This window comes from Sorex fumeus, unplaced genomic scaffold, assembly GCF_029834395.1.
Source record: "Sorex fumeus unplaced genomic scaffold, SorFum_2.1 ptg000033l, whole genome shotgun sequence".
Classification (NCBI taxonomy): domain Eukaryota; kingdom Metazoa; phylum Chordata; class Mammalia; order Eulipotyphla; family Soricidae; genus Sorex; species Sorex fumeus.
The window spans coordinates 33654006-33776621 of NW_026606090.1; the positions used below are offsets into that span (position 1 = coordinate 33654006).

The 122616-nt window shown below is 55.3% G+C and overlaps 2 protein-coding genes and 1 non-coding gene across 3 annotated transcripts; 2 read left to right on the plus strand and 1 right to left on the minus strand.

Annotated features, from left to right (window-relative positions):
• The first annotated feature begins 20886 nt into the window (after nt 1–20886).
• Nucleotides 20887–20993, plus strand: LOC130026236 (U6 spliceosomal RNA). Its single transcript, XR_008792847.1, has one exon. It is a non-coding gene; the product is annotated as a U6 spliceosomal RNA (small nuclear RNA).
• A 15477-nt stretch (nt 20994–36470) lies between these two features.
• Nucleotides 36471–38589, plus strand: RPL31 (ribosomal protein L31). Its single transcript, XM_056116852.1, has 4 exons — nt 36471–36604; nt 37531–37656; nt 38316–38428; nt 38522–38589. The coding sequence occupies exons 1-4, from the start codon at nt 36498–36500 to the stop codon at nt 38551–38553; spliced, it is 378 nt and encodes a 125-aa protein (XP_055972827.1). The 5' UTR covers nt 36471–36497; the 3' UTR covers nt 38554–38589.
• A 420-nt stretch (nt 38590–39009) lies between these two features.
• Nucleotides 39010–121623, minus strand: TBC1D8 (TBC1 domain family member 8). The gene is made up of 20 exons (XM_056116853.1): nt 121392–121623; nt 90204–90314; nt 77169–77287; nt 75169–75397; nt 72494–72734; nt 67613–67820; nt 57798–57986; nt 56977–57153; nt 54265–54415; nt 53549–53763; nt 52802–52919; nt 50560–50845; nt 50048–50180; nt 49887–49985; nt 49714–49782; nt 48730–48967; nt 48259–48324; nt 41539–41628; nt 41238–41335; nt 39010–39791 (listed from the first exon to the last, which is right to left on the minus strand). The coding sequence occupies exons 1-20, from the start codon at nt 121516–121518 to the stop codon at nt 39357–39359; spliced, it is 3399 nt and encodes a 1132-aa protein (XP_055972828.1). The 5' UTR covers nt 121519–121623; the 3' UTR covers nt 39010–39356.
• Nucleotides 121624–122616: the final 993 nt, after the last annotated feature.

Consider the following 122616-nt stretch of genomic DNA (forward strand, 5'->3'; position numbering starts at 1 on the left):
GAGCTGAAGACCTGGAAAAGAAGAAAGGCCCATCCATGCTGGACTGGTCAAATTCAGGAGACATTTTTTTCTATTAGAACCGTTGTTTTGTGTCTGCATTTTATTCCCCACTGTTGCGTGCCCGATTGGCAATGTCAAGTACTTTTCTGAAATACCTAATCTTTCTAGATGTTCTAATGTGCCTTGTGTATGTTTAAAGGAGAGGCCGACAAAATCTCAAGGCCGAACTAGGCTGCCACAACGAAGGAAGACAAAAATGATCGTCTGTACTTTCAATGCACGTACGCTAGCATCAGATGCATCCATCGAGGACCTGATGGTACAAGCGCAAATGATCAAGTACGACATCATTGGTCTGACCGAGACAAGAAGGCACCAATCTCACCATGCCGTTTTCGACACTGGAGAAGAATTGTTCCTCGTAACATGTGATAAAAGAGGTGTTGGAGGCGTCGGTGTCCTTGTCAACACAAACTTGGCCAAGAGCATTGATTCATTCGAATGCCTAACAACCCGAATCAGACGTTTACATTTGAATAGATGTGGCTCACTGCCTGCAGTTTCTATCTTCGTTGTCTACGCACCAACATCTCATTACGATGAAAGAGAAATCGAGAAGTTCTACATGGAGCTAGAGAAGTTCTATAAAGAAGACCACACCTTCTACAAGATCATTGTGGGTGATTTTAATGCCAAGATAGGACCGAGAAGATCAGCTGAAGAACTTCACATCGGGACCCATGGCCTAGAATGGAACGAACAGGGTGAGAGACTGTCTGAGTTCATCATGTCGACCAAGACCATCCATGGTAACTCACAGTTCCAGAAGGCAGAATCTAAACGATGGACATGGGAGTCTCCCGGTGGACGATTCCACAACAAAATAGACCACATCATATTCAATCGACGGTTTTGCCTGACTGATGTCGCTGTTGTCCCAAAATTTCTAACGGGATCGGACCACCGTCTCCTTCATGCAAAATTCTACTTCACAGAGAGGGGAGAAAGGGCTGCAAAGTTCAAAAAGAGAACTCCCAGAATGACCACCAACTGGGAACTCTTTGGTACTATTGCGGCAACATGGGAAGATGCCATTGTTGACAACATTGATGAGAAATACGATCGACTGGTTCAGCACCTCCATGAATGTGCGAGGAACGCCAAGAGAGAGATAGCCACAAAAAATCGCCTATCTTTGAAAACTCTTGAGCTAATTCGCCAGCGCATGCCTCAGGCGACCGCAAGCTAACGTCAGAGCTCGCAAAGCAGTGCAGAGATGCGATCAAGGAAGACCTCAAAGAGAGAAGAGCAGAAGTACTGGTAGATACGGCAGAAGCCGGGAAAAGTATTCATAACGCCCGCCTGTCCTTCGCCAACTATAAGACCAAGATGACTGCCCTCCGACGTCCTGATGGATCCATCACATCCTCCAGAACGGCAATGGAGAAGATTATCCATGACTTCTACTCAAATCTCTTCGATAGCCATGTCCACTTGCCGACATACCAAATTCCACAGGATGGATATGTCGTTCCCAATGTTCTCCCTTCCGAAATCCGACACGCCATTTCGTGGGTAAAGAAACAAACAGCACCCGGCCCAGACAAGGTCAGACCTGAACACCTGAAGAACCTGCCGTCAGTACTCATCAATACACTGGCTCGGCTCTTCACTCGCTACCTGTCTGAATGCAAGGTTCCATCCCAATGGAAAACCAGCAGGACCGTACTACTGTTCAAGAAGGGAGACATCCATGACATTGGCAACTATCACCCGATCTGCCTATTGTCTGTCATCTACAAGTTGTTCACTCGAGTCATCCTAAATAGGATTGGCAGAACACTAGATAAAGAACAACCATGCGAGCAAGCCGGGTTCCGCAAAGGATTCAGCACCATCGACCATATCCACATGATAACCAAGCTCATTGAGGTGTCTCGGGAGTTCAAGATGCCGCTCTGTTTAACGTTCATTGATTTAAAGAAGGCCTTTGATTCTGTTGAGATGGAAGCGGTCATTGAAGCCCGAGCCAATCAGGGCATTCAAGCCCAATACATCAGGATCCTCCGTGAGCTGTATTGCGGATTCACTACCAGGATCTCACCATTCTACAAAGAAGTGATCGTTGATGTCAAGAGAGGGGTGCAGCAGGGTGATACCATTTCACCGAAACTCTTCAGTGCCACCCTCGAGAACATCATGCGACGACTGGAATGGGAAGGAATGGGAGTGAAGATAGATGGTCGGCAACTACACCACCTCCATTTTGCTGATGACATTGTTTTAATAACACCAAACATCAGCCAAGTGGCACAAATGCTGTCCGACTTTGACCGTGAGTGTGGGAAGGTAGGACTACAGCTGAATCTTACGAAGACCATTTTTATGAGAAACAGCCTCGTTCCTGGTGCCCCATTCGCTCTCAATGGAACGACCATCTCCGAATGCAACAGCTATGTGTACCTAGGTCGAGAGGTCAACATGACAAATGACCTGGTACCCGAGCTGCGCAGGAGGAAGAGAGCGGCTTGGAACGCCTTCAAGAACTTTGAAGAAATAGCTAAGAGGATGAAGAACCTCCGGCTCCGGGCACATCTCTTTGATTCCACAGTTCTTCCTGCATTAACATACACCTCAGAGACCTGGGCCCTACGCAAACAAGATGAGAACGCTATTCAGGTCTCCCAAAGAAGAATAGAAAGAGCTATGCTTGGAATATCACGTTTCACTCAAATGAGAGAAAGAATCCGGAGTTCTGACATCCGTCGACGATCAAGAATCAGGGACGCGGACGGCGGCGCCCATCTCATCTTAGATCCAGATCCAGGTCAGCACAGCTGCTGGCTCGCGACCCTGGGACCTCCATCTTTCTCTGCAGGACCCCAGGTATCCCCCGAGATGCCTGAAGAGAAGCAGTTTTGAGCGTCTGCCCTGCCCTCTTCACTCCTGACGGCGGCGGCGCCCATCTCATCCCAAACCCAGGGTTCTGTAGAGGTGTGGCCTCCTCAAAAGTGGGCGTGGCCTCAAAGTGGGTGTGGCTTAATTTCCGGCGGCCGCAGGTTGTTTTCCCATACTAAGGAACCTAGTCCCCAAGGAATCTAGTTCCCAACCTACTCAGCAATATGAAGAAACAAAGAAAATTTCCAACACAAGGGGAGAACAACGAAAACAATCTAGACCATTCCGACAATACAGCTCACCTAAGGAACCTCTCTGACATAGAATTCAGATACGAAGTCATCAAGATGTTCAATCAACTCAATGAAACAGTCAGACAGACAGCCAGTAATACCACAGAAAAAATCGACAAATTACGAGAAGAAATGAGAGCAGAAATGTCACGATTAAAAGATTCCATAGATGAAATGAGAAATGAATCCGGAGTTCTGACATCCGTTGACGATCAAGGATCAGGGACGCTGTCTCATTTGCCAAGGTGTGGAAAATCAGATGGGCTAGCCACGTAATGAGATTTAAAGACGACCGCTGGACTAGAGCTGTTACTGACTGGATTCCACGGGATGTCAAAAGACCGCGTGGCCGCCCACCTACCAGATGGTCAGACTTCTTTGTCAAGATCATGAACGATTGGTTTGAGGCCCTTCATGTTCCCGGAGCGAACAGATGCCATTGGGCTACACTAGCACGCGACAGGGACAAATGGAGACGTTACTGGCGCCCGCTCGAGCAAATCGACGACTAACGGGAAGTTAAGTGATTAAGTGACTGTCCTGGGAGTGGGGCTGTGAAATCACCTCTCTGCACAGTGTGTTTGTCTGCTAAGTGGTTTGAGGAGGCGAAAGGGAAAAACTTGCAAAAGGTGATGTGCTAGTATGTTTGTGCATACAAAGACATTTTTTAAGACGATCATTTTTGTTACACGCATTTTCTTTTGCTCTGTTTATAAGGGGCAGAATTTTTGCAACATCTAGTCTCTAGCTGAAAATGATTCTCAAAGTGGGCGATACTTCGGCCTAGGGGCCACTGGGAGGGATTGGGGGGGCAGTAATAGCCTTACTGTGCAATTGGGGGTGAAGGGTGGGTCCTTTGTTTCCCAGAGGGTACTGAGTGATTTTTCCCCCCTGAAGAGGTGGTGGTTGGGCAAACTAAGTTTGGGGACTTCTGCTTTGGATTTTAAAAGTTGCCGGTTTATGGCAAAAGAGTAAAATTAGCACCTTTAAATCTGTTGACTGTTAGAGGAAGGCTTTCTATAAAAGACTTTTGGGTATGAATCAGTTCTCTGAACATACATTCCTGTACTTGTCCATGAAGTTGGATTGGTGGTGGTGAGAAGAATAAGGTAAAGGTTAAGTCCAGAATGGTCATATTTAGAAGATACCTCAAAATATAACCATTGTTGCTCTCTGGAAAGAAAGATGGCAGCCGCATGGGAGCCTTGTGGAGAGCCAGGTATGAGCCGGTGGTGATGGGGCAACTAAAACCTCGCGGGAAGGAGGGCTTTCCCGGCTCGTCCTTCACGCCCTACTGAGGTCACCAGTTGCCCCCCATGAGCAGCTCTCCGGCACGGCCATGAATCCAGAGCACAGAAACCAATCTCTTAATTATCTGACTCAGTAGAAATACTTCCAGGGTTAATAAGTAAAATAGCAGAAATCCAAAACCGCGTGGCCGCGATAGCCAGACATCATTTAATTCTTAAACCCAGCTGTAGAAAGCAAATCATTTCACAACGCTTTTTCAGCATGTCTGATTGGGGGGGGGGGGGGGGGTGGTAAACTCTAAATAATAATGGTGCATCTTTTATTGAAACAATGAATCTAGTCAAAGTAGATAGAGTGTTAACTAGAATTCATCTGCCTCGCAGGCACTGGGAGGGGTGGGGGTGGGGTTTTATTGGGTTTCTTCGTGGTAAAAAATAAGTATTGGTAAAGGGAAAGGTGTTTGATATTTGCATGAACGAGACCTAAACCTGAAAGCTTTGTAACTTTTCCCACAGTGATTCAATAAATAAATAAATTATAAAATATATATATATATATAACCATTGTTATATGTGCAGTTTGCTTTAATAGTGCATTGTGGACACGTTCTGAAACGAAATATCTAGTTTTTCTAGATACCTAGCTAAGCGCTGGATGTAGTTAAAAGTAGGATAGTGCTTCTTGTAAATAAAAAGTTGGTGGGAAATAGCCTTAGAAATGCAATCTTTAAACCACTTCTTCCAACAGTGTACTTTCTGGGTTGAAGGAGCTGGAGGGGAAGAAATTGCTGAGCAGAAATTTTCAGCTTATTTTCAGCTTACCTGCTGCCCTAATATGTTACATTGTATCTCATCTATAACTTTACTGTATATAGTGTGTGCGTGTGTGTGTGTGTGTGTGTGTGTGTATGCACTGAACAAACGAGTCCTGATTTTTTAAGTACTTAATCTCCAGATAATAAAGAGGTTGCCAATGTATGACAAAAGTAGAGTTAGTAAACCAACACCTTTGTAACTTAGTGTTAAAATTCATCAAAAGCTGTCTTCAAGAAAAAAGACCTTGGGGAAGGGCGTTGACCGGCCCGCCCGCTCCTCTCTGGAAAGAAAGATGGCGGCCGCACGGGAGCCTTGTGGAAAGCGGGTTTGAGCCGGGCTCGGGGAAGCGGCGGGGACCTCATGGGAAGGGGGGCTTTGTGGGCCGTCCCCCACGCCCCACCGAGGTCGCCAGCTGCCCCCCACGAGCGGCTCTCCGGCACGGCCACGGCCCCGGAGGCACAAGGACTTAGCACAGAGAACCAGCCGCTTGGAGCAGAAAAGCAAATGGACTTGTGTTGATCCGCGCCACCAAGCCTGCCCGGAGGGGGAAGGGCGTTGACCGGCCCGCCCGCTCCTCTCTGGAAAGAAAGATGGCGGCCGCACGGGAGCCTTGTGGAAAGCGGGTTTGAGCCGGGCTCGGGGAAGCGGCGGGGACCTCATGGGAAGGGGGGCTTTGTGGGCCGTCCCCCACGCCCCACCGAGGTCGCCAGCTGCCCCCCACGAGCGGCTCTCCGGCACGGCCACGACTCCAGGGCACAGAAATCAATCTCTTAACTAGCTAACTTTTAATAGAAATTCTTCCAGGGTCAATAAGTAAAATAGCAGAAATTCAAAACCGCGCGGCCGCTATTGCGGCCACGCGACATCATTTTATTCTTAAACCAAGTTGTAGAAAGCAAATCATTTCACAACGCTGTTTCAGCATGTCTGATTGGGGGGGGGGGGGGGTGGGTCGTAAACTCTAAACAATAATTGTGCATCTTCTATCGAAATAATCTATCTAGTCAAAGTAGATAGAGTATTAACTAGAACTCATCTGCCTCATAAGAATTGGGAGGGGTGGGAGGTGGGGGTCTATTGGGGTTCGGGGTTAAAAATGAGTATTGGTAAAGGGAAATGTGTTCGGTATCTACATGACTGAGACCTAAACCCGAAAGCTCTGTAACTTTTCCCACAGTGATTCAATAAATAAATAAATTATAAAAAAAAAAAAAAAAGAAAAGAAAAAAGAAAAAAGACCTTTAAGGGCGTTGGGAGGATCCTCCCAGGATGGGAGAAGCATGCTGAAAGTAGACAATGGACCGGACATGATTGCCACCCATTGCCTCTTTTGCAAACCACAACACCCAATAAGAGAGAGAGAACAAAAGGGAATGCCCTGCCACAGAGGCAGGGTGGGATGGGGGGATGGGGGGTGGGAGGGATATTATCCATGGTGGTGGAAAATGGGCACTGGTGGAGGGATGGGTATTTCATCATTGTATAATTGAAACCCAAGCACAAAAATTTGTAAGTCTACAACTGTACCTCTTGGTTTGTCACTAATAAAAATTAATAAATTTTTTAAAAAGTCCTTTATAAAGAGAGAAAAGTAGCTTTTAGGGAATGAAATTGCAGTTACCCTCACCAAGGGTTGGTGGTGGAGAGGAAGAATTGGGGAAAATGAAGGGTTCTAGACAACAGTGAGGAGGCTCTGAGAAACAACCATTATTATATGTATGTGGTTTATTCAACACTACTATGTATATAGTGGACAAACTACGTCCTTACTCGAAACATCTCGTCTTTCTCGAGGTTTAGAAGTGCACAAAGTATGTTAAAAGTAGAGGTGGTGAAATTCACACATTTTGTAGATGGTTTTTTTTCTTAAAATACATTAGAGGCAGTTTTTTGGAAATGGAATGACCAGAATGATCCACCTGCTTCTGAGCAGCTCACATGTGTACTGGTTCAGAGAGGGAGGAGGGACGCCCAAAGGGCTTTTAGACTCGTAGGTTTTTAGTTAGACGAGATGAGCCATTGTCCCTTCTGTCTGTCTTTTGCTTTATTTAGCTGTGTATACCCTGTGTATAAAGGACAAGTGTCCTAATCGCAAACATCTAGTCTTTCTAGATGTTAAAGAGGTTGCCAGTGTAAACGTAGAGTTAGCAAACAAAGTCCGTTGTGTAGGCTTTGTTCAAATTCTTAGGAAAGGCTTCTGAAGGCAGTTTGAGGGAGTCAAACTGTTAATATCCAGTTGTGCGGGGGTGCAGCATCCAATGCTATCCCGAGGCAGAAGAGCCCTCCTCTCTTCCCAGGGCCCCTCCCTCCCCTGCCCCATGGCAGCTCAGGAATACAGGCACAATCTTCAGTTCTGACTGCTTGACCACCTGTTGCTTCCTAACTACGCTTCCATACCTCGTATTTGGGATGATTTTTTTTTTATTGTGACGACAGTGTCTACTCACATAATCTAACAGAGCCGATCGCCTGGAGTTACACAAAGTCGCACGTCAATGACCGATTGACAAACATTTTTTAAAACCATCTTTTTACATGTCTTTAAAAATAATATTGTGAAAGATTATATGCGACTACATTGTAAGATGTATATAAAATACACAAAGCCTACAGATTTTAAATGTACAAAGAGTGAAGAAAGCTAAAAAAAACGTAAGGGGAGAAGCCGGAGCAAGAGTGCAGCTGGTGAGGCACTTACTTGCCTTTATGCGGCTGAGCCAGGTCTATGCCTGGCTCCATCCTTGGTGCCCCAAGCCCACCAGGAGTGACTCCTGAGCACTGCCGAGTGTGGCCCTAAACAGCAAAAAGAAAAGAAAGATTTAAGGGAAGACTCTTAATTGACCTATTGTATAAACTCTTTAAGGGGTGGCCAGGGAGAGGCCCCGACGGCTCTTCCGGTGGGGGGACCCCAGGCCACTCACCCTGCCAAGGCAGCTCGTGGACAAAACAAGGGCCAAGCCGGTTGATTGATCAGATCCGTGTATTCCATTCTCCCCACGCGCCTGCCCCAGTCTCTCTGAGCCTCCCTTTCTAGTCTCACACTGCTCCTCATTCCCGTCTCCTTCTGTCTCTCCCTCTCATCTCTCCGTGCTCCATCTCGCAGGCTGGGCGCTCTCTCTCTCTCTCCCTCCCTCTCTCTGCCCCCCCCCTCTCTCTCTCCTCTCCAGCTCTCGTCTCTGGATCCACCCTCTCCCTCTCCTTCCCTTCCTCCCCCCCACCACCACCACTCTGGACCCACACTGCCCCACTGCACCTAGTAAGGTAGCAAGATCAACATAAGAAAGCCCCTCCTGAGGGCTTTCCAAAGCCCACCAAGTTCAAAGGGAACAGCACCTAAAAGGTTTTCCAAAGCCCTTCCTGACTGCCTCAGGCAAAATATCTCTTAAGGTGTTTTTCTCCTTTCCTCAGTCCAATAACTCTATCAACATCTCAATACTAGTTATTTTTGTATGGACACAGTAAGAGATAACATTGAGGATTGTAGGGCAGCTCTCCTGGGAACATCTTGCCGCAGACTCAGACTATAGTGCTCAGGCCAGATTGATCATTCCTAATCCTAGCAGGGTCCGAGTCTAGTTATTAATTTTTGGATCATGACAGCATTTGTCCATGATCAAACTCTTAACTTATAGTTAAGCATTATGGCACTTTGGCCAGGCCCATCTCGATGCCAGGGTAGCACATAGCTTACCGCTTGTCCTGGTTCCATCCAGTCCCTCGTCGGGACCCTGCTTTTGGGGGTGCTAGGAAGTAAGAGCAGTTGAGGCTTAGGTGAGAGAGCAGATGCCCAGGAGGGAAATATCACTGAGTCACATTACAAAAGCATGCCTTCTTGTGTCCATACAAAAAGGACATTGCTCTGAGTAAACTATGCAAAGGACTTAGGGAGAAGAGAAAAACAATATTTACAAGTCAACAGAGCACAAAGACATTACAAATAAACACAGAGGAATGGGAGCACTGTGATAGGAATGACCCAATAAACCTAAACTACTTGAGGCTATGCAGGAAAGGCAAAAACAGTGTTCCAGAGCCTGCAGAAGTACAAAAGTGTGCTTTATCCTAAGAAAAGTAATACTGGCTTTATGTTATAAAATATAGATGCTATTTAAATGCCTGCATTAATAAAGCATTATAATAATTCTCTGGATGTAAAAATACCTAAGCAGATCTATAACAGTCATACAAATGGAATGTTAATTCCTTATTGTGAATGCATGAAGTACGTAAGCAGGACTTGATCACTTAATCACTTAACTTCCCGTTAGTCGTCGATTTGCTCGAGCGGGCGCCAGTAACGTCTCCATTTGTCCCTGTCGCGTACTAGTGTAGCCCAATGGCATCTGTTCGCTCCGGGAACATGAAGGGCCTCAAACCGATTGTTCATGATCTTGACGAAGAAGTCTGACCATCTGTAATAGTAATAGTAATAGTAGTAGGTGGGCGGCCACACAGTCTTTTGACATCCCGTGGAATCCAGTCGGTAACAGCTCTAGTCCAGCGGTAGTCTTTAAATCTCATTACGTGATCAGCCCATCTGATTTTTGACACCTTGGCAAATGAGACAGCGTCCCTGATTCTTGATCATCGACGGATGTCAGAACTCCGGATTCGTTCTCTCATTTGAGTGAAACGTGATATTCCAAGCATAGCTCTTTCTATTCTTCTTTGGGAGACCTGAATGGCGTTCTCATCTTGTTTGCGTAGGGCCCAGGTCTCTGAGGCATATGTTAATGCAGGAAGAACAGTGGAATCAAAGAGATGTGCCCGGAGCCGGAGGTTCTTCATCCTCTTAGCTATTTCTTCGACGTTCTTGAAGGCGTTCCAAGCCGCTCTCTTCCTCCTGCGCAGCTCGGGTGCCAGGTCATTTGTCATGTTGACCTCTCGACCTAGGTACACATAGCTGTTGCATTCGGAGATGGGGAGATGGACAGGAGTCAGCAAACCTCTCTTAATCTACCAGAGGGCAACCGAAAGCATTGTGAGTGGATGCCACATTCAATGCTGAGTGCTGAGAAGTTCGTCTTGCCTTTTAAAAGACGCTCCTGTATTGCTTCTTGGAAGACTGGTTTCAACGCTGTGAATTCCCTAAATTGTTCTCTGTCCATGATGCTCTCTGAGGTTCCTGCAAATCTAAAATTGTTAGTGAACTGGATCATTTTCTCAGTGACATATTCACTTCATTGAGTTTATGTCCTAATTCCCGTCATTCTCTTCTGACCTGTAGAGTCTCGTTTGAGAGATCGGCTGTGAATCTGACAGCTTTGAATGTAAAGTTCCCTCTTTACAGGCTGCCTTCAGTAGTCCATCTCTGTCTTTGGATTTCCTCATTCTGCACACAGTAGGTCTCAGAATTTTCCTCTCTGAGTCTATTTTCTCTGTAAGCCTTCGGGCCTCTTGCATGGGGGTGCCTGTATTTCTCGGAAATTCTTGTCTGTGGTATCTTCAACTGTTGTTTCTCCGTCACATTGCCTTCCTGTTCTTCGGTCCTCTGACATTTCTTCTCTTGTTCCTCTTCAGCCCACCCCATAGCTCCCTAGGATGCTCTTCACTTCTCTTCCGTCGTTTTCCCATCTTCTGGTATTTTCTCTAGATTGCTTCCATCTCAGCTTGGAGCACTAGGATCTTTTTCGCAGCTGCTGCTTCTCAGAGCTTCTAATGAGATGCCGTGTTGGGCCCACTGACATGGTGGAGGAGGTTGGGTGGGAGACTGGAGAGTAATCTCACCCGGTAGGCAGGGAGAGACTCGGAACCAGTGAAGCTGGGCCTGCTGGTGGCCAAGGATCTACTGTAATTGTTTACAGAAACCCTTCACTTTTGCCTACAGTATTTTCGTTTTGACGTCCACACATGCTTTGCTGACTACCTGTGCCATCATTCCTTTGAGCTCATTATGATGTCGGTGGGCCCCACGGGTGACTTATGTGAAGCCGGGAGGAGAAAGACGGTCACTTTCTCCCCACCCGCCTCTGCCACCCGGGACCCAGGGTTCCTGGGTTCTTGTCTCGTCTCGCAGAAGGGAATTTCAGGAGTAGACAAGCAGTGAAACAAATAGATTTTATTTGGAGGATTTTTAGGTGCGGAGGGAGAGAGAGAGAGAGAGAGAGAGAGAGAGAGAGAGAGAGTAACATACTCAAGAGAGGACACAGGCTTCTCCAAGGGTGGAGAGAGAGAGAGAGCCCCTACACACATCCTAGCCTTAGACACGAAAGCATGAAAGCACACATCTCAAGAGGAGAGATGCGGGCGACACATGTGCTCGGGCACCACATGTGCTCAGCCACGTGGGCGTAAGTACACATGGGCTCAGGCAGCATATGCGCGCCCTTCCTTTGTTCAAGGCGGCCTTTATAGGGTTTCTCCAGCCTGTCCCCACATGGGGCCTCTTCCCAGGTAAAAGTCCGTTGCTAAGGAGGTTACCAGGGAGGTCCAAAAAGAGGAATTCCATGGGGAGGAGGCCTATGTCCTGAGGGTCTGCGGATGGTCTTATCAGGCCTTTGTTTTCTGTATCCACAAGGTGGGTCACTCCTAGAATTCTGCTTCCATGAAACTTGGTTTCATTGCAAAGGGCCTTTCCCTATCTACCTGCCTACATCAATTCTATATCAACACGAAGGTGTCACTGAAGTCCTTGCCAAGGATTGAGTCAGCTGGCTCTTGTTGAGCCCCTGTGTTACTGCTTGCATCTCTGAGCGTAGAGACTTCCCCATCTTCCCTACTGGGTTTGCAGTGTTCCTAGTGAGCCTAGGGTAAGACTTTGTAGTTGGTCCCCCCGAGAATTCCCTCTCTGAGGAATCCGGCTGGGAAGTGCTCACTTTCTTCCCACCCGTTTTCACCCACTGAGAGGAAGCATAACTGTGAGAAGTGTGAGGTTGGAGGAGAAGCTTCCAAACAGGTGCATACTTCAGGAGATGCAGAGTTGGGCCCACTGACATAGTGGAGGAGGTTGGGTGGGAGACTGGAGAGTAATCTCACCCAGTAGGCGGGGAGAGACTCGGGACAAATGGAGCTGGGCCTGTTGGTGGCCAAGGATCTACTTTGATTGTTTACAAAAACCCTAATCTGTTTGCAAGCACATAAAAATATCCCTTAATGTAAATATAAAGAAATGTCTTACGAAGCAATACAAAAATTTATAATGCCTGAGAATTTTAAAAGTCACTTAACCTAGCACGGTTTAATACTTTATTTTAATGGAGATTAAATTATGCCATCTTAAAATGTTCCTTATTCCTAAACAACTTTGTTCAACTTCATTTGAACTTTGAGCTCAGGCTTTTCATTGGACCTGTGAGAATAACAAAACACCTGCTGGTCAAGCTGTCCGACTCCTGTTTCTTTGTGGAAATCCTGCCAGACCTGTCACATTGAGAGGCTGAACATGCTCACCTAGAAGTCTCAGAAGAACACCATGATGCTGAAATAGAGTAATAGTATTGTTTCTTTTCTGTTTTAAATAACCGGAAAAAATAAACCCAGTAAAAGAAATACTTGACAAAAGCCAAAAAGTACATTATTTCTGCTTAGAGCTGTCTTATCCATCCCATTTTGTATGTGAGATCCGTATTTTTGTAGGCCATAGTGTGGATCTTTATAAAGTATATAAAAATAGCTGAGAAAGTGCTTGCTTTCAGAAAATCATTTAGTTCCACAATTGTAATTTTAGTTACATGTATATCAGTTCTAATAGAATTTAAAAAATAATTTTGTACTGAGAAACTGCATATATTTTCTTAGTGTCTTTTTCAAACTAGGTAAAAACTAATAAAGAAATGACATGAAATGTTTAGTGAAATAATCAATTTCTAATATTAAAAAGTGATTTCAAAATTGTGAGTGCAATATTGCGTAGAGTGAGTAAGGGCAGAGCTTCTCTACCCCAAAGGTGTAATCAGAGTAGCTCAAAGACAGAGTAGAGCAGTTAATGGCATCAGAGTCAGAGTCTGCTAGAAAAACAGTGAAAAACAAACCCCTTTGGTGCAGAGATCCTCTGAGGTGATCTGATCTTCTAGGGGAAAAAAAGAATAATCAATACCTGACTCTGTTCTCTTGTCTCCTTCTTATCTCCTGAGACCTCCAAGAGTTAAACAAACTTGATGAGGTTTAAAAGTCAAGAAAACTTGGGACCAAACCACACATACTAGGGGAAAAGGCAGCTCAGATAAAGAGGGGAACACCAAATAAAGGTGTTGGGAGGATCAGACTATAGACCAAACATGATTGCCACTCAATGTTTCTTTTGCAAACCACAACAGCCAAACGGAGAGAGAGAACAAAAGGGAATGCCCTGCCACAGAGGCAAGGTGGGATGGAGGGGATGGGGGGTGGGAGGGATACTGGGACCCGTGGTGGTGGAAAATGGGCACTGGTAGAGGGATGGGTACTTGATCATTGTAGAATTGAAACCCAAGCACAAAATTTGTAAGTCTTCAACTGTACCTCATGGTGTCTCACTATTAAAAAAATCTTTAAAAAAAGAAAGAAAGAAAAAAGAAAACTTGGGGCCAGAGCAAGAGTACAGCAGGGACCCAGGTTCAATTCCCGGCATCCCATATGGTCCCTGCAGCACCGCCAGGAGTAATTCCTGAGTGCAGAGCCAGGAGTAAGCCCTGAGCATTGTTGAGTGTGATCCAAAAAGCAAAATAAATAATAAAATAAAATTCTATTATAAAAAAAATACAAAATAAATAAAAGTCAAGGAAACTGATGGTACCAGAAATGGATCTGAAGGGGGACTGGGAGACAGGTGGTTTTCCAAATACAGGAGTATGGAATTAGAGGGTTCTAGAGAACTGAACAGTATGAGCGTCTGAGAGGGCTCTCTCCCGGTTTATCCTTCTCCCTTCAAACTTGCATAAATCTTGTTCCATCATAATGTCCATCTACTTCGCCCAGTCAGAAAACGGGTAGAGAGGAGGGATGAGGCAGCTCGGCACAGAGGCACGGCTCAGAGGTAGGGTAGAGTTTGCAAGTCTGAGGCCCTGGGTTTGACCCCAGCACCGCAGAGCGAATAAATAAAAGTCACACGTAGCGCAACAGTCCATAAATTTCTGGCAGCGGGTTTTCACTCACAAATTCTTTCTGTCCTAAGCACCTAACACCTATTTAGCCCAGAATAAATATCGCATTAATTGAATGAACACATGAATAACCATGTTTAAATGGGAAGAAATCGATGTAAAAAAAAGTCCCAGTGAAAGTAGAAATCTATATAACACAAATTGTCAATGCTAAGTGGAACTTCTCTGATGATGATTTCTTGTAATCTGTGTGAAACCTGGATGTTTGATTTTGTAACCCTCTGGACTAGGTTGCAAAATTATTCCTTTAGGTAATTTCACACAGCTTTTTGTGTATCTAAACATACCATAATGTTTCGTTTTCATTTGCTTTACAGAAAAACGGTTATGAAATATGTCTTTACAAATTGCCCTAGTTTTGGGGGGTATTATCTTATAGCATACTAATTTCTAAACGAAAACAGGATGATTGGTTGAAATCAATGAGTACTCACTTAGGCCATTCCAGAGAAATAAATCTCAACACTGTCTGGAAAAGCCAGGGGACTCTGATTGCTTTGGCCTCAACTGGGTTCACCCAGAGAAGAATCGTCTTTTCACAGCTTAAGTACAACTCAAAATCCCTAAGAGACATCAAACATGAAGTCCGATCTATTTCAAGTCAGTTTTCACTTGACTGAAAATACTTCTCCCCCTGTATTCACACTTAGAAAGCCTATATCCTCAGGCTAATTATGAAGTCATTCTTCTCTCTCCTTTCCTCTCTTTTCTTGTTATATACCAGGAAAAATATATAAAAGGGTCCCAAGTGACATAAACACTTATGTGGAAAAAAGAGCCAAGGGTATGTGTAATTCTCCCACCTAACTAGGGATGTTATGATAAAAGCTGAGGGGTGTTTTTGTTCCATTTTATGCCTTTCTTGCACATAGTAAGAGGATATCAAATTAGAAGAAAAAAAGTAAAGGAGGAAGAGATAAAAGTTGGGTGAAAGTACAAGCAGAAAGGAAGGAAGGTAGAGAAAGAACTACTTTGGTGGTTAAAACGGATTTTTATACCAAGGTAACAAAGAAAAAATTTAGAACATGTCCAAGAGACACTATATGTGCTACCCCAAGACATCTAGAACCATAAATAGGTCGTGGCCACAGTTTTACAGATTTTTTAGGAATTTTAAAGGAAAAGTATAATACATGGAAATCTAACTGGCCCAGTGACCGGAAATAGAGGGAATTAGGAAAAATATGTAACAATATTTTTAAAATATTGTGGAATTTTGAATCAGAATCTGGGGATTTGAGCTGTGAATATCATTCCAAATATATCTTTTTATAAAGAAATAGAGGATTTTATGATCGATTATTTAAATATGTATTCATAAAATGAGCTAGTAGACACTATTCCAAAATTTCTCCTGGAACTAGAATTTCTTCTAAATAAGAAAGTATTATGTGACTAAAGAAAACAAAATTACGTAATAAGTGATACTGGTACATACATCTATTAAGATTCTTCAAATTCTTCTGGACTGTTCTAAGGACTACGCAACCTAGTTCCATTATTTAAATTATTAAACATTTATCTGTGAAAGTTTGCTTTCAACCATCAGCTAACATACATTTAAAAGTCCTATAAAGTAATTTAATGCAGTAATAAAGTAATGTAAGCCTCTCTATCAAAGGGCACATTTTGGCAATCAGTGGCCACAACACGAAATTCTAGAATTGGGCCTGAGAGATAGTACAGTGTGTAGGGTGCTTGCCCTACATGTGACTGACCCAAGTTCAATCCCCGGTACCCCGTAAGGTCCCCCCAGCTCTACCAGAAGTGATCCCTGAGTACAGAACCAGGAGTAAGCCCTGAGCACTGCCGGATGTGAGCCAAAACAAAAATAAAATAAAAGCACAGCGGGTAGGGCGTCTGCCTTGCACGCAGCCAACATGGCCAACCCGAGTTCGATTCCTCCGCCCCTCTCGGAGAGCCCGGCAAGCTACCGAGAGTATTCGATATGCCAGACACAGTAACAACAAAGTCTCCAATGGAGACGTTACTGGGCCCGCTCGAGCAAATCGATGATCAACGGGAGGGCCTTTACTTACTTTACTTTACTTATAGAAATTTGTATGTTTAAAACTAAACATTATTTGGATGGTTGATTTATTTGTAAAATCTTTTCATTGATGGGAATTTAAATGTTTTTTAAACTTAAAAACGTTTGCAAACAAACACACCTCCTACTTTGTGTACTGACAGACACTAACATGGGTGGAGCGTAGTGGAAAACTGGGGGAAATACCAGACAAAAATGCCAAAGTAGGGAAGAAATAAGACACGGGTTCTGCTAATTCAAGATAAGAAACTTCTTTTAAGCCCAGAGTAATGCTAATCAATTTAAAAGTTTCAATGGGGGAAATATATGGTCTAAACCTTTTCTCTTTGTTTTGAGTCTACTGACTCATGTATTGACTACACATTTATTTTTAAATTTTAAGTGATTTGCTATTAAAATATAATAGTTTAGAATGTTACTGAAATCATGTTTTACATAAACTCCACACTCAATGAGGGAAAGGCAGAAATGGTATTGTTGGTTTTTTTTTTTTAATAAAACTCTATTCAGCTACCATAGGGTACTGTAGAGTACTTACCAAACTAAAGCTGTACAATTGATTAATAGGGCAAAGAAGCATGTGGTAAACCCCGAATCTCAGTGACCTCTCATTTGGCATTAACAGTTTAATGTAACTCTCTGCCTTTGATTATAGACAAAAAACTTCAGTTTGTTTCTAACCAATAAGATATAACAAATCTAACTGAAGATCATTTTCATGCTAACTTCAGATAAGATTATAGCTTCCATCTTGCTAGCTAAATCTTGATGTTGCCTTTTCCCCTGTAACTTCCATGAAGCACAACACTATATTAGAGAGAATGACTACCTTCAAATCAATAGTCGATGGAAAACAAAATCTGCCACGTTTTCCCTCATAGAAGGCCTTTCTTGGGGGCCGAAGTGATAGTACAGTAGGGAGGGCATTTGCCTTGCATGCAGTGACCTGGGTTCTGTCATCAGTATCCCATATGGTCCCCCCCAAGCACTGCCAGGAGTAATTCCTGAGTAGCAGAGCCAGGAATAACCCCTGAGCATGACGGAGTGTGGAAGGAGGAGGAGGAGGAGGAGGAGGAGGAGGAGGAAGAGGAGGAGGAGGAGGAGGAGGAGGAGGAGGAGGAGGAGGAGGAGGAGGAGGTGGTGGTGGTGGTGGAGAAGGAAAAGGAGAAGGAGGAGAGGGAGAGGGAGAGGAAGAAGAAGAAGAAGAAGAAGAAGAAGAAGAAGAAGAAGAAGAAGAAGAAGAAGAAGAAGAAGAAGAAGAAGAAGAAGAAGAAGAAGAAGAAGAGAAGAAGAAGAAGAAGAAGAAGAAGAAGAAGAAGAAGAAGAAGAAGAAGAGAAGAAGAAGAAGAAGAAGAAGAAGAAGAAGAAGAAGAAGAAGAAGAAGAAGAAGAAGAAGAAGAAGAAGAAGAAGAAGAAGAAGAAGAAAGAATTAGACCCCTCTTTGAGAAGTTCTTCAGTAAGACGCAGCCCTGGGTAGTATCTTGTGTTTGTTTTTGTGTGTCTAGGCCTTATCGGGCTGTGCTCAGGGTTGCTGCTGCCTCTCTGCTCAGGGATTCCCCTGGCAGAGCCCAGAGGACTATTGTGAGGCTGTAGATTGAACCCAGATTAACTGCATGCAAGGAAAGAACTTGACCCATTGCATTATTATTTTAAAAAATATTTATTGGTAAAATCTTTTTTGTGGCCAGATTAAAACACGAAGCAGAGGAAGCAGGAAGCATTCTCGTACCACCAATTATGGAAATTATAAAGTACTAAGACATGCTGATTTAAGCCACTGTGTTTATAACAAATTATTACATGGCAGTAGATAAAAGTGTGAGGGAAGAGTGTTCAGTTAACACTAATTTACGCCTTTGTGAGACTATCATTTTATATAAAGAGCCATGTTTGAATAAAAGAAATCAGACATTCTGGCCACACAATCAACTAGCCCAGAGAGCGCGCCTAACTTGAGAGCTCATTCAGAATTTGTCTTACAAGAACCAAATAGTAAAAGAGAGATCTTAGAGTAAATCAAATTGCTAGTACCATTCTAGGAAAAAAAGATTGAAATGTTGCAGAGGCTACAATTCAACAAACTATGTTCCTCTCGATGGCTACGGTGCTGGGTAGGGTGAAAAGAATTCATAGATTTAAGCAAAAGTGAGAATTCACAGCTGAAAGTTCGTGGACCTCTCCCATCTCAGACAGATGGACAGAGACCAGGAAAGCAAAGAAACCGGAGAAGCTTGCTGGGATGGGCTCCTGGCAGACACAGCACTGGGGGGTTCTGTTATTCGGGGGATTCAGGGAACCGTGCATGCAAAGTACATGCTTTTTCCCTTTGAGCTGTGGCCCTGGTCCCAACAATCAATTTTTTGTTAACAATTTTCTTGTTCTGTATCACTGTATCACTGTCCTCCCGTTGTTCATCGATTTGCTCGAGCGGGCCCAGTAACGTCTCCATCTTGAGACTTGTTGTTACTGTGTTTGGCATAATGAATACACCACGGGTAGCTTACCAGGCTTTGCCGCGCGGGCAAGATACTCTCGGTAGCTTGCCGGGCTCTCCCAGAGGGGCGGAGGAATCAAACTCGGGTCGGCCATGTTGGCTGCATGCAAGGCAAACGCCCTACCGCTGTGCTATCGCTCCAGCCCAATTTCCTTCTGAATTGTGAAATATGGGAAAACAGGATGCATATCTCTGATCATGGAACTGTGCTTAAAAAAAAATCTAAGATAGGATATGAAGTGGGAAGTGAAGGATGGTAGAATTTATTTACAATTTTGAGATAACAATATGAGAAATGCAAAAGCAACTTCTTACTTTCAGTGGACGGAAAATGCCACGAGGACAAGATGTGACAAAAGAGGCCAGAAAGAGAGTAAAGTGGGTGGGACATTTGCCCGCACACGACAGGCCCGATCGATCAATCCCTGGCACTGCCGCACACCCCCGTAGCACCACCAGGAGATCCCTGAGCAACCCCAGAAGTCAGCCCTGGGCACATTGGGAGTGGTATATTCCCATACTCCAAAACCCGTTTCTCTTCTTGAAAATGAATGAATCACTCAGAATGCGCGCCAAGGCCTTCGTGTTTTTGTGAATTTATGAAGACATTACCAAACAGAGGGGAGAAAATTGAGAAATGAGGGATCTGTAAGCCGTGGAAATAGCTCAAGTATAAGAACACGGGCCTAGAACATGAGGTCCTGAGTCCCATCCCTGGCACACTGACCCTCTGAGCACTCCCAGGAGCTGGGGTCGGGGCAGAGTATCTAGGAAGAGAAGACAGACAATATTCCCTAACCCGGACTTCTGCCACGCCATCAGATTCCAGAAGAGGGCAGCACAAGGAAGCCTCAAGGACGAGTTGTGAGTTCTTGGAGCGTTCTGGACGGCAATTTCCCTGAGGATGGTAAGTAAGTCAAGCTAGAATTCCAGAACGTCTCAATTAAAGATCTGCGAATGGATTTTTAGCATGCTATAAATGTATAAGCTTGAGTTTTTATTTGCTGCAATTTATCACGCATCCTGCTTTATCCATGGGTGCAATTACCAACGCACAAACACGGTCCTCCCGTTGTTCATCGATTTCCTCCAGCGGGCCCAGTAATGTCTCCATCATGAGATTTCTTGTTACTGTGTTTGGCATATCGAATACGTCACGGGGAGCTTGCCAGGCTCTGCCGTGTGGCCAATGCACAAAGATCGTAAAATTATCTAAATGGGATTTTAGTCAAATTTCTGTTTCTAAAAGAGACCATGTTTTGGGGTTCCTTTTGGCCTAAAAATGATGCTTAAGATATCAACGCTGGAACCAGAGAGATGTTCCAGGGACTAAGGCATTTGCTCTGCATGATACTGAGTCTGACCAACCCACAGCCTTGCCAAGGGGAGCCCTGAATATTATCAGAGGAAGTGGAATTGTGCTGGTCACCACCTGCCCACTCGCCCAGGGCAAACGGTTCCTCCTCCACATAACGGTGGGAACACTGGCTTCATCTGGGCCTCCCTACGTGCTGGTAATGTTGCGATTAAAGGGAAGACCTCAGGCTCCGCAAGGCTGAAGCTCTTCACAGGTCCCTCCTGGGGCCTACTGCAGGGGCCTAACGAGGTTGCACTGAGGTAGGCTTGGATTTCCGGTGCAGGAAGGCAGGGAGAAGGGAGAGTGGGAATACAGTCCATTTATTTTCTGTTAGTACCCTGAGTATTTTTAGAATGGGAAGCAGAGGTGCATCTGGCAAACAGATTAAAAGTGAGTTCCACGGGCTGTGAAGCCGCTGCTGTACTCTGTGGAGGTAGGGAGTTCCGGCGTATTCCAAGGAAGATCATTTTTAAGCTGAACCCTTCATCAGAAATATTGTTTGGATTTGCAGATATGTCTGAATATCCCCAGAAGACCAACTTGCGATAGAATTTCTTCACGTTTGGACCCACTGGTCTACAGACATGCCCTTTCTAGAAACAGGCTTTTCGTTCCTCCTATATAAGCACACAGACAAGATGGTTTCCTGTGCTCTCTTCGGCAGCACATATACTAAAATTGGAACGATACAGAGAAGATTAGCATGGCCCCTGCGCAAGGATGACATGTAAATCCATGAAGTTTTCCATATTTAAAAAAAATAGGGGCTGGAGTGATAGCACAGCGGGTAGGGCATTTGCCTTGCACGCGGCTGACCCGGGTTCGGTTCCCAGCATCCCATAGGGTCCCCTGAGCACCGCCAGGGGTAATTCCTGATTGCAGAGCCAGGAGGAACCCCTGTGCATTGCCGGGTGTGACCCAAAAAAGCAAAATAAATAAATAATTAAAATAAAATAAAAGGACAGTTTCCTGTGATATAAGCTGACCATCTTTCAACTTGCCAGCCTGTTGCTACTAAAGCCCTTTCTTTCCCTTCCCACTAAGAGCTATAGCAGTAGGGTAAAATAAAGTTGTCCAGAGCTGGTCTCTTACTGCCTACTGGCTGCATCCTTCACGTATTTTCTGGCCTGTTTGCCAGTTCTGGGTAGGTTCATATGTGACCTGTGGACATTATCCATTAGGATGCCTAAGAGAACTTGTAGTCAATGAGTGGTTCCATATACGGCTTTAGTTTTTCATTTTTATGATCGCACATTCTGATTTTATGATCCCACATGATGATCCCACTTACCTAACTCTCCTCGTACTCTCATTTTCCCAAGAAGTTCAACTTTCTATCTCTTTCCCTTTTGGAGATGCAGGAACTTGAATCTAAATACGAGCAGGAATGATATTCCAGTTAAAATCAACGGGAGAATGCAAACTGTTAAAAAGTTTTCTGAAAGAAGAAAAGTCTACCTCTTCAGCAGTTTCCATGTAACCTCCATTCCTTGAACTGCATCTTCTAGAAGTTCCAGTTGGAACCTCATTGTTCTATGAAATGCAGGACACTTGTTTCTATATACCAGAAGCAGTGAAACTCCCTTTGATCAATGGGAAATTGCAATGGACCAAATAGAAGAAAAGATACAGATCTTGGGCACTAACTAGTTACCTTTATATCCTTGAACTGCCTCTTTATTGGAGTTTGACTTTCTGTCTCTTTCTCCTCTGCAGTTATGGGGACTTGTTTATAAATACTTGTAGTAATGAGGCTCCCATTGGAATCAAAGGGAAAATGCAATCCGTTAAAAATGAAATTTTCAGGCACTCAGCAGTGAAGAAACCTGGCGGGCACCACAACACCGGAGAATTCTCCGGGCCCCAAACCGAGCCAATATCACGGGGGTGCCCCAGATGGAGCAGGTGCCGTCTCCCTGCCTTCTCCAGGTGAACCCCAGAGACCATGAGCTTCTACAAGCATGGCTCCAGTATGCGGGGGCCAGGACTATTCCTCCAAACCACGCGGCTGCTACCTTTCCTGATATACAAAGTGAACAATGGAAAATAGATGATCTCGTGTCTGCCCCTACAAGGCACGCTTGAACAGTGATGGGAATATCCAAGCAAAACATATTGCCCCAAACTAGAGAGTATCTGAGCAATTGTCTGCTGCAGAGGCAGGGTAAGGACTGAACTGGAAATGGAGGGGATAATGAGGATACTGGTGGTGGAAAGTTTTCACTGGTGGAGAGATGGGTGAGCGATCGTTGTATAGCTGAATATCAAACGTGAAAGCTTTGTAGCTGTATCACCATGTGGTTCTTGCTTCTGGACTGTGAATTAAGCTACAGCCCATGCCGCCCCGGGGGGGGGGGGGGGGGGGGGGGATGGGGAGGGAGGGAAGGGCGTCGTCCTTTCCGCCTTCTTCCCCTTGATGCCATGGTGACCGCCATCTTTCAGAGCTGATTGGACACACAAACCACACAATATATAAACCACACACAAACCAATCCCAGAACCTAGTGGCTTCTGGCAGAAATCTCTTCAGACTTAATTACTAAAATACCAGAAATCCAAAATTGCGCGGCCGCTATTGTGGCTGCATGACATCATATGTTCTTCATTTTCAGCAAAAGAAAACAAATTATCTAACGATACCTTCTTGGCAGGCATGAATGTTGCGGGGGAAATTCCAAATAATAATGGTAGGTCTTCTGTCGAAAAATTGAATGTAATCAAAGTAGAAAGAAACAGTAAAGTGGAAATCATCTGCCACACTGGCAGGGGGAGGAGTGGGAGGGAGGTATACTGGGGTTCTTGGTGGTAGAAAATGTGCACTGGTGAAGGGATGGGTGTTTGATCATTGTAGGACCAAAACTTAAACCTGAAAGCTTTGTAACTGTTCTCATGGTCATTCAATGAAAAAAAAAAAAGAAAGAAAAAGAAATTTTCAGCAAATGAATCTTGGAAAATAACATGCTTGCAGAGATGTCTCCCCAAACCATGCCAGACTGATCTTATCTGGGAACCTCGAAGGGGGCAGGTGTGTCCCTCCACCTGCCCAAAAGAACGCCGGCAGCCACATACCTCCAAGAACCTAATCCCCGCCATGTTCATGGCCAACCTTCACAGGCTCGCCCTGAGCCCCCCGTGCATGAGATTAAATCCCCTGAAAAACCCAGGTAAGCGGGACCAGTGACTAAAATCTCCAGGTTCCAGTCGGAAATGGGCCCCTCCTCCCGTCTCACTGCCTTTCCAGTTTTATGACAGTCACATCCATGAACTGCCTCTGACACATTAGCAGTCATAATCCAGACTCACAAACGAACAGAGCAACACAACACACTGCAGAGATGCCTCGCGACCCCAAAATCACCATCCAATTTTAAAAATTTCATTCCAGTTCTAGCACCCAATGAAAAAATTTTAGAATCCCAGGAGCCTGAGGACACTTTTACGGCCATGCAACCTCTCCTACAATTATGCCACTGATATCCCAAGAGTACCACACCACAGTTAATGGAGTGTAAAGTAGAAGACAAGCAATCTTGATTAAAATACACACACACACACACACACACACACACGGCTTACACACACGACTTGCACACAAGACTCAAACTAACATGTTAATGATCTCTAATTCAGGGGCTTAATGACTCCAAGATGATATACAACAATTTTCACACACTTTCCTCTAAGGAAACCTGTTTGGATCATTTTTAGTCAATTATTCATAACAAGCAATACAAAGTAAATTACTTAGCATCTGCCTTTGGGGCAGGCTTGGATGGTGGTGGGAAAATTCGAAATCATGGTGGTGGGAAGGTGTAACGGTGGTGGGATTGAAATATTGGATGGAATCAATTACTGTAATCAATTTGAAAATAATTTTTTTAATTGCAATTTTATGAGAAGAAATCTACAACTTGGGAATGTCCTGGTCCCTTTATTGCCTTGCACTTTTCCAGATCACTTCATATCTTTTAAGTAAGTAATTTGGAAGATGTTAAAGTTTTTAGCTCCTTTTTCTGTGGAGTTCCAGTCACTCGTTTCTACGTCCAGTGAATCTCCCATTAAAACTAATGGTAACACCTGCCCTTTGAGAGCTCCAGCGGTCACCATTTTCTAGAAGCCATCAAGAAGCACCAGGTACCAGTCCCAGTGACGGCAAATCCCAAGTCTCGCAGCAGGACGGGGAAGGAGTGGGCCCTCCTCCTCTCCCCCACCCCGATGGGTCTCCGAGATGACGCCACATCTGTCCACCGTCTACTTAAGCTCCCACATGGCCACGATCCGGAGACACACAAATGAATCTGGGACCCGAGCAACTGGCTGCAGTGATTTCTTCAGACCCTAATTATTCAAATCTTAGAATTCCTAGAGCGCGTGGCTGCTCTTACGGCTGTGCGACATTATATTGTATCCATAACAAGCAATACAAAACACATTGTCTAGCATTGCATTTTCGGCAGGTATGAGGGGTGTTAGGACTGGTCTCAGGACATTGAAGGTAGAGAAAGAGAGTATTGTGGAAATTGTCTGCCACACAGACAGGGGGAGGTGTGGAATGGGGAGGGGGGAAAATTCTGGGCATTTTGGTGGTAGAAAACGTGCACTGTGAAGGGATGGGTGTTTGATGACCAGATGATCAAAGTTCAAATATGAAATTTTTGTTACTGTACCTCATGGTGAATTAATTAAAAACAAAAAAAAATCACTTGTATCACTTGTCATTCCATTGCTCATCGAGCAGGTGCCAGTAACATCTCCATTCGTCCCTGTCGTTTGTTAGTGTAGCCCAATGGCATCTGCTCGCTCCAGGAACGTGAAGAGCATCAAACCATTCGTTCAGGGTCTCGATGAAGAAGTCCGACCATCTCGTAGGTGGGCGGCCAGGCATGTTTTTGACATCCCATGGAATCCAGTTGGTAATGGCTCTAGTCCAGCGGTCATCTCCAAATCAAATTACGTGTCCAGCCCATCTGATTTTTGACACCTTGGCAAACGAGGCAGTGTCCCTGATCCTTGATTGTCACTTCACTCAAGTGAGAGAAGGAATCTGGAGTTCTGCCCTCCATCGACAATCGAGGGCAAATAAAAATGAATGAAAATACTTATTTTCCATACACCAGCAGCGGTGAATCTCCCACTGAAATCAATCTGTTAAACATCAAGTTTTCTCAAAGAAGAACAGACTTACAACTTTCACATTTTCCAGATTTCTTCCTATCTTTCAAGAAAGTAATTTAAGAGAAGTCATTGTTTTTGCCTCTTTTCCCTGTGGAATTGCCGCTCCTTGTTTCTGCGTCCCCGCAGCCCTGTATATCCCACTGAAACTAATGGGAAAATGCAACCTCCTAAATGTAAGGTTTTCTCAGATAAGAAACACATACAACATGCATATTTTTAATGTTACTTCAACGTAACTGCATCTTTGGGAGAAGTTGCACTTTCCCCTGCGGAGTTAGATCCTCTTGTTTCTATACGGGCAGCAGTGAATCTCCCACTGAAACCAATGGGAAAACGCTATGTGGTAAATGTGACGTTTTCTCAAAGAAGACAGCACATCTTGGATATTTCCTGGATTAGTTCAGCTCTCTTAACTGCATACTATGGGATAAATTCAAGTTTTCACCTCTTTTATTTGTGGAATTCCCACAACTTGTTTCTACCTAGCTGTAACAGTGAATCTCCCATTAAAACAATGTTAAACACAAACTGTTCAATGTGTCATTTTCTCTGATATACAATGTGTAAAAGATGAAGATATACAATTTGTAAATTTTCCAGATAAACTCAGCTCTTTTAACTGCAAAATTCAGGAGAAGTTTCACTTTCTAACTCTTTTCCCCGTGTAATTAAACCACTGGTCTCCACCGGCCAGCAGCAGTGAATTTCCCTTTGAAATCAATGAGAAAGTGCAATCTGTTCAATGTAAAGTTTTCTCAGGGAATAAAATACATATAACTTTGATATTTTCCAGAGTTCTTCTACTCATGGGGACTAATGACTTGGGAGAATTTCGTTTTTACCTCTTTTCCCTGTGGAGTTACAGCGACTTGTCTCTACATACTAGCCGCAGTGAATCTCCCATTGAAACTAAAGAGAAAAACACAACCTGCTAAATGTGAAGTTTTCTCAGGAAATAAATGACATAAAACATGCGTATGTTCAAGATTATTTCCACTCTTTTAATTGCATCTTTTGGGAATGGTTCATTTTCTACTTCCCCGATGAGTTAGAAGCACTATGCAGGCAAAGGTATGTCTCCCTTTGAAATCAGTGGGAAAATGCTTTGTGATAAAAACTGAGATGAAAAGAACTACGTTTGGTATTTTCCATGCACCTTGACACTCCCAGAATATCATCTTATGAAAGAAATTCCAGTTTTACCTCTTTGTTTTGGAATTATAGGCTTTTCTTTCTATATGCCAGAAAAAAATGACACCCACTGAAATCAATGGTAAATCACAATCTGCTAAGTATGTAGTTTTCTAAGACAGAAGAGATATACATCGTGATCATTTTATATGGAACTGCATCTTTTGGGACTAGTTCAACTATATTTCTCACTGCTGCAAGTATTTAGAAATAAAATGCAGTTCATGGAAGTAAAGGAAACTGCTAAATATGCAGGTTTCTCAGAAAAAGAAAAATATACAACGTGGTCATTTTATAGGTTCCTTCTACATATTTTTGGAGAAAAGAAATTGCAATCTGTTAAAAATGCAGTTTCCTGAGAAAGGAAGAAAGGTACTGTATGGGAATTTTCCAGGTTCCTTTATCTCCTTTAACTGCATATTCTAGAAGAACTTCCAGTTTATCCCTCTTTTCGCTGTGGAGTTTGTGGCATTTATTCCTATAAACCAGAAGCAGTGACTCAGTGGGAGATAACTATCTGCTAAGCATGAGGTTTTCTCAGAAACAATATAGCACTGTAGCCTTGTTGTTCATCGATTTGCTTGAGCGGGCACCAGTAACATCTCCATTGTAAGACTTGTTGTTACTGTTTTGGGCATATGAATACACCAAAGGGAGCTTGCCAAGCTCTGGCGTGCAGGCGGGATACTCTCAGTAGCTTGCTGGGCTCTCCAAAAGGGACAGAAGAATCGAACCCGGGTTGGCCACATGTGAGTTAAACACCCTACCTGCTGTGCTATTGCTCCAGCGATAGCACAACTCAAAAATAATAATAAATATTATGCAACATGATCATTTACCAGTTTCCTTAAACTCCTCCAACTTCTCCTTGGGCGAAGTTCAACTAGATCTTGTGGCGATATGGGCACGTGTTTATAAATACTGGCAGTGCAGACAGGGGTGCCCTATTAGGCAAAATTGGGGCCTTCTGGCCCCAACAAGTCAGATCAGGTGGCTTTAGCATGGGTCACAGAGTGTCTATTAGGGTGAATTCGCGGGGTGTTTGGGTGCTGGCCTCGGTGGTGTAAGGTTGGGATGGATTTGGCACCGTGCAGTCAAGGCCATGCCCGATAGGGCCAATTTCAGGGGCCCAGCCCCAGGTGCTCCTAGTCAGACAGTTTGGACAGCCACCTGGGTGTATCCGATGGGTGAACTTTGGCACCATAAGCTCTGGGGGGGCACAAAAAGGGGTGGATTCCACACCGGTTTAGGGTTACAGTTGGATTAGGGGTTGAGGTTAGGATTCTAATTAGGGTTCAGGTTCGGGTCAGGATTAGTGTTCAGATTCATGTTCAGCTCGGGTTCAGGGTCCCAGTTCAGGTTAGGGTTCGGGTGGGTTAGGATTTGGGTTAGATTTTAGGGTTAGGGTTTGATTTGGGGTTAGGGTTAGGGTTAGTATTAGGTAAAGGTAAAGGCCCTCCCGTTGATCGTCGATTTGCTCGAGCGGGCCCAGTAACGTCTCCATTGGAGACTTTGTTGTTACTGTGTCTGGCATATCGAATACTCTCGGTAGCTTGCCGGGCTCTCCGAGAGGGCGGAGGAATCGAACTCGGGTCGGCCATGTTGGCCGCTTGTAAGGCAAACGCCCTACCGCTGTGCTATCACTCCAGCCAGGGTTAGTATTAAAGAATAGAATTAGGGTTAGGGATTAGGGGAAGGGTTAGGGGTAGGGGTAGGGGTAGGGGTAGGGGTAGGGTAGGGTTAGGGTTAGGTTAGGGTTAGTGTTGAGTTAGGGCTTGGGTTAGTGTTAAGGTAGGGTTAGGAGTGGAGTAGTGGTAGGTTTAGGGTTAGGGTGAGGGCTAGGCTTAGGGTTAGGGTTAGGAGTAGTGGTAGGGTTTAGGGTTAAGATTCGTAGTAAGGGTAACGTTTATGGTTATAATTTTTGGTGTTAGGCTTTAGGGTTAAGGTAGGGTTAGGGTTAGGACTAGGAGTGGGGTAGGGTTTTGGGTTAGGTTTAGGGTTTGGTGTTAGGGTTTAGGATTCGTGTTAGGGCTTGGGGCTAGGGTTAGCTTTTAGAGCTAGTGTTAGCACTAGGTGAACACGTACAACAAACCTCTAGGTTAAAGCAGCAGCTTTTCCTTCCACTTTACCAGGCCCCACACAGAAAGCTGTCTGAGGGGAGGTGGGCCTCAGCCTCCTTTGCAAAGCCATGTGACCGTGTGCCAACAGCAGTCCTGACCCACGCACTTGGGGTCTCCTCAGAGGCAATCTGCTAGGACCCTGCCATGGCGTGGCAGCTCCAAGGCGACCAGGAGCCCCCTCAGCCTCGGAGTGCCCCCAAGCCAGGGCTATGAAGCACTTCACCCCGGAAGCTAATTCTCTCAGAACAGAAACACACCTTTTGTTCAAACATAGGCCCCACATTTCCTGCCTTTCTAATGAACAAAAGCCAGACCTTATCACTTCTTCTGGAAAGGCAAAGCCTGAATGACCCGATCTTTCTCTTTGAGCAAAGGGCAAGAGAGGATCCCGTTTGCACACAGTAGACATCATTCATGATTTTCTTCCTGCATAATCTGAAATAAACATCTTTTGTACTGAACACCTCCTACTTTTGTTGCTTCCTTAGTAAACAGAGAGGTAAATTCCAGAATGTTCTTCAAATTGGCGATAACACCTTTGACCAACTTTTCCGTTAGACCTGAGAGCCAAATGACTGCATCCTTAGCCCAGAGGCAGGTGAAATGCCCTCTCCTTTCAGAAGGCTGGAAAGGAAGCAGCAAAACTCCTTACCCAGACCCAAAACACACCAAAACATCCTTAAAACCCCCTCCCTGGCCCTCCACCTCTGGGAATGTGCAGCGTCCCCCAACACTTCGGGCCTTTCTGGCTGCTGCATTGCCCCAGGTATGTTAGACAGATACAGGAGGAAGGGCCTGGGACCCTCCCCAGACGTCTAGGCCTCTCTCTGACCTGTGGGTGATGACCATGTCCTGTCCCACAGTCTAGCCTCCATCCGTGATGGCCAGTCGTGCCCCTGCTGGGCTGTCTCCATTCCATGCACGGTCCCCAGAGCCCGGCCGGCTTCTGTACCCCGTACTCTGCTGGGGTGCTCCTGTTTCTGGGCACAGACCCTCCCTGAGGAGAGTCCAGGAAAGAGGCCTGGGGTTGGGGCTGCCTTTCCTAAGCGTCAATCCCCAGTTCACCGCCCCCCCCCCCCCCAACCAATCCTCATTGGCTCCTTCTCCCATGGACAGAGGTTTAAAGCGAACCATCTGCACCTCAACCCGGCTGTCGTAGCCTCCCAGGAGGACTGAGAGGGCACAGGAGTGATGGTGCTCCCCGCAGCGAGCCCACCGTGCTTTAATCCACAGCACTGCAACCAGGAGGATCCCCTGAGCACAGAACCGGGAGCCAGCCAAGCACTGCCAGGTTGCATCCTCCCCCACCCCCACCAAAAAGCAAAATTCAAGCATCAATGGGGGTGGGGGGCACTGTCAAGAGAGCACAGCACGGAGGGTGCTGGTCGTGGACATGGCAAACCGGGCCCAATGCCGCCATCCCACGGGGACCCTGAGCTCCACCAGGACTGATGCCTACTGAGGGTCAGGGCTAACCTCTGAGCACTGCTGAGTGAGCAAAAACAAAAACCCAAAACAAGTCTGACCTGGTGGTGCTCAGGGCCCACCCCTGGCTCTGCTTGGGGGACCATACAGGGTACAGGGACCCGGCCTGCGCGGGCTGCACACAAGGCCAGCAGTTCCTCCTGTGCGGTCGCTCCGGCCCGGCAACCTGTTTCTGAGGCATTTGTTGAGTAGGTTAGAGGTCCACGAGCCATCACGATCCCTGGGCCCCCTGAAGTGAATTGTCTGTCTACCCAGGCCTTCTGTTTGCCCTCTGTCTCATGAGGTTCTGACAACTGGGACATAAGCCCAGCACTTGAGCACAGAACCAGGAGTCACCCCTGAGCACGGGCCCAAAACAAAACAACTTGATCACTTGATATCCCGTTACTCATCGACTTGCTCAAGTGGGTGCCAGTATCATCTCCATTCATCCCTGTTGCGTGCTAAACAAAACAACAAAGAGACAAAAAAAAAAAATCAAGAATCCTGGGGCCAAGCGACAGCCCACCAGGGAGGGCACTGGCCTTGTATGCAGCCTGCCAGGGTTCGATCCCCCGCATCCCAAACGCTCCCCCAGGCGTGATTCCTGAGCACAGAGCCAGGAGGACGCTCTGAGCACCATCGGGTGTGGCCCAAACAAATGACAAAATCCAGAGTCCTGGGTCTTGCAGGAGTGAAGGACAAGTCGGGCTGGTGGGTTCACCCCAGGGAGCGGGGCTGGGTCACTCCCCGCCACACACGGTCCCCCAGCTCAAAGCCGCCCCGCCCCGCCACCTCCCTTTCCTCATGTGGCCTTAGCGAGAGGACGGCTGGCAGACTCGAGATGGCACCTGACCTCCCTGGACCGGGCCCTCCCCCCGTTCCCTGAGAGCAGGCCGCCCAGCCATGTGCTCCCATCCCTGAGCTCTGAATCCCGACCTGGCCTGTTACCGGGCCCAAAACCACCCATTTCCTCTCACACCATCCCCACGCCCCTGCCCAGGCTGCCACTGCAAGGCTGAGCCACTGCACCTCCCCCAAACCAGGCCCCGACACCTCTGCACCTTCTTTTTCTTTTTTTTTAAATTTATTTATTTATTTATTGAATCACCATGGGAAAGGTTACAAAGCTTTCAGGTTTAGGTCTCAGTCATGCAAATATCAAGCACATTTCCCTTTACCAAAACTTATTTTTTACCATGAAGAACCCCAATAAAACCCCACCCCCCACCCCTCCCAGTCCCTGTGGGGCAGATGAACTCTAGTCAACCCTCTATCTGCTTTTATTAGATTCATTGTTTCAACAAAAGATTCACCACTATTATTTAGAGTTTACCCCCCCCCCCCCCCAAATCAGACATGCTGAAAAAGCATTGTGAAGTGATTTGCTTTCTACAGCTGGGTTCAAGAATTAAATGTTGGTTTTGGATTTCTGCTATTTTACCTATTGACCCTGGAAGTATTTCTACTGAAAGTCAGATAGTTAAGAAATTGGTTTCTGTGTTCTGGAGTCGTGGCCGTGCTGGAGAGCCGCTCGTGGGGGGCAACTGGTGGCCTCGGTAGGGCGTGAAGGGCGGACCGAAACGCCCCCTTCCCATGAGGTTTTAGTCGCTCCCACACTCCCGGCTCATACCTGCTGTCCACAAGGCTCCCATGTGGCCGCCATCTTTCTTTCCAGAGGGAGGAGGGCGGAAGGGACAACACCCTTTCCCCTCCGGACAGACCTGATGGCCTGGATTAACGCATAGTCCGTTCACTTTTCTGCTCCAAGCTGCCGGGTTCTGCATTAAGTCCTTGTCTGCACCTTCTTGAGCACAAACCCGCGGGCACCGGCAGGCCAGTGACAGGCACCAACCCTCCCAGTGGTTCTGCTTCAGCCTCAACCGCTGGGGAATCCTGGCCCCAGCCTACGCCTGTCTGACACGCACAGGTGGAGTCACTCCAGCTCTCTCCTTGTTCCACACGCACCTCCCGGAAACTCCCCTCACAGCTACAAGGCCCCGAGGGCCAGGGAGAGGGTGCAGTGGGCAGTGCACCTGCTGACTCGAGTTCAGTCCACGGCCTCCAAATGGTCCTGACATCCCCAGGTCTGGCCCCAAACCAACCAAAAACCCCCAAACACTCTCTTGGTGCTCTACCCACCCCGCCAGTGTTCCTAAACCCTCTGTTTGCTTTACCTTGGCTCGGGGGTCACGCCTGCTAGCTCTGCACTGGGGGCGACTCCGGGAGGGGTCCTGGGGATGGAGCCCACTGCTGGCAGGCACCCTCTGGCCCCGTCGCTGTTGCATTTCCTTGGGGACACACAGAATCACTGACCCTTTCTAGCCACATCCAGGAAGGCATGGCTGCTGGTAGTGGGCACCCCGCCCCGACCCGCCCTGCGGGACACGCATCCTGGCAGGGGGAAGGCAGGCCATGCAGCCCACAGCCCTGCCCCAGTGTCAGAGGAGCAGGGGCCGCATCCCATCCCCACACTGCCCTGTGCAGACACAGAACAGGACAGGAAGCAGAGAGAGCCGCGGGCAGCTGGCTAGCCTGGGCTAGGAGCTGACCCAGTCGGAGAGTCAGGCACGGGGAAGGACAGACTGGCAGGCCTGGCTCCTCTTCCCCGGCTCTCGCCCGAGCTCTGAGACCCCCTCCAGGCTCACTGCAGGCTCAGGCACCAGGGACTGAGGGCCAGGTGGGCAGGTGGCGGCAGGTGAATGACTCTATGCCAATCCAACCAAGGAAACAGGGGCATATGCTGGGACGGGCACTACCACGCCCTGGGCAGCTGGGCAGGGGTCGAGCCCACTGTCTTCCATCTGCCTGCACAGCCCAGCGCCCCTGGCCCCCGAGAATGCCAGAGGCAGGCCTCTGGAAGAGTGGGGGGTTCCGTCACTCCTGTGCTCTGCTGTCCTGGCTTTACCTGAGAGAGGCTCTTTGTGGGGGCTCGTCCTGAAGAACACGAGGGCAGGGGGTCCTGACATCCCACGGAAGGAGCCCTACCAACCCAGCGTCTGTCAAACGGCCCCTAAACCCAACCCACTGGGCCAGAGAGGGACGCCTGCCTTGCACACGGCTGACCCGGGTTTGATCCCCGGCACCACACAGAGCCCCCTGGACACAGAGCAAGGAGCAACAAAACCAAAAGAAGCATGAACAATTTCAAAAGATTATAACTGACCCCAGGCTGGTCTGATGGACAGCAGGGAAGGCATCTGCTTCGCCTGTGGCCAGCCCAGATTGAATCCCGACACCCCCCAGGCCCCACCAGGACAGATCCCTGAGCACAGAGCCAGTAGTCCGCCCTGAGCACGCGTGTCCCCAAACAGCCCTCCCAGAGGCCTTCTCATTGCAGAACCTGGAAAGTTTGTTTTGACAGTTGAATATTCTGCGGATGTGTGGAGAATACATTAATGAGCCAGTCACTGTGTCAGGCTGGATTCTGCCCAGAGAGGAGACAGGAGCCATCTGAATATGCAGGTGGGCTGCCCTGGGGGTGCTGGAGTTGGCAGGGGTGCAGGCGTGAGGAGGGTGCAGACGGCAGTCTGGCCTCTGGACCCTGGGAGGGCGCTCACCTTTCCAGAGCCCCTCCAGGAGTGAATCATCACCCTGAGGACAGAGTCAGGAGGAGGCCCTGAGCACTGCCGGATGTGGCCCCCAAACCAAAAACAAACAAAAGAAAACAACATCGTAGGGGGATGACAAATGCCCCAGGGAAAGATCAGGCAGTGGTCTCTGACTCAGTAGGAAGCTTGCCACCACTGTGGGGTGGGCTGGGCAGGGAGGGGGCATTACGGTGGAGGGAAGGGTCACTCTGGGGGAGGGGGCTTACAGTGGGACGCACAGAACCCTAGCAGGAATAGGAAAGCACCGAGCCTAAAATTTACTTAAGAAATAACAATTGGGGGGTGGGGGCCGGAGCAATCCTACAGGTGGTGCCTTCCATCAGCCGGGCCGGGGTCAGTCCCTCCCGGCAGCCCAGAGAGTAACGGTGAGCCCCGTCCAGAAGCCCTGAGCACCACAGACTGCGCCCAAGAAAAAACCAAAGATCCATTTAAAAGCATTTTAAAGTGCCCGCCATAGAGCGGGCTAAGGAGTGGGGGCTGGGGGTGCACGGAAGGAAACTGGGAGAGGACACGGGTGCAGGGGAGTGGACGCTGGTGAAGACGCTGGGGTTGGAACATTGTAGGCCTGAAACCCAATCGCGAAGAATTCTAATGCAGCGTCTGAATTTAAAAATATGAGTTCTGATTCAAAATACGGGATCGGAGCCATAGAACAGCAGGGAGGCCTTTTGCCTTCCACACGGCCAACTCAGGTCCAATCCCCGACATCCCATAGGGGCCCCTGAGCCCACCAGGATCTAGCCCTGATGGCAGATCCAGGGGGAAGCCCTAAGCACTGCTGGGTGTGGCCCCCAAAACCTAAATAAAAAAAAACCAGCGCTCTCGCTCTCTCTCCTGCTCCCTCCCTTCCCCACCTCTCTCTTGTCATTCTCTCTGCCAAAAAATGCTGAGGTAGCAGCGATTTTCGTGGGCCCCACGGGTGGCTTACGTGAGGCGTGGAGGAGAGAGACGGTCACTTTTTCCCTGGGACCCAGGGTTACTGGGTTCTTGTCTCTCCTCGCAGAAAAGTGTCTCAGCAGAGGAGCAGTGGAGTCAAACAGATTTTATTTGGAGGGGGCTGGAGCGATAGCACAGCGGTAGGGCGTTTGCCTTGCACACAGCCAACAAGGCCGATCCGAGTTCGATTCCTCCATCCCTCTCGGAGAGCCCGGCAAGCTACCGAGAGTATCTCGCCCGCACGGCAGAGCCTGGCAAGCTCCCCGTGACGTATTCGATATGCCAGACACAGTAACAACAAAGTCTCCAATGGAGACGTTACTGGGCCCGCCCGAGCAAATTGATGAACAACGGGAGGACAATGACAGTGACCGTAAGCAGGGGAAGGAGGGAGAGAGTGGGAGACAGTGACCAGCTCCAGAGAGCCGGGACTTCCCCAGGGTGGGGAGAGCCCTAGAACACACCCCAGCATTAGACATGAAGCAAGAAAGCGCACACCTCCAGAGGGGAGATGCCGATGTGCGCCCTTCCTTTGTCCAAAGCGGCCTTCATAGGGTTTCTCCAACCTGCCCCCAGTGGCCATCGATCCAGGTCAGTCTGCTCCCAGAGGGACTCCCAAGTGGGTAGGGTCGGGAGTGTCTTCTCTGAAGCTCCTGTTCTCATCCTTTGTGCCTGCTGGGTCGTCTCTTAGGGGGTCTGGGCGAGCTCCAGGTAAGGCACTGCTGTACTCACAGGTGTGCCCCTGCCCCCAGGAACCCCACTGTCATGTGCTACCCGCCCCCAAGAGCCACAGGGCAGGAGCGAGCCTGACACCCTCAGTGGGGGCCTCTGAAATTTAACTCCTGAGTGCAAAGTGATAAATTTTAATTGTGTTTGTTTGGGGGGGGTCACACCCTGCAGTGCTCAGGGCTTAATCCTGGCTCTGCACTCAGGGATCAGTCCTGGCAGGGTTTGGGGGACCCCATGGGACAGAGGGATGGAACCCGGGATCACAGGGATCGAACCCGGGGCACGTGAGAGGCAAGCTCCCGACCTGCGGTATCATCCGCTCAGGTCCCACCAAAACGCTTGCAGGGACCAGAGTCCGGAGGGACGGGGAAGCAGGGCCCGCGCCGCGATAGGTCTCAGCGGCCGCCAGTCCCGCCCCCGCCACGCTCCGATAGGTCTCAGTGGCGTCCGGCCCCGCCCCCGCCAACCGCCGCTCCGCCCCCGCTGCGGCCTGATAGGTCCCAGTGGTCCCTCGCACCTCCCTCCGGCAGCCCGCCCACTCCCCCGCGGCCGCGCCCCGATAGGTTCCAACGGCCGCCTATCCCGCCCCCGCCGCCCGCCGCTCCGCCCCCGCCGCGCTCTGATAGGTCCCGGCGGATGCCGACCGCACCGCCCTGCAGCCCGCCTACTCCCCCGCGGCCGCACTCCGATAGGGCTCAGCATCTGCAGGCCCCGCCCCAGCCGCGCTCCGATAGGTCCCAGAGGCCATAGCGCCCGCCCCCTCCGCAGGGCACGCCCCAGCGTGGCGTCCCTCTCGGCCAATCCGCGCGCAGAGGCCTGCGGGGCCCGCCCCGGAAGCGGCCCGGTGGCTGGCCTTTCCCCGGCCCACAAGCCCCTGCGCCTTCCTTTCTCCCCGGTCGGACCGTGAGTGCGGGCGGCCGCGGCCTTTGTCCATCCGCGTCCATCCTCGGCGGGGCGCGCGCGGGGGCGGCCGGCGGGGGCGCGGGCGGGCGGGCCGGGGTCTCGCGGGGTCTCACCGCCGTGTCCCGCGCAGATGGCGCCCGCCAAGAAGGGCGGCGAGAAGAAGAAGGGCCGCTCGGCCATCAACGAGGTGGTCACGCGCGAGTACACCATCAACATCCACAAGCGCATCCACGGCGTGTGAGTGCGGGCCCGGGGGGCCGGGTGCTAGGGTGCTGGGCCGGGGAACGGGGTGCTGGGGGCCGGGGAACGGGGTGCTGGGGGCCGGGGAGCGGGTGCTGGGCCGGGGAGCCGGGTGCTGGGACGGGGGACGGGGTGCTGGGCCTTGGTGCTAGGGTGCTGGGCCGGGGAACGGGGTGCTGGGGGCCGGGGAGCGGGTGCTGGGCCGGGGAGCTGGGTGCTGGGGTGCTGGGACGGGGTGCTGGGGTGCTGGGCCTTGGTGCTAGGGTGCTGGGCCGGGGAGCTGGGTGCTGAGGTGCTGGGATAGGTGTTGGGTGCGGGACAGGGGGCCAGGTCAGGCGGGGGTCACTCTCACGCTGGTCTCCGAGTCCGGCGTGGACAGAGACCCCGAAGACCCCAGCGGGCCTCCACACCCACAGGTGCGACCCGGTTCTGGTACCTTGGGTCGCTTTCCAGGCGGGGTCCGGCCGGCCCAGCCGTCTGTGCCCCCCAGGGGACAGGCTGCGTTTGGGGGCCCCAGGCAGCGCCCACTGTACTGTGCAACCTGGTGGCACGAAGGACCCCCGTCTCCCAGGGTCCCAGGGTGCAGACACGTGGGTGTGGGTGGGCTGCCCTGGGCCCCGGCCTCGGTTCTCCTGCTCGTGGGCTGGGAGCTTGGAGGTCTGCGGCGTTTGGGACCCTGGGGCGCCGCCAGAGACCCTGCAAGGGGATTCCCCGTGGAAGGCAGCGGGTCCCTCTGACCCGGGAGTGTCCACGCGGGCTGGCTGGTGTGTTAGCGACCTGTAGGGCGCCCTTTGGGCGTGGGGTGGCAGGGTGGGGAGTGGATCGGTGTCGTCTTGGTCCCGGTTCCTGGTGGAGCCCGACTGCAGGTCTGCGAGAGCAAGTCTCCGCTGACACTCTGTCCGTCCCCCCCTGTCCCCTCGCAGGGGCTTCAAGAAACGCGCCCCCCGGGCACTCAAGGAGATCCGCAAGTTCGCCATGAAGGAGATGGGCACCCCGGACGTGCGCATCGACACCCGGCTCAACAAGGCGGTCTGGGCCAAGGGCATCAGGTGCGGGCCCTGCGGGCGGGCGCTGGCGAGCTGGGGCTGCCAGCCACTGGCTGGTGTGTGTTTGGCTGGTGGGGCAGCATGGGCACACGATGGCACCTGCAGCGTGGGACCTCTGTGGTCCTGGCAGAAAATGCGGGTTTCTGTTTGACCCTCATGAGAGACCATTGAGGCTGTTTTCTGCAAAAGGCAGTTGTATGGAGCCAACTGGGGGGTTGCTGACCACCTGAGGGGGAGGGGGCCTGGCTAGGGCGACACCCGGTGCCTGCCTCGGGCCAAGCGTGGACGGCTCCCAGAGACCTTGGGAGTGGTGCGTGGAAATAGCGTGTCCTGCCACCAGTGTTGCTGCATAGTCTGGTCCTGCTACCAAGTTGATATTCGACAGGCTAAAACCAAGATCAGTGTTTTGGTGGTCAGGGCAAGAGAAGCCATTTGCGTTTCCTTTCGGCCTATTTTTTGTCGTCAGGGGGTTCCCTACTAGGACACTTGAGTGTCCCGAAATTTCATTTAGTCGGGTCAGTTGGGTTTGTTTCCTAGCATCTTTGGCTGGTGGTAGCGGAGCAGAGGGCAGGGCCTTGGGTGCAGGCGAGCAGAGAAGGGTGGTTCGAGGTGGTGACCGGTTCCTTACTGGACACAACTACCACATCCCCGTGTTTTATTAGGAATGTCCCATACCGGATCCGTGTGCGTTTATCCAGAAAGCGTAACGAGGATGAAGATTCCCCAAACAAACTTTACACGTTGGTTACCTATGTGCCTGTCACCACTTTCAAAAGTAAGTCCCGGTCACCCCAGGGATGTGTGCTGGCTGACACCTTGGATTCCTGTCCTTGGGCGCTGACCAGCCCACCTGCCCTTTGTTTTGCAGATCTGCAGACAGTCAATGTGGATGAGAACTGAGCTGATGATGCAATAAACTAAGAAATGACATTTGTACTCTGGTTTTCCTTCATTGTCTGTAACTTGCAGGGGGTATCCAGAGATGGTGCGTTCCCACCTCTCTGGCCTGGGAGTTTCTGGATTTGGGTGGGCTTATTGATGCCTAAAATGAATGTGTGTGCATCTCGGTGCTGAATTAGCTTATTTTCAATGGGCCCGTTGCATTCTCTAGTCCTGGTTTGCGGTGGAGCTTGGGTTAGAGTACCATTCAAGTCCGGCCTTGACACGGGGGTAGTTTACTCAGGTTCTTTAGGCCTTTGGGAGACAGGCAGCGGAGTGAGGTGTCAGTGATGTCACGGAGCTGTTCGCTCAGAATGGAGCGTGGAGGACACTCTGGCCTCTCGCTTTGCCCAGCATTAAACACTTCTTAAAGCCATCAAGTGAGTCAATACAAAAATCTTTATCTTTAAAAACTCGGGAGACCAATATTGAAAGCAAGTTTTGTATACAAGATTTTGGGGGGGAACAAAAATGAATACAACCAAATATATTCTAACGTTTCAATTACCAGCATTGAAACAAAATTAGTGCAAAAAACAAATTGCCCAGGTAGACGCTCTGGAAAGCAAGTTTGTTTCCAACTTGTTTCCATTCTGTCTGGATCAATAAGCCAGACCTAGCTCCTGCATCCTGTTAGAGAAGGTCGGGCTGGCAGCCTAGGATTGCCCAGGCTGATGGGTGAGGTGGCCTGGTTCCCCACCCGCGTGCCCGTGTATTCTCAACAGGCCTCTGAAGACGTGGGTGCAAGGCTGGCCTGGCGGCTGTCACTCGGCTGGAGTTGTGGCTGCCCGGCAGCTCATCTCCAAAGTCCTGATGCTGTACTGGTTCGTCTTGGCATTTTCAAGTTTGGGTTTCATGTCTAGTGGCTTTTCAAAGAAGTTGACTAGTGACTGTTCAGTCAGGAGTGATGCCAAGATGTGTTCTAGGGAAACAGTCCAGTCCCCATCGGCCCCTTGAGCCTCCCGGGGGCCAGGCTGGGAGCCTCGGGAAGCCTTTCCAGGGTCATCGGGAGGCAAGTCCTGGTCGGGACACTGAGCTGCGGGCAGCTGCTCCTCGCGTGCCCGGGGACCCCACTGCCCCACCTCCCCAATCTGCAGCAGCAGGGTGGTCACCGTCGCCATGGCCTGGTACAGCTCGTTCTCCTGTGGGTCCTCATGGAACATGCTGTACAAGGTCTTGCAGAACTGGATAAATTCTCTCTGGAAAGAAAGAGCAGACGCATGACCAGGAGTGAAGTCACTGGCACCCAAGGGATACCGGAAGCAGCATTTCCGTTCCCGTGGACTCACTGCAGGCTTCCCAGTACACTTTGTGATGTTAAGAGGGAAAGTATATGACAGAGTCCCACAGATAGGCGCTCCGCAGCTTATGCCAGGTAAATGGGTCCAGGTGCAGCTGATACACCTCACAGACTACCTTGATTTGCCTAAACGCATTTGGGACCTTCACCCACTAGGTCCTGAGTTTGAGGAGTGGGTTCCTTGGCCAGGACAGGAGGCGAGTGGCCGTGTCCAGCGCGCTGGCCGCTCGGCTGCCAGAGAGCAGCACTCGGCCTGTGCGACGTGGCTTGGTATGAGGCTTGTGCTGCTAACCTAGCAAAGACCGATTACAACATTATACAATGTTCTAAGTACTTTGACACGATTCTTAGGTAAGGAGTTGGGTAACTTCACAGCTCTGGATCAGGAGGTTTAAAACTGACTACAAATTTCATTCACGATCCCATAGTGGGACCTTCCTATGTGGTGTCTTGCGGGTTCCAAGACCCTCAAATAACATACCAGCTAGGAATATTCCACTCTCAGCAGACAAAATCTCTATACCCAAGGAACAGAAGGAAGATTGAAGGGAATTTCCCAAGACAGAAAAGCAGAATTCACAACTAGCCCAGAAAAGAAACTTCCAAATGCTGGGAGAAGTATTTCCAAAGAAACCAGAAGTCCTGGTGTAAACTCAGGTCCCCGGTAGCCTGCAGGACACAGGACAGGCTGACGGGAACTGTATAAAGAATTCCGACGAAACGCTGTGGTTTTACTTTGGCCCAGGGCATTGCTCAGGGTTCTGCTGGCCCAGTGCTTGTGGGACCATTTGGTGCCAGGGTCAAACCCAGCCCTTGGCTTCCTACCTGCTAGCTTTCGGTTTGGGGGCCGCAGGCGACAGTGCTCTGGGGCCAGTCCCAGGGGACTTGGGGGCCTGTGTGTGGTGTGTGGCTGCGTAGCACCTCACCTGCTGTACTCTGCAGGCTGTTGTGGCTGGCAGGACACGGTGCCGGCTGTGCTACTGCGCCTCCCGCCCCTGCTGTCCCCCCCACCCGTCCGCCCGATAGTTTCCAAGGGAAGAATCCACAGAGCTCGCAAGCAAATGGTCATCACGCTAGGAAATACATCACGTTCTGAAAAAAATGCGTTTGAAAATGTCTTCAAAGATGCAACGTGTGTGCAGTTTCCTGCTGTGAGCAGCTCAGTAACGAATATCCACGTGGACCACAATTTCAACATTCCCAGCTGATCCTTCTATTCCAGACCCAGAGTCACAAGAGTCTTCGAGCCTGGCTTTGGGGTAAAAGATCCCAAACCTGCTTTCAAATTTACCTCTGTGCAAGCCACTTAGCAAACAGCTCTTCTGTGCAGAGAGAAAGGCTATACCTGGCTCATTTGGGGCAGCTCCTTCTCGGCGTTTTCCTTCTCTTTGGCTAGATCCTCGATCATCTGCTTCAGCTGTTTCTGATAATCAGCAGCGTCACCTGGACGGAGGGGACACATGTAAGCCAAAGCCAAGAGGATGCAGGTATTGAAGGCGGGCGGTGAGGCGAGAACTCCGGAGTGGCAGGTGAGAGGCCTGCCACTGTCCAGGTGTGGTGCAGGGGTACCACACCAGAGCCTGGACATGGGCAGCACCGAGGGGAGGGAGCCCACCCGCCAGGGACAGCAGCAGGAGGGCACTTGCCGTTGGACTTGACCAGAACCAGGGGCCTGGAGGTGGACAGCAGAGGGCTCTTCAGCGGAGAATGGCTATCCTGGTCATCCTCAGTGAGCGCTAAAAAAAAAAAAAAGAGAGATTGAACCAATCATGGTCTTCCAGGCAAAACTGGCAGTCATTTAACTTTCTTGGTAAAGAAACAGACTTCCAGCTCAGATAGAGAAGGGAGCATCAAACAAAGGGTGCTGGGAAGATCCGCCCAGGATGCATGCTGAAAGTAGACTATAGACCGACCATGGTTGCCACTCAGTGCCTCTTTTGCAAACCACAGCACCCAGAAGGAGAGAGGGAACAAAAGGGAACGCCCTGCCACAGAGGCAGGGGGGGATGGGGGGATGGGGGTGGGAGGGATACTGGGATCAGTGGTGGAGGGATGGGAACTCGATCATTGTATAACTGAAACCCAAGCACAAAAATTCGTAAGTCTACAACTGTACCTCATGGTGTTTCACTGATAGAAATTTAAAAAAGAAAAAGGAACAGCCTTCATGCTTCGTCAGCTTTACAAATTCTGGACCTGGACAACCAGTGAGCACTGTGCATGAGTCTCACACCACATGATGGCCTTCCTAGCTGCACCTGGATAATGTGATCCGTAATATACCGAGCCAGAAGACGCCGCCAGTACTGGCCGGGAAGCGTCTGGAGGATAATCCCATCTGTAAGGCCACACAGAAGGGGCTTGGGAAACAGACTGTCTTCAGTGAAAGCAGGTAAAGCCCGCAGCCCGGCTGAGGGACGGGACTATCACAGCCCAGGAATGATCACCCCAAGAGTCTCTGTGAACTCCACACAGGCTGAGAGCACAGTGGGGAGGGCATCTGCCTTGCGTGCAACCAACCCGGGTCAATGCCTGGCATCTCATGTAGTCCCCCAAAGACTGCCAGGAGCCAGGAGTAACTCCCGAGCACTGCCAGGAGTAATTCCTGAGCACAGAGCCAGGAGTAACTCCCGAGCACTGCCAGGTGTGCTATATCCCTCCCCCCCAAACAGCAGCAGCAGAGGATCCCTGGAGGCAGGCTTGCTGTGAGCACTGCGCCGATGCTGCGCACGCCTGGCAAGTGTACAAGCACAGGCAGGTGCGTCCCACAAGCACACGTCAGAAGTGTGTGTGTGTGTGTGTGTGTGTGTGCGTGTGCGCATGCGTGCGCGTGTCCAAACACGGCAGCAAGCATGTAAACCCTGTGATCGCACAAAGGGAAGGAAACATGGTATTTTTATGTGATTATACTGGGAATTTTGCATACTACTGGTCAGATGTGGGGGACCGGGCCACTTTGGAAACCTGTCGGTTCCAGGCTGCTTCCTTCAAGGCCCGCCTGAGGGGGCGGGTGGGGTGGGCCCTCCCCTCTCCCCCCACCCCAACGGAACCAGAACTCAACCTCGCCAGGCTCACGGCCACTCTCCACACAGTCCGACGGGCTCACCCATAAGGGAACCCGTTCCTGGACACCTCATACCCTACACCACCGATCTACCGAGAGCAGCACACCACATTTCACGGTCACGGTCCTCCCGTTGATCGTCGATTTGCTCGAGCGGGCCCAGTAACGTCTCCATTGGAGACTTTGTTGTTACTGTGTCTGGCATATCGAATACGTCACGGGGAGCTTGCCAGGCTCTGCCGTGCGGGCGAGATACTCTCGGTAGCTTGCCGGGCTCTCCGAGAGGGGCGGAGGAATCGAACTCGGGTCGGCCAGGTTGGCTGTGTGCAAGGCAAACGCCCTACTCTAAAAAACCTCTTTTGGATCATTTTTAGCGGATTATTCATAACAAGCAATACAAAATAAATTATTTCGATTCTGCATTAGGGGCAGGGCAGAAATATCTGAAATCTGGGGATGGGAAGGTGTAACGGTGGTGGGATTGGTGTTCGGATAGTAAATGTAATTAAATACTGTGTACAACTTTATAAAGAAATAAAAAGAAAACTGTCTGCTCCCCAAAACATCAAACAGAACTGCCACTTAGTATCTTGGTATAGATACATGTGCCGGTATAGATGCACACTAAAGATAAAGAAACATGTAGCGCTGTCCTCCCACTGTTCATCGATTTGCTCGAGCGGGCATCAGTAACATCTCCATCGTGAGACTTGTTGTTACTGGTTTTGGCATATCGAATACGACAAGGGGAGCTTGCCAGGCTCTGCCGTGCAGGCGGGAGACTCTCGGTAGCTTGCCGGGCTGAGGGGGGCGGAGGAATCGAACCTGGCTCAGCCACCTGCGAGGCAAACGCCCTACCCGCTGTGCTATTAAAAACTTAGAACTATTCACGGAGCTTTAATTCTAAGATGTAAGGAATAGAAATGCCGGCTGGTGGACACCGTCAGGTGACGCCACTGGCTGAACTCACACACCTGTCAGGTGGGACGGGAGTTGGCCGTGAGAGAAATGAAGCACCTAGAGCCGGGCTGGATCCCGAAGGCACCGAGCTAGAGCGGCGAGACCCAGCCGACCCGGAGACAGCCCGCCCAGAGCAGCAGGCTCCCAGGACTGCGGGCAGCCGGGATGCAGGTGATGGGCGGATCGGACAGGGAAGCATCGCGGGCTTTGGGGGCCAGGGAGAAGGGGGTGAGACCTTCCGAGACAGACGGTGACGCCAGCTCGCTGAATGTGAAGACGCTCAATTACTGGGTGCGTACTGGGTGGAAAACTCCACGGATGGGAAACTGGAGCTCAGTGAGGCAGCTGCCGAAACAAACTTCTGAAGGATTTATCATCTGAGGGTTCTCGAATGTTACAAAGCAGCACGCGGGCAATAAATGCTACGTTAGGAATACACCAGAGGCAGAAATTCACCTGTGCTCCGTCAGACAGCCACGAGGTGGCACCCGAGGCTTGGGAAGGGCCCCTTGCTCACCGGCAGGTCTGGGGAGAAGGGGTCCCTGAGTCCCTGGATTTATTCCCCCTTTCCCCTCCCTGGGGACCGGCCCCCAGCCCCCAACACCAGCCTGGGGACTCGCGCCAGCCCCCTTCAATGTCCATGTGACTGGGGTTTTTGGAGAGGGGGTGGGAATCAGCTGTGCCCAGGCTGTGCCCAGGGAACCACGTGAAATGCCGGGGGAGCAGCATCCCCATAGGGGCAGCACAGGCCCAGGCCCGAACCTCTGTGCTCTCCTGCCAGTACGAAATGTGATTTTTAAGTAACTGAGCGTGTGCGTGGGCTGGAGCGATAGGATCCTGGGGAGGGGCAAATCCCCGCTCTGTGTTTAGGGGGTCACGGGGGCCACGGTGCAAGGCGAGTCCTCCCGCACGCGGAGCAGAGGGCCAAGCCCCAGCCTCTCTCCAGCCCGGCTCTCTCTTCCCCGGGTCTCCCGGCTCGACGCCGCTTTCCGCTCTGGCCCCCACCCGGAGAGACCCTCGATCTGGCCTCGGCTCCAACGTCAGCCCAGAGGTGATGCTGGCACAGCCTCGGATCGGGACCCCCCCCTCTCTGGCAGTGTGGGCTTCCCGTGACTCCCCGCTTCCCCAGGCGTCCTTCCCGGCCTGGCCTGGACCCAGCTCGCCTGGTCCTGCCCAGGCCTGCTCCCGAGCCCCGGAGCTCTCAGTCAGGGAAAGCTCCTTCGGCTCCGGCTCCGGGTTCCTGCCACTGTTTTGGCACACAAATGTTCTCAGAAGCAGATGTCCGGGGTGGGAGAGACAGGTGCCCCTGGGCTGCGGCCAGCTGGGGGCTCCTTCCAGCATTGCTCAAGGGACCACGCGGTTCCCTGGACTGAGCCCAGGCGGTGCTTGAGCTCTCTCACTCCGGGCACTGACGATGCCGTGTGGTTTGTCTGCAGTGCCGCTGTCAGAGCCAGAGCTTCACACAGGTCAGCTCAGAGCCTGCACTGTCCTCGGCCCCAGCGGGGAAGAGGCTTTCAGCTCTAGTCTGCAAATAAAACAGCCCATTCACGGAGTCTCAGCAGCTGCCCGAGAGCACTGCACTCTCGTGTGGAAGCTCACAGGGTCTCCAGATGCAGTTCCCGAGAAATCGTTCTCACAGTCTCTGCCGCTAGGCCTCTGGCTTCAGGCTGGCATCTCAGCTCCTGGCGGAAGTCACGCGTCTTTCTAACGTGCTCCTGTTCCTGGGAAGTTGCCTTCCAGAGTCCAGTCAGAGCCATCGACAGGGGAAATGACCAATCCCCTCCTCTTCATCCGTCCTCAAGGACCCCGATGTGAGAATCTTCTGGAATGTCGCCCCACTCCCTGCTCAGGGTGCGTTTGGGTTTCACATGCTCCACACGCCGCAGTAACCACAGAGTTGCCGGGCGGGTAGGACAGGGACGGGCTGCCTCTGCGTGTGGCCACGATGGCCCATGGCAGCTCGGACATCTGCTCTCCACAACACAAAGGCCAACAGTGGGGCCTGCCACATTCTCTAATTCGGAGGATGATTCCGGATCCCTAAGGCTTCTCTCCTGACTCGGATGTTTGCCCCAGATCACATAAAAAAGTAGTTCATTGTGATAGAAAGTAAATACTTTACATAGGATGTAAATGAAATCTATTTAAATAAAAGTATCTACAGGTGTTGTAGGTCCTCAGAGCCTCAGTAAAGTGGTGTTTAGTTGAAAAGAGTTTGGGGGCCAGAGAGGCAGCAGAGTAGACAGGGTGCCCGCCTTGTCTGGGGCCAGGCTGGGTTTAATTTCTGTCACCTGATGAGACCCCCTGAGCCCAGCAGGAATAATTCCTGAGTGCAGAGCTGGAGTAAGCCCTGAACACGGAGCTCTGAATACTGTAAGCCCCTAGTACCACTGGGCATCGCCAAGAAGCAACCAAAAAAACATTTCTTAAAGGAAATTTTAGTTTTGTGCGTTTTCTTTTGTTTGTTTTGACCACACCCTGGGAATGACTCCAGGTTCTGTGTGCAGAACTTGCTCCCAAACTCTCAGGGGGCCTTGCAGTACCAGGGACCAAAACCAGCTCGAGCCAGATACCAGGTCTGAACCTGCCTGGACTCGGAGCCCTCTCTCCACCCTGCTGGGGGACTCGTAAGAACTTTAAAGCCTGCATCAGAAATTCAAATGTTGAATCTAAGTAAGCAAAATAGTATGTCAAAACTCAATCTCCTGTTTACCAATTCAGAGTCACAATATAAATATTATAATCATAAGTAGATTTAAAAGGTTTTAAAGATAGGTTTCTGGGGCCACGCGATGCACAGGACATTAAGACATTTGCTGTGTTTGCAGCAAACCCCAGTTTGAGTTCCCAGCACATCGAGTCTCGTAAGACCGTCCAAGGTGACCCTGAGCACTGCTGGATGTGGCCCAGCCCTCAGCCCCCCAAAAAAGAAAAGAAAAATTGATTTTCGGAAGTCACAAAGGCCTGAAAGTGTCTTTTTATGGTGTGTGTGTGTGTGTGTGTGTGTGTGTGTGTTCGGGAGCTACACCGGGCAGTGCTGGGGTGACTCCCTGCTCAGTGCTCATGGCTCAGCTGGAGAGAGTGGACCATGCAGAGGCCGCACTCCCCTCCTCTGAGGCTTCTTCAGCCGCATGCGATGTCTTGAACCAACCAGGCGACCCAAATGTCCTTCGGAATCAAGTCTGGGATCTGGAGAACTCAGGAAGTTAGATCCAGAATCAAGAACCAACTGTCTGGGCCAGAGCGAGGACGCATGGGCGAGGCACACACACAGCTCCTGTGGTCTGAATCCCGGCATGACAGCGGCCCACCGAGCCCTGCCAGGGGACACGGCTGGGCAGGGGCAGGGGGGAGGGTGGGGCAGACCACCCTGCGTCAGGTATGTCAAGCGGTGACACTGAAATCTCGTCATGAACGTGAGGCCGTATCCAGGGAGAAGCCCCTCTACCTCGTCTTGGGGCTTGAGTGTCGTCCCCAAAGAGCTCACTTGGAGACAGTCAGAGGAACAGCCCAGAAGGCCGAGCCGAGGTCTACAGGGGGGCGTGGCCCAGGCAGGGTCACAGGCAGCTGCCCGGGGGATCTCCCCTGTGCGGGCAGCTCTCCTGTCTGCCTTTCCTCTCTCTGCGAGTCACTCTGTGCTCCAGGGGACCCCTGGCGTTTTCTCTGGAGACATCGGCTGTCCTTGGGGCTGGGCCGGATGGGCTCCCAGGAGGCAGCGTCTCAGGCCAGCTGGCGCTCTGGCCCCGGTGCTCTCAACTGCTGTAACAGCCTCTGGGCCTTCATGCCCTTCTGCCGACCCAGCCCCAGGACCCCCAGCCCACATCCAAGGCAAGCCTACGCGGGCACCCGGCTCCCTGCTCCGTCTAGACAGGCCGACAGAGCGAGAGGCGGCCAGAGAGGGGCCAGGCGCCCTCTCACGCCGAGTGAAACAGAACTGTGGAGGGCAGAGAGCCAACCCAGCGCCCTGGGTGCCGGCACAGGCGTCCCTGCAGGAGGCTCCAGAAGTCTCAGAGTGAGACAAAGCCCCGGGTCCTCCAGGTCGGCTGTCAGGCCGCCCGGCCGCAGTCACTGAGTGTCTGCCCCTTCCTTCCCGGCGAATGTCACTCACACGGTCTCGAGCTCCGTGGGGAGAAGGAACCACGCCGTGAGCTGGGAGAAGGGCAGGACGCGGGAGGCGCGCGGGGTGGTGGGCGGGGCGGGGCGGGGTGCAGGGAGCCACCCCTGTCAGTACCGGGACACCCAGAATCTCAGGCTAAGAAAAGCATTTGGGGAGAGAGAAACCAGAGCCCCACACGCAGCCGACCCACACCGAGGCCTGACTGTCCGACTGGACGTCTCCTACCTGGAGGGATGTGGAGTCGATATAACAGTCTGATTTTCTCATTCATTTCTCCGTGATACATGATATCTGCAAAAGAGAAGAGACACTCTGAGAGGAGGCAAGGAGTTGGCACATCTGCTGGGCCAGCGACTCCTCCGGAAAGAGACCGGGAGGGCGCGTGTGGGCCCAAAGCCTCCCGGCTCCTGCCCACCTGCAGAGCCACGCTGGGGGGAAGGGGCAGGAAGGCCCCGTGAGCCACACGGCCCCTGCTTTCTGGAAGATGGGCACCTGTGCCATGGGCCGGGCTTCCTCTCTCGAGGGGCCTGTCAGGAAGGTGACCCAGGCAGGGGCTCAGGGCTGGCTCTGGGCTCGGGGTCAGAGAGGAGGTCTGCACTGAAGCTCTGGACACCACAGTGACACGTGAAACCGTAGTCAGATGGTGGCAGATACAGTTCCGAGGCCCGAGCTCGTGTCCCCAGCCGGGGGCCCTACCCAGGCAGCTGACGAAGGCCTTGAAGCCGATGAGCCTGTCTGTGCTGGCGTCCAGCAGCCGGAAGGTCCGTTTGGCGAGGACCTCGGTGTGGGCCCCGCAGGCCCAGGGTGCAACCAGCCGGAAGAGATGAGAGAACTGGTGGGCGTCGACGCGGTACTGCTCGGCGTAGGGCCGGCCGGGGTCGTGGCGGGCCAGGGGCGCGGGCCGCTCCCAGTAGCAGCTCAGCATGTGCTCCCGCTGGGGACGGGCGAGATCGTGAGAGGGGCCGAGGGCCCGGCCCTCTGCTCCCGCCCCGAGCACTGCTCTCTGAGCAACGCCACGAGGACGGGCGAGTCAGGGTCGTGCCCTCTCAGGCTGCAGAAGCCGAGGCAACTCTGACACATGTATCCTTTTTAAGTTAAAGTTTCTTTTTCATTGTGACAAAATAAACAGGATATGGAATTCCCTCTCTAAACCAACGTTACGGCACAGTTCTCAAAACGGGGTGCTCTGGGGCCACCCCAGCTGTGCTCTGGGCTCCCCCCACCCCCGCGCCCAGGGGCCACTGCCGCTTCATCTCAGACAGCATCTCCCCCCGGTGCCCTGGCGCCTTGCTGCCCGCCCTTCCCCACGTAAGCGTCACGCTGGCGCCAGCTGTCAAACGCCCCCCCCCCCCCCAGCCACTCCGAAATGGAACGGGACAGGGCGCATGGCCCAGCCCAGTCACCCCAGGGCCCTCTGGCCTCCATCCCCTCCCGCCAAGGCGGCCTGAAGCGCTGCTTGGTCTCCCCGGGGTGCGGCTCTGCCCAGCCTGGCAGAGGCAGGGGTTGCCCGTGGTCCCCGAATAAACCCTCCCGCTCCTCCAGTTTCTCCATCTCCGCCCCTCGGTCTGCCGGCCAGGGCCCTGCCCTGCCCCCCCCCGCACCCCCCTCCCCCGCCCCGGGCCTGCCCTGGCCCCAGGGTGGGTTCTCGTTCCCGCCCTGGGCAGCCCTGCGTGTCCACACCTTGAATAAGTCGTACAGCTCCTCGAGGTCTTCGGGCGGGATGGACACCTCGGGGGCCACGACGCGGAGCTGCAGGAGGCAGAAGGCAGAGGTCAGTCCCGGGCCGGGGGCAGGGCCAGGGCCGCTTCCTCCACGGTCGGGCGGGGTGGAGGGGCACGTCCCCGGGTGCTCACCACGTTCTGCTTGGTGGTCTCTTCGTGGCCCTGCAGGACCCTGACCCTGTGCCTGCAGCGCAGGTGCTCCAGTCGCTCCACCGACGGGTCCCCGAACCTCTGCGGGGAGACGGGGGTCACGCAGGCCGGGCACCTGGGCTCGGGGGTGGGGCGTCGCATACCTCGTAGGCGTCCTGGATCAGCTCCGCGATGTCCGGCGCCGGGGGCCCGTCCGGGTCCGCATCCGAGAAGGCAGCGCGGCGGCTGCCTAAGGCCGGCCCTGGGCTGTCCTCGTTCCGGACTCGATCCAGGAACCTGCGCACAGAGCCAGGTCCCGCGGGGCCAGCGCCTCGCCCCATTCAGCTCCCGCGTCCCCTGCTGTCCACAGGGCAAGGGGGAGGCCACGGCACTGGCCCGGGTCAGGGTGTGCAGAAGGCCAGAGAGGGAGCCTCCGAAGATCTGAGACCCCCTCACCCCACTCACGACCCCCTCCGGGCGCCTGGGGGTCACGGATGACACCAGCAAATGTGACCGACCGGAGGGATGGTCAGTCTGGGCCCTGCTAAGGCCTCAGTCCGGCCGCTGGGTAACCCCGAGAGGGGCCAGGGGCCGCCGGGTGCTGGGACTCCCTCGCAGCCTCGTGCCTGCCCACCCAGCCCCAACCCCGCACCCTCCCCCAGGCCACTCCACCCACCTGCCCAGCACCAGCAGGGCCTGGCCGTCGTCCCGGCTACGGCACAGCTCCTCGGCGGTGGCCTCCAGCACGGCCAGCCCCAGCTGGAAGACAGCCTTGATGCCGTCGTAGAAGAAGCAGTCCATCACGCTGACCGCACTCTCCAGGGGCATGATGCTGAGGAAGAGCGTCAGGAACCAGGAGAGCGAGACGGACGCCAGGGTCGAGAGGTCACTCAGGTGCTCGGCCAGCGCGGGCAGGTGCGTCCTGATGAGCTCCTCAAACACGGACTGGTCCACCTGGGCCCCTGGAAGGCAGGTTCGAGTCTGAGCCCGCTGTCTCCGAGGCCGACCTGGGCCACGCCGCGTTCCGGGCTTCTGCCTCTCTGACGGAGGTGAGGGGGGCATCCCCAAAGCATGCCACAGGCCTAAACACACACGCGAAGGCTGCGAAACGTCCCAGAGCAAACGCAGGGAAAGGGACGTTCCGACCACGCACAAGGGTCCGGCCGTAGGGGAAAACCCTCCATTCGATCCCTTCCCAATTCAAGGCCAATGTGCTTCACGGCATTTCACATGAAAAAAATGCAAACTTCAAGCTCAGAAAATACGTGGGATGCACGCAACTGACCAAACGTCTTATGCTTGAAACAACGAACCCCAACAACGGATTCTTTTAAGATAGACCAAAGCTCTCGGGCACGTCCGGAGAGCCGAGGAACACCTGGTCACTGATTACAGGGCAGCACCAGTGTCAGTGATGGGCAGAGGGCAGGGGGGTCACCGGGAGGCGCCGAGCCGGAGCTGCTGACGCTGCCAAGGCCCTGGGGCTGCTGGCACACGCGCGGTGCAGGGCTGACGCTCCTCCCTGGGTCAGACGCAGCCCTACGCTCAGATCCTGCAAGCCCTCCTGCTCGGCCCCTACCCGCGCCCCAACTGACTCAGAGGGCCTGGCACTAGTCCCGAAAACCCAGAGCCCTGAGACCACCCAGGCATCCACCAGGGCCGAGTGAGAGGGTCGGGGGCGTGCTGAGTGGGTGCAGGAAGAGGAACTGGAGTCCCACCAGCATGGGAAACTCTGCTGGACGCCCCCTGGCCGGTCGGGGCAGGCCAAGGACAGGGCGGTGAGGGCCCCTGGAGCCATGCGGAGACACGCTGAGCAGAAACGCCCTCAGGGAGTGGGACGGTGAGTGTCCCTGACATACCCCGAGTCACGAGTCACGTGGAGCCCACCCAACGGGGAAAGCCCCCCTAGCACACATCCACTGGCCACATCGTCTAGTGAAGATGATGGCCATGAGAACAGCAGAGACCCGCTGCCCACCGCCTGGTGTCCTGCCTGGGCCCCGTCTCAGTGGTCCCACTCACACCACCCTGCCTCGCACCCCATCTCTCAGCTGGAGTCACAATCTGTGCATAGCTTTCTACTGAGAGAGGGAGAGAGAGAGGGAGAGAGAGAGAGAAGAGAGGGAAGGAGGGGGAGAGAGGGGGAAGAGAGAGAGAGAGGGAGAGAGAGGGAGAGATAGGGAGAGAGAGGAGGGAAAGAGAGGGGGAGAGAGAGAGGAAGGAAGGGAGAGAGGGAGAAGAAGAGAGAGGCAGATGGAGCTAGACAGAGAGGGAGAGAGACAGAGAGAAGGGAGGAGAGAGGGAGAGAGAGGGAGGGAGGGAGAGAACACCTCACATCGACAGTGCGGAGGTCAGCAGCCAGGGTGCAGCCCACCGGGCTTCCTGGCCCCCTCAGGCAGGGCCCTGCAGAGGGCAGACGGCATCTGTGCGAGGAGCCCTGGCTCCCCGCATGGCCTTCACCAGCCACCGCCTCCTGCCTTTCAGCCTTTCATCCTAGTCCCAGGACACAAGCACTTCCTTCCCGCCCTCGGGTCCCCAGCCACAGTCTAGTAGGGACATTGGACTCTGTGTCAGGCTTAGAGACACGTTTCTGATTGTGTTGAGACTCGCCCTGCAGTGCTCCTGGTAGTGTTGGGGCCACCCCGGCGCACAGAGACCGGCCGCGCACCAGGCCAGTGCCACCCGCTCCGCTGTCTCTTCAGCTCAGAACCAGGTTTCGTGTGACCTACGATCAGTAGGTGTTTGCCAAGCTGTGCCAAGAAATGCCCGGGTTCATCATGCACATTCAAGAGGCAAACAGGATGGGAAGGGACCAGCTGTGAGACGGGGCAGCTGCGGGGACAGCTGTGGGCAGGGCAGCTGGGGCAGGGCGGCTGCAGGCACCAGCTGCAGGCACCGCCGCGGCGGGGCAGACTCACCGATGACGCGCTGGTTGAAGTAGTCGGGCAGCATCCGCTCGCACACGGCCACCAGCAGCCAGAAGGCCTCCTCCTCCCGGGCGTAGAGCAGCAGCACGGAGGTCAGGATGTTCATGGACTGCGCGGGCCACAGAGGAGGGGCCGTTACTGACCAGACACGTGGCCCTTCCTCGGGAGGGCACGGGACTGAGAGACAAGCCAGGTGGGGGGATGCGCCCAGGCCCTGTCCACACGAGAGCCTGTCGGGGCTGGGGCGTCACCGTCTGGCCTCCGCCCAGGGGCCCCGGCCTGGCCTCCGTGTTCCCGCACGATCCCACTCACCCCCAACGCCCTCACCCACGAAAGACAGCCGGGACGCTCGCACTTGGGGCCGTCCTATTGAGGGCTTCTGTGCTGGGGCCATTCCGGGTGGGACCAGGAGCCTCCTGGCGCTGCCCTGAGCTCATCCAACCTCCCACCCCCAGATCCACTGGTAGGGATATTGTGCAAACCCACCCCTCACCCAGGGGCTCGGTGCCCTGTTGCCCCTGGCTCTGAAGTGGCCCCTTTGTCCCCTTCAGACCTCACGTTTCCAGTCTGCACTGGGCCCCACAGGCCAGCGTCCTCCTGCCGGGCACTCGGCATCACGCCTGCGCGTCCCGTGGGGGGGCGTTGGCCCACGTGGTCGGGGGGTTAGGGCGGCCACCTCCACCTCTGATGGGCCTGGAGGGGAGCACGGGGACACTCAGGGGGGCGCGGAAGGCGCACCTGGCAGTACCCGATGCGGGGGTTCCGGTGGGCGTAGGCCGTCAGCACGCGCCGCAGGGCCGCAATGCCCGTGTCGCTCTGGAAGGCTGGGTGCTCGGGCAGCGAGCGGTGCAGGTCGCGCTCAATCTCCTCCGTCACGGGGCTGCTCCGGCCCAGGGACGCCTCCACCAGCGCCCCGTAGTAGCCCGGGTGCGAGGCCAGGTCGGTGACGGCACCTGGGGGCCACCGCGTGGGGTTTGGAACCAGGGGCCTCCCCCGCCCCCTCCCTCAGCAGGGACCACCCCCTCCCCTGCCCCGGGGCCCGCGGCCACCTGCCGGACCTTTCCCCGTGACCCCACCCCTACTAAAGCAAGTCAGGAAGTGGCTTTTATAGGGCAGGAATAGCTGGAATGACCAGATGGCTGAATCTCAGGCATTCGGGATGAGGCCCGCGTGTGGGTCTGTTCATCTGGGAAAATGGAGCTGTACATGGTTGGTGCATCCGTGGGGGTGGCAGGGACCCCAGCAGTGCCCGGGGCTCACTCCTGCCTCTGCACTCGGGACCCCGGGGGGTGTCCAGGGCACCACACGGGGAAGCAGGCACTGTGCCAGCACCCTGGGCTTCCCTGCTACCCGACGGGCCGTTGGAAGAAGAGCGGCCCACGGCCAGGCCCGGGAGCACCTGGGACAGCACTCGGCTGTGGCTTGGAGCGGGGGGCCCGCCGCCCGGCACTTGCCTGAGAAGAGCAGCCAGAGTCTGCCACGCAGGGCCTCCGGGACCCCCATGGCCACGAGCTTGCGGATCTTGTCAGTGCGGAACATGCAGACGGTCCTGCCGAACTCCGCGAAGTGGTCGTGCCACAAGCTCGTCTTGACCTGCTCACGGGACTGTGCAGGAAGAGCGTCAGCCCACGGCCGTCAGGCACGCAGCCACGCCGCTCACGGGGGTCTCGGAAGGGCTCGTCCTGCCAGTCACCCGAGGCGGCCCCCAGGGAGGCGGGGGGCAGGCCGGGCGGGGGGCGGGGGGCGTCGCGCTCGCGGTGAGACTCGGCCCGTGCCAGGCAAGGCGGAAACCCAGACGCAACACCGTCCGCATCGGCGGGAGTGGCAGGGCCTTGCCAGCCCCTGAAGGTGCCCCTCTGTGCAGAGAGGGAGCAGGGCTGAGGGCATCTTCCTCACAGGCCGCCCCCAGCGCCCACCCCGAGCGTCTCCCCAGGAGGGATCCCTGAGCACAGAGCCGAGAGTAAGCCCCGAGCACCGCGGGTGGGGCCCCCAAACAAATTCAAGAACATTATTCTTCAAAAGTAGGATTTTTAAAGTACCCTTTAAGCAAGACGTGTGCACTTTAAGCTTTTAATAATCCTCGAACCGCTTTAACTTTTTTGTTTCCGTTCAGGGGCCACACCCAGGGGTGCTCGGGGCTCACTCTGCTCCCAGGTAATCTCAGGGGACACGCTGGGTGCTGGGGATGAAGCGTGGGTCAGCAGCACGGAAGGCAAGTGCCCGTCCTGCTGTGCTCTCTCTCCCGCCCTCAGAAAGTCGAATCATGTTTCGACTTTGTTTAGTTTCCACTGGGGAGCCACGCCTGGCAGTGCTCAGGGCTTGCTCCTAGCTCTGTGCTCAGCAATCACCCTTGGCAGGCCCAGGGGGCCCCGCGGGTATCTAGGGTCAACCCTGGGCCAGCTGTGAGCAGGGCGAGCCCCCTGCCCAGGCACCATCTCTCCAGGGCCCCGAGCTCACGGATTCTCATGCGTTTTGCGGCCAGCCTGCTCACTGCTCGGCCCAGGCTACGGAGCCGATGGGTCAGTGCTGCAGCCAAGGCTACCCCTGGGTGCCTGGTGCCCTGCGGTGGCTAGGGCTGGTCATGTCCCGGCACCTGCCCCACCCTGCGCCCTGACCCTGGGTTAGCTGCTGCTGGACAGTGACCGACAGCACTGGGGAGAAACAGAGGGGTGTGTGTGGGAGGGGGGGTCCCTGGGGCAGGGCACTGACTCTGCAAAGGACCCCCGAGGGTGGCACTGTGGCTGCCTGGCAGGTACGGGAGAGCGTGCCCCCCCCCACACACACACTGCTTAGAGACTGGTCAGGTGAGCCTCTGGGTGCTAGCGTGTGGGAAGGTGTGTCCACACGACACCTCATGCCTCTGGGCGCCGTCCCAAGCCACACGCCCTCAGACGCCCCCCTGGGGCAGAGGGTACGACCCCCCCACCCCCCCCACCCCACTCCCGGCACACCAGAAAGGCACACGCCGCCTTAAGGGGACCCGGGCAGCACAGGGCCTCGGTGTCCCGAGCCCTGCCCACTGCTGGGCAACACTGGTTTGTCCTCGTCCACCCCCCCCCTAGAGCTCAGGTTTATTGGGTTATGCCCATCCCAGTGCTCCTGAGGCACTGCCCCCCACCCCGTGTTTATCTGTGACCTCTCTTCTGTGCTCTCTTCCCCTGTCTGTTAACCACCGACATCCCCGAATCTGACCCTGTGACTTGGAAAGTCAGATCTTCTGCGGACTCTGGATTCTGTACACGTCAGTGAAATACTGCTTCTGTCTTCTCCTTAAGTCCTTTGCCTGGTCACTTCAGAGCGATGTCCTCCTTGGACGGACACTTTAATGCTCTGCTTCTGCAATTTGGGAGTTGACTGACTCCGAATGATATTCACCCCTGGGCATCTGTTCTCTCAACTTAAGCCTCAGTTGCCCTTCCTTCCTAGCACCCCAAAGCAGGATCCCAACAAGGGACTGGGCAGACCCCGGGCAAGCTGCCAGCTACGAGCTACCCTGGCATTGAGATGGGACAGGCCAAGCATCATTAAACTTACGATAAGTTAAGAGCATGGTCGCGGAACAAACTCTCATACCCAAAGAGAAGAGACTGGACAAGGACCCTGCTGGGGTTAGGAAGGACTAATCTGGCCTGAGCACTGTAGTCTGGGATCGATAGCGAGATGTCCCCCGGGGAACCACCCTACAAGCTTAACGGATCTCTCACTGTGTCCATACAAAATGACGACAAATATTATTAAGAAGTTAAGATGACTGTTTCACTGGGTTTCACTGAGGAAAGGAGAAACAGCCTGAGATGGAGCTGTGCCCTGAGTGGATCTCCGGCAGGACGAGAATCTGTCGGGGAAGCAGCTCCCCCTCGGGGCAGGCCTGACGGCTGTCAACCACACAGCCTCCCCTCTGCGAAACTGTCCCCAACCCTGCGGATTCCTCTTACCCAACGCTGTGGGACTGGTATGGGGCGCGGGGGATGGAATGAAGGGTGACTGATGCCAGCCGGACTGGCGGCCCCGCTCCCTCCTCTGCTCGCCGTGGCATGCCCCTGGCCCCTGGCCACCGAACACCGGTCGCGCACCCACGTTCTGAGCTCAATCCCCCAGAGGACCCCCCACTCGGGGCTGCGGGGACCCACTCGGCCGCCCTGCCCTGGGCCCCTGCGGGCACCCACCGTTCTGGACTCTGGGCTCTGGCGGCCCAGCTGCTGGAAGACGGTGATCAGGGCCTCGGGGTGCAGCCAGGGCCGAGACGCCTTCTCGCCTGCCTCGGGGCTCTGCGATGGTGCCGTCTCTGGACCCCCAAACCTGTGCTCGCCACTCGTGCTGGTCGGGTGAGATGCAGGCGCAGTCTGCAAGGTGACAGGAGGGAGGACAGTCTCGTCTGGGCCCCGGGGCGGGAGCAGGAGCAGGACAGGAGGATGGGCCTGGCGGTGAGCAGCCCCAGGAAGGCGGGAAGAATGTGCCCATCCCGCCTCCGGCCAGAGCAGCAGACCAGGGAAAAGGCCCGTGGGACGCTGGGTCCAGCGAGCAGCTGTGGGCCCTTAGACAACGAAGCACCCTGGACCCCCAGGCCCAGCTGCAGCCTTGGGCAGGGCAGGGTTCAGGGGGCAGCACTACTGACCACTGGGTCAGCCTCCAACTGTGGGTCCACGCTACCAAACACCCCCACTGGTGTCACCTCACCATTCTCTGGCTTGGTATTGGTGTGTTGGCGGCCACACTGGCAGGGTTCAGGGGTTCCTCCTGGCGGTGTTTGGGGGACCATACAGGGTGCAGGGGATGGAGCCAGGGTGGCCACATTCGAGGCCAGTGCCCTGCCGACTGGTCAGGGTCCCCTCAGGCCTCCACCTTGAGGCCTTGCTACAGGCCACCTCTGCTGAGCTGACACGCAGACCCAGCGGCCGGAACACGCTCCATGTCCGGGTGGCCACGTCCACGGGCCGGCCACCGTCCTCCCAGAAAGCCCGCCCCGCCCCGCCCCGCCCTGCCTCACCCCCTGCCGGGAGGCCTCGGCGGGCTCCGGGTGGCGGCCGTGCACCCGCTCCAGTCGCGCCAGCAGCCCCTCCACCAGGCGGTCCCTGTCCGTGAGCTCAATGAACTGGAAGGCCATCTTGCTCCGGACGCTGACGATGATGGGCTGGGGCAGCAGGCTTGTGTCCTCCATCTTCTCGATGCTCAGCACCTGTGGAAGAACCACACGCCCACGGCAGGTAAGCGCGGGAGGGCGGCGGCGTTGATGCGGCGTCTCGAAACGGTGAGGGACCCAGACAAAAGTGTGAGAGGCGCACGCTCACCCTGGCCAAGGGGGTGGGCACTCGGTCCCCTTGGTGGGTCCACACATACACAAAATCCCCAGCAGAGGGGCCAGGAGAATGTTATCTCTTCAGCCTCAGAAAGGAGAAAATCCGGGCTGGAGCGACAGCACACAGCGGGTAGGGCGTTTGCCTTGCACAGCCGACGTGGGTTCGATTCCCAACATCCCAGCATCCCAGAGGGTCCCCCGAGCACCGCCAGGAGTAATTCCTGAGTGCAGAGCCAGGAGTAAGCCCTGAGCATTACTGGGTGTGACCCCCCCCAAAAAAAAAATCAGGAGAAGATCCTGTTGTATGCTACAACACAAACGAACCATGAGGATGTTATGTTACAGTAAAAATAAATAAATAAAAACTATCGCAAAAGATAAATGAAAGCACTTGTCAGGGGTATTGAGAACAGTCAGGTTCCGAGACGCAGCAGAAGGGAGGGCCATGACGGGGGATGGGAGATTCCCAATGCCCCCATTGAGGAAGGACCTTTGACTCCGCAAGATGAAACGGTTCTGGAGATCATCTGAACTACAGTGTGAATGTTCTTAATGCAAACACCTGTGCACCTAAAAACGGTTAAGATGATTTTACAAAAGACTGTGGGGAATCACGACCTAAATTTTTCTCTTCCGTGAATCCAGGAGGCCCTCAGGGAGGGTTTGTCCTTGCTCCCCAGTGGAAACTAAACAAAGTCGAAACATGATTCGACTTTCTGAGGGCGGGAGAGAGAGCACAGCAGGACGGGCACTCGCCTTCCGTGCTGCTGACCCACGCTTCATCCCCAGCACCCAGCGTGTCCCCTGAGATTACCTGGGAGCAGAGTGAGCCCCAAGCACCCCTGGGTGTGGCCCCTGAACGGAAACGAAAAAGTTAAAGCGATTCGAGGATTATTAAAAGCTTAAAGTGCACACATCTTGCTTAAAGGGTAGTTAAAAAATCCTACTTTTGAAGAATAATGTTCTTGAATTTGTTTGGGGGCCCCACCTGCCGTGCTCGGGGCTTACTCTTGGCTCTGTGCTCAGGGATCCCTCCTGGGGGAACGCTCGGGGTGGGCGCTGGGGGCGGCCTGTGATGAAGATGCCCTCAGCCCTGCTCCCTCTCTGCACAGAGGGGCACCTTCAGGGGCTGGCAAGGCCCTGCCACTCCCGCCGATGAGGACGGTGTTGCGTCTGGGTTTCCGCCTTGCCTGGCACGGGCCGAGTCTCACCGCGAGCGCGACGCCGACATCTTCCAGAACTCAATGGAAAACCAAGGTATGGACCGGCAGTGACGGCACATGCCAGGATAGGGGAGGAGTCGGTCCCTCCCCTCGCCCTCCCCAATGGGACTCTGGGATGACGCCCAAGAAAGTCCCCCGCCGACTTATTAAGCTTCTTAACGGTCATGATCCCAGAGACACATAAACGAATCTCAGAACCGAGCAGCTCTTGGTAGAAATCTCTCCAGACCCTAGTTATTAAATTTTTTGAATTCCAAAACCATGCGGCCACTCTCGTGGCCACACAACATCATACGCTACTCATAACCAGCAATAGAAAACAAACTGTACAACGTTGCCTTTCCCCCCAATACTCAGCAGGTCTGAGTATTGGGGGGAAATTCCAAATAATAATTGTGGGACTGGTGTCAAAATATTGAATGTAATCAAAGCAGAGGGAGGGTAATGTGGAAATTTTCTGCCATCCACGCAGGGGTGGGGTGGGATGGGGGGTATGCTGGGGCTTTTGGTGGTGGAGAATGTGCACTGGTGAAGGAATGGGTGTTTGATCACTGCATGACCAAAGACTCAAACATAAAAGCTTTGTAACTTTTCTCATGGTGATTCAGTAAATAAATTTTTAAAAACTCATTAAAGGAATTTGCCAAAAATTTAAAAAAATTAAAAATCAAAATTAAAAAAATTTTTTTAAAAAGTGGAAAAACCCCAATGCCAGGAGTTCAACAACAGGCTTCTAAATAACAAATGAATCAGAGATGAGGTCAAGAGAAACACAGAAAAGTTTCCTGGAATTAAAGGGAATCAAGAAATACACCATCCGAATCGATGGGTCACGGCAAATGTACGAAGGGGGAAATCCACAGCAAGTCAGTCCAGTATTAGGGGAGAAGAGAAAGCTCCGATCAACAACCCAAACATACACCTCCGCTACCCGGAGAGATCTCAGGCATCATTCCTCAGCAGGACCCGGGCCCAGGGACCCGTCCTGGTCAGTGTGGGCTGCTGACAGACTCGCAGGGAGGAAGCACACGCTGGAATCTGGTGGCAAATCACCCTGTCTGGGGTGGGGCTTCACGAGTCACAAACAGCCTGTGTTGGCACGATCCTGGTTCCAATCAAATGCAGCTAAAAAAACAAGTGCAAGGCTATGAGCCCTTGTAAAATTAATAGAATTCTAAACTGCAGCTGCGGGGAGGAAGGGCTGAGGACACTGAAAGTTTTCCCAGAACTTCACAAAACTCGAACTGATCAGCTGGTAATAGCTGGTAACAAGTTTGCTAGCACAGCTCCGGCAGAGAAGGACAAGAGGCAACACTCAGCTGACTCCCTCAGCAATATCCCTAGTAGAAGGGCCAACTGAAAATCAGAAAGACTCACCCAGAGCCCAAGCCCAGCATGAAGGGTGTATGCCTTGCACGCCACTGCCGTGGGTTCAACCCTCAGCATCCCATATGGTCCCCAAGTCTGCCAGGAGTAATTCCTGAGCACAGAGCTAGGAGGAAGCCCTGAGCACTCCCAACTGTGGCCCCCAAGCAAACACAAGTCCAGAAACAATGTACCCCCTGCCACGTTCACTGAGTAAAGAGTGTGGTCCAGAAGGTACCTCATACTCGAAGATAAAGATTTCAGAGACAACATCCTGAGGGTGTTTGAATAAGCTCAAATAAACAATAGTACAGGTCATCAATATACCACAAGAAACTGTAAGACCAGAAATAAGAAAACAAGGAGGGCTGGAGAGATAGCACAGCAGGTAGGGCATTTGCCTTGCACGCAGCCGACCCAGGTTCAATTCCCAGCATCCCGTATGGTCCCCTGAGCACCGCCAGGGGTGATTCCTGAATGTAGAGCCAGGAGTAATCCCTGAGCATCCCAGGGTGTGATCCAGAAAGAAAAAAAAAAGAAGAAAGAAAGAAAAAGAAAACAAGGAAATTGCAATCAGAAGTGACAGAAGCAAAGAGTCTGGTGGGTCGAATAACTCGGTGGAAAGTCTGGACAACAGAGTGACAACAATTGAGAATAAACTCAGTGAACTGAGTTACAGGAAACCTCTGAGAATTAACAGAAGTGGAAAGAAGGTCCCCAAATAACTGAAGAGCACACGAGGGAAATGCGGAAAGAGCTTCACGGGAGCAATGTAATATCCCCCAGAGCCCCTGAGGCAGAGGAAAGTGAAGCACGAGAGTCATTAATCACAGAAATAGAGCTAAGAAATTCCCGGGACTCTCTTCCCGACTCTGCGCCCTTCCCAGAGTGCACGTCCAGATTCAAGAGGCCTGAATAAAAGACACCTGAATAAAAATACTTCTAGGCACATCATAATGGGAATGACAAAAGGCAAGAAATAAAATGCTGAAAGCAGTAAGGTCAAAGAAGGAAATTACATATAAAGGATCTTCACGAAGATTCACCCCAAGTGAGACTCTATGGGGACAGAAAAAAATAGTGGTGTATTGTTTAAAAAACTTAAAGATACATTTGGGGCAGGGGTTGGGTTCGAGATGGAAACATCCCAAATACGGTGGTGGGAAGGTATAATGGTGGTAAGATTGATGTTAAAGTAGTAAATGTAATCAAATATTGTAAACTACCAATTTCCCCCCGCTTTTTGGGCCACACCCGGCGATGCACAGGGGTTACTCCTGGTTCATGCACTCAGGAGTTACTCCTGGCAGTGCTCAGGGAACCATATGGGATGCTGGGAATTGAACTTGGGTCAGCCGCATGGAAGGAAAACGCCCTATCCGCTGTGCTGTCTCTCCCAGCCCCTGTTGTTGTTCTTTGGGGGCACACCCTGCAGTGCTCAGGGCTGTCTCCTGGCTCCAGGAACCATACTGGGTGCTGGGGATCGAACCCAGGTTGACCGCGTGCAAGGCAAACATTCTTCCCATTGTACTATCACTCCAACCTCTTCTGTCTGCTTAAGAATTTAAAGAACAACAACAACAAATAAAGCAGACAGAGACAAAACAAAAGGGAAAACTACAGGCCTTTATCTCGGATGAACACAGACGCAAAGATCCTCAACAAAATATTAGCAAATCAAATCCAATAATACATCAAAAAGATCATCCACCAGGACCGAGTGGGATTCATCCCAAGGATGCAAGAATGCTTTAATTATGCAAGTCCATGTAATGCACCATAGCTATACAAGGAAAAGTGAAAATCAGATTATTATCATCAATAGATCATGCAGGGAAAGTATTTTACAAAAATCCAACACTCACTCATGACAAAGTTTCTTCAGCATCGTCAAAGCCAGTTATCACAAGCCACAGTAAACGTCATACTCAACAGCCAAACACTAAAACCCTCTCCTCTGTGATTAGGCATGGAACAGCTGCCCCCAGCACCACAGCTGCCCGGTACAGTACCAGAAGTCTGTCCCTGCCATAGCAATAGGTCAAGAAAGAGATATTAAGGGCATCCAGATCATAAAAGAGAAGGCGAAACTCTCTCTATATGTAGACAACATGGTAATAATGAAATCCCAAAGACACCACAAAAAAAATCCTGGGAGCAACCGATTTGTATAGTAAAATCAACAGAAATCCATGGCTTTCCTATAGGCAAGCAATGCAATAGGAGAAAGAAAGAAATTTAAATCAATGCCATTCACTTTAGTGCTCAGAAAGACAAAAACTGGCAATCAGCTTCACAAAGGACGTAAAAGATTTATACAAGAAGACTATAGAACACTACTAAAAGAAATAAAAGAGGCCATAGGAAATGGAAACACATCACCTTTTCACAGAGTAGAAGGATTAGTATCCAAAATGACAGTCTTATTCAAAGCACTCTACAGATTCAAAGCCATCCTTATTTAAAAAAAAAAAGCCAATACAGATTTTAAAGACATAGATCAAACACTCTTAAAATTTATATGAAGGGGTTGGAGAGACAGCATAGCGGGAAGAGCGTTTGCCTTGCACGAGGCCGGCCCGGGTTCGATTCCCAACATCCCATATGGTCCCCTGAGCACTGCCAGGAGTAACTTTCTGAGTGCAGAGTCAGGAGTAACCCCTGTGCATCACCAGGTGTGACCCAAAAAGCAAAAAAAAAAAAAAAATTTTATATGGAACAACAAACTGCCCCAAATAGCCAAAGCAATCCAGGGGGAAATGAAGATGAGACGCTTCTCTCTCCGAAAATTCAAACTATACCATAAAGTTGTAGTCATCAAACAGTGTGGTACTGGAATCTGGTTAGAATCTCAGACTAATGGAAGAGATTTGAATGTCCAGAGACAGACCCCAGGTATATGGAGAATTAATCATTGAGAAAGGACCAAAAAATATAAAGCGGAACCAGGAAAGCCTCTTCCACAAAGGGTGCTGGGAAAAATGGTCAGTCACATGCCACGAAGGAAGCCAGATCCTTTTCTAACACTACGCATAAAAACCAAATCAAAATAAATTGAAGACCTTGATACTAGATCTGAATTTATGAACTGCAGTGACAAAAATATAGGTAGAATAATTCATGACTTTGAAGTTTTGAAGAGATATCTTCAAAGATTTGAAATCATTGGTCAAGCAAATGGAAGCAAAGGTAAACAGGACTATGTCAACCTAAGAAATTTCCACACCCCAAAGGAAATCATGGCCAGAATAGAAGGACACCCAAAGGCTTGGAAAGGGTATTTGCCCACTACTCATTTGATAAAGGGATGATGCCCAAGAGATATAAAGCACCAGAAGAACGTTACTCTGAAAATCAAATTAAATTTTAAAAAACTACCCTATTATAAAATGGGGGTCAGGGCTGGAACAATAATATAGCAGGCAGGGTGCTTCCCTGGCATGCAACCAGCCCAGGTTCAATCCCCAGCACCACATATGGTCCCTCAAGCCCTACAGGAGTGATCCCTGAGCACTGCCAGGTGTGACCCCAAAATAAACCCCCCACAAAAAAAGAAAGGTGGGGTGTGGGATGAACAGAAACCTGATTAAAGAAGACATACAGATGCACAAAAAAGTCTATGCTCTTTATCTCTTTCTCTTTTTTTTTTTTTTGAAGTAAGACAGATTTTATTTGGAGGCCTTTTTGAAGGTGTGAAGGGAAAGTGAGTAAGGGTGGGCGGGAGGAGAGAGGGAAAGAAAGAGAGAAACTCGTTCAAGAGAGAACGGGGGCTTCTCCAAGGGCAAGAGAGAGCCTGCTCTTTATCACTTATCATCAGGGAAACACAAACCAAATCACCTGAAAGATATCACCTCAATCCAGTGAGACTGGCACACACCACAAAGAACAAAAACATCCCGTGTTGACGTGGACGTGGGGAAGAGGACATTCAGGCACTGCTGGTGGGAATGTCCACTTGCCCGGCCTTTTGGGAAAACACTTCTCAAGAATACTGGGAATGGAGCTTCCGTCTGACCCAGCCACGATTTCTAGGCCACTATCCCAAGGGCTCTGGTCTCATTTAAAACAAGACGTCGGAGCTCCCGCGTTAAGAACAGATGGCCGGGTAGGAAACAAGGGGACACATACGCAATGGAAGGATAAATGAAATCATGAAGTTTGTGGCTACATGGATGAGGCTGGAGAGGGTCAAGCTGAGTGAAGTTAGCCAGGATGTGGGAGAGACACAGAATGACCCTATGACAATAAAGCAAACCAGGCTCTTTGGCCGAGGGGTCAGAGTGGAATGCTCAGGGACAAATGAACTAATTTTTGACAAAGGAGGAAAGTCCACGAAGTGAAGTAAAGACAGTTTCTTGAACAAACGGTGGTGAGAAAATTGGATGACCAGTGTAAAAAAATGAAGACGGGGCCCAGGAGATAGGACAGCAGGGAAGGCACTTGGCTGGCACGTGGCTGACTCGTGTCCACCCCCAGCACCACATGACCATCCCCCAAACCCACCAAGAATGATCCCTGGGCACAGAACCAGGAGTAATCTTGGAGTACTGCTGGGTGTGGCCGAAAAACAAAAAGAAATTTTTTTAAATGAAATGATATCCACATCTCACCTTACATAAATGTCAATTCAAAGTGGGCCAAAGATCTTGAAGTCAGACTAGAATCTATCAAGTACATTAAAAAAAAAAAAAACTTCAGCAAAACGCACAACATTTGATTCCACTGCGCAAAGGTCACAGAAACAAAAATAAACACACGCGACTACATCAAATGAAAGAGTTTCTGCAGAGCAAAAGCCACACGAGCTGAAACTAAAAGACGCCTACTGAACGGGGAAGAGAATTTAGCATCCAAGATACATGAAGAACCCGCAAAGATCAACAACCACACAAAAACTAAAATCCCCATCAAAATGGAGCAGGAGATGAACGGGCACTTCCCTGTACAAGACAGGTGAATGGCCAATAGGCATGCAACCACTTGTCGTCAAATGAAGATGCCAATGAGCTATTACTTCACGTGAGTAAAAATGGCACATGGAGGGAAAATACTAAAAAACCCTGAAACCTGGGAACAATCCGTGTCGACAAGGTTGTGGAGAAAAAGAAACTCTCCTCCGTCGCTGGCACAAATGCCGCCTGGCTCCACCCCTGCAGGACAGTGTGGAGATTCCTCAGAAAAAACAAGGGCTGCCACATGACGCAGAAACTCCACCGGAACCAAACGCCCAGAACCCAAAACCCGTCGTCCAGAAGGACACTGAAGCACTGTCGCACTGTCCTCTCGTTGTTCATCAACTTGCTCGAGCGGGCACCAGTAACATCTGCATTGTGAGACTTGTTGTTACTGTGTTTGGCGTATCGGATACGCCACGGGGAGCTTGCCAGGCTCTGCCGTGCGGGCGGGATACTCTTGGTAGCTTGCCGGGCTCTCCGAGAGGGACGGAGGAATCGAACTCAGGTTGACTGTATGCAAGGCAAATGCCTTACCCACTGTGCTATCGCTCCAGCCCCCAGAAAGACACACGCACCGTTATCAGTCGCAGCACTTAGGGTAAACAGCCAGGACACGGGATCCACCCGGAGCCTGTGAGAAATGGCTTGAGGAACAGACGGCTATTTGCACACAAGACATGCGTGCGGCTGCAGGAAGGGGACACGCCGCGAGTTGTGGCCATTTGGGGGGGCTGGAGGAGGGACGGTCAGTGAAGGCCAGATGTCCCCACCCATCTGTGACACACAGAGGAATGAGACACAGTGACGCGAAAGCATCGAAGTGGGGGAGGGGGGTACTTCCCCGCGCAGCTGGGTGCAGTCGGGGTGCGAGCTACAGGAGAGGGCAGGGCGCACGCGGGGGTAGGGAAGTGCAGTGAGTGGGGGCAGCCGAGCCACAGAGCCAGCAGCACCGCACACACCGTTCCAAACACAACAACCTGCTCTGAAACATGCCTGTCAGGGAGCAGCTGGGCGTGGGAGGGTGCCTGGGACACGGGAGAGGGGGCCTGGCACGGGGCAGGGGCTGAGACTGGAGCCCTGTGTGCCAAAAACTCAACTTGGAAGAATTTCGTAACTCACAGTGCCTCGAGAACGTTTGTTTTCTAATACAGCAAGAAGGTGGCCAGATCTTTTGTAAACCACAACACCCAGAAGGAGAGAGAGAACACAGGGAATTGCCCTGCCACAGAGGCAGGGTGGGATGGGGGGGATGGGGGGTGGGAGGGATGCTGGGATCCGTGGTGGTGGAGGATGGGCACTACTGGTGGAGGGATGGGTGTTTGATCATTGTATAATCGAAACCCAAGCACACAAATTTGTAAGTCTACAACTGTACCTCATGATGTCTCACCAATAAATATAAAAATTAAAAAAAAATAAAATAAAGGTGGCCAGAGTTTCGGGAGGGGGCGTGGAGCTGTGTGAGGGAGCAGCGCAGGGCCTTCCTCTTAGCCTGGCTTCCAGAGGTCACCCCAGGGTGTGCTGGCGGGTCCGAGACCCTCCACCTTTGCACAAAGCACCAGCTCCAGCTCGCCGAGCCCTCAAAGGCAGCAGAAGCTTCAGGAGGGCTTGAAACCCCACAACTTGACACTGGTCTTCTTGATGTGCTGCTCTCTGTACGGGCCTTTCTCTTCCGCACTGTGTGAGTGAACAGGAAGGACCCTTCCTAGGAGAAGCTTCACCACCAGGCGTGCGGCTCTCACGGAGCTTCAACAGCAGAGAGGTCAGAGTGCTCTGCCCTCACTCATCACTGTCAGCCCAGCTCCAGGTTGCCATAGGAACGGAATAAAAGCATCTGCCAGAAAAAGCCCCTGGGCCACGTCCCAGTCCAGGCCCTGCGCCCCGAGGGGCCGTGCTGTGCACACCCTGCCCTCCACAGCCTTTCCCCACTGGACACTGACCCGAGCCCGCGGCAGTACTGTACCTCTCGGAGGGGCAGGATGACGTTGCAACACCCGTCTTCCTTGCTGGCAAAGCAGATGTAAGTGTCCGACGCGAACAAGCGCCCGGGGGTGTGGCAGCGGCTGAAGGGCGTCCAGAGGGAGCAGTCCACCACCGCGTGCAGTCTCTCCTGGCGGGGCAGCCTGAAGAAGGCCCGGAAGAACTCGTTTTGCGCACGGGCCTCGAGGTCCCTGCAAAGGAGGGAGGGAGAGAGAGTGAGGAAGGGAAACAGCGACCACGACACAGAGACACCCTCGGGCCCGGAGAAACCGCTCACCCAGTACCTGTCGGGTAAGGGGTTAATGATACACAAGGCACCCGGTAAACTGGAGAAGAAAAAACACCCAACTTCATCAGAAAATGGGGAGAGGAAGGGAACAAAAACTCCCTCAAAGAAGAAATCCGAATGGCCAAAAGGCATATGAAAACGTGCTCTTGTAACTAATCACCAGGGAGATGCAGATCAAAACCACAATGAGATACCATCTCACCCCACAGAGACTGGCCCACATCCACAAGAACAAAAGCAACCGGTGCTGGCGCGGATGTGGCGAGAAAGGGACCCTCCTTCACTGCTGGTGGGAATGCCGACTGGTTCAGCCCTTTTGGAAAACAGTATGGACGATTCTCAAAAAATTAGAAATTGAGCTCCCATTTGACCCAGCAATACCACTTCTGGGAAGATACCCTGGGAGCCCCAAAACACACAGCAGAAACACCATCATCTGCACTCCGATGTTCACTGCAGCACTGTTCACCATAGTCAGAATCTGGGAACAGCCCGAGTGCCTGAGAGCAGACGAACGGATAAAGAAACCATGGTACGTCTACACAATGGAATACGATGCAGCCGTTAGGGAAAACGAATCATGACATTTGCCTACAAATGGATGGACGTGGCGGGCATCCTGCTGAGTGGAATGAGTCAGGAGAGGGACAGACATAGAAGGACTGCACTCAGCTGTGGGGTTCAAAAGCAAAACAGTACGAAGCTAATACCCTCGACCAGGGAAAATGGATCAGGAGGACTGGTCAGTGGTTGGGGATTACCACAAGGGTGTGGGGGGTGGAGGGTAGTTAAGATAGAGGAGGGTCCGGTCTGACAATACTGGCTGGAAATGAGCACCCTGGACAAGAGCTGGATGTCATCACGATAACCTTTCAGCGTCTGCACTACAAACCACAATGCCCGAAATGGGAGAGAGACAGAGACAGAGAGACAGAGACAGAGACAGAGGAGAGTTTCCTGCCCTAGAGGCAGGCGGTGGCAGAGGGAACCTGGGGACGCAGGTGCTGGGAAGTGATCCCGCTGGAGGGTGGATGTGGGAGCACTGTAGGGCTGACCCCCAGTCATGCCGGCTCTATAGCAATCAATAACTAACTGGGGATTGCGGCAGGACTCAGGGCCCGGGGCTGCTGGTGCTGTCCACTGGCTGCTGGCTGTCTGCTCCCAGCACAGTGCTCAGGACCCTGGGTACGAGGCTCAACCCTTCCAAACCCCAGCGGCGCCTGCACATCCCTTTAATGGCCCACTCTGAGCGCACACAGTGGGGCAGGGCTGCAGTTCAGCGGGCTTCAGGGCCAGCTGGGGCATCCAGGGTCTGCATGACCCAGCCAAGGCCCGCAAATTCTGCACAGCGGGTGGGGTGGCCAGGGCGGGATTGAGCAGGACATTTCCAATCAGGGACTCGGGCCCCAGTGGGGACGGAACCAGCAAGTGCTCCGGGAGCAGTGAGGGAGGCAGCCAGATCCTGTGTCCTTGAGAGGACTGTGGGCCTCGGCCCCTGTGGAAGATTCTAGACTGAATTCAGGCTCAGCTCCCGCACGGGGCGTGCTGTCCTGCCCCTCGGCGAGCCCAGAACTGCGAGTTTGTGCTCCCAGACTGGGCAAGGGTCCGTCGGGACAGGACCACACCCCTCGCCCTAGCAGCCTGCCCCCAGCCCAGCCTCGCTGCCCCCCTGCAGCCAGAGGCCAGCACGGCCCGGTGCAGCCTCAGGATGCAGCCCCTGGATGCAGCTCAGAAAGAAGAACAACAGGAAGAAGCAGGTTTTCAGCCGCCCCTAGGTAGGGGCCGCCCAGCCCAGACCCTTCCCAGAAGCTCGGAGAAGATGCAGGCAGAGCAGGGAGCCCAGCCTACCCACAAGGCCTCCCCGAAACTTCCTCTGGGTCCCCCAAGAGCAGGAGAAGCGGCTGGCATGAAGGCGGCACCTAGTGCTGGAGCCCAGGGCTGGAGTGGTCCTGCGGGGTCGCACCTCCCTGCCCGGTGACCTGCCCTGCTTCTGAAGACCAGGGCAAGGAGGGGTGGCACTGAGCCGACAGGACCCCGTGGCTGAGAACCCAAAGCCCCCCCGCCTCTCCCGCCTTTCCCGAGCCCTAGGGCTGGTGCCCCAGCTGGTGCTGGCTGCGGGGGGGGCGGGGCACGGGGTGGGGGAGACGCAGGTGGGGGGCACGGCAGGGCCCTGTCCTGCCCACAGCAGTAGCATCATTGCTCCCAGCTGGGGACACTTCTCACTCCACTTCACAATGGGCATTTCCAGTCTGGGAATCGAAGGGCCAGTCCTGGGAAACCCCGTCCCACCCACCCCCGTCCCAAGGCCTCCGGGAAGCTCCTCCTGGTCTCTTGGGGCTCCCCAGGGTCCCCGGGCTGAGCCCACCCCCCTCCTGGTTCTCTCGGCCCCTCTCAGCAGAGAAGGAAAGTGGGATTCTGGGGGCGCCCGGGACCCTCCAGCCCCTGTGCCCTTGGCACGATGCTGCCCTCTGGACCTGAAGGCAGGGCTCCCAGGCTCCCAGGCTCCCTGGGGGCGGCACTCCGGGTCACCGCCTGTCTGTGTGCAGAAGTGTCTATGGCAAGGAGGTCACGGCAGTCACACCACCCCTCCCTACCACACACTGACCCTGGGAGCAGAGAGGATACAGGAGGAAGCTGCTCCCGGGGCTGAGCCTTGCGCAGACGCCCGCGGGTGACCTGGGGAGGGAGACTCCCGGGCCGGCAGGTGCCTCCCACAGGGTTGAGCCCACCGGGAGTGACCCCGGAGTGCAGGGCCAGCAGGAGGCCTGAGCATAACTGGGGGTGGTCTCACAGCGAGATGAAAGAGAAGCAGGAAAGAGTCTCCCTTGGCTCTGAGTCTCATCTGCTCCAGACAGGGCCCTACAGGGCCACCAGGAGCCAAGGCCAGCAGGGGCTCCCCAGGGTCCCCGGGCTGGGTCAAGGGCCAGCACCCCAGAGGCCCCTCTCAGAGAGGGATACGTCACCCCACCCTAGAGTTCCCTCTCAGAAGGGGACACATCTCCCTACCCCAGAGTCCCCTCTCGGGGTGGGGGGACACATCGCCCCATCCCAGCCCACGACTGTCAGAGAACATGAAAGCTGAATGGAATCTGTTTCCAAGGGAAAGGGCAGCGATCCTTCTCTTACCCTTCCCTTACTCGTGATACGTCCAATCGGTTTTAAAAAACACACAACACGGCGGGGGGGGGCCTCCAGATTCCTTCCGAGTACACAGAAACTCCCGGTCAGAAAGAAACAACTTCCTCCAGGAGCTCAGAGAACACCTCGCGTTTGATGTTACAATGGGCCGGACCGTGCCCAGTCTAACCAGCAGACCCGCAAGGCCAGAGGGGGCCAGCCGCTCACCCGGGGTGCACACCCTCTCGAGGCCGAGGGCAGAGTCCGGACCCCGCCGGGCATCCCGCCCTGGCCAGGCAGTGCCCATCCATCCATCCTTCAGCCTGGTCCAGGAAGCCGAGGGAAGGGGCCAGCCTGGGCGCCGGGAAGGAGGGCGGCGGGGGCTTCCGACTGGGGTCACGCAGAGGGGTCCCAGGAACCTCGCCGAGCTGAGCGCCCGAGAAAGGCTGGAACGGGAAATGACGAGCCAGGTGTGGTGTCCGCTGTGCCACCGTAAGACGGCGCTAGTGAAGGGCCGTCTCCCGCAGCCAATGAGTCAGGGACCCCCTCAGAGGGGCGCCCTGTGTGCTCCGCAGTGCCCAGTGTGGGCAAAGCCAGAGGTCAGCCAGGTTCAAGCACCTACCTGGAATTTATTTACGTGTTTTCACGACTTTTTCATTTGCTCCGTGAACACTCCTGACGCTGCTAGTGCTGGCTCAGTCCCGGGCCAAGCGGCCTGCAGGATCTCGCTAGCCCAGCCCAGCGGGTTCTCAATAATGAAGTCAACTCGGAAATAAATGAGCTGAAGTGACAAATAATCCAGCAACCGGCTCAGCAGGGGAGTCAACTGAGGCCAGAGAGCAACGGCTCTTTGGAAGAACAAGAGCAATCACTACTAGGAAGGCATAATTCTAATTTAATAGGTAAAGGTAAAGGTAAAGGCCCTCCCGTTGATCGTCGATTTGCTTGAGCGGGCCCAGTAACGTCTCCATTGGAGACTTTGTTGTCACTGTGTCTGGCATATCGAATACTCTCGGTCGCTTGCCGGGCTCTCCGAGAGGGGCGGAGGAATCGAACTCGGGTCGGCCATGTTGGCCGCTTGTAAGGCGAACGCCCTACCCGCTGTGCTATCATTCGATATGCCAAACACAGTAACAACAAAGTCTCCAATGGAGACATTACTGGGCCTTCTCGAGCAAATTTAATAGGAAACTACAATATTCACTGATAATAACGAATATTCCTTTTCCTCTGCCCCCGCGTGCAGGCCAAGTCTCTAAGGCACAGCGCTGAGTTGGGTCGTGGTGGTGCCCCCGGCAGGTTCAGGAATGTCAGGTTTGGAAGTGACCTTGGCACTCGCCCCAGAGGTCGAGTCTGCTGCGTAAAGGGAACGAGGAACAGGCCCCCCTCAGCTCGGGGTGTCTCTGACAGGGCAGATGGTCTCTCCCGAGGCTGGCCAGCCTGGCTGGAAGCACTGACCTCTTGGTGATCTGGCTGGGGTCCTGCAGGTGGGGGTCCAGCTCGAAGCTCTCGTTGTCCAAGAGCCTCCGGAGTGTCACGTCTGCCAGCTGCTCCATGACCCCGAAGGCCGCCTCGAGGCTCAGGAACATGGAGAAATCACGCTCCTTGCCCCGGGCGGTGACGCGGATGGTGTCGGTCAGAAAGACGTTGGACGTCCTCTCCAGCTTCTGGACGTCCACCCAGGGGACCACAAGCTTCACTGCGAGAAAAAGCGGCCGGGGCGCACGTCACCCTCCGGTCTGAGACAGATTGCGAGTCCCCGCATCGGCACCCTGACCCTGACACGGAAACGCAGGGGCCCCAGACCAGAGCGGGAACGGCAAGGGTGGCGTGGGGCGAGGCCGACTCAGGCTCTGGCCACGCGTCTTCAGAGACTTAAGAATAGCTTTCTCTCACACACACACACACACAGTCACACACACAGTCACACACACAGTCACACACACACTCACACACACATACACACACACAGTCACACACACTCACATTCTCACACACACACATACACACACAGTCACACACACACTCACACATACACTCACACACACATACACACACACAGTCACACACACACTCACACATACACTCACACACACAGTCACACACACACTCACACATACACTCACACACACATACACACACACAGTCACACACACTCACACATACACTCACACACATACACACACATACACACACACAGTCATACACACACTCACATTCTCACACACACACACATACACACACACATACACACACAGTCACGCACACACTCACATTCTCACACACACTCACACATACACTCACACACACTCACACACACTCACACACACATATACACACACACACACGAGACACATTCCTCTCAAGTACCGAGTTAACAATATGAAAATTTTCTAAAGACTGTTTAAACTTGAAATACTTGCAAAATATGCAAATGTTTCTTGGACCACATAAATACTCGTTTCAGAAGCAGCGTTTATGGCCTAAGCGATGGGAGGGACGAGTGTGAAGCAGAGACAAGGGCTTGGCCTTCCAACTTCGGAATGACAGCTGTCAGGACACAAACAGTTTCTATGGGCCTTTCTAAACTAAAAGTACAGACAGTTGATTTTTATTTAATTCTTAAATAAAAGACATTTACTTCAGAATTCTTACTTAAGAATTCCATTCCCAGACACGTTTCACTAGGCGTGGTTGCTAAGACATGGCGAATTCAGGAAAGACTGCATACTTACCAGCCGAAAGTGACAAGTGTCGTGGAATACCAGAGCCACTTTATTTCTCTCAAGTTTTGGCATCCAGAAACCTTAGGTTTAGTGAGAGTAACTATTAAATGTCAGAAAATAGCATGTTTTCTCCTGCAAATAGTGGAGGGAATAACTGAGTGGCTTCGCTTCTGTTTGTTTTGCAATCATGTCTCCGTGTCCTGATCATTTTAGGTCAGATTTCAACAGGAGGCTTGAGTGTGGTGTCCCCAGATACTTCCGACTGCTTGCGTTAGTCCCCCCCCTTTCTCTCTCTCTCTTTCTTTCTTTCTCTCTCTCTCTCCCTCTCTCTCTCTCTCTCTCACACACACACACACACACTTTATTGAAACCATCAAATTCACTCATAAGGCTTCTATTTTGCGACGAGCTTGTGCAAATAGTGAACGCAGACGCATAAGCCTAGAAGCAACTTCTGACTCGATGGGCCTCAAAACAGAGACACAGAAATGTATGGACTGTCAGGGGGACCAGGGACGGTTCCTAAAGGGGACAGCCCAAGTAAAGTTAGAAGCACAGAGGGGTATTTGCCAGCCCTGGTCCGTAACCAAGGTCTTGGGCACTCACACACACACACACACACACACACACACACACACACACACACACACACACACGCCGTGTGCTCTGTCACCAGGCCACCTCCCAGTCCCGAGCGGCATTTCCCGGCAGAATCAGGAACGGAAAAGAGGAGAAAGGAGCCGGCCACTCCTGTGCGGAAGGCGGGACTCGCCCAGACAGAGGCCGGCGGAGGCCAGGTGCACCGGGACCCGGGACGCCCAGGGCGCCTTACCCGGGAGAGGCTCCTGCTGGCCACTGGGGGTGGGAGGTGTATGAGGGGAGAAAGACAGACCCTACGGCGAGCCGTGACTGTGCCACCTCGGGGCCTGTGGACGGCCGTTCTGGGAGGCGTCTCCTGGGAACAGGAGTTGCCGTTCCTGCTCTAGGCGCTCCAGCCGGGTTCGACGGGTCACGCAGCTCCATCGCCGCGCCACGGGGCCCCGGCACAGAGCTCGCCAGGAAAGGGGGTCCCATGGACGTGGTCTCCTGGGCCTGCCGTTCTCGGGCCGGCGGGGCGAGCAAGGGAGGCTGCCGCGGGACCCCGGAGGAGGTGCGGAGGGGAGGGGCCTGGGAAGCAGCACCTGGCTCCCCCAAAGCGCCCGTCTGGGACCGCACCCTGCTTCAGAGCAGCCAAGCGAGAGTCAAGAGGCCCCAGCAGCGGCACGGAGCGCATGGCCCCAGACGGCCGCTTCTCAGGCCAAGCCACTTCTCACCAAGCGGCCGTCCACGGCAACAGGTGCCAGGAGAGGCCACTCGTGCCGTGAAAACGCGCCCTGCCACCCCGCGACAGGCGCCCGGGCCACTTACGCTCCTTGCCCAGGAAGCAGGAGTAGAAGCACAGGTGGTGGGCGCTGAGGTAGAGCCAGCCCTGGCGGGGCACGCGGCCCTTCCAGCAGCAGCACGAGTAGTAGGTGACCAGCCGCTCCGCGTCCGGGAAGCCGAACCGGGCCTCGAACTTCACCAGGGCCTCCCGGAACTTCTCGGGCTCCTCCTCCTGCTCCGCCAGCCTGCTGCGGGCCTCCTCCATGAGCAGAGCCTGCGGACAGCGCCCCGTGTGAGCGGGGCCGGGGACAGGACAGCGCCGGGCACACAGACAGCGGGCGCCCAGCGTGAGGAGGCTGGGGTCAGGACAGCACCGGGTGCCCCACGTGAGGAGGCCGGGGCGGGGAGGGGACAGGACAGCGTCAGGCACATGGACAGTGGGACCCGGGTGAGGAGGCCACAGGGGGTGGGGGGGACGGGAAGGAGAGGAAGTCTGTGCCACCCTGCGCCATGCCCACGGGCTGCAGCCTCTTGCCCATCACCCGTGTGATGCAGGCTGGGTTCTAGCCTCGCTCTCAAACTCCTGTTTCACTGCTGCTCTGCCTTGTGGTCCGCTGGTCCTCGGGGCCAGCCCTGGGCTGTGGGGGGCTCGCGCTAGCAGGTGCAGGAACGGCACCCGTGAGTGAGCTCCGCGCCCCCCACAGACGCCCCTGCCCAAGGCCTTCCTACCCTTCCCCGCAGGACGGGGACTCGGCCACTGGTAAACGGCCTGGAAAGAGTCGAAGGACTACCGGAACTGAGTCAGAGTCAAGTTTAATATCACTAGTATTTTTCATCATTATTTTGGTCCAAGATCATGCCTGGTGGTGCTCAGGGCTTCCCCTGGCATGGACTGAACAAGGTCTGCCGCACGCAAGCGGCCCCTGTGCTAGCTCCCCTGCCTCCAAGTCAGCCTTGAAGGTAAACTAAGGGCAGACAGCGTTAGTTTCTCTTTCAGAGAAACGGCAACAAGAACAACTACAAACATGAGTTTTTCCTGGCGAAGTTCAACCTGGGGGCTCAGCTAACACCTGCCAGGGCCAGGGGCAGAGCAGAGATCGCTCCCACCTTGCCAGGTCTTCCCAGGCTCACCGAGCACCAGGCAGGCCGGCAGGGGGAGAAGGAACTTCCCGCGTCCCTCGGAGAATCTAAAACGATGCGACTTAGGAAAACACATGAGGCAGGATACGGGCACGGGATCCGAGCCCAGGCATGGGAGACGGCACCGGGACAGTGCTGGGACGCGAGTGACTGGCAGGAGTGACTACTGGACAGCCCTGTCTCACAGCTCGCGTGACCTGGCACAAGGCCGGCTCGGCCAGCAGAGGGCCACCGCTGCTGAGAACCTTCGTTCTCGGTGAGATGCACCCACCACTTTTGCTCTTTACTTGTTCGGTTTGATAGGGGGGCTTGTGGGGAGGGGATGGACACCAGGGGATACTCAGAGCTACTCCTGGGCACTCTGGGGCCGTCCCGCTCACCGGACTCAGTCCAGACTACGAGACAGGCCTGGGGCCCAGGGGACACAGCGCCTCCATGCAGCCCAGAACCAGCCCACCGCCAGACCATGGTCTGCTAGGACCAAGGAAAGGGGGGGTGCGTGCGCGCGCACGTGTGTGTGTGTGTGTGTGTGCGCGCGCACATGTTTGCGTGTGCGCCTGAGTGTATGTGTATGTGCGTGCGTATGTATGTGTGTGTGCATGTGATTGTGTGTGCGTGTGTGTATGTGCGTGTGTGTGTGCGTGCCTGTGTGCACGTGTACGTGATATGAGAACATGACGCAGGGTTCAGGAAGCCGTAGAGACAGGAGGGGGCCTGAGAGCGAGTGCAGGGGTCATGCACACGGCCAACCTGGGTCACTCCCCTCGACCACATACAGACCCCACGCCCCCGCCCCCCCAGGAGTGATCCCTGAGCACTACCGGGCATGACCCCAAACCAGCCCTCAAAAAAAAAAAAAAAACCCAAAGAGGAAACCACAAAGAAACACTCAAGCCAGGACCTACCTTCACCTTCCCCTTGACGAAGCTGGCGATGTCGTCTTTATTGTCAAAGACAGACAAGGTGTGCACGAGGTTCTGCTCCAGCCAGTCCCAGTGCTGGTTTATTTCCTCTAACGTGGCACCTGGGTTGGACAACGCACACACAGGGACGGAAATAAGGGGCTGCCGGAGCGGGAAGGGCTCTGCCGACCCGGAGACCTGAGGCCGCCTGCACGAGGCATGGGGCTGCTCGCTGTGTGGGCCAGAGGCTCCCACCGCCACGCAGGGGGCAGGGGCAGAGGGCGGCGCCTCTCCTTCGGCCCAGACCACGGGTCAGGGCAAAGCCCCCGCAGGAGCTCTGCCCGAGGCCCAGGGCACTGCCTCTGGTGACCACGGCGGCTTAGGAAATGTCCAGTCGCCGTGCAGATCTGAAACTTCCTGTCGTAGGAAGACTGTCCCTTAAGACACAATGTTGGCTGGCGAGAAAGCACAGAGGTGGCACTGTGCTGTGGGAGGTCCCAGGACACACACACCCAGAAATAATGTAGCTGTGCTAAAACCAAAACACACTAAATGGTACATAGTAACGCAATTTCTTTGGAAGCCAACTAAAATAGAACCATTATTACTGAAGTGTTAGCAACACCGGTTGCCAAATCTGAATGATCTTAGCCGCAGTTTCCTCTCAAGGGGCCTCCTGTCCTCTCCCTCACCCAGTGGGCACTTCACAGGGGCCTTCCGGCACCCCTAAAATATCCACATACACACAGATCCTCGATAAAGTCTGAGGCTTGAAGCTAGCAGGCCCAGGACAAGACTGGGCTGTGTGTGGGGCTGGAGAGACAGCACAGCGGGGGGCCCGGGGGGGGGCGTTTGCCTGGCATGCAGCTGACCCAGATTCGATTCCCGGCATCCCATCTGGTCCCCCGAGCACCACCAGGAGTCATTCCTGAGTGCAAAGCCAGGAGGAACCTCTGAGCATCGAAACCACAAAGAAAAAAAAAAAAAAAGACAGAACACGTGTGGATCCAGGATGTCTGACATGGAGGAAGAGCAGGTCCGGCTCCGAGCAGCGGGTTTCCGGAGGGGAAGGAGCGGTCCTGGCATCAGAGCGGGAGGCAACTGCCTGGCCCTGCCAGAGGCCCCACATCAGGCCTAGCTCACAGCATGCACGCGGGGATGGAAGCGCCACTTGGGGGCTTCCCGGGCGCTGAGTGCAGTTTCCCGCCTGCAGAGGAACGCGGGGAGGGCGCTGCCTCACGTCCTATGGAAGGGCCAGCACCTGCAGCTCGGACCCACGCCTCGGGGCTCGGAGTCCGACGAGCATCTGTGTGCGGACCGAGGCTCCGAGAGGCCCAGTGCGAAGTACGCAGACACCCCTAAGGGCGGTGAGAGCCACCGAGTGGAAGGCCTGATGGCTGGGCCGGGCCGGCTGAACCCCGGCTCTCTCAGCACAGGCGCTGACCGGTGTCTCTGTCGGGCGGCTCCGGGCCTTGCACGCGCTGGTGTCTGCAGGAACCGACACTCGTCTCGCAGCTCTGGCTCCGAGGTGAGGGTGCGGCCCCCGCCACGGGCAGAGGCCCCCGCTCGCCCTGCTGCTCTGCTCTGCTCCCCCACACGGCTCAGACCTCGGCTGCCGCCCCCACCACGTAACTGCAGAGCCTGCTTCTCTCCAGTCCCCGAACTGGTTCATAGCCATTTGTTTAAAGCTTCACATCACGGACACACCCACCCGTTGGAAAACCGTAAACAAGCCAACAGAAAGAAGCACCCAGCACAGGGTCTGTGAGGGTGACCTGGAGAGCTACAATAAACCCGGTTATCCCCAAAGCCCCCCTATCCCGCAAGCACCCTAGGGATGGGCAAAGGGCTGGGAGCCGCTTTCACACAATGACCGGCCCCCAGAGGCAGGGGAGCCGATGAACCTCCCAATCACGTCCTGCTCCTTCAGGGTCCCTGGCCCACTGGTGGCTCAGGGGAAGTTCTGGGTGGGCGGTCCTGGTTCCCTAATGTTTCCCACCTTGAGGAGGCCTCCGGCCGTGAAACACGGGCCCTTCAGGCTCTGCTCTCACGATCTCGGGAGAAGCAAAGACGGTTCTGAGACCCACCAACCCAAGTGACTAGGGTTCTCCCGAGCCATCTCCCAGTGACACCTGCCTGCCCCCAGCACGACCTAGCACCGACCCTGCTGGGGCCCCTGATGTCCAGGGCCAATGTGACCGGAGGCTCATCTGCTCCACTGCCTCTGGCTGACACGTCCCGGCCTATTCTGGGCACTCAGAGGCCGCTCGGCAGGAATAAGACAGAGCCCCAGGCCTGGAGGTTAAGCAGTGGTGTCTTGGCTGTGGACAGATAACCCACCCACCAACAATCATTCAGGAAAGAATCCTGGGGTTCTTGTGGGAGGCTGGGGGAGAGAGAGAGTGAGAGAGAGAGAGAGAGAGAGAGAGAGAGAGAGAGAGAGAGAGAGAGAGAGAGAACTGTCTAGGTTTTGTTTTTAAGCAAGAAATAAATACAAAAGGGTCATCTCTATTGGCCTTCAAACTTTTGCTCTATGTTTTTCGTAATTTCTAATCTAGGGGGAAGAGTGAGAGAGGAAAGTGCTACTGCTGGCCCCATGTAATCTCATCCACGACCAGGATCCAGACGTTCGGTAAGAATCTCTCGGAAGAGAGCACGGAGCCTTTTCTGTCTCATTTTTAATGGATTTTTCCCAACAAAATAAATGATTTCTATTCTGTTCGGGGGGCAGGGTTCGGGATCTGGGATGGAACCATGGTGGTGGGAAGGTGTAATGGGGGTGGGCCTAGTGTTCCAGTATGAAATGTAATCGAATACTGTGAACTCCTCTATAAAGATCAAAAATACAACGCGTGGGGGCCATGGGAGAAGGCTTGCCTACACGCTCCGATGCTCCTGGCACCGGGGCTGGGAGAGGAAGGAGCCAGCGCCCAGGCAGATGCGCAGGGCATGGCAGGCGAGCGGAACTGTGTGGTCCCGCACTGCCACGGCACCTGCAGAGCCCTCCTCCACCCCTCCCCGTGCCAGCCTGCAAGGGCTCCTTCACACGGCGAGAGCCCGGTACCCGCGATGGCCTCTGCCCGTTTTCGGGTGACCCCCCAGGCTGCCTGCTGCACTGCTGTCAAGCTCCAGGCCACGCACGGAGCCTGAGCCTCTTTCCTGCTGTCATCCCGGCGGGGACCCAAGACACTGGGACGAGTTCAGAAGCAACCCCATTGTGTGGGGTTCAGGTCTGAGAGCAAATCACCAAGTACAGACTTTCGGTCTTCAAAAGGGCACTCTCCTCCTGGGGAGATGCTGTAACAGGGAAAGGGAATTCAGACGGAGCTCACGCTGCGAAAGGAGCAGACACACGTACAAACCAGGCCGGCCCAGCACTCGCCGCATCCCGGCCGCCAGCCCCGAGAGGAGCCCGTCCGCGGCCACTCCCTGCAGACAATCAACCGCATGAAACTTTCCACTGACTGTTTCCTACAGAAGCTGCCAAGTGGCAGGGGGATTTTCCAAACTATCATTTCCTCTGCGGGAAAGCCTTGCAAACGGTTTCACAAACACGTAAACCAGCGCAAGCCCACGGCACGTCTGTGATCTCCAAGGGCTGAGAAAGGAAAGTCACTCGCCAAACAGCACGCTACACCAAAACTCTAAGTGGGCCTGCTTGGGGCTCCTGAGCCACCCAAGAGAAAGTAGCTCTCTTGGAAAACAGAAACAGAGCAGGAAGCAGAGCCACACTGCAAGGGCACTTGGGGATAAGACATTTGTTCAACTCGGGTGCAGAACCAGAGGGCTGGAGCAGCACTGCAGAGGCTGATGGCCCAACACTGCAGCTTGACAGGAGAGGAAGCACAGAGAGGAAAATGGGTGGGAACTGGTCTCCAGGTAATCTCTGAGCACTGCAGAAAGAGCAATGCGGTGTCTCCCAGCACCGAGACAGAGGGGGCCTGGTTTGCATCCACCCAAACCCGTCTGATGACTGCCAATCCCAGACCAGCCACACTGGGAGGCAGGACTTCAGGGGAGGTGACTGGTGGAATAAAACCTCCGGCGGGGGCCCAGCCCACTGAGGTGCCCTCTGAGACCGCTGGACACACTGCATGGGGGAGACTGCCCCTCACGAGGGGCCTCAGGAGAAACAAGCCCTGTCCAGGACTTCTGTTGGTTCTCTGGAGGAAGGGCTGATTGGAGCCAGCCCTGCTGGTGCGCAGACCCAGGCTCTGAACTCAGGGATGGTTCCTGGCAGTGCCCAGAAGCCCGTATGTGGTGCCAGCCGCGCACGAGGCAAACTCCCGAGCTCCCTCTCCAGCCCCCAAGTGGGCTTCTGCTACCTGAATGTTTCTCAACTGGGAGCCATGTGGTAAGTGGTATCTCGTCGGCGGATCTGCATTCCAAGCGCAAAGGCTAGGTGCTGCCTGGTCTCTTCTCCGTTGTCCACAGACGACGGAGATCATCGGTCCTCCCCTTCTCCCTCCGACTGATCTCACTCAACGTGACTCCGTCCAGAGTTGTCCACAGTGCAGCAACCGGCATGCTTTCCTCATTTCTCCTGGCTGCGTAGTATTCCCTGTGTCTCTACATCACAACTTCTTTTTTGGTTTGTTCTTGTTCGGGGGCCACACCCCGTGATGCTCAGCGGTTACTCCTGGCTCTGCGCTTGGGAATTCCTCCTGGTGGCGTTCGAGGAGACATACGGGATGCTGGGGGTGGCACCTGGGTCGACAGAGTGCAAGGCAAATGCCCGCCCCACCGTACTATCGCTCCAACCCCATATCCCATAAATATCTTGATTTATTCATCTGTTGTTGGGTGTTTGGGCGGTTTCCATGTCTTGGCCATTGTACAATAAAAAACGGAGATGCGGGGCTGGAGCGATAGCACAGCGGGTAGGGCGTTTGCCTTGCACGCAGCCAAGATGGCCGATACAGGTTCGATTCCCAGCATCCCATATGGTCCCCCGAGCACCGCCAGGAGTAATTCCTGAGTGCATGAGCCAGGAGTAACCCCTGAGCATCACCGGGTGTGACCCAAAAAAAGCAAAAAAAAAAAAAAAACGGAGATGCTGCAATAAACAGAGATGTGCATTTATCATTTCAAATGAGTGTGTGTGTGTGTGTGTGTGTGTGTGTGTGTTAAGGGTAGATACAAAAAGAGGAATGGCTGGCTTTTATGGGCGTTCTCCTCTGCTTTCCTCTGAGACACCTCCGTACTGCTTTCCACAGAGGCTGAGCCAGAAGGCATCCCCATCAGCGTGAATAGGGGTCCCCTTCTCACCACACTCCTGCCAATCAGCAGACGCCAGGCTTGTGATCGGCGCCACTGACGACGTGCACTTCTGCACACGCCTGCTGGCACCTGGAGGCCTTCTCAGAAGAAGTGGGGTTCAGTCATCTCTCATTGTTGGATGAGGTGTCTGATTTTCTGTCGAGGAGCACTATGGCTGCCTTATACATCATTATCTGGTGAAAATATTTTCTTCCGTGCAACAGGCTGCCTCTTAAGTTTCATTTTTGCCATCCAAGAGCTTTTTAACCTGATGCAGTCCCATCTGTTTATTCTCCTTCTTGTCTTGCCTCTGAAGTCAAACTGAAGACAGCCTGAGAGTCGTCTCCTGGAGTGTTCTGCCTCTTCTCTTCAATGTAGCTTATGGATTCTGGTCTAATCTCGAGGTCTTTCATCCACGTTGGGTTCGCTTTTGGAAATGGTGTGAGATGTGGTTCCAATTTCATCATTTTTTTTCACGTGGCTGTTCAGTGAGAAACTCTGGTTTAAACTATCTAGTCTACACTGGCTGCCCACAGGGTCGATCCACAGCAAACTTTAGAGAACACAGTCCCAGGTCATCTAGAAGTCTGGGTCAGTGACAAACCCCATGGTGTCTGCACAGTGACAAGCACGCCCCAAGACACGTCTCTGAGCCTCCCTGTCAGGGGGCAAGAGCAACCGTCCAGCAGGAGGGCGCTGGCCTTGCATGTGGCACTGCCAGGAGGGACCCCTGAGCACAGAGTCAGGAGTCAGTCCTGAGCACCGCTGGGTGTGGCCTCCCAGCACCAGGAGAAAGAAAAAGAAGAAGGAGTCATCTGTGCCCGAGGGCAGGAGCCCACGGCAGCAGGGCCCAGAGTGTCCCAGAGGACTCATTCTTTCTGAGGCAGGGATCTTACAAGTGGCACTTTCTTAAATCCAGGAAGTCAATGCTCAGGCTTCAAGACACCTGTGAGAGGTGAGTCCCTACGGAGAGCCGCAGGGGCCGAGAGCTGAAGGCGGAGGGGCCCCAACGCCCACCCATCCCGAGCTGCACACGAGCCTGTGTCGGCGTCTGCGCCTCTCTGCCCTCTGGCGTGGGCCAAAAGCAAACCAGGAGCACGCGGCCTCACGGACAGTGGGCGCCATGCAGGGGCAACGGTTCCTCCCCGGCACCAGCACCACAAGCTGCCCCCGAGTGCCACCGAGGCCAAGCGAGCCAGGCTCACCCCAAATAAAAACTCAGCCAAACCAGCAGTGACGACCGGGCTCCCCGTGCTGAGTAGGAAGCGGTGGCGGCGGTCAGCGGCACTGCCTGACGGTGGTCGGGCTAAGCCCCGTGGGGTCACACTGAGGCCGACTTCCCCCCCACACAGCACACAGGACGGTGGCTTCAGGCCAGGGGAGAGAGCAGGGGGCGGGAGGCCCTCAGGGGAGTGGGCGTGCACAGCTGGCTCACTCCGACCAAGCACATGGGATCCCTCCTGGAGCTTCCCCAGGAGAGTCGGGGACAGGCCAGCACCTCACTGTCTGCACACACGGCCCCAAGGACTCTGCTCCCAGCACCTCACTGTCTGCACACATGGCCCCAAGGACTCTGCTCCCAGCACCTCACTGTCTGCACACATGGCCCCAAGGACTCTGCTCCCAGCACCTCACTGTCAGGACAGGCCAGCACCTCACTGTCTGCACACATAGTCCCAAGGACTCTGCTCCCAGCACCTCATTGTCGGGACAGGCCAGCACCTCACTGTCTGCACACATGGCCCCAAGGACTCTGCTCCCAGCACCTCATTGTCGGGACAGGCCAGCACCTCACTGTCTGCACACATGGCCCCAAGGACTCTGCTCCCAGCACCTCACTGTCTGCACACACACGGCCCCGAAGACTCTGCTCCCAGCACCTCACTGTCTGCACACATACGGCCCCGAGGACTCTGCTCCCAGCACCTCACTATCTGCACACAAGGCCCCGAGGACTCTGCTCCCAGCACCTCACTGTCTGCACACAAGGCCCCAAGGACTCTGCTCCCAGCACCTCGCTGTCTGCACACAAGGCCCCAAGGACTCTGCTCCCAGCACCTGACTGTCTGCACACAAGGCCCCAAGGACTCTGCTCCCAGCACCTGACTGTCTGCACACATGGCCCCGAGGACTCTGCTCCCAGCACCTGACTGTCTGCACACATGGCCCCGAGGACTCTGCTCCCAGCACCTGACTGTCTGCACACACGGCCCCGAGGACTCTGCTCCAAGGCATCGGTCTAACGTAGGAGCATCTGTTGGCAAGACCAGTGTCTCATGAGGAAAGAGCCACGGTGGCCGTGACTGCGCTGACAGTGACACGGCACTGCGGCTCCAGCAGTGACACGCCTGGACTCGCTGAGCGAGAGCCGGCACCCAGCAGAGCCAAGAGGACAGGGCGCCGCTCAGGAACAGAGCCGCAGACGGCACCCCACCCCCACCCCAAGCCTCAGCGCCCGCAGGCAGAGTCCCGGCTGGGGGCACCAGGAGACCCTCCTTCTGAAAAGGAGACCCGGGACCAAGAGGCTGGGGGTCTCGAGTCTGTTCAGCGGGGAGGGAGCCACCAGGACACCCAGCCGCGCCAGACGCTGGGGCGCTGGTGCTTCCCCCTCTGCCACGAAGGACTCACCACCAAGCCTAAGGCAGCCCCAAGGCCGTCCCATCCCGAGACCCCCGAACAGGGCGAGCTGCGAGGCCAGCTGGGCTTGGACTCCCCCCGCCAGGCGCCATAGGAAGTCTGGGTCCCAGCCTCCGTCTTTTTTTTAAGGGGTTTGCGCAAGGTAGATTTATTCTAGATATGTCTTGGGTGAAAACAAGCCGGGCCTTAAGTTAGAGGAGAAGCAGGCTGGAGGGAGAGTCGGCAGCCTCGGGGCCACGGCTTAAAGGCATCTTAAAGCAGAGAACTCTGACCTCCGAGGGTGTGTTTTGTTTTGCTGTTGCTTTTTGGGTCACATCCAGTGGGAATTACTCCTGGCGGTGCTCAAGGAACCGTACTGGATGCCGGGATCAGACCTGGGTCAGCCACGTGCAAGGCAAACGCCCCACCTGCCATGCGCGATGCTGTGGCTCTAGCCCTGATCTCCGAGTTTGCTAAGAGTCGCCCGTGCAGCTACAGAAGCAGCTATCTAGTATCTGTAAAACCCTTAAAGTACAAACTATGTGAGATAATGGCAACTAGAAGCAACATTCTTTTTTTTTTCTTTTTTTTTAGCTGTTTTTTTTAATTTTTTTTTTTATTAGTGAAACACCATGAGGTACAGTTATAGACTTATAAACTTTTGTGCTTGGGTTTCAGTTATACAATGATCAAGTGCCCATCCCTCCACCAGTGCCCGTCATCCATCACCACGGGTCCCAGCATCCCCCCCACCCCCCATCCCCCCCGTCCTACCCTGCCTCTGTGGCAGGGTATTCCCCCTTGTTCTCTCTCTCTCCTTTTGGGTCCTGTGGTTTGCAAGAGAGGCTTTGAGTGGCAATCATGTCTGGTCCATAGTCTACTTTCCGCATGCTTCTCCCACCCTGGGAGGGTCCTCCCAACACCCTTTATTTGGTGCTCTCTTCTCTATCTGAGCTTCCTTTTCCCCTAGCACGTGTGGCTGGCCTTCAAGTCATGGAGCAAAATTCCTGGTACTAATCTCAGCCACTCCTGGGTGTTAGTCTCCCTTTTTGTTGTAGAAGCAGCATTCTTGATAGAACATTATCCTCAGTGGCTTTGTGGCATGAGCAAAATGCCTCCATCGCGAAGAGAAAGCGCCTAGTTACGAGGTTCCCAAACAGACGAGAAACCGGCCACTCCCAAGAGCAGAGCACACGTGGGAAATGCCCGCGGCTATTGTTCAAGGCGAAGCACAAATGACTCAGTGTGCTGGCCACTGCCTGACCCCTCAGCGTGTGCCCTGGAGCACGGCCTGCCGCCCTCCCGGGCTGCCCTGGGGCTTTCCTGGAAGTCACAGCGAGTTCTGGCCAGCAACAAAGGCCTGGCGGGCACAGAGGGGGCCCTAATCTGATGCGCCCAGAGCACTTCCTCCCGTGAGCCCTCTCAGGGGCAGAGTAAACAGGGATGTGCTGACCGACACTCCCCAGGCTGGGCCACAGTCCAGGGGACATGGCAGGAAGAGTTCTCTGAAAGAATGTTCTGGAAGAAGCTGAGCTGGACCCTGCAGTGGGAGGCATGGTCAGGAACCCCTGCCGTCCTGCCCCGAGGGGTGTGAGGCTCGCCAAGTCTTGCTTCGTGCCACACGGGAGGTGCCCAGGGCTGTGGGTTCCCTCGTCCCCTGCCCGCCTGCTCAGCCGTGTCGGGCCCAGCGGGCACTGCTGAGACGGGAACACACGGCTCCCGTGAGCTCCATCCCCGAAGACTATTCAGAACGTTCTGATGCGTGAAACGCGCACCGCTCCCGTGAAGGAGGCGGGAGTTTCGGCCACACTTTCCCATTTCCCAGGCCAGACTCTGTGGTTCCGTGGCCAAGGGCCTGCCTCAGCCCCGACAGCCTCAGAGACGGCTCCAGGGAAGACTCTTCGGTGACCAGATTTCATTAAAAAACAAGCAGGGGGGCAGGAGCTGTGGATCTCAGCCAGCGGTGCTCGGGGGCCCACGCGGGAGGCAAGGCCAGAACCCTCCTGGCCGTGGACGACCCTGGCCCACCCATGGTGCCGGCTGCTGTCCCCACGGCACACCCCACTCCCGGGCCGCAGCGGCACAGCGGCACTGCTCGTCGCGTCTGGGCTTTATCTGAGACTAGGCGGGACCCCGCCTCAACGCTCAGGACACAGCAGAATGTCAACTGTCGGGGAGAGGGGAGGCGCCACACCGCACCGTGGGCAGGGGGATCGGGGCGACTCTCCGGGCAGGTGGCGGGATGGGGAAGCCGGCACCCACTCGAGAGGCGGGGCAGAGGGAACGGGGCCCAACAGGTTCTGGCGGGGAGGGAAAGGAGTTCCACCCAGCCGATGTCGGGAGGAGGGACCGAGGCTGAAAGGGAGCTCACGGCTCTCGGTGAACTGGGCATCAAAGTAACGCGCTGCCACAGAGAAAACACCTTCGAAGGATTCTTGGGCACGGAGAGGGAAGGTCTGAGTTTCGTGGGGGGTGCACATGGAAAGGCACCAAGACGGTGCCGGGAGGGGCCCCTGGGAGGCCAAAACGGAGGGGTGAGAGCGACCCAAAAGAAAAAGAAAACAAGAAATGAGAAGGTGACGGGAGCAACCGGAGGAGGAGCTGTGAAGCCAACAGCCAGCAGAACAGAAGGTGCCTCTGGAAGCTCCTGGACGGACGGTGAGCGAGAAATCTCCAGAAACAACCCAAGAAATCGGCGTGCCTGCTGCAAGGGCACAGCGACTTCTCGGGAAGCTTGGCAGGACGATCTCACGGCACGAGAGAGCCGAACCCCGTCTCTGAAGACCGCGAATGGTCTTTCCGCGAGGAAGACCATCACCCCGGTGGGATGACAAGTCACCTGCAGTTTTCTGACTGCCACGCCGGCTGCGAGGGCCGGGGCGCTCTCTCCCAGCCCGGGCCAGAGCGAAGCGGAGAGAGGCGGCAGCAGGAGCAGGAGCGAGAGCGCGGCCGGCGCCCACAGCACAGGGCAGAGAAGGCTCCGGAACAGACGCGCCCACCCAAGGTGGGAGGTCAGAGGCGGCGGCGAGAAGGGGAACTGCACGCTGGATTCTGGGACCACGCTCTGCTAAGGAGGGCGCGGGAGAGGGCTGGGGGCATCAGCGTGCATGCGGGAGACCCAGGCCTGCCCTCGCCACACTCTGGGAGCACTGAGCACTGACGGGAGAGCCCCCAAACAAGGACAAGCCAGGCCCGCCCACGAGACAGGACGACATGCAGCATGCCTGCCTTGCTCGTGGCTGACTGGGTTTCATCCCCAGCACCCCATCCGGTTCCCTGGGCCCCGCCAGGCGTGATCCCTGAGCGCAGAGCCTAGACTAAGCCCCGAGCACAGCCTGGTGTGGTCCCAAATCAGAAAAAACGTCAGAAAGAGAACAAACAAACCTTAAACATGACATACTGGTCGTTGAGCCTTTGACTACCAAAGAAATCCATCAAGAAGACGCAAAGCTTAAGGAACTGCTACCCCCGCCCCAAGGTTCTATCTACCAATCACTGCAATACCGACTGCAAGTTGCTGGAAAATATTGAAAGTCGCTAAGATGGTAAACGGAATTCCTGTGACGAACGTATTCGGACGCCAAAGCTACAATCATGCGTGCCAACTGCACTCGGTCGGGAAGACGGGTGATCCGAGGTCAGCCGAGGCAAGCCGGGAGCAGCACAAACCAGCGAGCTCTGAAACACTGTTTAAATGTCCTAATGTTAACCTCAGAGTTCCCGAACCCTGGACCCTTAACCTTGATTAATCCTTCCAGAAAACAGTCTTCCTTGAACGAAAGGCATCGCTTGAAACAACATTTCTTTGTGCTCGCTGCAGCTTCTTTGATAGAAGTCAAGTAAAAATGTAATACTTTGGGTCTGGCTGGGTTTGGGGCCACCGTGTTTGGGGACAGTGTGCTCTCAGAGCCCCAGCACAGCCAGGGCCCAGGCCAGCACCCGCGCTCTCTCCGTCCCAGAAAAGCAATCCGTTCACAATAAAGTCACGCTGTCCAGAGAGCTGATTTCCCTACCGGTATGCCCACACACATTCCCAGCCGCCTGGAGCCATCTGAACTATTCTGCAAAGGACCAGGGGTCTCTCTCTGAGCCGGTGGCGGCCGGGCTCCCTGCCCAGCTCTGCAACCGTCAATAAGGGAAAAAATAGCTGTGTTACAAAGCTGTCCGGGCGACCTGAACCCAGCGTGGCCAGAGACTATTCTGGCACTCAGGATGTGGTCAAAAGCGCTTTTTCTCATTGTCTATTTCTAGTTTGCGGATTCCTTTCTATGAACACTTGGCAACTTGATCCTTTCGTGAAAATATAGGCTTATTGATCTTAGCTTACAAAGACAAACTGCATTGGGGATTTTTAAAACATTTTAAAAGCCCATATCAAGGGACCAGAGAGATACCACAGTGGGGCGGGCATTTGTCTAGCATGTGGCCGGCCAGGATTCGATCCCCCGCATCCCACATGATCCCCTGAGCACCGCCAGGAGGGAGTCTCGAGTGGGGAGCCGGGAGCAAGTCCTGAGCATCACCGGGTGTGGCTGAAACCACACGGAGACGTAAGTCATTCGAGATTGTGAGTGATATTGAAATCTGAGGATAGACTTTAAAATGCTGGAAGCTCACGTGCCCTGTGGGACACCAGGGCGAAAGTGACAAGACGGGAGGCCTCGTGCACCCTGCCTGGCAGAGGGCCCGGGGCTGGTTGCCGCCCTCTCCTCGCCTTCCACCTGCATCTGACTGCTGCCAGGTCAACAGTCACTGCTGTACAGTGGCAAAGACACCTCACGCAGGCCTGGGAGCAAGCCGTCTGGGGGGTGCCGCATTGCCCGGGGGCCCAAGGGATCCCCAATCACGGGGCACCCTCATTCTGTTTATGGGAGGGGCGTCTCAGGTGACCAAGGGGAAGGGTGCTGGGGGCAGTGGGGAGGGGTGGACGGTGGTTGCTGCCTCTGGGTCCTGTCCGCACGAGGCACCCAGAACACACGTGTCATCTCCAGCCGGGCGCTGGGGGACACAGCCCCCACGGCGTGCAGGGCCAGTCCGAGGGACGCGCTCACGGCCGTGCAGCGACAGGGGCGAGTTTCCTCCGCACGCACCCCACACAGTGACCCCGAGGCCTGGGAGGACCCGGCGGGGCCAGGCCCGGCCTCTGACCCTCGGGGGACTCACCGCATGCTATGGGCGAGTAGAGCGGGGAGCCTGGGACCTGCAGCAGGATCCGGAAGGGAGCGACCCGGGCACTGGAGTCCAGCACAGCGTCCAGAGCACCTACCAGGCGGCCTGCGGGAGAGAAGGGGCAGGGCTGAGTTCAGTCGGGCAGCTGCCCGCCCCAGCCCCAAGCCGAGCGGCCCACGGCCCACCCCCGCCAATCTGCAGGCAGGGGCCCAGACCGGCCACGCAGTGTCCCCACGGTCCAGGCCCACTGAGGCGGGAACAGGAGCCACAGAGCCGAGGGCGGTGCCATGGGAACTGCTGATGTTGGTCAAAGACAGACACTGTGACCTTCGACTGATGTTTATTGCACACAACACCCCCCCCCCTCCCGTCACAGGGCACAGAAACCAGCAAAGGCGGGTGCGGGGAGCTGCTGACCAGAGCCTCCTGTCTGTGTCTGAGTGACTGTCCGTCTCTGACTGTTTGTCTGTCTGTGTCTCTGTCTATTTGTGTCTGTCTGTGTCTGTCTGTGTGGCTGTCTGTATCTGTCTGTCTGTGTCTGTCTGCCTGTGTCTGTCTGTGTGGCTGTCTGTGTGGCTGTCTGTCTGTGTGGCTGTCTGTCTGTGTCTGTGTCTATTTGTGTCTGTCTGTGTCTGTCTGTGTCTATCTGTGTCTGTCTGTGTGTCTGTCTGCCTGTGTCTGTCTGCCTGTGTCTGTCTGCCTGTCTGTCTGTGTCTGTCTGTGTCTGTCTGTGTGGCTGTCTGTCTGTGTCTGTCTGTGTCTGTCTGTGTCTATCTGTGTCTGTCTGTGTGTCTGTCTGCCTGTGTCTGTCTGCCTGTCTGTCTGTGTCTGTGTGTGTCTGTGTGTGTCTGTCTGTGTCCATGTCTGTCTGTGTCTGTGTCTGTCTATCTGTGTCTGTCCGTCCCTCTCCCCTGCTTCTCCCACAAGGCCACCCTGTCCCTTGACTGTGTGAGCACTTTGGCCCTCTTCTTGCAGTGACGGGATTTTGCTTTGACCGGGCGTCCTGGAGTAGGGACGGGAAGGTGCGTTTTCTGGGACGGGCCAGTCGGCTCATCTGCGCTGGGGTTCCTGCTGGGGTCCATACGTGGGCGCCCAGGAGCGGGAGAGGGGGGCCTTGGACCACGGGGTCGGGACCAAGCTTGGAAATGCCTGACCACTCCCGGCCAGCTCAGAGCAGGAAACCACCCCCTGGAGGGACCCCCCCCGCCCCCTCCCCCCACCCCCCGCAGCACTGAGCCAGCAGCTGGGAGCAGCAGGAGGCCCGGGCAGGGCAGGGGGCAACAACACTGGGCGCAGCTCCAGCAAACAGCCCGGGCGGGGGCCTGACCCCTGGCCAGTCGGGGGACCCCCAGGACGAGCAGACTGACCCCCACATTCTCACGGAGCATCTCGTCCTGCAGGGAGCAGGCCTCCCCGCCCCCTCCCCACCCAAAAGCACCAGCTCTGGGGCCTGCAAGCGCGTCCCCTCTGCCTCTGTCTCTCTCTGTCTTTCTGTCTCTGTCTCTCTCTGTCTTTCTGTCTCTGTCTCTCTCTGTCTTTCTGTCTCTGTCTCTCTCTGTCTTTCTGTCTCTGTCTCTCGCTTTCTAATTCTTTTCTGTTCTGTGGTGCCAGGGTTGAGCTCAAGGCCCCTGTCCCGCGTCCCAGTCCCTCCCCTGTTACTTGGAGCCTGACCCATCTAAGGCCCCAAAAATCACAACACACCCCAGGGGCAGGCGAGGCAAGAATCAGCCTGTCCTTGGGCTCCGATCACGTGTAACCGTGTTCTGAGACTCACGCCCAGAAGCACTTGGCACCACTCTCTGCTTCTCAACAGGGAATCACAGTGCTCCAGGGTAGGGAACGGGGGCCTGAGGGGTCTCCCCGCCCCTGGCGCGACCCCAAAGTCCTCAGAGAGAACTCACAATGCTTGCACAGGGTAGGTTAGGACTCCGTAAACGTCCACCCGTTCTGAGGACTTTTCCTGCAACGCCACGCAGACACGTAAAAGTTCTCAGAATGAGCGGGAGCGAGGTAAGGACAGGCAGGTACTATCCTCAGAGACTGAGGGCTCTAGTGGTCCGTGGAGGAGTGCTCGGACACACAGGCTCTATACTCGGAGAGTGAGAACTCGGTGGTCGGTGTCTGCGGGACGTGCCGGAGGCCCTGGATTCCATCTCCCCACAGTTCACACCACCAAGGGCGCACCGACAGGAAGGATGCAGTCACGGAACCCCACAGCCAGGATCAACTGAGACACAAACAGACGACAGAATAAAAGGGAAAGCAAACATCCAACTTCAGAGAGTCACACCCAAGCAGAATACCAAGAAGAACAAGAGGACAATTTCTTGCAGTTAAAAGGCTGAGGATTTTAACTAATTACAGGCCCACAGAACAAAGTCTGGCAAACCACCCGTGACGTATTCAATATGCCAAAAACACTAACAACAAGTCTCACAATTTGTTGTGAGACGTTACTGGTGCCCGCTCAAGCAAATCGATGAACAACAGAAGGACAGTGACAATGACCAAAATAACAAACAGGCAAGTTAAATACCACCCCTCCAAAAAAAAAAAATAGGAAAATAATATTCAAATTCCAGAAATCAAAGACAAGAAAACAGAATAAAATCAGAGGAGGAAAAACTGATTTCCCACAAAGAGAAGAACAAAGGTAAAAATCACAGCACGCTTGAAAGTCACGCCTTGGATATTGCAGCAAGACAGGGTGGAACATCGCGGCTACTGGAGGGAGGGAGAACTCACTAACCTAGAACTCTCCATCCAGCGCCACTTTCCAGAAATAGAGAAAAACAGAAACTCCTTAATCAAGGAAAAAAAAATGACAGACGTAACCAACAAATGTTAAGACATTCAGAGAGAAGCAGAAATGCAAAAGGTCAGAACTCAGATCTACGCAGACTGAAAGTGGCATTGAGGAAGAAATAAATCAAGGAGAATAAAAAAAAAAACCGTGGAAAAGTCAAGTGGAAACCACAGTGACAAGGCACGGCAGTGGGACCCGAGGGACAGGCCCAGGGGCTGAGCCGGCCGCAGCACCTGGGCAAGCGCCCACTCCACTGAGCCAGAGGAATGCCAGGCGCCCCTGGGAGCCCAGAGAACCCTCTGCTCCCGCGGGAGGGCAGGAAACACACGTGTCCCGGCGGGTCTGGATCCAGGGTCACAAACTCCCTTCCCCGGGCTGGGGCCTGCTGCAGGGCTCGGGGGGCCGCAGTGTGTGAGCACTCAGCCCCCTGACCTGGCCTCAGGTATTTTTTTCCTTCTTTTTTTTTGTTTGGGATCAAACCAGGGCCGGCTACATGCAAGGCAAGAACCCAAACTCTCTCTCTCTCTCTCGCTCTCGCTCTCTCTCGCTGGCTGCCCCAAATGCTTCAGAGAAACAAAACTGACCGTGGAAGCAGCCCAAGGAGCTCCACCTGGGAGCCCTGGCCTGACCCCTCTGCCCCGCCAGCCTTGCCCCGCTCCTCCTGGCGACAGGAGTCCTGAGCAAGGCCAGGTGTGGCCCAAACACAAAAGCAAAAAAAAAAAAAATAATAATGATTTTCTTTTAAAAAGTAAAGAAATGTAACATACGCGGAGAAAATATAACCTTAAGATCGTCCACTAAACCACAGCACAGGGGCCGGAGAGCACCGCGGTCAGGGGTGGGACCAGAAGGCCACAGAGACAGAGCGGTGGGCCGAGGGTCCGCAGACCGGGAGAGGGGCTCACCGCCGGCGCAGAAGGAGCCTCCCCTAGGCAGAAGGGCGCAGCAGAGGCCCCTGGGGCTGGCGAGTGCCACCCTCGCAACCAGGAGAACTGGTTCCTTCTGTTTCAACAAGCAAAGCCCTGCAGCCACCGTGTGCCCCGGCCTGCAAGCCACGCCAGCAAGGACAGAGACTGCGGCGCTTCTCCTGCTGGCCAGCGCCCTGCAGAGCCTCCAGCAAACGGGCAGCGGTCAGCACCGCAGAGGGGGCGGAGGCCAGCCCCTGAGCAGCACCACCCCACAGATACCCTGGAGCTGGCCCCAGGCCTGTGGGCTCAGCCTCCGTGGGCCGAGCACCCCATGCCCCGCGGCCCAGAACCAAGGGGGAGAGGGGCTGGCCAGCGCCAACTCCTGGCCAGGGGTGTCCGGCCATGGTGGGATCCGGAGCCCTCCTTCTGCGGCCGGATGGGCAGGGCACGGCGAGAACCAGAGCAGCCCAGCGGAGGTGGCGCGTGGGGGGTTGCGTCCAGAGCGGGGGCGGGCGGCACGGGGCGCGTGGCAGGGGGCCCCCACGCGTGGGCGCCACTCTGCACGCTCGGCCACCGCAGCCCAAACACAGGGAGCCGGGGAGGGGCACCAGGCGCCTGTCTGTGGGAAGTCACCAGCGAACGGGCAAGGCCAGCGGCGACCCTGCACAGGGCGGCCAGCACCGGGCCTGGGGGCAGAGCCGCGCGGGAAATGGGGAAGCAGAGCCTGAGAGCCACGGCAGGAAAACCACAGCGGGGAACGAGGTTCGGGGGAAACAGCGGCAGGCTGCGGCCGTGGCTGGGTTGCAACCCTGAGCCCCGGGCTGCTCTGCCTGGCATCTGCCAACCGGCACCTTCCGCCCAGAAAGAGGAGCCAGAGAGCGGCAGGGGACAGCGAATGGCTCTCCGGCAGGGCAGGCTCGGGCGCTCACCGAGGACCGAGGTGCAGACAAAAGTGTACGCAGCAAGTGACCAGGCCACACGTGCCCACAGGTCCACATGGGGTGGCAGGGCGTGGGCACGTGGGGAGGGTCGGTGCGGACGGCCTCATGCCTGAAGCTCAGTCGTGAACGACTCGGTGGCTTTGTGATTCGTGGTGATTCAATAATTAAAAAAATAATAGAGAAAACTGTCTCTTAGGGGGGTTCACATGGGTGCTCGGGGTCGCTCCAGCTGTGCCCTCAAGACTGACAGTGCCCAGGGCCCATAGGGGCGGGGGGGGGGGGGGGGGCGACACGGTCAGTGGCCTGCAAGGCAAGTGCCGAGACACGGGGCTCTCTCCAGCCAAGACGGCCGTTTCATTTCTATTAATCTGGGTATTCTTACAGTTTCTGTTTGTTTTGGTACCATACCCTGTGATGCTCAGGGCTGACCCTCGATCTGTGCACAGAGTCACTCCTGGCAGTGCTTGGGGACTGCACGGGACCAGCCTGCAGCAAGCCAAGCGCCCCGCTCCTCTGTCTGTCCAGCCCAAAGACAGTCATCTAACTCCTGGGCTTTCCTCCCTCAGACTCCAGCAACCACGAATCCAGGTTCCCTATCTCCCCCTTCTCATAGAAAGATTACTCGGTGCTCCCCTGGAAACTGGCTTCCTTAAGAGCACAGACAGACAGACAGACCATTCCACCCCAGTGAACAGGGGCACCCACTCTGAGAAATGCTTTCCTGACCCACAAAGACTCAGAACTATCCCCCAAATGCATGAGTCACGAAAGATCAGTCTTGAAACGACACTGGACGGACCCTACGGACCCTACTGCAGACAAAAGGAACAGCAGGAACGGTCCTTTGTTGGGGCCAGAGCGAGAGTACAGTGAGTAGGGAGTTTGGCTCACACAGCCAGCCCGCACGGTCCCCTGAACCTGCCAGGAATGATCCCTAAGCCCTGAGCACCACCAGATGTGACCCGAACACAAAATCAAGAGAGACAAAGGGAGGAAGGGAGGAAGGGAGGAAAGGAGGAAGGAAGAAAGGAAAGAAGAAAGGAAGAGAGGGAGGGAGGGAGGAAGAAAAGGAGGGAGGGAGAGTCCTTTGTTTCCACAACCTCACCATAACAAAACTTTCTGGCAAAACATCTGTGATCTCTCGGGGCTGGAGTGATAGCACAGCGGGGAAGGCGCTGGCCTTGCACGTGGCTGACCTGGGTTCAATCCCTGACGTCCCACACGGTCCCCCCAGCCCCGCCAGGGGTAATTCCTGAATGCAGAGCCAGGAGTAACCCAGGCGCATCGCTGGGGTGTGACTCAAAAAGCTAAAAATAAAAACTTCTAAAATAATACAAGCATTTAGGATCTCTCAATTTTGTTTGCAAAAGTCTTTGCCTGAGTTCGAGCATTTTAACAGCCCAAAGAGATCCACAGCATTAACAGTCAAATTCCTGTTTGGGATGAGCAATTTATCACTTTGAAGTTGTTTCTAACAAGCCCAAGGGGTTTCATCTGTTCTTGCGAAGTCACATCAAGAATCGGTTAAAATCCTCAAAAACCTTTCGGGCGGAAGCTGGCCTCGTTTGCTCCCCTCGACCGACCTGCTGCTCTTCTCGGCCGCAGCAGGAAAATCCTCCTGCCGCAGAGAGCCGGGCGGCCGGAGCCACCAAGAGAAACCTACGCCCCGCCGTCTTCCCCACGGAGTCCCAGACGAGGCTGGCCGCTTCCCCCCGGGGATGCCAGGGCCACGAACGGGCCAGCCCGACGCGAACGGGTCTCCTGCTGCTCTGAGGGAGGCCGGCCGCCCCCGCCTCGGCCCCACTCCCGCACCATCACATCCCCGTAGTGGCTAGAGACGGACCGGCGGCACTGGAGGGAAGTCTAAGGAGATCCGTCAGACAACGCAGAACGAAGAGTCCAGGGGGTCGGAGGCGAGCAGGAGGGTCGGGGAAGAGGCCGTGACCCGCTACAGCCCCTGCGCCCGCCTGCTCACAGGGGCACAGCAGCCTCAAGGGCACAAGCCAGCCTGGTCCGCCCTTCCCTCACACTGTGACGGCTCCCCCCCTCCAGCGAGGCCGCGCACCGAACCACCCGACCTCCCGCTGGGCACCGAGCATGCAGTGCCCCCCCCCCCGCAGGGTTTGACCCTCATTCCTCAGGCCACCTGCAGACTGTCCTGGCGACTCTGGCACAGGTCGGACCGTTTGCTCTTGGTCCTGGCACGCATACACGGCCCACGGCGCGCCGACCCCGGGGCACACGGGCCTCTCCGGCACCTGGTGTGCGGCACACCCTGCGTAAACATTTGCTCAAGTAACCCCCGAATAGAGCCAAGTAAAGGGCATGTCCTTCCGGGTGGGGGCTGCTCCCCGCTGACCCTGAAACCCGATCGCTGGCCCGGCCACCTGCCACTTGGCGACTTGGCAGCCAGAGGACCCAGCCGGCCTCCTGGCCAGGCGGGCCGAGTGTGCCGGGGCTGCCCCCACCCCGGCTAACAGGGACAGGACTACGGGGACTCAGCCTGCACCGGGCAGGAGCTGGCCACTGGCCTTTTCCCCTGCGGGTCAGAGCGGGCAGAGCCGGGCAGCGGGGCCTCTGCAGAGCCTCCTGGCAGCAGCCGCAGTCCCGGCAAGCAGTGTCCATCAGGGGTGCTCACCTGCTGGTCCTGGGTGTGTGCGAGGACACCCATGAGAACAGTAGCCTTCGGGGGCTGGAAACCTTTCCCAGAGAAGCACAAGTCAGCGGTGCAGGAGAGCCGGGATCCCGTCCCTGCGACTCCACTGAGCACAGGACACCCCGGGAAGCCATGCAGGGCCACTGTCGCCATGGACCTTGCAGACCGCAAACCCCACGGGGCAGAGCTGTGAGGAGTGGACAGCAGACGCCACACGGACGCCAGTGCGGTCAGCAGGAGGGGCAGGAGGGTGGAAAGACCCGCCTGCTGCTCAGGGCCCCCACCAGGCTGCTCACACTGGAGAACGGGGGCTCCTGACAACGAGGCTCCCCAGAACTCAGGCCAATCCTCTGGCCAGCGAGCCCTGGAGAGTGAGCAGAACCCTGCCCCAGACCCAACTCACACCGGGGTGAGCCCAGGCGCTCCCGACTCTAGTCTGGGCATGGGGTATATTTCTGGGCCCCAACAGTGTGACAATTGTTAAACAAACAAAATAAACACTGAACTCCCGTTGTTCATCGATTTGCTCGAGTGGGCCCAGTAACGTCTCCATCATGAGACTTGTTGTTACTGTGTCTGGCATGTCGGATACGTCACGGGGAGCTTGCCAGGCTCTGCCGTGCGGGCGAGATACTCCCGGTAGCTTGCCAGGCTCTCTGAGAGGGGCGGAGGAATCGAACCCGGCTCGGCCAGGCTGGCTACGCACAAGGCAAACGCCCTACCGCTGTGCTATCGCACAACTAAATTAAAAGTAAACAATTTTAAATGTTAAAATTAAACCATTTAAATTAAATAAATAATTTAATTTAACAATGAAGCAGGCAACTCCTGGGACCCTGGCAAGGGGCACTGGAGGACAAGATCAGCTGCTCCAGCAATCCCGAGACAGAGGCCACCCAGAGCTCAGGCCAGATGGAAGAGAATGTCCGTCCCGACACAGGACTGGTCCCGTGGGACTCCGGGAGCTGTTGGCCTAACACAAAAAAAATGAGACTCAAGCAAAATGAAACACGTAAATATTCTCCCACGAACAAACAAGATTAACCTTCTGGGGGCAAAAAAACAGAAAAGGGAGATGAATAAAGAGGATCTGGCAGCCCAGGGACAGTCACCGAGCAGCTCACCAAACGAAGGAGGGGACGAACACAGCGAGAACTTGCACCCGGGCCAAATACCCAGGCCAGCATCAGCCCTGGAGTTGTCCCGGCCTGCAGAACCCGGGGCTGAAGACCCCATCGGCCGAGCTGAGACCACGGAGGGCTCAACAGTGAAGCCGACAGGGCAGAAGGCGCGGGGGGGCAGTCTGGGCCCAGGCACAGGTCACCCAGCAGAGCGACAAAGGGAAGAAATGGCTTTCTGAGAGACCCAGGGAGAACATCCAGAGGAAGAAGCTCGCACTCAGGGGATCCCCGAGAGAAGAGAGAGAAAGAAGCCTGAAACGTCCTGAAGAAACAAGGCCGAAAACACCCCTAGCCCAGGGAGGAAGAGACGCAACTCCAGGAAACTCAGGAGTCCCAAATAAGATTGACCAAAGAACCCGCAAGATTCATCATCGTCTGAATGCCAAGAGTTAAAGATAAAACCGAAAGCTTGGAATCTGCGAGAGAGAAAAACGTTTTGTGTGCTAGGGAACCCAACAAAAAAACACCAGCAGATTTCTCAGCAAGACACTGTAGGCCAGAGAACAGGAACACGAAGCCACCAAAGCTCTGCAGAGGACGGGGGGATGGAGGGAAAGAAGGAAGAGAGCAAGGCTGGAGTTGAGGACAAAGGGGAGAGAAAGAGCGTCCGAGACAACAGTTACGACAGCTGGGGGCTGGAGCGATAGCACAGCGGGGAGGGCGTTTGCCTGGCACGCGGGCAACCCGGGTTCGATTCCCAGCATCCCATAGGGTCCCCGAGCACCGCCAGGGGTGATTCCTGAGTGCAGAGCCAGGAGTAACACCTGTGCATCGCCGGGTGTGACCCAAAAAGAAAAAAAAAAAGACAGTTCATCACCACTAAACCATGAACATAACTGCTAAATCTGACAACAAAAGGCATTAATCGAGGGCCAGAGGTCAGTGGGGCAAGCAGGGCACTGGCCTTCATGCAGCCGGCCCAGGTTTGACTCCTGGAACCACATATGAACCCCCAATTGCCCCAATACCCCAACCCCCCACCCCCCAGCCCCTCACCCCACCTCCCCCACAAGCTGGCCAGGAGTGATGTCTGAGTGCAGACTCAGGAGGAGATCCCGAGCAATCCAGCGTGGCGAAGGAAGGAAGGAAGGAAGGAAGGAAGGAAGGAAGGAAGGAAGGAAGGAAGGAAGGAAGGAAAGGGGAGGGGAGGGGAGGGAAGAAGGAAAGGAAGGGAGAAAGAGGGAAGGGAGGAAGCAAAAGAGAGAACACACCTTTGACTGGAAAAATACATAGTAAAGAGAGTGAATTAAAAAGCTACAAAGCTAACATGAAGATTAAAAGACAGAAGGAGTCAAAATAACTGGGACTGTACAACTTAGTCAAGGGACAGACAAAACAGAAGGGGTAAAAGGTGGCATCGAAAATGAAGCATGGGGCACACAAAAGAAATCTCGGGACCGAGCAGCTCGCTGCAGAGATGCCTCCGGACTTCAAGCCAGGCCGACTTCACCGGGGCGCCTCAGGCGGGGGCAGGTGTTGTCCCTCCACCTGCCCCCTGGGGATCCTGGCAGCTGCCAACTCCCAGAACCCAAGGAGAAGCCCAGGAATGCGGGTCCAGTGACTGCAAACTCCAGGCCTCGAGGGACGGGGGATGGGCCAGTCCCTCCCACCTCCCTGTCCCGTGGGACCCTGGAGGTCACGTCCAGGGGCTGCCTCCGGCTGCTATTTAAGCCTCTTAACAGCGATGATCTAGAAATGGTCTAGAAACCCACAAAAGAATCTCCGGAACCGAGCGGCTTGCCGCAGATTTCTCCGGACCCCAACGATCTGAAATCTTAGAGTTCCAGGAGCGAGAGCAGCCATGTGGCATCTCATGCTATTCACAACAAGCAATGCGAAATAAGTCAGCTAGCAGCTGCCTATTTGGCAAGTGTGGGTGGTGGCAGGAAAATTCAAAACCATGGTGGTGGGAAGCTGCAACGGTGGTGGGACTGTGTCGAAATATTGAGCGTGATCCATCACCGTGAACGACTTTGCGAAAATGAATTTCTGGAAAATGAAGCACGAGATTGCCAGAGCCATGGCAGAGTGGGGAGGGCGTGGGCCTTGCACAGGCTGACCCAGGTCGGATCCTGGCAGCCTACGGGGTCCCCCGAGCACCACCAGGAGTGATTCCTGAGTGCAGAGCCAGGAGGAAGTAAGCCCTGAGCATTGCCCAGTTGACCCAAAGAGCCAGGAAAAAAAAAAAGGCTTATACATTGAAAACTGTAAGACACTGATGAAAGACATCGTGAAAGGGAAGGACAGCCCCAGCCCTGGACTGGAAGGACACTGTTGGAAGGTCCAGAGTCCTCATGCTAACCTTCAAATTCAAAGCAACCATTCTCAGAATCCCAAAGACATTCTTCTTCTTCTTCTTTTTTTTTCTTTTGGGTCACTCCGGCGATGCACAGGGGTTACTTCTGGCTCTGCACTCAGGAGTTACTTCTGACGGTCCTCGGGGGACCATATGGGATGCTGGGAATCAAACCCAGATTGGCCAAGTGCAAGGCAAATGCCCTACCTGCTATGCTATGCTATCTCTCCAGTCCAAGACATTCATTTTTAATGCAAATAAAACAAAACTAAAGTTTATGTGAAATCATTAAAAACCCTAATCAGTCAAAGCAATCTCTGTTGTGTTTCGTTTGGGGCCACACTCAGCTGCGCTCAGGGCCTCCTCTGGCTCTGAGCTCAGGAATCATCTCTGGTGGCACGGGGACGGGCCCACACTGGCCAGGAGCCAGACAAGCGGACGAGGAAGCGGTCAGCAGTGCAGCTGACCAGGGCAGTGGTCGCGTGCCCCCCCCCCCCAGAAAATTACTGTTCTGGTTCCATTTTTTCTTTATTTTTCTGTTTGTTGGGGTCCCCAGTTCCGCTCTGTGCTCAGGGCTGGCCCTGGTCTGCGGGGTTCTCTATGCGGAAGGTTTGGCCAGCAGTGGGGCCGGGCTGGACCCCTGGGCTGCACGGCCCTCAACCCTGCCAGGAGCAGGCCGCAAGCAGGAGCCACAATGCGGCTGCCCCGAACCCAAAACGAAATAAATAAAAACAACTTTCAAGAATCTAGTAACCTCCCAGGGAGTAACGTCAGTTAAACTGTTTTGCAAATCTGAAAAACGCTAAGATAGTAAATAGATTATGGTGATAAATTTCACGGCATACAAGTCCTGAACATTGCACAAGTGGAAGTGAAATGATGTCATGTATTCACGATACATCACTGTATCGCGGTCCTCCCGTTGTTCATCGATTTGCTCGAGCGGGCCCAGTAACGTCTCCGTTGTGAGACTTGTTGTTACTGTGTTTGGCGTATCGAATATGTCATGTGACAACAGAGAGAGGAAAAGCTTCCCTTCTGAACTCAGACATCTGCCTGTCTGCCAACATCCACAGACAGAGAAGCTGTGCGGGAAGCAAAGTTAGAGGCAGTGATCACTAATCAATCAAATCAAATTAAAATTTCATCGACGAAACGGAGCCTCGGCTGTGGCAACGCACCGTCAGGCTGACACCTCTCCCTGGGAGCGCACCCGGACAGCGCTGGCCGGCAGCTGAATTCCAGAAAAGCTGCTGGGCTCCAAGACCCGGCCTGGCCCGGGACAGGCCAGCGCCTAGGAACCCTGGGCAGGCTGGAAACGGGCGGGCGGGCTCACGGGAGCACACCTGTGCCCAGACAGCACCCGCTCGGCCACAGGAGCCGGGGAGGGTGGCAGGAGGGAGGAAGCCTAAGGGGCCCTCGGGGATGCGCAGCCAGAAGGACGAGTGCCCTGCTCACACACTCCCGTCGGAAGGGGCCGAAGGGGCTGGCAGGAGGCCCTGACCGGGGAAGCAGCTGGCGGGGGCAGCCCCTGGACGGTGACGTCCAGGTGGCCCCCCGCGGGCTGACCGGGAATAGGGTCAGCTGGCCGACAGCCCCCAGGGGTGCCGGCTTCCAGGCCGCACCAGGGCCGACAGCGGGGTCCACCCCACTCGAGACCGAGAGGGCTGCCTCTAGCTGGGCGTGTGGTGACACGGGCCACCCCGGGCATGGCCTCGAGAGCCCAGGGAGAGGAGGGCGGGGACCCACGGGCGGAGCCGCCCACAGTGCCCAGGGCAGGTGGCCCTGCCCCACTCGGAGTTCACATACGGAGAGGAAACAGAGGCGGGAGTGGCAGTGTGGGGTCCGTCGCGGGCAGGGGTGGGAGCATCGGCCCCGGGCATGCCATGTGGGCTCCCACAGCAGAGCTGGCAGGGGCACGCGGCACCAGAGGACGCTCCACCGAGGGACGTCTGCGAGTTTTCTACCTTTCACTTTATTACTTCTTGAAAAATGTAGACAAAGTCACGACCGTTGATATGATTCTCGCGTTGGGATAACAAAGCTCCAATAATAAACACTGATGAATTTTAAAAAATCCGTGTCATTTCCCACACAGGGGGCGAGTGAGCCGCTCGCTGCTGGCTGGCGCCTGCGCTGCTCTCGCTTGCCGAGTCGCTTCTGTGCGGGGAAACAGCTGGTGGGGGCAGGCCCTGGACTGCCAGGTGGCCCCACGCGGGCTGGCCAGGAATAGGGTCAGCTGGCCGACAGCCCCCAGGGGCGCCAGCTGGTGACCTGGGGGGCCCCGCGGGATTCACTCTCAGGGAGTTGGGGGGGGTGTCGCCCAGGCACACACACGTCCCATGGCACAGACCCAGCGTCCAGGGTCTGTGCCCATGTGCTGACGGGTGCCAGCCCAGAGAGGTGAGCACAGCAGCCGGGCTTCAGGGAGAACAGGGCAGGGAGCATTTTCTATTTTAAAGAATTACATCTTAGCTAGCAAAGATCTTTTTAAAAATAATAGTCTGCTGCAAACCACAATGCCCAAAAGGAGAGAGAGGAAGAAGAAGAGGGAGACGGAGAGGGAGAGGGAGGGAGAGGAGGAGGAGGAGGAGGGGGAGGAAGAAGAAGAGGAGGAGGAGGAGGAGGGGGAGGAGGAAGAAGAGGAGGAGGAGGAGGAGGGGGAGGAGGAAGAAGAGGAGGAGGAGGAGGAGGGGGAGGAGGAAGAAGAGGAGGAGGAGGAGGAGGGGGAGGAGGAAGAAGAGGAGGAGGAGGAGGGGGAGGAGGAAGAAGAGGAGGAGGGGGAGGAGGAAGAAGAGGAGGAGGAGGAGGAGGGGGAGGAGGAAGAAGAGGAGGAGGAGGAGGAGGGGGAGGAGGAAGAAGAGGAGGAGGAGGAGGAGGGGGAGGAGGAAGAAGAGGAGGAGGAGGAGGGGGAGGAGGAAGAAGAGGAGGAGGGGGAGGAGGAAGAAGAGGAGGAGGAGGGGGAGGGGGAGGAGGAAGAAGAGGAGGAGGAGGAGGGGGAGGAGGAAGAAGAGGAGGAGGGGGAGGAGGAAGAAGAGGAGGAGGAGGGGGAGGGGGAGGAGGAAGAAGAGGAGGAGGAGGAGGGGGAGGAGGAAGAAGAGGAGGAGGAGGAGGGGGAGGAGGAAGAAGAGGAGGAGGAGGAGGGGGAGGAGGAAGAAGAGGAGGAGGGGGAGGAGGAAGAAGAGGAGGAGGAGGAGGAGGGGGAGGAGGAAGAAGAGGAGGAGGAGGAGGGGGAGGAGGAAGAAGAGGAGGAGGGGGAGGAGGAAGAAGAGGAGGAGGAGGAGGAGGGGGAGGAGGAAGAAGAGGAGGAGGAGGAGGGGGAGGAGGAAGAAGAGGAGGAGGAGGAGGAGGGGGAGGAGGAAGAAGAGGAGGAGGAGGAGGAGGGGGAGGAGGAAGAAGAGGAGGAGGAGGAGGAGGGGGAGGAGGAAGAAGAGGAGGAGGAGGAGGAGGGGGAGGAGGAAGAAGAGGAGGAGGAGGAGGAGGGGGAGGAGGAAGAAGAGGAGGAGGAGGAGGGGGAGGAGGAAGAAGAGGAGGAGGAGGAGGAGGGGGAGGAGGAAGAAGAGGAGGAGGAGGAGGAGGGGGAGGAGGAAGAAGAGGAGGAGGAGGAGGAGGGGGAGGAGGAAGAAGAGGAGGAGGAGGAGGAGGAGGAGGAGGAGGAGGAGGGGGAGGAGGAAGAAGAGGAGGAGGAGGAGGAGGAGGAGGAGGAGGAGGAGGGCCTGCCACAGAGGCCCGCAGGGGGTGGGGTTGGGGGGTGATGGGAGGGAACCTGGGGACACTGGGGGAGGGATGGGTGCTGGAACGCTGTGTGACTGAAACCGCATCACGAACAGCTTTGTAATGGTCTATCTCAGAGCGATCCAATAAAAAAAGAAAAAAAAAAGGAATGCTCTGTTGATTCTGGCTCAGTTCCGCTTCCAAGATACCGGCTCTCATGAGAACACGCTGCCTACTGCTATCATATACAGTCAAACTAACATAGCAGCCACATCTAGAGCCAAGACCAACTTTCAGACGCGTCACACTCTGCCAAAGGCTTTTCTTTCCCGCACCAAAGGTCAAAGGGAGCCGTCATGCATGCAGAACACAAACACACACACGCTGTATCCCTGAGTCACACCTCCTGCCTCATTCGAAACCCAGAGCGCCCAGGGTGTGGAGGTGGCCCTGAGCTTTCCACCAGTGTGTGGTTCACTCCTGTGCCAGCCAGGGCTGCCGCACAGGCTGTGTCCGCCCGGCCAGGGGTGTGCAGGGCTGCGGGACCCATCAGAGGGACCCGGGCAGGGCCCGGCGCCACCCCAGTCCCACAGCGCAAGACGGAGTGGGCATAGAGAGGCCAGAGGGACAGCAGGACAGCCAGACGGGCCCGGGTCCACCACCCGCCCACACAGCAGGGCCCCAGGGAGACCACACGGCCCCGTGTGCCGGCACTCGGGTCCTGGGGACCCCGGGCACAGCCGGGCAGTGGCTCATGCCAGCTGCCCCATGTGGAAGCTGCTCCCCCGAGCGCCTCACGGCTGGCACCTCACGCTGTGCCACGGGGCGCCCGGGCAAGCAGCGCGTCGTCGTCATCGCTCCCTGCCCGTGGGCAGGAGGGAGAGGCGTCCCAGCACCTCCGCCCCCAGCACGCCCGAAGGCGGGGCTCCCCCTCCTGCCGCACCTCAGGGCGCTCGCAGCCAGCCTGCAGAAAGAGGCTCCTGTGGGCCGTTCCCTTCTTCTACGGACGGACAGACAGGAGAGTGTGTCCGTCGTCACAGCCCTCCGCACCGAGTGCGCGTGTCTAAGATCCATCTGCTACTCAGAGCTCCCAGGAAAAACTCTCCCGAGTCCTCCGAGGGGTTTCCAGGAGAACTGGGGGGAAACAGCCCGAATCCCACGGGAGGTCAGGCCAAGGCCAGCAGCTGACCCAGGGCACAGCCCCTCGCCTGTGTGGGCCCTCGGCTGGATCCCCAGGGCAGCACGAAGGGGGCGACCTTCCAGCCTCAGGAAGAGGCCACAGACCCACCAGCCCGACCCTCCAGCCCCGAAGCAGCACGGCCAGCCGGAGAGCAGTGGACGCGCTGACGCTGACGCCCTGAGTGCAGGAGCAAGACAGTGGCCCAGGGGCCAGGCAGCCCCCGACAGGGGCTGGAACAACCCCCGTGTGAGATGTGACGGCTTCCACGCCCTTCCCTCCACTGGACCGTTTTTCAGGAACGTCACTTACCACCTTGTCGTAACAAAAGATGTAAAATGGGTGACTCTGTGTGCGCCTGCTAAGGGCAGCTGCGGGGCAGGGGTGAGGAACAGGGGACGGCCACACCGGCAGCGGGGGGCTGGTGTTGGGCACCCAACTGCCCGGACCCCTGTACCACAAGCAGCTTTGGAAACCGCAGTGTTTTCAGTTAAAAACATTTCTTTTTTCAGAGAAAACTTCCTGTTTTCTCGGGGTGTGAGGCAAGTGCTCGCCCGGACAGTGCTCGGCGATGGGAGGTGAGTCAGCAGCCTGAGAAAGGACACGGGCCTGAGGCTTTCTGTCCAGCAGTCGCGGGGACACGGTCCCTATTTTGGCCCCCGCCTGGCTGCCAGCTGCCCCAGGAGCCGCAGACAAACCCGTAAGGACGGGTGGGCAAGAAGTTTCCGGCAGCTCCTGGGGCAGCAGGGCAGGACCCAGACAGGCCTTCCCGGGGCCAGTGGACAAAGGGCGTCCACTCACAAACTGCCCAGACAAGCCACAGCTCACCAGGCAGAGGCTCGGGCACGTGCAGACCGCCCTCCTCTGAGCGTCCCCGACAAGCCAGCTCTGGCCAGGAGCAGAGCCCCAGCCGCCGCCCTGATCCACGGCCCGCCAGGACACACGGACCGCACAAGCAGGAACCTGGGGCCACGCACCGGGCCAGTGCTTGCGAAACCTCTCAGGAGTTTTTGCTTTTCCCCTGGAAAATGCAGATCTAATATATCTGAATTTCGTCCATCTTAAACTTGCTTAAGAGGTTTACTCTTCCTTCCAACAGGTCCGGGTTTGATCCCCGGCACCACATATGGCCCCCGAGCCTGCCCAGGGTGGTCCCTGAGCCTTAGAAGGACACCCTGGGCACAGCTGGGTGTAGCCCCCAAATGAACAGACACACAGAAAGGTCCTGCCCAAGCACCTCTGCTCTGCAGGACAGACTCAGGAGAGCTGAATGCCAATGACTTCCCAGCTGTCCAGAGAGAAACACAGAGCACCGGGTCTGCCCCAAGGGCAAAATCAGGGCAATAAATGTTGCTGACAGATAAGGCGCCCCTTGAGGCCAGGTATCTCTTATCTGAAATACTCAAACCTTTATGAATAAAGAAGACCAGAGCCCTGAAAATTGCAATATGATAGGCCAAAAACCCGCTGTGCAGTTATTGCAGAACTAGTAAGAAAACTAATTAGCAGTAAGTGTGTGTGTGTGTGTGTGTGTGTGTGTGTGTGTGTGTGTGTGTGTTCAAACAGGAAAGCTGCACAAAACAGGATTTCAGGAAGGCATTCAAGCCAGTAATTCTCGTTTCCAAGAATGAAAACTGACAGCAAGGAGCAACAAACACACGCAGTCATGGACGACGGCCAGTTCCCGAGACGGGAGAGCGAAGGGGCGTCCGACGGCGGAGGCAGTTGACTACACAGCGCGGGTGGTGTCCAGCGCTGCTCAGAGCCGGGGCACGACCCGCCAAACCTGGACCCACATGCTCCCACGCAGCTGCCGACGTTCCACGGTCACGAGGACGCCAGCGAGCCCGGGACGAGGCCCAGCGATGGCCCAGCACTGCCCACGGCGGCCGATGTGTTTATTCCTACCCTGAACAGATCTCCCTGTAGTGCTGCTGGGGACACACCCAGGAGTGCTGGAGCTGTCTCGGAGCCTGGAGGGGACGGAAACGGGGCTCCCGAGTGCCAAGGGCACGGCCCGGCCCGGAGGGTCCCGCAGGACTCCACAGTTTGGACAGACTGGGTGACCAAGGAGTCGTCACGCCATTTACAGCAAAGGAAACTGTGTACCCAGAGCCAGATTTATTCCCTTCCTGCCTCCTAAGAGTTCTCTTCCCCCAACACAGTGAAAAAAAAAAAATCAGGTATAAATGTCACTGAAAACATGTCGGGAAACCCCAGCAAAGCCAATCGACCCTGAACATCCCACTCCACGTCTTAGGAAAGCAGGACTATGGGAACAGTAAAATGACCGGCCTGCACTGCACGACGCCTCCAAGTCAGCAAGTCAGGGGCGTTTTCATCCGGTGAGTTGCAATGCAGCCTAAAAAGCTGCAGTTCAATGAAATAAAGGTGGGGGGTCGAGGGGGAGAGAGGGGGAGAGAGAGGAGAAGCACCTACCATCGAGGCCCGCAGGGTGGGAGGGGGGGTGATGGGAGGGAGCCGGGGACACTGGTGTTAGAAACGCACGCCGGGGGAGGGCCGGCTGCTGGAACGCTGATGGAAACCCACTCAGGAACGAAGAATGAAGAACGGACAGCGCCAGCCCTGCCCCCCAGGGGAGAGGACAGGCTCAGTCCCCGCAGCCCCCCACCCCCCAGCCCTGCCAGAGGTGATCAGAGCCAGCCGACCCTGAGCGCTCCCGGGGGTGGCCCCAAGGAAGAGTCAGGCCGGGACCCAGGCGGCTGTAAGCCCGGATCAGGGGTGACCAGAGGCAGGCAGCTGAGGGGGGGACTAAGGGACAGAGGGCCGGCAGCAGGTGCAGGCCCCACAGGAGGACGCCACAGAGCCAGGCCAGCACGGGCACCGCCAGCCAACCTGGGACGCTGCTTCCACACAGACCCACAGGGGCTGGCACCAACACGCGTGCTCCGAGCACGACACAGCAGGCCGAGGCAGACGCCACCGCAGGCCTGCTGATGCCCGAGGAGGGCGACAGGATGCGCGTCCACACCGCCTGAATGACCCAGGCCAGCCACAGGCCAAGCCCATGGGACCACGCAGCACGGAGGGGCCCAGCGCGGACGGGCTGCAGAGCCAGCAAGGAGCAGACCTCGGCCAGAGGGGACAGCTCTGGACCCAGGTGGGGCGATGGGGACCTGACCATGTGAACTGCTTGATGCCACTCACCTGTGCGCTTCCAAATGACTCCGAGAGGGCCAGGGAGGCAGTACGGTGGGCAGGGTGCTTGCCCGGCACCCAGACAAACGGCTTCGATGCCCAGCACCCAGAGCCCCATGCTTCACCAGGAGTGAGCCCTGAGTAAGTCGGGAGCAAGCCCGGAGCAACGGCGGCAGGGCCTCCGAACCAGAATAGAGAAGTCCTTTTAAAAAGCTAAAACAGCGGGGGCTGGAGCCATAGCACGCGGCCGACCCGGGTTCGATTCCCAGCATCCCCTAGGGTCCCCTGAGCACCGCCAGGGGTGATTCCTGAGTGCAGAGCCAGGAGGAACCTCTGAGCATCGCTGGGTTGGACCCAAAAAGCAAATAAATGAATAAATAACTAAACAAAAAGCTGAACTAGAGACTGGAGCGAGCACGGCGGGGAGGGCGTTTGCCGAGCACACGGCCCACCCGGGTTCACTGCTCAACATCCCAGTCTGTCCCCTGATGACCCGCAGGAGGAATCCCTGGGTGCAGAGCCAGGGGGACGCCCTGCGCACCCCCTCACGCCCACCGGAGCAAGAAGGCTGACGCAGGCGAGAGACCGTGCAGGGCCTAGAGCACTTGGCTAGCACAAGAGGCCCGGGCTCTATCCCAGACCTGAAATAGACTCCCTGAGCACTGCCGGGAAAAGCTCCCGTGCGGCCAGGCACGGCCCGGAACACGGGGTAAAGTTAAAGTGGCTATTAACAGGGTGCTCATGCTTCACCCAGATGTTTAGACATTTCTATCACCTAAGGAAATAAAACAAGAACCGCAGCCGGCCAGGCCGGCCCAGAGGAGGGAAGGCGCTGGAACTAACCAGCCCCCGTGACTCCTCCGGGGAGGACCAAATGCAGGCGAGGGAAGACGGCGGCGCGAGCACTTCGGCCCCAAACATCCTCCAGAAGCAAAGGACTGACTCTGGTACCGCATCGCGGCCGTATCCTTGTCCTGCGGTCCGCAGGGGCTCCCACCTCAAGGCCTGTGCTGAGGCTACTCTTCCTGCCTCTCTTGAGAAATGATGAACGCACAAACCCCTGGACTCACCTGGAAAGCGAGAGCCACCACGGCCCTCCCAGAGGCCGGCACCCACCCCCGCCTCCCTGAGAGAAACACAGTTCTGCACACGTCCCTCTCCAAGTACCGGTTCTGTGGACAGAGGAAGAAATCCACTTCCTTTCAGCCGCCTGGAGGAGGCTTCTTCAAACACTCTCTGCTCCTTTGGTCTGGGAAAAGTTTTACGTGACCCCAGGCGTCGAGGGGTCTAAAAAAGAAATACAAACCCCACATTTACTGATAACAAATCATAAACTCACTAAGTCCTTTTATATTTGGGGGCACACCCTGCGGGGCCCCGGGGCGAGTCCCAGCCCCGTGCCCAGGGGTCCCTGCCCGCATGTGATCCAAGCAGAGCGGCTGGACTCTCCCTTCTTCATTGCTTTCCGGTCTGTTTTCACACCCAAAGAAAGCGGTTTTAGAACAAAGGCTTGTTTCAGGGACCGGTCGGGGTCTGGGCTCACAGCTAGGAAGCTGGGACCGAGAAACAGTTGCGGCTTCACAAGGGGACGGGGGAAGGAAGCAATCGCCAGTCGCTCACGTGCCCGCCCGAGGCCTGGCAGCGCCCGGGCCAAGCTGTCTAACAGGTTTGCCTGGGGAGGAGCCCGTCCACGGGGCTCCTGAAGCGGCCCAGAACTTAAGGCCCCGAGCCTGACTCCCACCCCTGCCCCACCATCAAATATCCAGTTCAGGGCAAAGACACCCAAAGCTAACCCAGAGGGTCTGGCACACACCGTGACCTGCTCGCGTGGCAAGGACCTGGAATGATGCCCCGTGACCGAGAATCGCGCCCCAGATCAAGCACTAATGTAGAGTGATCACAGTACTATGAGGACGGTGCCCCCAGCCCGAGCCAGATGAGGGTCCCTGGGCCAGGACTGGAGGAGGGCGGCGGGTCTCAGCGGGCAGAGTCCCACGCGGTCGGAGGGAGAGGCAGCGGAGGGCACTTGCAGTGCGCCTGGCAACGCCGCTGACCCACTGAGCGCCTCCAGGGGTGATCCTCGAGCACTGAGCCTGAAGGGAGCCCCGAGCATCACTGGGAGTGACCCACAGCGACCAAACAAAACAGCCGCTTTTACAGAGAGACGCCTCTGTGGCAAAGTGGGCATTTCCCTCCAAGAGCTTTCCTAAGTGTGCGTCAGCGCTGAGGAGAGTTTGCGCTTGCTGTCACAAGCCAGGAAGAGGTCCCGTGCACCCTGAAGCCTCCACCCCGCTTCTGTTAGAGGGTGATCCTGAGGGTCAGAGATGGCCGGCAGGACCAGTGCTCACGCCTTCCCTGCAGAAGGTGCCCTGGATCTCACCAGCTCTGCTGGGCGCTTCCTCCTTCCGGGGAGCCCCACCCGCCCAGAGTGCCCAGGAGGGTTTCTCTCCCCCAGCCTGGGTGGCCCCTCCGGTCAGAAGCACCCCCACTCTCGGGGCTCATCACCCCGTGGTGTCTGAGAGAGAGAGGTCAGCTGGCAGGGAGGGGGCCACTCTGCAGCCCTTGGGGCCTCTCCCCCCACACCCTCTGTGCCGTGAAGGGCCAAGCTGCTCTACTCTGAAACGAAGCTACTCTCAGGCTGGGTCCAGGCTCTCGGGAGCCCTCACCCTTCAGCCGAGCTCTCGTTTCCCCCACTCGTCACATCTCCTGACCTGGACAGGGGTCCTGGGAGCCCAGGGAGATGTCGGACATGGCCGGGACGGATGAGCCACAGAGCAAGGCAGTGCGTGGCTTGGTGAGTCCTGGTAAGTGCGTGGGCCTGGGCTCACCACGGGGCTGGGGACGCCCTCCAACGCCACAGCCTCCCTCCGGCCCCCTGCGGCGGGGTCTGAGCACCTGCAAGGCAGCACGGCGGGCTCGGCGCTGGCGTCCCCGGGCTGTGGAGCTCCCAGATTCAAGAGAATTGGCACTGGCTGCGCTCTCAGAGCAGGGCTTGTGAGCTGCTTTATTATTAGTGTGTGTGTGTGTGTGTGTGTGTGTGTGTGCGCGTGCGCATGCACGTGTGTGCATGTGTGTGCCTGCATGTGTCTGTGAGTGTGTGTGCATGTATGCATGTGTGTGTGCATGCACATGTGTGTGTGTGTGCACGTGTGCATGCACAGGTGTGTGCTTGCGCGTGTGTGCGTATTCATGTGTGTGTGCATGTGTGTTGTACCATCCCAGCCCCCAAAGCCACCACCTCTTGAAAGCAGGACGCGGTCGAGGTCCAGAGCAAATGGAGCTGGTGGCCACACACAGGCCCTCCCGCCACTCATTCTGTCTCGACCCCACAACCAAGTGCCCGGACAGTGCCAGTGAGTGACCGGGTCCCCTCCCTGCCCACCCCTAGCCCCGAGGATCCCACATTATGGAGAATCAGTGCACTTCGATGGGCTGCGAACTTTGAGAAACGAGGGGTCACTCCATTCAAGCACTGCCGAGACCGCCGGCCCCGCTCACTCAGGCATGGCTCCCGCCACGGCAGCAGGCAACACCGGCGCATCCTAACTGCGTGTGGGAACTCGGGGGCATCTCCCAAACCACACAGCCAGTTGCCCTGGAGCTGACGAGTCTCTGGGCACCCCTGGCTGGTAGCCTGAGAGCACCCACGACTCTGCCTTCTCACATCACTCCGGAGCGGTCTCTGACTGGGGTCTTCTACCCGGCTCCCCTCTGGTCCCTGGGGTCTCTTTCTCGAGGCAGGGGGCCCCATCAGTACCCTTCAAGAGAACCTCCTAAGGCTTCCTCTTCAGCAGTCAAAGGTACGAACTGTGGAAAACAGCACGTCTGTCTGCATGAAAAGTGCAGGTGTTGGCTCTTCCAAAGACCCATACAAAAATAACAAGTCAGGACTGTCACTGTCACTGTCCTCCCGTTGTTCATCGATTTGCTTGAGCGGGCCCAGTAACATCTCTGACCCGAGCAACCCGCTGCGGAGATGGCCCTGGACTTTGCCATAGGCCGTTTCCACTGGGCTGCTCCAGCTGGGGGCAGGTGCCGTCCCTCTGCATCCTGCCCCCTAGGAATCCCAGTGGCCAGCATTTTCTAGAATTGAGCCACGAGCTCCAGGAACGAGTGGCGGTGGCGGCAAATGCCAGGCCTCACGGGACGGTGGGGGAGTGGGCCCTTCTCCTTCCCCCAGCCCTGCAGGGACTCCGAGATGACACCACATCCAGCCACCGCCTACTGAAGTTCCCGAACGGCCACCATCCAGAGACACACAAACAAATCTAGGATCCGAACAACTTGCTGCAACAATCCCTCCAGACCTTAGTCATTCAAATCTTAGACTTCCTGGAGTGTGTGGCTGCTCTTGCGGCTGCACAACACTGTATCGTATCCATGACAAGCAATGCAAAACACACCGTCTAGCGTGGCCTTTTGGGCAGGTGTGAGGGGTGGTGGGTCTGGTCTCAAAATACCGAAGGTAACTAAAGTAGAGAAAGAGAGTATTGTGCAAAGTGTCTGCCACGCGCGGGGGGAGGTGTGGAATGGGACGGGGGGTGGGGGGATACTGGGGACTTCGGTGGTGGAAAACGGGCACTGGTGAAGGGATGGGTGTTTGATGACTGTATGATCAAAACTCAAACATGAACGCTCTGTTACTGTATCTCACAGCGAATCAATAAAATAAATAAATAATAATAATAATAAAAAGTCTAGGCAAGGTCAGGCTGACTCCAGGGCGACCCACGGGCTCCACGTGAGAGAGGGCAGCAGCAGGTGTGGCGCAGTTCCATTGTCACACAGAGTGTAACGCAGAATCAGACCCAACACCGAGGCACAGCTCCAGGGGCACACACCCCCACACACAGTTCCCGCTCCAGGGGCATACCCACCCACACACAGTTCCCGAGAGACGGACAACGCAGAAGAGACACTTCTCCGACGGGCCGACCAGGACCCTGGCGCAGAGCCCTGAGTCGCCCGGCTCCAGCCCAGTGGATGCGGCGCGGGGCTCCCCATCCTCACAGGGTGGGAGCCCAGGATGGCCTGTCCCCTGTGCACGGGGACAAGCACTGGATGGTGCATGCCAGATCCCCAGACCTGACCACACGTGGATAAGCTCCTAGTCTGGGGACCACGTCGACACCTACCACGGGTGAAAAGTCGCGTGGTTGGGTCACGTACGTGTGGGCATGGCCCTCCGGCAGCTCTGACACCACGGCTGAACTGAAAGTGGCACAATGACTTGGGAGACGAATCTGGGATTATCGAGAGCAGCGGAAAATGTACATTGCTCTGACCAGAAGTGCCGGTCAGTGTCCTGATCACCCCTCCCCCCATTGCTGTCCCAAGGGTCCAGGTGGGAACGAAAATGCCGCCTGGAACCCGCCAGGTGGCACCGACCACACGGCTCCTCCCACCAGGCCCCTGGCAGCACGGACAGCCTCTTCGAGCTGTGCTTACAGTCCTGTGGGGTGGGGGTGGGGGGCAGGGGGGGTCGGTGAGAGAGCACAGCGGGGAGGGAGTTTGCCTTGCACGCGGCTGACCCGGGCTTGATCCCCGCCATCCCATGGGGTCCCCCAAGCACAACCAGGAATAATTCCCGAGTGCAGAGCCAGGAGGAATCCCTGAGCATTGCCGGGTGTGAGCCCCCCAAAAAAGCAAAAGACATATACAGTTATAAAAACACAATGGGCTAGACGCCCCCCCCCCCAATCTACTGCCCAGTCCTCTGACCACTGAGGACTCTGAAATGAACCAGAAGGCGTCATGCTGTGAAAGAATTCTTTTTAAACAAAAGATGTTTATAATCCCGTGAAGTGACTGTTTCTGTCACTAGCTCTAGTTAATACAGAAAGATTAACTGTTCTGAACTTGTTTTTTATCTGCAAGACAGAAATGAAGTAACTTCTGCTTCTTCGTAACTGCTACAGGAACACAGCTAGATAAAACTTACATGAAAAAAATCGGGGTGGGGCGCGTTCAGTGGGACGCCCGGGGGCAGCTGGGAGTCTCTCCTGGTAATGCCTGGGGGACCCTCTGGTGTAGGACTGAACCCAGGCCTCCTGCATAAGACGCAAGCACTGTAGCCCAAGGCGACCTCTCTGGCCTAAGAACACTTCTGACGACTGGAGAATTACACATGTTGAATGAAAGAATTTTCTCTGCAAAAAAGAATCACTCGCTTTAGTAAAATTAGTCTAAGGGGTTATAGTTAACACAAGTCTCATGAAAAAAGGGATATATAAGATTTGGCAAATACACTCAAACTAAGAACAAAGAACTATCAGCACACACATGTGGGTCAGCGCTGCCCACCCACGGGGAGAGGGGCCGGCCAGGAAACTGCAGGCCTGGAAAGAGGCGGCTTCCGCAACAGGGCAGAGCTCATCTTCCTACGTGGGCTTCGCATCACACTCCCCTGGACACGGACGATCCTGTTGCAAAACTTCTGGCAAACCACCGTCCTTATTTTGTTGAGCTGCGGTGCTGGGGATGAGATGCCGCCAGGAAAGCACTCGAGGTGTGTGCTTCCCCGAGACCTTCTGGCCTCATTTCCTCCTCTGGAATGCCTGGGCCTCGTGCTCTCTCGGAGTCGGGCCTGGGAGCCATCTCAAAGGGCGGAGGCAGGTGGTTTGCATCGAGGGTGTCTGCTTCTCAAGGCAGCAGGTCAGAGAGCTCTGGACACACACACACACACACACACACACACACAAACACACACACAAACACACACACGCACTCACACACACACATACACACACGCACTCACGCACACACGCACGCATGCACACACACGCACACATGCACACACGCACAAACACACACACATACACTCACACACATACACACACGCACTCACACAAACACACACATGTGCACGCACATACAACACACAAACACACACACATACATGTACTCACACACACATGCACGCACACACACAAACACACACATGTGCACGCACGCACAACACACAAACACACACACACGCACTCACACACACATACACACACGCACTCACACACACGCACACACACATGCATTCACGCACACGCACACACACATGCATTCACGCACACGCACACACACAAACACACGCACACACATACACACATGCACTCACACTCACGTATACGCACACACGCACGCACATACAAACACACATGCACACCTGCACGCACACATGCACATACACACGCACACATGCACATACAAACACACACGCACGCACGCACACACACAGAGAGTAAAACCTGCTACAAAATCCGGCGCCTTTCCCTAAACAGACGGTGTCTGTTCTCTTTTCTCCCTCCCGCTCTTGGGCTGAAGCGGCTCCTGCAGAGAGAGGACAGGGTCACTGCCTCTGCGTCTCACACAGCAAAGCCAGGGGCAGCGGCTGGCCTCCAACGTGGCCCTGACCCCTGATCACACAGCCCCGAGCGCCGGCGCTTGTCAGGGCAGCCGGCTGTGACCCAAATACAAAAACAAACGATAATAATAATAAAAGCAAAAATGGGGAAAAGAGCATAAAGAGAGTGACAAGATCCAGAAGGACAACACACCACGTGTTGAGAACGTGGATTCAGATTCACGGAGCTGCGCTGGAGGGCAGCTGGGCACTGGGCTGCGCTCCGCCTATGGGACACTGCACCTAGTCACTCGGGCGCGTGCAGCTGGCGAATGACCGACCAGCGGTCCTCAGGAGCACACAGAGCCCGCACACCGCAGCCGGGACCCCGCGCAGGACGGACGCACCACTGCCCCAAACCTACAGCGCCGCCCCGCACTCCCGTGGGAGTCGGGAACAGGAACTGGACCCTCACAGGCCTGCGGAGGCCCTCCCAGCTCAGGTCCGGCTTTAAAACCACACGCCATCCAGCGTTCAACAGCCGTCCCTCCGCCAGTGCGCATTTCCCAGCACCAGTTCGCCAGGGTCCCTCCCAGCACCCCAATCCCACCCCCTCCCTGCCTCCATGGCAGGCGCTCTCCTTCTCTTTCTCTCTCTTTCTCTCTCTCTGAAATCCCATCATGAACAGCTGTGCAAGAGTCTGTCTCACAGTGATTCAATAAAAAAAGTCACACACACACACACACACACACAGAGAGCGGGGCAGGTGCACAGAGCGGAGGGGCTGGGGAGGCCAGGGCAGGTGGGCACAGAGCAACACCTGTGCGTCAGAGCAGAAGGAGGCGTGCAGGGCTGAAAGCCTCCAGGCTCCGTAAGGATGTGCCCTCGCCAAGACCGGCCCAACCCCGTTTTAAAAAGACAAGCGGGGGTCTCTGCGGGGACACCGTCAGGCTTGCTGCTTCCACTTCAAGCCCGCACCAGAGCACAGAGATGCCACGAGGCCACGGCCCTCACGCCGAGCAGGGCGCCCATCCACCTGCCTCGCCACAGCTCCGGCCGGGGCTGCAGGGAGGCAGGGAGGCTCCGTCCGGGCTGGACCTCAGAACCATCAAGAACCAAGTCCGCCCCGGCTGGAGTGTCCCGGTCTCCACGGCCCAGAGCCACGCTCGGCCCCCGCGGTCCCGCCCGGCTGGAGTCTTTCCTTCTCAAGTCTGTGACAGGCAGGAGTCCTCAGCCTTACCATTGACAGCCACCTTTCAGGGAATGCCAATACTTTCCGTTTGGAAATGCAGTTTATTTGACCTAAAGAGTCTTCCGGTTTGTGCCCGGAGTCAAGGCACTTCTCTGATCTGTAAGCTTTCTGGGGGTTCGCTCTTGGCAGTGCCAGGGCTCGAGGCCCAGGTCCACGTAGCTCAGACTTGCCCCGCCGCTGGGCACTTGCCCTGGCCCTGTGCATCTCTCTCTGTCCTCCTTCGGGCAGCGAGGCCAGAGCCCGGAAGACGCAGAGGCAGTATGGGGGCACCCCGGCTGCTGGGTTTGGGGTTTGGAGCTGAGGGCTGAGCTTCTCACGTACAAGACACGCGCTCTTCACCACCAAGCACGTGCCTGGCCGGAGCTCTCCCCTGGGCGGAGACACCAACAGAGCTGGCAGGGAGAATCTCCACCCGCGTCCATCGGGAGGACAGTCAGAGGAGGCCACCCTCGCCGGCTAGCTCCCTCCCCGCCCCTGCCGCCTGAGTGAGCCCTGCGGTACTAGGGACCCCGGTCAGGGTTCACTTTGCTTTCATTCGGGGGCCGTGCTCAGGGCCCAGAGGACATTGGCAGCAGGACCCAGCTCAGAGGCGGGAGAGGGCGGTGCCCTGTACTGCCTCTCCGGTCTCTCTCAAATGCGCCTCACAGTCAACACGCGATCACCCAGCTTCCCTCTGCTCAGAAGGGCTGGAAACCACCAAGGAAGCCCGACCCCCAGTGCCTGCCCCTGGGCAGCGCTTGGCACAGATGGCTACTGATCTGATTTCCTCACAGCACTGGGACCCGCTCCCAATCTAGCGTGTGTCTCTCTTCCACCCAGCGCTTGCTCTTTGGCCCCTTCCTCTGACTTGGGAGCCAACCCCAGCGGAGCTCAGGGGCTGCGCTGGCTCTGTGGTCAGGCGGTGGGCACTGGGGGACACTGCATCGGACGCTGAGTCTAGGCTCTGGCCAGCCTGCGTCTGTCCCCTGCCCATGACCTCGACAAGCAGAAGGGCTTTTGCTATTCCACACCACAATGTGGTTTGGGCTCGGTTTTTGGCTATTTTTTGAAGCACGCTGTTATTTTAATTCAAACCCTTATTTTGATCGGAACCCTGTGCACTGCTGGTGGGCAAGGTGGGAAGCTTCTGCCTCTCCAGAGCAAGTTTACTATTGCCCATGTCTAAAGGTCAAGTTACAACGAGGACCCCAGGAAACCAAACAAACTAGCCAGACTCACAGCCGAGAAGCGGACCCCGACACCAATGCCCATGGTCCCCTCCATCAGGCTTCCTCTGGGACCAAAAGAAGCGCTGGCGGGGCCTGGCAGGCCGGGTTCTGAAGGTGAACGTTTGGAAAAGCAGAAAACATCAATAATCTGATTCCAATTACACCGCTGAGCCGCCGGCTCTGGGGAGGAGGCTGCGAGGTCAGAAGGGAACGCGCGACGGAAGACGCTCGGGTGGGAAGCTCCCTCCACGCTCGCAGGACGGACGCCAGCATCTCCGCGGTCACCCAGGCGGAGCCCCCAAGCCCAAGTTGTGCATCTCTCAAAACAGAAGTGAAACCCTGGAGCAGTTCTGCAGCAGAGGCCGGGGTCACGCCAAGGCCGGGCAGTTCCCCTCGCAAACAGACCCAGGCGTTGGGGACTCACCCCCTGCCGGCCCCGCGGGCTTCTCTTCCTTTCCTCTCGGGGCCCCTGAGCTGCAGGGACCTTCTCCCTCCAGGCAGGAGACCCCGGCCACGAGCACCTGGGACCCGGCTTGCTGCTCCTGCGGGGGGCATGGCAACGTCACAGCTGCTCACCCTCGGCAAGGCCGTGCCCAGTCTTCCTTGAGGCATGGCCAGGGAGGCGGGGGCCCCCTCAGAGGGAGCAGGGCCACCCTGCCAGGGAGACAGGAAACCAGAAGGACCGGGCTGCTCCTGAGGGAGACCTGGCCTCCGCTCCTGCCCAGTCTAGGGGACAGCAGCCCCCCACCCCAGCACAGACCCTCCCCTTCACTCAGCAAGCACCCAGGGGCTCCCCCAGGGAGCACGGACCCTCCATCCTCCACTCAGCAAGCACCCAAGGGCCCCCACCTCAGCACGGACCCTCACCTTCACTCAGCAAGCACCCAGGGGCTCCCACCTCAGCATGGACCCTCCACCCTCCACTCAGCAAACACCCAAGGGTTCCAACCTCAGCACGGACCCACCTTGACTCAGCAAACACCCAGGGGCTCCCCCAGTAAGCATGGACCCTCCATCCTCCACTCAGCAAGCACCCAGGGGCTCCCACCTCAGCACGGACCCTCCCCTTCACTCAGCAAGGGCCCAGGGGCTCCACCTCAGCACGGACCCTCCATCCTTCGCTGAGCAAACACTTTTGAGCAGACTTTGCCGCAGGCCCCTTGGAGATGGTAACAATCATCCACCCCTCAACAGTACTGAGCCGAAGCTAAAGAAACAGCAAACGACCAAGTGTGGTGCGGCACGGGGAGTGAGTGCGAGTGACGAGGACTGCAGAGCTGGGGGTCTACGTGAGGGTGTGCATGGCAGACGGAGGCAAGTCACACTCTCGGGGACTGACGGTGGCGGCCCTTACACACGGCAGACCCCGTTCCACGCGGGGGGAGTCTGCCTGTCCAGGTGCCGACTGCAGGCCCAGCACCAGCAGGAGAGACGCCGGCTCCAACCGACCCCTCTGCAGGGTAATGGGACACTGCGTTGGTCCCACGACTACTCTCCCAAACGGTTTCAAACTCGGCTGTGAACCCCGGGAATCTACTGCAGAGACGCTGCCATTGGGGCCCTATTTTCTCAGGACCCCAGGGGCACTGCCCTTGTCACAAGTCACCCTCAGAGCGCCGAACGGTCCTCAGGGGCACCCTGGCCCAACCCCCGGGGGATGTGGCAAGGCTGGGGTGACTCAACCCACAGCCTCAATCTGCTTCGTGGCTAAAGGCCTGAAGTTTTGCCAAAGGCTCCGCTGCCGGGACACCCACCACGCACAGCCTGGGGCGCTGGGCCTTCGGATAGAAGCCGGATAGAAGCCGGGGAGGGTGCGCTGTGTACCTGGTGGGGAGGGGGGTGTTTGACCCTGTTGCCCATGAGAGTCTTTCTTCGATTGGGCCAAGCACAGAAAACCCGAGTAGACGCAAGGGCTAGGCCAAACGCGCAGGGCACCCCTGGGCCCACTGGAAGGGCTGGGCGGGGGGCGCGGGGCGGGGGGCGGGCGCTCCTGCCCGGAACCACACAGGCCCCCTCGAGAGGCAGAGTCCGAGCCCCTCGGACAGGCCTAGGTGAGGGTCTGCCCGCCAGGCGGAGGCAAGTCACACTTGCCGAGGGGCAGCGGGCAGCAGCCCCCGGGGGCCAGGCCCGCCCCAGAAAACCCCTCCCGGGTGGGACCTCCCAGCCTTCCCCGTGGACCCAGGCAGGGTCGCCCCTGGACGGGCCCCGCTCCCCTGGGCGCAGCTCGGCAGCAGGGACGTGCCGCGCAGAGCCGAACCCAGGCGGGCGCTCGGCAGGGGCGGGGGCCCACGGGTGCCGACCCCGAGGCCGCGGGGCCCCCATCCCCGCCCACCGCCCTGCCGGGCGCCCTCCGGGCCTGGGCCAGCCCCCAGAGCCTCCCGCACTGACCACTGGCCGGCGGAGCCAGCGGCCCGGCTCCCCGCGCTCCCGACCCGCCCGGGGCTCGGGCTCCGCCTCCGGCCGGGCGGGCTCCCCGGCCCCGCGCCCCCCGCCCCTCCCGCGAGCCCGGCCCGGCCCGGCCGGCGGCAGGTGGGCAGCGCGGCCTCACCCGACAGGCGTCCCGCGCCCTCGCCGTGGCCGCGGCGCCGCTGCAGCACGAAGTAGCAGCTGCTCTTCTGGGTCACCCACAGCCGCAGCGCGTTCTTGAGCAGCACCTCCTCGGGCCGGAGCCACATGGCCGCGCAGCAGGACGCGGCCAGCGGCGCCCGGCGCAGCGCTCACCACCGGCCTGGACACGCTCCGGACACGCCCCGGCCCGGCCCGGCCCGGCCCGGCCCGGCTCGCCCCGGCCCCGCCCCGGCCCCGCCCCTCCGCCCCGGTCCCGCCCCGAGGGCGACGCAGGCCCCGCCCAGGACACGCCCCGGATCCGCCCCTCCGCTCGGCACGGCGCTGGCCCCGCCCCTCGGCCCAGGCCCCGCCCCGGGTCCCGCCCCTCCGCCAGGATAGACGCAGGCCCCGCCCCGCGCCCGCCCGGCCCCGCCCCTCCGCCCCGAGCACAGCCTAGGCTCCGCCCCGGGTCACGCCCCTGTTCCCAAGACACGCCCTCGACCGCGCTCCTCCACCCAGCCAAGCCTTCACAGGCCCCGCCTCCTGGAGGCAGGACACGCCTCTGGCCACGCCCCTCGCCAGGCACGCCTTCAGGGTCCGCCACGCGTACACGCCCACTTCTTGGCCCCGCCCCGGGCACGCCTACTTATTGGCCCCGCCCCGGGCACGCCCACTCCGAGCCCGGACCTCAGCCTGGTGCATCCCGGCCGCTGCCTCCACCCCGTCCCGCCTGGTTCCAGTCCGGAGCAGCTCTTGGGGGGGCGGCGGTGCGAGCCGCAGAGCACGGCCGGGGGCGCCGGGGTGGGCGCCCCGAGAGGACGGGGAGCGGCAGGTGGAGATGCAGGGCGGGGGTCCGCAGAGCTGGGCACCGCCTCCCCGCCCGCCCGAGTGCTGAGCAGGAACACGGAATTCCTTTTTCCTTTTTCCTTTTTTTTTTTGTGAAAAATATTTTCATATATTTTATTTATTAACATAAAAATACTGAGTTTATTTTTAATGACGATTTCAGAGCAGTTTTAGATTGATAGAAAAATAGAGATAAAAGTAGAGATATTTTTCATATATCTCTGCAACAACAGATATATCATCTATATGCAGATATACATCCCCCTGTTACCAATATCACTAAGTGGTATATTTGCTGTAACTTATGAATGGAAATTCATGCATCATATTCATGCAAAGTTCTTAGCTTACTTGAAGGCTCTCTCGAAGAACGCAGTGTG

Coding starts and splice junctions, on each gene's coding strand:
- RPL31 (XM_056116852.1), top strand. CDS start 36,498: ATGGCGCCCGCCAAGAAGGGCGGCGAGAAGAAGAAGGGCCGCTCGGCC. Junction 37,657..38,315: donor GTCTGGGCCAAGGGCATCAG/GTGCGGGCCCTG, acceptor GTGTTTTATTAG/GAATGTCCCATACCGGATCC. Junction 38,429..38,521: donor GCCTGTCACCACTTTCAAAA/GTAAGTCCCGGT, acceptor TTTGTTTTGCAG/ATCTGCAGACAGTCAATGTG.
- TBC1D8 (XM_056116853.1), bottom strand. CDS start 121,518: ATGTGGCTCCGGCCCGAGGAGGTGCTGCTCAAGAACGCGCTGCGGCTG. Junction 77,288..90,203: donor CTACTCGCCCATAGCATGCG/GTGAGTCCCCCG, acceptor TGTCCAACCCAG/GTGCCACGTTAGAGGAAATA. Junction 41,336..41,538: donor GGTTCTGGTCAAGTCCAACG/GCAAGTGCCCTC, acceptor CCCTCCGTCCAG/GTGACGCTGCTGATTATCAG.